This window comes from Brassica napus, chromosome A9 (assembly GCF_020379485.1).
Source record: "Brassica napus cultivar Da-Ae chromosome A9, Da-Ae, whole genome shotgun sequence".
Lineage (NCBI taxonomy): Eukaryota > Viridiplantae > Streptophyta > Magnoliopsida > Brassicales > Brassicaceae > Brassica > Brassica napus.
This window is the reverse complement of record NC_063442.1, coordinates 873,848-1,011,772: the sequence shown is the minus strand read 5'-3', so window position 1 is coordinate 1,011,772 and position 137,925 is coordinate 873,848. Positions and strand designations below refer to the sequence as shown.

The 137,925-nt window shown below is 33.0% G+C and overlaps 22 protein-coding genes and 1 long non-coding RNA gene across 36 annotated transcripts; 5 read left to right on the top strand and 18 right to left on the bottom strand.

Annotated features, from left to right (window-relative positions):
- Positions 1-20,642: 20,642 nt before the first annotated feature.
- On the bottom strand, positions 20,643-22,295 carry LOC106370094 (protein ARV 2-like). 2 transcript variants are annotated; one of them, XM_013810163.3, is made up of 9 exons: positions 22,129-22,285; positions 22,006-22,053; positions 21,832-21,921; positions 21,667-21,712; positions 21,521-21,594; positions 21,356-21,441; positions 21,198-21,264; positions 21,000-21,075; positions 20,643-20,916 (listed from the first exon to the last, which is right to left on the bottom strand). In XM_013810163.3, exons 1-9 carry the CDS (start codon positions 22,219-22,221, stop codon positions 20,768-20,770), a joined length of 729 nt encoding a protein of 242 aa, XP_013665617.1. In that variant the 5' UTR covers positions 22,222-22,285; the 3' UTR covers positions 20,643-20,767. The 2 variants fall into 2 exon arrangements, with proteins under 2 accessions (XP_013665617.1, XP_022543747.2); XM_022688026.2 differs by having other exon boundaries at positions 21,832-22,053; positions 22,129-22,295.
- A 3,622-nt stretch (positions 22,296-25,917) lies between these two features.
- On the bottom strand, positions 25,918-28,267 carry LOC106370093 (B3 domain-containing transcription factor NGA4). The gene is made up of 2 exons (XM_013810162.3): positions 27,370-28,267; positions 25,918-26,956 (listed from the first exon to the last, which is right to left on the bottom strand). Exon 2 carries the CDS (start codon positions 26,954-26,956, stop codon positions 26,024-26,026), a length of 933 nt encoding a protein of 310 aa, XP_013665616.1. The 5' UTR covers positions 27,370-28,267; the 3' UTR covers positions 25,918-26,023.
- Positions 28,268-30,883: 2,616 nt separating this feature from the next.
- Positions 30,884-33,336, bottom strand: LOC106370963 (soluble inorganic pyrophosphatase 1-like). Its single transcript, XM_013810968.3, has 9 exons — positions 33,204-33,336; positions 32,776-32,905; positions 32,612-32,640; positions 32,445-32,510; positions 31,808-31,915; positions 31,661-31,726; positions 31,463-31,583; positions 31,280-31,361; positions 30,884-31,192 (listed from the first exon to the last, which is right to left on the bottom strand). The coding sequence occupies exons 2-9, from the start codon at positions 32,903-32,905 to the stop codon at positions 31,150-31,152; spliced, it is 645 nt and encodes a 214-aa protein (XP_013666422.1). The 5' UTR covers positions 33,204-33,336; the 3' UTR covers positions 30,884-31,149.
- Positions 33,337-33,503: 167 nt separating this feature from the next.
- Positions 33,504-36,991, top strand: LOC106370962 (aquaporin TIP1-3). Its single transcript, XM_048739193.1, has one exon. The coding sequence runs from the start codon at positions 33,549-33,551 to the stop codon at positions 34,305-34,307; it is 759 nt and encodes a 252-aa protein (XP_048595150.1). The 5' UTR covers positions 33,504-33,548; the 3' UTR covers positions 34,308-36,991.
- Positions 36,751-39,092, bottom strand: LOC106426654 (transcription factor bHLH57-like). 2 transcript variants are annotated; one of them, XM_013867371.3, is made up of 4 exons: positions 38,837-39,092; positions 38,019-38,447; positions 37,460-37,861; positions 36,751-37,115 (listed from the first exon to the last, which is right to left on the bottom strand). In XM_013867371.3, the coding sequence occupies exons 2-4, from the start codon at positions 38,439-38,441 to the stop codon at positions 37,005-37,007; spliced, it is 936 nt and encodes a 311-aa protein (XP_013722825.1). In that variant the 5' UTR covers positions 38,442-38,447; positions 38,837-39,092; the 3' UTR covers positions 36,751-37,004. The 2 variants fall into 2 exon arrangements, with proteins under 2 accessions (XP_013722825.1, XP_048595149.1); XM_048739192.1 differs by having other exon boundaries at positions 38,019-38,416; positions 38,837-39,056.
- Positions 39,093-48,336: 9,244 nt separating this feature from the next.
- Positions 48,337-50,866, bottom strand: LOC106370960 (WAT1-related protein At4g01440). Of its 2 annotated transcripts, XM_013810963.3 has the most exons (6): positions 50,561-50,865; positions 50,418-50,480; positions 49,938-50,054; positions 49,442-49,841; positions 49,005-49,156; positions 48,337-48,915 (listed from the first exon to the last, which is right to left on the bottom strand). In XM_013810963.3, exons 1-6 carry the CDS (start codon positions 50,743-50,745, stop codon positions 48,741-48,743), a joined length of 1,092 nt encoding a protein of 363 aa, XP_013666417.1. In that variant the 5' UTR covers positions 50,746-50,865; the 3' UTR covers positions 48,337-48,740. The 2 variants fall into 2 exon arrangements, with proteins under 2 accessions (XP_013666417.1, XP_013666418.1); XM_013810964.3 differs by lacking the exon at positions 49,938-50,054 and having other exon boundaries at positions 50,561-50,866.
- A 5,570-nt stretch (positions 50,867-56,436) lies between these two features.
- On the bottom strand, positions 56,437-57,612 carry LOC106426582 (NDR1/HIN1-like protein 12). Its single transcript, XM_013867298.3, has one exon. It carries the CDS (start codon positions 57,210-57,212, stop codon positions 56,517-56,519), a length of 696 nt encoding a protein of 231 aa, XP_013722752.1. The 5' UTR covers positions 57,213-57,612; the 3' UTR covers positions 56,437-56,516.
- Positions 57,613-60,090: 2,478 nt separating this feature from the next.
- Positions 60,091-62,045, top strand: BNAA09G52000D. Its single transcript, XM_013867380.3, has 6 exons — positions 60,091-60,250; positions 60,458-60,587; positions 60,658-60,803; positions 60,890-61,172; positions 61,286-61,452; positions 61,548-62,045. The coding sequence occupies exons 1-6, from the start codon at positions 60,226-60,228 to the stop codon at positions 61,682-61,684; spliced, it is 888 nt and encodes a 295-aa protein (XP_013722834.1). The 5' UTR covers positions 60,091-60,225; the 3' UTR covers positions 61,685-62,045.
- A 2,237-nt stretch (positions 62,046-64,282) lies between these two features.
- Positions 64,283-72,782, bottom strand: LOC106436321 (vacuolar protein sorting-associated protein 8 homolog). The gene is made up of 19 exons (XM_048739188.1): positions 71,295-72,782; positions 70,909-71,217; positions 70,540-70,779; positions 70,360-70,459; positions 70,132-70,289; positions 69,423-70,056; positions 68,945-69,009; positions 68,762-68,863; positions 68,521-68,663; positions 68,255-68,310; positions 67,472-68,121; positions 67,205-67,395; positions 66,814-67,120; positions 66,069-66,362; positions 65,887-65,996; positions 65,401-65,737; positions 64,935-65,330; positions 64,620-64,839; positions 64,283-64,532 (listed from the first exon to the last, which is right to left on the bottom strand). The coding sequence occupies exons 1-19, from the start codon at positions 72,645-72,647 to the stop codon at positions 64,501-64,503; spliced, it is 5,697 nt and encodes a 1,898-aa protein (XP_048595145.1). The 5' UTR covers positions 72,648-72,782; the 3' UTR covers positions 64,283-64,500.
- An 819-nt stretch (positions 72,783-73,601) lies between these two features.
- LOC106436307 (60S acidic ribosomal protein P1-2-like) lies at positions 73,602-74,832 on the bottom strand. Of its 2 annotated transcripts, none has more exons than XM_013877259.3 (3): positions 74,654-74,832; positions 74,434-74,510; positions 73,602-74,093 (listed from the first exon to the last, which is right to left on the bottom strand). In XM_013877259.3, exons 2-3 carry the CDS (start codon positions 74,503-74,505, stop codon positions 73,824-73,826), a joined length of 342 nt encoding a protein of 113 aa, XP_013732713.1. In that variant the 5' UTR covers positions 74,506-74,510; positions 74,654-74,832; the 3' UTR covers positions 73,602-73,823. The 2 variants fall into 2 exon arrangements, with proteins under 2 accessions (XP_013732713.1, XP_048595146.1); XM_048739189.1 differs by having other exon boundaries at positions 74,434-74,544; positions 74,654-74,710.
- A 2,547-nt stretch (positions 74,833-77,379) lies between these two features.
- Positions 77,380-80,521, top strand: LOC106426664 (heterogeneous nuclear ribonucleoprotein Q-like). 4 transcript variants are annotated; one of them, XM_048739184.1, is made up of 9 exons: positions 77,380-77,596; positions 78,160-78,638; positions 78,716-78,832; positions 78,918-79,058; positions 79,136-79,315; positions 79,402-79,603; positions 79,686-79,867; positions 79,955-80,043; positions 80,135-80,521. In XM_048739184.1, the coding sequence occupies exons 2-9, from the start codon at positions 78,162-78,164 to the stop codon at positions 80,283-80,285; spliced, it is 1,539 nt and encodes a 512-aa protein (XP_048595141.1). In that variant the 5' UTR covers positions 77,380-77,596; positions 78,160-78,161; the 3' UTR covers positions 80,286-80,521. The 4 variants fall into 4 exon arrangements, with proteins under 4 accessions (XP_048595141.1, XP_013722837.2, XP_048595142.1 ...); XM_013867383.3 differs by having other exon boundaries at positions 77,381-77,596; positions 79,958-80,043; XM_048739185.1 differs by having other exon boundaries at positions 77,433-77,764.
- Positions 80,522-80,585: 64 nt separating this feature from the next.
- Positions 80,586-82,385, bottom strand: LOC106426624 (probable protein S-acyltransferase 12). The gene is made up of 7 exons (XM_048739186.1): positions 81,988-82,385; positions 81,732-81,924; positions 81,567-81,658; positions 81,349-81,475; positions 81,156-81,241; positions 81,013-81,078; positions 80,586-80,923 (listed from the first exon to the last, which is right to left on the bottom strand). The coding sequence occupies exons 1-7, from the start codon at positions 82,174-82,176 to the stop codon at positions 80,807-80,809; spliced, it is 870 nt and encodes a 289-aa protein (XP_048595143.1). The 5' UTR covers positions 82,177-82,385; the 3' UTR covers positions 80,586-80,806.
- Positions 82,386-83,000: 615 nt separating this feature from the next.
- On the bottom strand, positions 83,001-83,990 carry LOC106426622. Its single transcript, XM_048739187.1, has 3 exons — positions 83,835-83,990; positions 83,406-83,513; positions 83,001-83,316 (listed from the first exon to the last, which is right to left on the bottom strand). Exons 2-3 carry the CDS (start codon positions 83,500-83,502, stop codon positions 83,171-83,173), a joined length of 243 nt encoding a protein of 80 aa, XP_048595144.1. The 5' UTR covers positions 83,503-83,513; positions 83,835-83,990; the 3' UTR covers positions 83,001-83,170.
- Positions 83,991-87,858: 3,868 nt separating this feature from the next.
- Positions 87,859-88,670, bottom strand: LOC106436309 (auxin-responsive protein SAUR32-like). The gene has a single exon (XM_013877262.3). It carries the CDS (start codon positions 88,441-88,443, stop codon positions 88,042-88,044), a length of 402 nt encoding a protein of 133 aa, XP_013732716.2. The 5' UTR covers positions 88,444-88,670; the 3' UTR covers positions 87,859-88,041.
- Positions 88,671-92,579: 3,909 nt separating this feature from the next.
- On the bottom strand, positions 92,580-93,413 carry LOC125577962. The gene has a single exon (XM_048740180.1). It carries the CDS (start codon positions 93,411-93,413, stop codon positions 92,580-92,582), a length of 834 nt encoding a protein of 277 aa, XP_048596137.1.
- A 2,284-nt stretch (positions 93,414-95,697) lies between these two features.
- On the bottom strand, positions 95,698-101,332 carry LOC106426649 (calcium-transporting ATPase 2, endoplasmic reticulum-type). Of its 3 annotated transcripts, none has more exons than XM_048739179.1 (6): positions 101,159-101,332; positions 98,875-100,377; positions 98,673-98,794; positions 97,375-98,037; positions 96,748-96,857; positions 95,698-96,628 (listed from the first exon to the last, which is right to left on the bottom strand). In XM_048739179.1, exons 2-6 carry the CDS (start codon positions 100,334-100,336, stop codon positions 95,821-95,823), a joined length of 3,165 nt encoding a protein of 1,054 aa, XP_048595136.1. In that variant the 5' UTR covers positions 100,337-100,377; positions 101,159-101,332; the 3' UTR covers positions 95,698-95,820. The 3 variants fall into 3 exon arrangements, with proteins under 3 accessions (XP_048595136.1, XP_048595135.1, XP_048595137.1); XM_048739178.1 differs by having other exon boundaries at positions 100,959-101,217; XM_048739180.1 differs by lacking the exon at positions 101,159-101,332 and adding an exon at positions 100,734-100,951.
- Positions 101,333-102,087: 755 nt separating this feature from the next.
- On the bottom strand, positions 102,088-104,434 carry LOC111200461. Its single transcript, XR_007316052.1, has 4 exons — positions 104,241-104,434; positions 102,557-104,153; positions 102,242-102,401; positions 102,088-102,144 (listed from the first exon to the last, which is right to left on the bottom strand). It is a non-coding gene; the product is annotated as an uncharacterized LOC111200461 (long non-coding RNA).
- Positions 104,189-105,563, top strand: LOC106436312 (protein LEAD-SENSITIVE 1). Its single transcript, XM_013877265.3, has 2 exons — positions 104,189-104,440; positions 104,766-105,563. Exons 1-2 carry the CDS (start codon positions 104,347-104,349, stop codon positions 105,407-105,409), a joined length of 738 nt encoding a protein of 245 aa, XP_013732719.2. The 5' UTR covers positions 104,189-104,346; the 3' UTR covers positions 105,410-105,563.
- On the bottom strand, positions 105,547-108,855 carry LOC125577652 (aluminum-activated malate transporter 10-like). Its single transcript, XM_048739181.1, has 6 exons — positions 107,269-108,855; positions 107,000-107,137; positions 106,617-106,889; positions 106,405-106,526; positions 106,168-106,311; positions 105,547-106,094 (listed from the first exon to the last, which is right to left on the bottom strand). Exons 1-6 carry the CDS (start codon positions 107,570-107,572, stop codon positions 105,660-105,662), a joined length of 1,416 nt encoding a protein of 471 aa, XP_048595138.1. The 5' UTR covers positions 107,573-108,855; the 3' UTR covers positions 105,547-105,659.
- Positions 108,856-111,309: 2,454 nt separating this feature from the next.
- On the bottom strand, positions 111,310-113,390 carry LOC125577653 (dof zinc finger protein DOF4.1-like). Of its 2 annotated transcripts, none has more exons than XM_048739182.1 (2): positions 113,242-113,390; positions 111,310-112,519 (listed from the first exon to the last, which is right to left on the bottom strand). In XM_048739182.1, exon 2 carries the CDS (start codon positions 112,485-112,487, stop codon positions 111,591-111,593), a length of 897 nt encoding a protein of 298 aa, XP_048595139.1. In that variant the 5' UTR covers positions 112,488-112,519; positions 113,242-113,390; the 3' UTR covers positions 111,310-111,590. The 2 variants fall into 2 exon arrangements, with proteins under 2 accessions (XP_048595139.1, XP_048595140.1); XM_048739183.1 differs by having other exon boundaries at positions 111,310-112,577; positions 113,242-113,326.
- A 1,203-nt stretch (positions 113,391-114,593) lies between these two features.
- Positions 114,594-117,318, bottom strand: LOC125577649 (protein SET DOMAIN GROUP 41-like). The gene is made up of 4 exons (XM_048739175.1): positions 116,364-117,318; positions 115,742-115,867; positions 115,557-115,655; positions 114,594-115,482 (listed from the first exon to the last, which is right to left on the bottom strand). Exons 1-4 carry the CDS (start codon positions 117,012-117,014, stop codon positions 114,682-114,684), a joined length of 1,677 nt encoding a protein of 558 aa, XP_048595132.1. The 5' UTR covers positions 117,015-117,318; the 3' UTR covers positions 114,594-114,681.
- Positions 117,319-118,731: 1,413 nt separating this feature from the next.
- LOC111202846 (uncharacterized protein At4g00950) lies at positions 118,732-124,746 on the bottom strand. 4 transcript variants are annotated; one of them, XR_007316050.1, is made up of 7 exons: positions 123,775-124,746; positions 123,507-123,564; positions 121,639-121,717; positions 120,259-121,232; positions 119,614-119,636; positions 119,455-119,530; positions 118,732-118,963 (listed from the first exon to the last, which is right to left on the bottom strand). XR_007316050.1 is itself a non-coding variant. In XM_048739172.1 (7 exons), exons 1-6 carry the CDS (start codon positions 124,555-124,557, stop codon positions 119,463-119,465), a joined length of 2,517 nt encoding a protein of 838 aa, XP_048595129.1. In that variant the 5' UTR covers positions 124,558-124,746; the 3' UTR covers positions 118,732-118,963; positions 119,455-119,462. The 4 variants fall into 4 exon arrangements, 3 of the variants coding, with proteins under 3 accessions (XP_048595129.1, XP_048595131.1, XP_048595130.1); XM_048739172.1 differs by having other exon boundaries at positions 119,614-119,938; positions 120,029-121,232; XM_048739173.1 differs by lacking the exons at positions 118,732-118,963; positions 119,455-119,530; positions 119,614-119,636 and adding an exon at positions 119,747-119,961 and having other exon boundaries at positions 121,212-121,232.
- A 5,036-nt stretch (positions 124,747-129,782) lies between these two features.
- Positions 129,783-130,701, top strand: LOC106436316 (cysteine-rich receptor-like protein kinase 41). Its single transcript, XM_048740179.1, has 2 exons — positions 129,783-130,620; positions 130,679-130,701. The coding sequence occupies exons 1-2, from the start codon at positions 129,783-129,785 to the stop codon at positions 130,699-130,701; spliced, it is 861 nt and encodes a 286-aa protein (XP_048596136.1).
- The last annotated feature ends 7,224 nt before the right edge of the window (positions 130,702-137,925 follow it).

Genomic DNA, 137,925 nt, shown 5'->3' with positions numbered 1-137,925 from the left:
CATATTTTATTACATGATTCAAATATGTATTAAAACAGTATTCTCAATTTTTTGAATTTTTCTCAAAATCTATGTGTACCCCCCTACGAAAATAGTGAGTTTTCGGTAAATGCTCTATATATGAAGCCTATATCTTTTAATTCGTTTTAAAATTTATAACCACATTATACATTTGTATTAATTTATGATAAACTCCTTTTCATGGTACATGGACATCGTTCTAATTTTTTATCATTAATTTAGCAAAACTGCAAAATACCCTAAATCATTGGACTAACCACTATAAAATTGCTATTCCCTAGAGAAACGGAGACAACAAAGGTTCCAAACCTCTTTGAACTTCATCATATTTTATTAATGATTCAAATATGTATTAAAACAGTATTCTCAATTTTTGAATTTTTCTCAAAATCTATGTGTACCCCCTACGAAAATAGTGAGTTTTCGGTAAATGATCTATAATGAAGCTATAATCTTTTAATCGTTTAAAATTTATAAACCACATTATACATTTGTATTAATTTATTACATTCTAAATTTGTATAATTTATGATAAACCCCTACGAAAATAATGAGTTTTCGGTAAATGCTCTATATATGAAGCAATAATAATCTTTAAATTTGTTTTAAATTTAAAACAATTATACCATTGTATTAATGTATGATAAACTTCTTTTCATGGTACATGGACATCGTTCTAATTTTTATCCATTAATTTAGCAAAACTGCAAATACTCCCTAAATCATTGGACTAACCACTATAATAAAATTATATTCCCTAGAGAAAAAGAGAAACGGAGACAACAAAGGTTCCAAACTCTTTGAACTTCATCATATTTTATTACATGATTCAAATATGTATTAAAACAGTATTCTCAAATTTTTTGAATTTTTCTCAAAATCTATGTGTACCCCCTACGAAAATAGTGAGTTTTCGGTAAATGCTCTATATATGAAGCCAATAATATTTAAATTTGTTTTAAAATTTAAAACCACATTATACCATTGTATTAATGTATGATAAACTTCTTTTCATGGTACATGGACATCGTTCTAATTTTTTATCCATTAATTTAGCAAAACTGCAAATACTCCCTAAATCATTGGACTAACCACTATAAAATTGCTATTCCCTAGAGAAACGGAGACAACAAAGGTTCCAAACCTCTTTGAACTTCATCATATGTTATTACATGATTCAAATATGTATTAAAACAGTATTCTCAAATTTTTTGAATTTTTCTCAAAATCTATGTGTACCCCCTACGAAAATAGTGAGTTTTCGGTAAATGCTCTATATATGAAGCCTATAATCTTTAATTTGTTTTAAATTTAAAACCACATTATACCTTTGTATTAATGTATGATAAACTTCTTTTCATGGTACATGGACATCGTTCTAATTTTTTATCCATTAATTTAGCAAAACTGCAAATACTCCCTAAATCATTGGACTAACCACTATAAAATTGCTATTCCCTAGAGAAACGGAGACAACAAAGGTTCCAAACCTCTTTGAACTTCATCATATGTTATTACATGATTCAAATATGTATTAAAACAGTATTCTCAAATTTTTTGAATTTTTCTCAAAATCTATGTGTACCCCCTACGAAAATAGTGAGTTTTCGGTAAATGCTCTATATATGAAGCCTATAATCTTTAAATTTGTTTTAAAATTTATAACCACATTATACATTTGTATTAATGTATGATAAACTTCTTTTCATGGTACATGGACATCGTTCTAATTTTTATCCATTAATTTAGCAAAACTGCAAATACTCCCTAAATCATTGGACTAACCACTATAAAATTGCTATTCCCTAGAGAAACGGAGACAACAAAGGTTCCAAACCTCTTTGAACTTCATCATATTTTATTACATGATTCAAATATGTATTAAAACAGTATTCTCAAATTTTTTGAATTTTTCTCAAAATCTATGTGTACCCCCTACGAAAATAGTGAGTTTTCGGTAAATGCTCTATATATGAAGCCTATAATCTTTAAATTTGTTTTAAAATTTAAACCACATTATACATTTGTATTAATGTATGATAAACTTCTTTTCATGGTACATGGACATCGTTCTAATTTTTTATCCATTAATTTAGCAAAACTGCAAATACTCCCTAAATCATTGGACTAACCACTATAAAATTGCTATTCCCTAGAGAAACGGAGACAACAAAGGTTCCAAACCTCTTTGAACTTCATCATATTATTACATGTTATTATATGATTAAACATGTATTTCAAATTTTCTCAAATTTTTGAATTTTTTCAAAATCTATGTGTACCCCCCTACGAAAATAGTGAGTTTTCGGTAAATGCTCTATATATGAAGCCTATAATCTTTAAATTTGTTTTAAAATTTAAAACCACATTATACATTTGTATTAATGTATGATAAACTTCTTTTCATGGTACATGGACATCGTTCTAATTTTTATCCATTAATTTAGCAAAACTGCAAATACTCCCTAAATCATTGGACTAACCACTATAAAATTGCTATTCCCTAGAGAAACGGAGACAACAAAGGTTCCAAACCTCTTTGAACTTCATCATATGTTATTACATGATTCAAATATGTATTAAAACAGTATTGTCAAATTTTTTGAATTTTTCTCAAAATCTATGTGTACCCCCCTACGAAAATAGTGAGTTTTCGGTAAATGCTCTATATATGAAGCCTATAATCTTTTAATTTGTTTTAAAATTTATAACCACATTATACATTTGTATTAATTTATGATAAACTCCTTTTCATGGTACATGGACATCGTTCTAATTTTTTATCCATTAATTTAGCAAAACTGCAAATACTCCCTAAATCATTGGACTAACCACTATAAAATTGCTATTCCCTAGAGAAACGGAGACAACAAAGGTTCCAAACCTCTTTGAACTTCATCATATGTTATTACATGATTCAAATATGTATTAAAACAGTATTCTCAAATTTTTGAATTTTCTCAAAATCTATGTGTACCCCCCTACGAAAATAGTGAGTTTTCGGTAAATGCTCTATATATGAAGCCTATAATCTTTAAATTTGTTTTAAAATTTAAAACCACATTATACATTTGTATTAATGTATGATAAACTCTTTTCATGGTACATGGACATCGTTCTAATTTTTTATCCATTAATTTAGCAAAACTGCAAATACTCCCTAAATCATTGGACTAACCACTATAAAATTGCTATTCCCTAGAGAAACGGAGACAACAAAGGTTCCAAACCTCTTTGAACTTCATCATATTTATTACATGATTCAAATATGTATTAAAACAGTATTTCAAATTTTTTGAATTTTTCTCAAAATCTATGTGTACCCCCTACGAAAATAGTGAGTTTTCGGTAAATGCTCTATATATGAAGCCTATAATCTTTTAATTCGTTTTAAAATTTATAACCACATTATACTTTGTATTAATTTATGATAAACTTCTTTTCATGGTACATGGACATCGTTCTAATTTTTATCCATTAATTTAGCAAAACTGCAAATACTCCCTAAATCATTGGACTAACCACTATAAAATTGCTATTCCCTAGAGAAACGGAGACAACAAAGGTTCCAAACCTCTTTGAACTTCATCATATTTTATTACATGATTCAAATATGTATTAAAACAGTATTCTCAAATTTTTTGAATTTTTCTCAAAATCTATGTGTACCCCCTACGAAAATAGTGAGTTTTCGGTAAATGCTCTATATATGAAGCCTATAATCTTTAAATTTGTTTTAAAATTTAAAACCACATTATACATTTGTATTAATGTATGATAAACTTCTTTCATGGTACATGGACATCGTTCTAATTTTTTATCATTAATTTAGCAAAACTGCAAATACTCCCTAAATCATTGGACTAACCACTATAAAATTGCTATTCCCTAGAGAAACGGAGACAACAAAGGTTCCAAACCTCTTTGAACTTCATCATATTTTATTACATGATTCAATATGTATTAAAACAGTATTCAAATTTTTTGAATTTTTCTCAAAATTTTCTCAAAATCTATGTGTACCCCCCTACGAAAATAGTGAGTTTTCGGTAAATGCTCTATATATGAAGCCTATAATCTTTAAATTGTTTTAAAATTTAAAACCACATTATACCTTTGTATTAATGTATGATAAACTTCTTTTCATGGTACATGGACATCGTTCTAATTTTTTATCCATTAATTTAGCAAAACTGCAAATACTCCCTAAATCATTGGACTAACCACTATAAAATTGCTATTCCCTAGAGAAACGGAGACAACAAAGGTTCCAAACCTCTTTGAACTTCATCATATTTTATTACATGATTCAAATATGTATTAAAACAGTATTGTCAAATTTTTTGAATTTTTCTCAAAATCTATGTGTACCCCCCTACGAAAATAGTGAGTTTTCGGTAAATGCTCTATATATGAAGCCTATAATCTTTTAATTTGTTTTAAAATTTATAACCACATTATACATTGTATTAATTATGATAAACCCTTTTCATGGTACATGGACATCGTTCTAATTTTTTATCATTAATTTAGCAAAACTGCAAATACTCCCTAAATCATTGGACTAACCACTATAAAATTGCTATTCCTAGAGAAACGGAGACAACAAAGGTTCCAAACCTCTTTGAACTTCATCATATTTTATTACATGATTCAATATGTATTAAAACAGTATTCTCAAATTTTTTGAATTTTTCTCAAAATCTATGTGTACCCCCCTACGAAAATAGTGAGTTTTCGGTAAATGCTCTATATATGAAGCCTATAATCTTTAAATTTGTTTTAAAATTTAAAACCACATTATACATTTGTATTAATGTATGATAAACTTCTTTTCATGGTACATGGACATCGTTCTAATTTTTTATCCATTAATTTAGCAAAACTGCAAATACTCCCTAAATCATTGGACTAACCACTATAAAATTGCTATTCCCTAGAGAAACGGAGACAACAAAGGTTCCAAACCTCTTTGAACTTCATCATATGTTATTACATGATTCAATATGTATTAAAACAGTATTGTCAAATTTTTTGAATTTTTCTCAAAATCTATGTGTACCCCCTACGAAAATAGTGAGTTTTCGGTAAATGCTCTATATATGAAGCCTATAATCTTTAATTTGTTTTAAAATTTATAACCACATTATACTTTGTATTAATTTATGATAAACTCTTTTCATGGTACATGGACATCGTTCTAATTTTTTATCCATTAATTTAGCAAAACTGCAAATACTCCCTAAATCATTGGACTAACCACTATAAAATTGCTATTCCCTAGAGAAACGGAGACAACAAAGGTTCCAAACCTCTTTGAACTTCATCATATTTTATTACATGATTTAAATATGTATTAAAACAGTATTCTCAAATTTTTGAATTTTTCTCAAAATCTATGTGTACCCCCCTACGAAAATAGTGAGTTTTCGGTAAATGCTCTATATATGAAGCCTATAATCTTTTAATTTGTTTTAAAATTTAAAACCACATTATATTTGTATTAATGTATGATAAACTTCTTTTCATGGTACATGGACATCGTTCTAATTTTTTATCCATTAATTTAGCAAAACTGCAAATACTCCCTAAATCATTGGACTAACCACTATAAAATTGCTATTCCCTAGAGAAACGGAGACAACAAAGGTTCCAAACCTCTTTGAACTTCATCATATGTTATTACATGATTCAATATGTATTAAAACAGTATTCTCAAATTTTTTGAATTTTTCTCAAAATCTATGTGTACCCCCCTACGAAAATAGTGAGTTTTCGGTAAATGCTCTATATATGAAGCCTATAATCTTTTAATTGTTTTAAAATTTAAAACCACATTATACATTTGTATTAATGTATGATAAACTTCTTTTCATGGTACATGGACATCGTTCTAATTTTTTATCCATTAATTTAGCAAAACTGCAAATACTCCCTAAATCATTGGACTAACCACTATAAAATTGCTATTCCCTAGAGAAACGGAGACAACAAAGGTTCCAAACCTCTTTGAACTTCATCATATGTTATTACATGATTCAAATATGTATTAAAACAGTATTCTCAAATTTTTTGAATTTTTCTCAAAATCTATGTGTACCCCCCTACGAAAATAGTGAGTTTTCGGTAAATGCTCTATATATGAAGCCTATAATCTTTAAATTTGTTTTAAAATTTAAAACCACATTATACCTTTGTATTAATGTATGATAAACTTCTTTTCATGGTACATGGACATCGTTCTAATTTTTTATCCATTAATTTAGCAAAACTGCAAATACTCCCTAAATCATTGGACTAACCACTATAAAATTGCTATTCCCTAGAGAAACGGAGACAACAAAGGTTCCAAACCTCTTTGAACTTCATCATATGTTATTCCATGACTCATATATGTATTAAAACAGTATTGTCAAATTTTTTGAATTTTTCTCGAATTTTTTGAATTTTTCTCAAAATCTATGTGTACCCCCCTACGAAAATAGTGAGTTTTCGGTAAATGCTCTATATATGAAGCCTATAATCTTTAAATTTGTTTTAAAATTTAAAACCACATTATACCTTTGTATTAATGTATGATAAACTTCTTTTCATGGTACATGGACATCGTTCTAATTTTTTATCCATTAATTTAGCAAAACTGCAAATACTCCCTAAATCATTGGACTAACCACTATAAAATTGCTATTCCCTAGAGAAACGGAGACAACAAAGGTTCCAAACCTCTTTGAACTTCATCATATTTATTACATGATTCAAATATGTATTAAAACAGTATTGTCAAATTTTTTGAATTTTTCTCAAAATCTATGTGTACCCCCCTACGAAAATAGTGAGTTTTCGGTAAATGCTCTATATATGAAGCCTATAATCTTTTAATTCGTTTTAAAATTTATAACCACATTATACATTTGTATTAATTTATGATAAACTCCTTTTCATGGTACATGGACATCGTTCTAATTTTTATCCATTAATTTAGCAAAACTGCAAATACTCCCTAAATCATTGGACTAACCACTATAAAATTGCTATTCCCTAGAGAAACGGAGACAACAAAGGTTCCAAACCTCTTTGAACTTCATCATATTTTATTACATGATTTAATATGTGTTAAAACAGTATTCTCAATTTTTTTGAATTTTTCTCAAAATCTATGTGTACCCCCCTACGAAAATAGTGAGTTTTCGGTAAATGCTCTATATATGAAGCCTATAATCTTTTAATTCGTTTTAAAATTTATAACCACATTATACATTTGTATTAATTATGATAAACTCCTTTTCATGGTACATGGACATCGTTCTAATTTTTTATCAATTAATTTAGCAAAACTGCAAATACTCCCTAAATCATTGGACTAACCACTATAAAATTGCTATTCCCTAGAGAAACGGAGACAACAAAGGTTCCAAACCTCTTTGAACTTCATCATATTTTATTACATGATTCAAATATGTATTAAAACAGTATTCTCAAATTTTTTGAATTTTCTCAAAATCTATGTGTACCCCCTTATGAAAATAGTGAGTTTTCGGTAAATGATCTATATATGAAGCCTATAATCTTTTAATTCGTTTTAAAATTTATAACCATATTATACATTTGTATTAATTTATACATTATACATTTGTATTAATTTATGATAAACTCCCTACGAAAATAGTGAGTTTTCGGTAAATGCTCTATATATGAAGCCAATAATATTTAAATTTGTTTTAAAATTTAAAACCACATTATACCATTGTATTAATGTATGATAAACTTCTTTTCATGGTACATGGACATCGTTCTAATTTTTTATCCATTAATTTAGCAAAACTGCAAATACTCCCTAAATCATTGGACTAACCACTATAAAATTGCTATTCCCTAGAGAAACGGAGACAACAAAGGTTACAAACCTCTTTGAACTTCATCATATGCTATTCCATGATTCATATATGTATTAAAACAGTATTCTCAAATTTTTTGAATTTTTCTCAAAATCTATGTGTAACCCCCTACGAAAATAGTGAGTTTTCGGTAAATGCTCTATATATGAAGCCTATAATCTTTAAATTTGTTTTAAAATTTAAAACCACATTATACCTTTGTATTAATGTATGATAAACTTTTTCATGGTACATGGACATCGTTCTAATTTTTTATCCATTAATTTAGCAAAACTGCAAATATTCCCTAAATCATTGGACTAACCACTATAAAATTGCTATTCCCTAGAGAAACGGAGACAACAAAGGTTCCAAACCTCTTTGAACTTCATCATATTTTATTACATGATTCATATATGTATTAAAACAGTATTCTCAAATTTTTGAATTTTTCTCAAAATCTATGTGTACCCCTACGAAAATAGTGAGTTTTCGGTAAATGCTCTATATATGAAGCCTATAATATTTAAATTTTTTAAAATTTAAAACCACATTATACTTTGTATTAATGTATGATAAACTTCTTTTCATGGTACATGGACATCGTTCTAATTTTTTATCCATTAATTTAGCAAAACTGCAAATACTCCCTAAATCATTGGACTAACCACTATAAAATTGCTATTCCCTAGAGAAACGGAGACAACAAAGGTTCCAAACCTCTTTGAACTTCATCATATGTTATTACATGATTCAATATGTATTAAAACAGTATTCTCAAATTTTTGAATTTTTCTCAAAATCTATGTGTACCCCCCTACGAAAATAGTGAGTTTTCGGTAAATGCTCTATATATGAAGCCTATAATCTTTAAATTTGTTTTAAAATTTAAAACCACATTATACTTTGTATTAATGTATGATAAACTTTTTTCATGGTACATGGACATCGTTCTAATTTTTTATCCATTAATTTAGCAAAACTGCAAATACTCCCTAAATCATTGGACTAACCACTATAAAATTGCTATTCCCTAGAGAAACGGAGACAACAAAGGTTCCAAACCTCTTTGAACTTCATCATATGTTATTACATGATTCAATATGTATTAAAACAGTATTCTCAAATTTTTTGAATTTTTCTCAAAATCTATGTGTACCCCCCTACGAAAATAGTGAGTTTTCGGTAAATGCTCTATATATGAAGCCTATAAATTTTAATTTGTTTTAAAATTTAAAACCACATTATACCTTTGTATTAATGTATGATAAACTTCTTTTCATGGTACATGGACATCGTTCTAATTTTTTATCCATTAATTTAGCAAAACTGCAAATACTCCCTAAATCATTGGACTAACCACTATAAAATTGCTATTCCCTAGAGAAACGGAGACAACAAAGGTTCCAAACCTCTTTGAACTTCATCATATGTTATTCCATGATTCATATATGTATTAAAACAGTATTCTCAAATTTTTGAATTTTTCTCAAAATCTATGTGTACCCCCCTACGAAAATAGTGAGTTTTCGGTAAATGCTCTATATATGAAGCCTATAATCTTTAAATTTGTTTTAAAATTTAAACCACATTATACCTTTGTATTAATGTATGATAAACTTCTTTTCATGGTACATGGACATCGTTCTAATTTTTTATCCATTAATTTAGCAAAACTGCAAATACTCCCTAAATCATTGGACTAACCACTATAAAATTGCGATTCCCTAGAGAAACGGAGACAACAAAGGTTCCAAACCTCTTTGAACTTCATCATATGTTATTACATGACAAATATGTATTAAAACAGTATTCTCAAATTTTTTGAATTTTTCTCAAAATCTATGTGTACCCCCTACGAAAATAGTGAGTTTTCGGTAAATGCTCTATATATGAAGCCTATAATCTTTAAATTTGTTTTAAAATTTAAAACCACATTATACCTTTGTATTAATGTATGATAAACTTCTTTTCATGGTACATGGACATCGTTCTAATTTTTATCCATTAATTTAGCAAAACTGCAAATACTCCCTAAATCATTGGACTAACCACTATAAAATTGCTATTCCCTAGAGAAACGGAGACAACAAAGGTTCCAAACCTCTTTGAACTTCATCATATGTTATTCCATGATTCATATATGTATTAAAACAGTATTCTCAAATTTTTTGAATTTTTCTCAAATTTTTTGAATTTTTCTCAAAATCTATGTGTACCCCCCTACGAAAATAGTGAGTTTTCGGTAAATGCTCTATATATGAAGCCTATAATCTTTAAATTTGTTTTAAAATTTAAAACCACATTATACCTTTGTATTAATGTATGATAAACTTCTTTTCATGGTACATGGACATCGTTCTAATTTTTTATCCATTAATTTAGCAAAACTGCAAATACTCCCTAAATCATTGGACTAACCACTATAAAATTGCTATTCCCTAGAGAAACGGAGACAACAAAGGTTCCAAACCTCTTTGAACTTCATCATATGCTATTACATGATTCAACTATGCATTAAAACAGTATTGTCAAATTTTTTGAATTTTTCTCAAAATCTATGTGTACCCCCCTACGAAAATAGTGAGTTTTCGGTAAATGCTCTATATATGAAGCCTATAATCTTTTAATTCTTTTTAAAATTTATAACCACATTATACCTTTGTATTAATGTATGATAAACTTCTTTTCATGGTACATGGACATCGTTCTAATTTTTTATCCATTAATTTAGCAAAACTGCAAATACTCCCTAAATCATTGGACTAACCACTATAAAATTGCTATTCCCTAGAGAAACGGAGACAACAAAGGTTACAAACCTCTTTGAACTTCATCATATGTTATTCCATGACTCATAATGTATTAAAACAGTATTCTCAAATTTTTTGAATTTTTCTCAAAATCTATGTGTACCCCCCTACGAAAATAGTGAGTTTTCGGTAAATGCTCTATATATGAAGCCTATAATCTTTAAATTTGTTTTAAAATTTAAAACCACATTATACCTTTGTATTAATGTATGATAAACTTCTTTTCATGGTACATGGACATCGTTCTAATTTTTTATCCATTAATTTAGCAAAACTGCAAATACTCCCTAAATCATTGGACTAACCACTATAAAATTGCTATTCCTAGAGAAACGGAGACAACAAAGGTTCCAAACCTCTTTGAACTTCATCATATGTTATTCCATGACTCATATATGTATTAAAATAGTATTCTCCAATTTTTTGAATTTTTCTCAAAATCTATGTGTACCCCCTACGAAAATAGTGAGTTTTCGGTAAATGCTCTATATAAAGCCAATAACATTTAAATTTGTTTTAAAATTTTAAACCACATTATACCTTTGTATTAATGTATGATAAACTTCTTTTCATGGTACATGGACATCGTTCTAATTTTTTATCCATTAATTTAGCAAAACTGCAAATACTCCCTAAATCATTGGACTAACCACTATAAAATTGCTATTCCCTAGAGAAACGGAGACAACAAAGGTTCCAAACCTCTTTGAACTTCATCATATGTTATTACATGATTCAAATATGTATTAAAACAGTATTCTCAATTTTTTAAATTTTTCTCAAAATCTATGTGTACCCCCCTACGAAAATAGTGAGTTTTCGGTAAATGCTCTATATATGAAGCCTATAATCTTTTAATTCGTTTTAAAATTTATAACCACATTATACATTTGTATTAATTTATGATAAACTTCTTTTCATGGTACATGGACATCGTTCTAATTTTTTATCAATTAATTTAGCAAAACTGTAAATACTCCCTAAATCATTGGACTAACCACTATAAAATTGCTATTCCTTAGAGAAACGGAGACAACAAAGGTTCCAAACCTCTTTGAACTTCATCATATTTTATTACATGATTCAAATATGTATTAAAACAGTATTCTCAAATTTTTTGAATTTTTCTCAAAATCTATGTGTACCCCCTACGAAAATAGTGAGTTTTCGGTAAATGCTCTATATATGAAGCCAATAATATTTAAATTTGTTTTAAAATTTAAAACCACATTATACCTTTGTATTAATGTATGATAAACTTCTTTTCATGGTACATGGACATCGTTCTAATTTTTTATCCATTAATTTAGCAAAACTGCAAATACTTCCTAAATCATTGGACTAACCACTATAAAATTGCTATTCCTTAGAGAAACGGAGACAACAAAGGTTCCAAACCTCTTTGAACTTCATCATATTTTATTACATGATTCAAATATGTATTAAAATAGTATTCTCAAATTTTTTGAATTTTTCTCAAAATCTATGTGTACCCCCTACGAAAATAGTGAGTTTTCGGTAAATGCTCTATATATGAAGCCAATAATATTTAAATTTGTTTTAAAATATAAAACCACATTATACCATTGTATTAATGTATGATAAACTTCTTTTCATGGTACATGGACATCGTTCTAATTTTTTATCCATTAATTTAGCGAAACTGCAAATACTCCCTAAATCATTGGACTAACCACTATAAAATTGCTATTCCCTAGAGAAACAGAGACAACAAAGGTTACAAACCACTTTGAACTTCATCATATGTTATTCCATGACTCATGTATGTATTAAAACAGTATTCTCAAATTTTTTGAATTTTTCTCAAAATCTATGTGTACCCCCTACGAAAATAGTGAGTTTTCGGTAAATGCTCTATATATTAAGCCTATGATCTTTAAATTTGTTTTAAAATTAAAAACCACATTATACCTTTGTATTAATGTATGATAAACTTTTTTTCATGGTACATGGACATCGTTCTAATTTTTTATCCATTAATTTAGCAAAACTGCAAATACTCCCTAAATCATTGGACTAACCACTATAAAATTGCTATTCCCTAGAGAAATAGAGACAACAAAGGTTCCAAACCTCTTTAAAATTCATCATATGTTATTACATGATTCAACTATGCATTAAAACAGTATTGTCAAATTTTTTGAATTTTTCTGAAAATCTATGTAAATGAAATTTATTAAAAAATGATTTATTAGAAAATGTTATATACATCGATTTTTCTAATAAAAATGGATGATTTATTCCATCGATTTATTAAAACATCGATTTATATTACCCCTACGAAAATATTGAGTTTTTTGTAAATACTTTATATACTGAAGCCTATAATCTCTAGTGTTGTTTTAATATTTCTAACTATATTCTAAATTTGTACTAATGTATGTTAAACTCTCTTTCATGGTAAATGAGCATCGTTCAATTGTCTTTATAAATTAGTTTAGTAAAACTTTTTATACTTCATAAATTAGTGGACTAACCATTATAAAATCACTATTTTTTAGAAAAATGGAGACAAAAAAGGTTCCAAACCTTTTTGACCATCGTTATATATTAGTACATGAGGCAACTATGTATTAAAGCAACATTGTTATATTTTTTGAATTTTTCTCAAAATCTATGTGTTAACCCCTACAAAAATATTGAGTTTTTGGTAAATGTTTTTATATACTGAAGCATATAAACTTTAGTGTTGTTTTAAAATTCTAATCATATTCTACATTTGCATTAATATATTTTAAGCAATATTTCATGGTATATGAGATCGTTATAATTTTTTATATCAATTAATTTAGTAAAACTTTATAATACTCCCTAAATCGATGGAATAACTACTATAAAATCACTATTTTCTTGAAAAATGGAGACAAAAAATGTTCCAAACCTTTTTGAACCTCATTATATGTTAGTGCAGGATGCAACTATAGATTAAAACAATATTGTCATATTTTTTGAATTTTTTTCCAAAATCTATGTGTTAACCCATACGAAAATATTGAGTTTTTGGTAAATACTTTATATACTGAAGCCTATAATCTTTAGTGTTGTTTTAAAATTTCTAACCACATTGTACATTTGTATTAATGTATGATAAACTCTCTTTCATGGTAAATGAGCATCGTTCAATTGTCTTTATGAATTAATTTAATAACACTTCATATAATCCCTAAATTAGTGAATTAACCATTATAAAATAGCTATTCTCTAGAGAAATGTTGACAAAAAAGGTTCAAAACCTCTTTGACTATCGATATAAATTAGTACAGGAGGCAATTATGCGTTAAAGCAATATTGTTATTTTTTTTTATTTTTTCTCAAAATCTAAGTGTTACTGCTATGAAAATATTGAGTTTTCAGTAAATGTTTTATATACTGAAGCCTATAATCTTTAGTGTTGTTTTAAAATTGTTAATCATATTCTACATTTGTATTAATTTATTTTAAGCACTTATTCATGGTATATGAGAATCGTTATAATTTTTTTATCAATTAATTTAGTAAAACTTCATAATACTCCCTAAATCGATAGAATAACTACTATAAAATCACTATTTTTCTTGAAAAATGGAGACGACAAAGGCTCCAAACCTCTTTGAACATCATCATATGTTAATGCAGGATGCAACTATACATTAAAACAATATTGTCGTATTTATTGAATTTTTTTCAAAATATATGTGTTAACCCTACGAAAATATTGAGTTTTTGGTAAATACTTTATGTACTGAATCCTATAATATTTAGTGTTGTTTTAAAATTTCTAACCATATTCTACATTTGCATTCATATATATTAAACTCTATTTCAATGTATGTGAAATTTTTTACATTTTTTTATCAACTAATTTAGTAAAATTTCATAATACTTCATAAATCGGTGGAATAACCACTATTAAATCGTTATTCTCTTTAAAAAGAGAAAACATAAAGGCTCCAAACCTCTTTGAAAATCATCGTAGGTTAGTGCAGGATGCAACTATGCATTTAAACAATATTTTCATATTTTTTGAAATTTTCTCAAAATCCATGTGTTAACTAACCCCTATGAAAATATTGAGTTTTTGATAACTGTAATATATAAGGAAGCCTATAATCTTTAGTGTTGTTTTAAAATTTCTAAAAACATTCTACATTTGTATAAATGTATGATAAACTCTCTTTCATGGTAAATGTGCATCGTTCAATTGTTTTTAAAAATTAATTTAGTAAGACATCATATACTCCCTAAATTAGTGGACTAACCTTTATAAAATCGTAATTTTCTAGAGAAATGGAGATAAAAAAAGGTTTCAAACCTCTTTGACCATCGTTATATATTAGTACAGAAGGCAACTATACATTCAAACAATATTATCATATTTTTTGAAATTTGTATTAAATCAATATTATTATATATTCTTTGAATTTTTCTCAAAATCTATGTGTTAACCCCTACAAAAATATTGAGTTTTTGGTAAATGTTTTATATACTGAAGCTTATAGCTTTTAGTGTTGTTTTAAAATTTCTAACCATATTCTACATTTGTATTAATATATGTTAAACTTTCTTTCATGGTATATAGAAATTGTTATATTTTTATCAATTAATTTAGAAAACATTGATAATACTCCATAAATCGGTGGAATAACCATTATTAAATCATTATTCTCTTGAAAAATAGAGACAACAAAGGGTCCAATCCTCTTTGAATATCATCATATGTTAGTGCAAGATGCAATTATGCATTAAAACAATATTATCATATTTTTGAAATTTTCTCAAAATCCATGTGTTAACCCTACGAAAACATTGACTTTTTGGTAAATACTTTATATACTGAAGTCTATAATCTTTAGTGTTGTTTTAAAAATTTTAACCATATTCTACATTTGTATTATTGTATGATAAACTCTCTTTCATGGTAAATGAGCATCGTTCAATTGTTTTTATAAATTAATAAAGCTTCATATACTCCCTAAATTAGTGAAATAACATTATAAAACCGCTATTCTCTTGAGAAATGGAGACAAAAAAGGTTCCAAACCTCTCTGAACATCATCATATGTTAATGCAGGATGCAACTATAAATTAAAACAATATTATCGTATTTTTTGAAATTTTTTCAAAATCTATGTGTTAACCCCTACAAAAATATTAAGTTTTTGGTAAATACTTTATATACTGAAGCCTATAATCTTTAGTGTTGTTTTAAAATTTCTAACCATATTCGAAATTTGTATTAATGTATGTTAAACTCTCTTTCATGGTAAATGAGCATCGTTCAATCGTTTTTATAAATTAATTTAGTGAGACTTCATATAATTCCTAAATTAGTGGACTAACCATTATAAAATAGCTATTCTCTAGAGAAATGGAGACAAAAAAGATTCCAGACCTCTTTGGCCATTGTTATATATCAGTACAGGAGGCAACTATGTATTAGAACAATATTTTTAAATTTTTTGAATTTTTCTTAAAATCTATGTGTTAACCCCTAGGAAAATATTGAGTTTTGTTAAAAATGTTTTATATACTGAATCCTAAAATCTTTAGTGTTTTTTTAAAATTTCTATCCATATTCTACATTTGTATTTATATATTTTAAGCTCCTTTTTCATGGTATATGAGAATTGCGATTATTTTTTTATCAATTAATTTAATAAAAATTCATAATACTCCCTAAATCGATGGAATAACCACTATAAAATCACTATTTTCTTGAAAAACGGAGACAAAAAATGCTACAAACCTCTTTGAACCTCATCATATGTTAGTGGAGGATCTAACTATACATTAAAACAATATTGTCATATTTTTGAAATTTTCTAAAAATCTATGTGTTAACCCATACGAAAATATTGAGTTTTTGGTAAATACTTTATATACTGAAGCCTATAGTGTTGTTTTAAAATTTCTAACCATATTCTACATTTGTATTAATGTATGTTAAACTCTCTTTCATGGTAAATGAGCATCATTCAATTGTTTTTATAAATTAATTTAGTAAAACTTCATATAATCTCTAAATTAGTGGACTAACTATTATAAAATAGCTATTCTTCAGAGAAATGGAGACAAGAAAATGTTTCAAACCTATTTGACCATTGTTATATATTAGTACAGGAGGCAACTACGTATTAAAACAATATTGTTATATTTTTTGAATTTTTCTCAAAATCTATGTGTTAACCCCTACAAAAATATTGAGTTTTTGGTAAATGTTTTATTTACTAAAGTTTATAATCTTTAGTGTTGTTTTAAAATTTCTAACCATATTCTATATTTTTAATAATGTATTTTAAGCTATTTTTCACGGTATATGAGAATCGTTATAATTGTTTTATCAATTAATTTAGTAAAACTTCATAATACTCCCTAAATCGATGGAATAACCACTATAAAATCTCTATTTTCTTGAAAAACGGAGATAACAAACGCTCTAAACCTCTTTGAACATCATCATAAGTTAGTGCAGGATGCAACTATGCATTAAATTAATATTATCGTATTTTTTGAAATTTTCTCAAAATCTATGTGTTAACCCCTACGAAAATATTGAGTTTTTGGAAAATTCTTTATATATTGAAGCTTGTAATCTTTAGTGTTGTTTTAAAATTTCTAACTATATTCTACATTTGTATTAATGTATGTTAAACTCTCTTTCATGGTAAATGAGCATCGTTCAATTGTTTTTATAAATTAATTTCGTAAAACTTCGTATACTCCCTAAATTAGTGGACTACACATTATAAAATTCCTATTCTCAAGAGAAATGGAGACAACAAAGACTCCAAACCTTTTTGAACATCATCATATGTTAATGAAGGATGCAACTATACATTAAAAGTATATTGGCGTATTTTTTGAAATTTTCTCAAAATCTATGTGTTAACCCTTACAAAAATATTGAGTTTTTGGTAAATACTTTATATACTGAAGCCTATAATCTTTACTGTTGTTTTAAAATTTCTAATCATATTTTCAATTTCTATTGTTGTATGATAAACTCTCTTTCATGGTAAATGAACATTGTTCAATTGTTTTTATAAATTAATTTCGTAAAATTTCGTATAATCTCTAAATTAGTGAAATAACCCCCTTACAAAATAATGAGTTTTACATTAAAAGCTTCATATACTGAAGCTTATACTTTTTATTGTTGTTTTAAATTTTCTAACGACATTCTAAATTTGTATTAGTGGTATATAAGAATCATTCTAATTTTTTATCAATTAATTTAGTAAAACTTCATAATATTCTCTAAATTAGAGAAATAACCTTTATAAATTTGTTATTCTCTTGAGTAACATAGATAACAATGGTTCCGAACCTCTTTGAAGATCATCATATGTTAGTGCATGATGTAACTATCTATTAAAAAAATTATCATATTTTTTTAATTTTTCTCCAAATCTATGTATAAATCGCTACAAAGATATTGAGTTTTATGTTAAACGCACTATATATTGAAGCCTACACTTTTTAGTGTTGTTTTAAAATTTCTAACCACATTCTATATTTGTATTAATGTATGTTAAACTCTCTTTTATTGTGCATGGAAATCGTTTTAATTTTTTATCAATTAATTTAGTAAAACCTCATAATACTCCATAAATTGGTGCAATAGCTACTATAAAATATCACTATTTTCCTAGAGAAACGGATACAACAAAAGTTCCAAACCTCTTTGAAAGTCATCATATGTTAGTGCGGAATGCAATTACGCATAAAAAATAATATTGTCATATTTTGAATTTTCTCAAAATCTATATGTTATCCCCTACCAAAATATTAAGGTTATTTCAGTAAATGCTCTATATATTCAAGCTTATAATCTTTTGTGTTGTTTTAAAATTTCAAACTATATTTTATATTTTTATTAATGTATTTTAGACTCTCTTACATGGTACATGAGCATCACTCTATTTTTTATCAATTAATTTAATAAAGCTTCCTATAATCCCTAAATCAATAGACTAACCAATATAAAATTGATATTCCCTAGAGAAACATGGATAACAAAAGTTTTAAACCTCTTTGATCATTATTATATGTTAGTGCATGATGAAACTATGCATTAAGACAATATTATCATATTTTTTAGTTTTTTTTTTAAATCTGTGTGTTGACCCCTACATATTTTTTTTGATAAAAACTATCGTACCACAAAATAACATGCAAATTTTTTCAATTGTACTGAGCATTTCTCAGAAATTTATAAGTTTTGTTTTGCAAAATTTGTTAAATATTCTTCTCCACGGTGTTTTTGTATAGCATCTAATTAATGATCTTTCTCCGCAATGTTTTTTTTTATTTAGCTTATTCATCTTTTGCTTACATGTTTCAACTTAGTCATTCACAGAAGGAATTTTTTTGTACATTGTTGGCATTATATATTCTTTTACAAAGCTAGATTCCCATATAACAATATATGTTTTTTTAACGGCTATAACAATATATATTTTCCTTCCTCTATTTGACTATTTCTCCACCATACATAAGCTTATCATCACAAGTTAGTAAACTTAAGTTAGTCTGCAGTATAAATTAGGACAATTCTGTCAAATAATTTTTTTAAGTTTTTGTCACAAAAATAGCTTTCAAAAAATAAATTAAAAAAGCTATCTAAGAGAATTTCTCTATAAATTAAGCATTCTCATAAAAAAAGTATTAAACTTGATTAATTTAATTAACCACATGAATGACCTTTATAGCGGCTTCATGACCTTTGTAGCGGCTTCATGACCTTTGGTTATAGTAGGAAAAAAGTTTCTCAGCTACACCATGTTTAGTATAATATGGTGCAAACCATCCAGAGTTTAGAAATGTGTCGAAACCTACACGAAGTATATGATAATACATGTCACATATACGACGTTAATAAAAACATGGTGCCAACATTATAACGAGGTTTAATTGATTTTAGCTTAAATAATTGGGGTCAGAGCGTAATTTCTTAAAGTTAAACTCCAATTAACAAAATCCGACCCGACCCGTTCGATAAACCCGACCCACACTTAACCATTTCCCCCAAATCGATTTCATTAGGGTTCTAAACAAGAAAAAATTGGGAATTTCGAAAAGAGAGTGAGAGATTCGTCAGAGACAAAGAGAGATTGCAGAGACAAAGAGAGAGAGAAATTCAGTTTCCATGGGTCGTAAGACTTCTTCATTGTCCAGACTTGGTTTGATTTTGATGGTCTTGTATATACATCTCGGCTAAGGCAGCAAACACTGCAGATCCAATGGGAAGAACATTTTCATCAAGGAAGAAATAAGGTGAATGAACCGAATGCACAGAACCGACTTGTTCGTTTCTGATACCGATTCCTAGATAGTAACCAGGTATTTTCTGTTGATAGAAGGCAAAATCTTCGCCCGCCATTATCTTCTCACCCGGTGAGACCTTCAATTACCACATCCGGATTCGTCGCCGAAACTGAATCGATCTCTCTCTGTCTCTGCAATCTCTCTTTGTCTCTCACGAATCTCTCACTCTCTTTTCGAAATTCCCATTTTTTTCTTGTTTAGAACCCTAATGAAATCGATTTGGGGGGAATGGTTAAGTGTGGGTCGGGTTTATCGAACGGGTCGGGACGGGTTTTGTTAATTGGAGTTTAACTTTAAGAAATTACGCTCTGACCCCAATTATTTAAGCTAAAATCAATTAAACCTCGTTATGATGTTGGCACCATGTTTTTATTAACGTCGTATATGTGGCATGTATTATCATATACATCGTATAGGTTTCGACACATTTCTAAACTCTGGATGGTTTGCACCATATTATACTAAATATGGTGTAGCTGAGAAACTTTTTTCCTATATAGTACTGTGCTGTGTATGTATCTCTTCAAATTGGGAAAATGGCGTTACTTGTTCGTTAAGTTACAGTCTTTTAGAGTTTGTATCTTTAATTTCAGTGCAAGACAGCTGCTGAAGCATCCAAAAAAGAGTGGATTAAATAAAAGTGTGTCAGGATCCTAACATTTATCTTAATGAACAATATGATCAAAGATTAAACAAAAAATTGTCTCGAATCCCTTGGGACGATTTATAAGATCACAAGTTTCTGAAAAGAAAAGGCAGATACATCACAGATCCCAAGTGTTTCAAGGACCTTGACCCAGAGATTTGATCTGCCAAGAATTTAGTCGAGTGTGCAATGAAACACGCGGCTAAGCATCTGCTAGTTGTTGATTCAGTCATCACTGGCAACAACACGAGAAGATTCAGGGTCAGAAAGATAGACTTTAAGGGACAAAAAGCATTGAGACAGAACAGAAGATCTGACCTTTAAGAGCAACTGCGTTTGATGTTAAGACAAGCATATCTACAATGAAGATCACAGAAACCGGAAACTCCCAAACCTGTAACATACATCATCACATCATAGCATTAATAGACGTATATCTACTTTAGTACGAGTGCATAGAGAAGAAGCTATGTCGGTACAAAGCCAAGATTCTGAGCCATTGTACATGTAACATACCGGCATAGCAAATAGAAAGATCTTGATGTAACTGGAGATAAAGATCCCCAAAAGAATCTCTTTTCCTCTGCAAACCATAATACTAAGTTATCAAGGGCACAACATACAGATAGACTTTAGTGTAAATATCATCATAAATAAAACGTAGTAGTATATACCTGGAAGCACCGATTGATATAATCTTGGACGCAAGTGCAAATGATAAAACAAATGCAAAGTTTGCAGATAAGACATTAACCAGAACCTGTCAAATGCATTAAAATGACTTATTAACATCTTCATAGACCAAAATCTATACAATTTCAAGGAAAAAAAAAACAAACCTGTAGAGATGCAAGAACAAAGCTAATGGGCACGCTTGATTCATCACTGGTTCTTCGCAACAGCAAGCTTCTATCTTTTTCAATTCGTTAAAGGCTCTCCAAAACATGAGTACTATACTGCTATGTATACTATAAGGAAAGGATACAAGTATCTAGAAGAAGATAAGCCAAGACCAACTTCCACAACAGATGCTGCCAAATTGTGAAACCCTCTGAAGATCAGATAACTGTAGATTCGTTTAGAATCAATTTTTTTGAAACAGAGACCAAACACAAAGTGTGTTTCTAAAATAAAGTAGCTGGCTTTTTACCTGAACGTATACAGTTTCTTGAGTAAACACATTGTAGAGTAAGTGTCTATAAGCCTTTGTTTTGTGAAGTATCAAGTCGATGAAAATAATCTGAAAAATAAACAAAAGAAAAATCAAATTTTGATGGAAACCCACTAAGTATAAGATCGTCAATTGAATATTTGAAAGACATACCATTAGCTCACACTCGATGTATTCGTCTGCTACTTCATTGCAATTCTCCTACAAAAGATGTAAACTTTTTGAGAACATTCAGTTGAAATTAAGAACCCTAATTTAGTTTTCGCAAAAGCTTACGCATTTCATGAGGCGGAAGTTGCCAGGAGAGTATTGGATTAACAATGATTTAACCTTGTGGCCACACTCCACACACCTCTTCTCTTTCGCCATCTCTTCTCGCCTTCTTTCTCTCCCAGTTTCATTTCGAGATCCTTTTCTCAGAGTTCGATCTCTTCATCGCTACTGGGCCTTATATGGGCCGTGGGTTCAACTAAGTTATTTATTATCTTTATGAGTTTTTCTGTAATGGGTAAGGCCTTATAACTATAGCCTAGCATGCATTTGATATTCAGATATATTTAATATATGGAAATCCTTTGTATTCTTTTTTTTTTCCTCTGTATTATTAAATAACCAAAAGGCTGCACAATACAAAAGAACCCAAAAAGTCTAAACAAGAAAATTAAAGGCCTAAACGCATAACCCAGACAAAATAATAGCCCAAAGGGAGAACGGTGCCACAATCCAGCTCTTTCCACGCGTTGAACTGTTAACGAGGAAGGACACGTGCCTAGAAACTGAATCACCACCGCACAACTCCAGCCAAAGCGTGACCGACGGAACACTAATCGGCTGACCCACCGAAAACACACCGGAAACAGGATCCCGTTCAAAGTGAACCGTCGACTACGATATCGGAAGAGGAAGCACCACCATCCAAGCCGTCAAAGTCTTCAACCACGAGCAATTATCAGACGCCATGTATCTACAGCCAAAAGACCTCCCCTTCAATTGAAGTAGTTTCAATCCAAATCCACGAAGAACAACAAGCACCTCGTAGATCGATTGAAACAGAGAAGATCGCATAAGAGGAGATCAACTAAGACCGGAAAAACAGGGGTAAAGCCGCCTTTATCATCAGAAAGTGATGTAAAGCGGAGCCAAGAGCCAGCCGTCCTACGCCGGAGAAGAAGGCGCGGACGCCGGAGTCAAGAGCCGACCGTCTCACGCCGAAGAAAAAAGCGCGGACGCCGGAGTCAAAAGCCGGCCGACCACCGATAGGATAGGTGCGACGCCGGAAAGGAGGCCCAACAACGGGCTCAGTATCGCCGGAAAGCCACCGGCTTGCGGTTTCTCCTCACCATCTTTTCCCCTGTGAAAGATTCTAGAGAGATAACAGAGGAAAAGGAGAGAGCATAGTAGTAGGCTCTATAAGCCCACAAAACATAGAAATCCTTTGTATTCAGATTATTATTATTTTATCAAGTTAATAAAGTTCTAGTTTCGTCAGAAAAAATGGAAACCATTGTTAAAAAAAAATAGTTTCATTTGATATTGGTGGCTCATGAGTATTACATTGGGCTAGAATGGGTCATTGTTTATGGCCTAGGCCTACTTTTTAGTTTTGTATCATTAAACAAGTTTTTATTCGACAAAAACGCTACAGTACTGTCAACAGTAAAAATCGTTTTATAGAGTAAATCAATATTGAAAATCAGATTTTAAAATTTTAACAAAAAAAACATAACGATAATTTTTATTAATTTTCTTTAAAAAAAAGAAACAACTAGAAACTCTATAAACTAATACTCGATAAATTAATAAATACTATAAATTAATAAATTTGACACAAATAGATAAAACAATAAAATAATAATTTTTAGAAAGTGATATGAAAATATATGGTCTCATTAAAATTATAAATTAATAATCTATAGATATATGCAGTTTATATAAATAGTAATTAAGCATTATATTTTTTGTTTTATAGTCACAATAAAATTATCTCTATTTTTAAAAATTAATATATTTTGATAATATTTAGTAAATTTATATCTAAACCCCGTTTGAATTCTATGAAACATAAAATATACACCAAAAATATAATAAAACAATACGAAAGACTAATTCCTAAAATATAATTAATGTATATACGGTAAAATCAACTATTTTCTTATTTCATAAATAAAAATATTCAAAAATGGAAAAAAACTAAAAAAGATTTTTTCTATAAATTAATAGCTCCATAAATTAATAAAATATTATAATCCCAACATTATTAATTTATAAAAAAATTATTGTATTTGCGCCTTTGCGACCTAAGACCTATAAAATGTCTGAAAATTCTAGTATGCAGATAAGGATCTAGAATACAAATAACTTTTCGAAATGGTAATCATATATATAGGTGTAAAAATTCCTTTGATTGGCATATAGGTTTGGGTAAATCAGGTTTATTGGTTGAAATAGTTTGGTTAGTCGGATAATTTGGGTTTAGAAAATTTTAAAATAACCAACATATAATTTCAAATTAACTTATAATTTGGATATTAAATGTTTCAAATTTTAATTTTTAATGGAATTGAATCGAAAAAAATTATTGTAATTGATTACGTTCAGATAAATTTCGTTCCTTAAATTCGGATAAATTATTTTAAAATTTTAAATGTACTTTTACAAATTTTGATTTAAAAAATTTCATGAAAGATGCTTTCTTATAATTGGATGATGACTACATGCAAGGACCGGAGACGCAAGACTTCATCAATCAGATCGAGAATCTTCATGGCACATCTCTTGAGATACCCAATATCAATGTTTGTCCAACTGCTCAACATGCATTAAAGCTATCAACAACGAGGTACATGTGAAGGAAATGTTCGTCTTTATCATGTTTTCTCACATTTCTAGGCGGGAAGTTCTGGAAGCTTTTTAAATAGAATATCTTTTATCAAAAAAAAAAAAAAGTTTTGGAAGCTGATTGCTTGGCCAAATAAAAACACTAGGTTTGTCTACAACTGTAATGGGTCACATTTTGGGCTAAACTCTTGGATCTGATTTCAAGTAAGTATTGGGTTGCATAAAATGATATCAACTAGATCTCCAATTTAGTTCACAAATAATTTTTAATTTGTATATTCAAAGGATACATAAGGTTATACTGACTAAAGGTTACACACAAATAATTAAACAATATACTAACAAAGTAAGGCTGCAACTGAATTATCAATATTTAGAATGTAATGATGTGGAATGACTTATTCCATTCATTCCAAAAAAAAAAAATTATTTAACTTAAATGGAATGGAATTGTGGAATAGTCATATCATCAGTTTTACAAATAAATGGACAAAATGCAAAAAAAATAATTACATAACAAATTTGATGAACAATAAATGGAATGAATCTATTCCATTTTAATGTATTCCATATTTACGAGCTAGAGGCCAAATGTGAAGTAAAATCTTCTCTTTGGGGATAAAGTAAAAAAAAAAATTAAAGAAGATTTCATACGTTTTGTGATTCATATTCTAAAATATTACAAATTGAGATTGTCCTTCCATATCTTATCTTTTTTGTTCTCCATCCATAAGTTAACATAGTTAAATCAAGCGAAGACAATAGTAACCAAACAATCTTAGACTGGACCATATGTGTTAATTATAGAGAGATAGGTTAGATGGAGATGGGTTAGAGAGGCTTAAAGAGATTTTGAAACTTCCCATTAGCTTAGAATGTACCATGAAACTTTGTCAGCTTAGCTAGAGATAGGCACAGATAGTACCATTTTACTAAATAAAATAAATAAGATTTTTATCCTTCTCACTTATCCAGCTTATAACAGAAATTAAAGATGTAACACTACCTTTGATTCATGGATTGGTGTATATATCCGATCATTAAGAGTATATATGTATAGTTAATAACTCGAGATTATATAAGGATGTCAAATTTATTAATACATATAAGCTTCTTACAATATTGAAAGATGGGAGGTTTTCAACATATGGTATCTAGGGCTCAAGAACTCACATGTTGAAACCAGAACTCAAAACAAAACAAAAACAAGCTTAAAACCAATATATATAATCCCGGTGAAGTTCCTCACTACATTTTAAATTCCCCAATTGCCAAATAACATTATAATAATTTTAAAAGGATGAAACAAATGATGAATAGAAGACTCTTTGTTCTAAAAGTCTATGGACTTCCCTTTCCTCTTATATTCTTCATCCTCGCTTAACTGCATAGCTGAAGATGATTCTTCGTCTCTGATCACAACTGGAGAAGACGAAGAGTACCCAGCAACAGCCATTTCGCCACGTGCCTCTCCTGAAGAAGAAGACTCCTCCACATCGACCCCAAACAGCCTTAGCTTCTTCGCCGTCCCCTCCTGCGGCGGCTGATGAGGAGGAGGATAAGGAGGTAACCTGGCGGAAGACGAAGGTACCCCCGTGGTCGGGTAAACAGGATAAGAGTTATAAACCAATGGCTCAGATCTTCCATACTGATAATGATGATGATGATCCAACGGTGATCTCGCGTAGTAAGGCCCTCCATAACCATACCCTGAAAAATCCCTCTCTTGAAACTGGTTATGATAAAAAGGTGGAAGCCTTTGGTAATGCGGCATGGAATATCCAGACAAGGGATAGTAACCAGCAGTTGGATAAGTCGGAGGCATTAAAAGCGGGTAATGATGATGATGGTTTATGTTGTGTACGAGGTTCCTGTCGGCTCTATGCCTCCAGTCAACGTACAGTTTTTTTATTCGTTTCCCCGGTTCGGTATCGTCGGGGACGTAGCTACGGTGGAACGAGATGGTGTCTCCGCTTTCAAGGTTCTTATCTTTGACGAAACGGACCCATCCTTTGGTCATCACGTAGCTCTGGCTACTGCTCCAGTACAAGTAACGAAACTTCCACATCTTGCCGTTCCTGTCTTGGAATTCCAACATCGTGCCGTTTTCAATTTCTTCCAAGGGAAAGTAGTTTTCTGCATGTTGCTTTGGAATCACGAGGCGGTTTAGTTTCCCGACGTCGCTTGTTGTTAGCACTTTGTCGAACATGTGCTCTCCCATCGCCATGTTGAAGTCGTTGCTGTTGCTGCCGGAGCCACTAGCCATCTAATGTATATATCAAACTTTGTTATATGGGTTTTTGAGATGATGGTGACACAATTTAGATTTTGTAAAAGTTATCCAAATTTTAAATCTTAGTGGGTTATTGAAATCTAGATGACCCAATTCAAGATCTTCAAAAAGTGACCACAGAACATGTTAGACAAGAGGATGAACCAATTCAAGATCATTCAAATGGTATTCAACTTTTTTTCTTAAGGATTTGATGGGTGAATCCTAGCAAGATGATGACCCCATAGAAAATTGTTCAACTATGAGATAATATTTATCACAAACCAAATAAAACCCACAACCGCAATAGTAATAAAGAATAGGTAATAAATCTAATATAAAAATCAAGAATCGAAGATCAAATGAAGAGAAAAACCCTAGAATCCAGAAGAAGAAGACAGACGTACTCTTTGTGTTCGCTTCTTCTTCTGATATTTTCGTTGACTCCAAATATATATTAAAAAAATGGAAAATGAAATCAATGGTTTTTCAATTTTAAACTGGGTTCTCTCTCTAGATGACTTTAAAGGGTGAAGAAAATAGTGGGTTTAGAAATTTTCTCGATGATAGAGAAGAAGAACACATCTTATAAGAGAGAGTAAAAGGGACCCATGGATGGTGTGGTTCGGGTCATGTGAGAACTTCTTGTCCTTTTCAAGTTAGCTATAGACTTGGGGTAACTCTAGCTTCTTATATAGATATACAAATCTATACTTACATGTATTGAGTATATAAGGTGAGGTGAGTGTGTCAAAGTTTTAAGCTTTTGATATCTGTATTTTCCTCATTATTCATATCAGATCTTATGTATTTAATGTTTTTGTTGATTTCTTCTTAATAGTTATTTTCAGCCAATTAGATAAATTGCTCATATACTATTCCTAATTTGTGTGCATAAAAAGTAAAATGTACCTAATTTGTGTGCATAAAAAATAAAATATACCTAATTTGTGTGAATAAATAAAATTCACTATAAATAGTACATTTCTAAGATATATATACATACTAGATAAACCCCACATAAACGTACACGTGGAATAGTTGATTTTGATATGTACATATGTATATACAGAAATAAGAAAATGAAAATAACTAATTTACAAGATAAATATAAGACCAGATATATTTTTTTATCTGTATATGTATATCTAATGAACATAGTTAATAATATATTACAGATATAAATAATTAAGAAATTGTAAGATTATAAAATAAAACATCCTTAATATACTTATTGTTAACTCTAGTAAAACATTTTCTGGAAAGTGATTCTAGTATTTTAATGTGAAACATTTTATTTATTTTGTTTTTAGTTGTAAAAACACTGTTATATTAACTTTTCATGAATGTTTTTAAAACAATTGTAGTAAGGCTTGAAAATATATATCACAATGCTTTGTGAAAACAAATGTCGTAGTGTGCTTTGTGATTATTTATATCATAAACAGTAAATATGTTAAGGATTGTTTCAAGTTCAAGTTAGAGAATATTTTCTCATGTGGTAACCATTTTTTGCCTACAGGTGACAGTCTTCTAGATATTTTGAATAGTATATTTATCAGTAAATTATTTTGTTTCTGGTAAGTTGTAATTGGCTTGGTATCTCGCCTGTTAACACCTGTGATTTAATCTGATATCTCAATTAAAACAATGTGTGGTACTTGTCTAAATTTGTCAAAAAGTGAACACATGTACCTTTATTAAGATTTTCTGTTCACTTCCTAATTATATCAAATGGGTTATGAAAATAAATATTGTATTTTTGCTCACTTTTTCATATTTACTGAACAAGCTACATGGATTATCATTCATGCCTAATAACATATATACTGAGAAAACAAAAAACTAGATAAGAGAGATGAGGCTAATCTTTATGTATGAAACAAGCATAACTAATTCATCTGGTTTTTTTTTTTTTGATCAACCACTAATTCATCTGGTTATGGTTGTTAGTTGTTACAAAACTTAAGTAGAGAGTAGTCTGAGTTTGTATGTGTGTCCAAGATTTGTGGTCCAAAGTTTGATACATCAGGAAATATGTACAAGTCAATGCATGGATGACTTTATGTCTAAAGCTGTAAATAAATCCAGGAATATTTGGAATAAGTATTGGGCTCTTATAGTTACAGATTTGTTTTCAGTTTAGCTTTTGGTTATTAGTTTTTATTTACATGTTATAAAAGTATGTTTTCTATTTCTTTTGTTTGCATGCTTGACCAAACTACCACAACAATATGAGCTACTTGTACATAAACAAAAAAAAAATTATTTAAAACAAAAAAAGCTCAAAAGTGTTAGTATTGAGTTTAACTAACACCTAAAAAATAGTTCAAGAGTGGAAGCACAGAAGCTTAGTATAGGAGCATGGCTTTGACAACTTTTGAATTGCTTTACTTACAGCAGTTACTTATTGATCTTCATGTTGATGTTTATGCTCAAGCCAAGCTCTTATGTGACAATAAGTCTGCAATGCATGTTGCTACCAATCTAGTTTTCCATGAGAGGAAGAAACACATCAAGGTTGAATGTCATACACTTTGTGATCAGGTCAAGAAAGAAAGGGATCATCTCACTCCATCATGTTTCCAGAACGAAGCAGAATTATGATCATATATTAACCAAGGCATTGTATCCATGCCTTTTTCATTCTCTTTTGAATCGAATGTCTATTTCAAGCATTTTCACTCCAGTATCGGACTAGCTAGGATTCAAAATCTTAATTAATTAGGGGTGTATTAGGTGCAAATACACTTTGTATATAGTTTACTATACTTGTACAATTATTAACAATACTACTATATAAACTTTCCATGTATATTTATTTATTAATTAATCAAGAATACAGTTTAAGTTTGTTACACTAAAGAGCAGTAAAGCATTACACAGCTCGAAAAATATATTGCAGAGCAATACAAGAGTACTAACCCAAGACTATAATACCACCAATTTGGTTCACAACAAACATAACTTCACATACACTGATTCAAAGACAAATCTAGAAGAGAACAATATAACCTCTTGTTATGTGTATATTTTACTTGTAGTCTTATTAGTTAGGCGTTCGAATTGACGTTAGGAACTTGGGTGACCCAACAGCGATTCTACCACTAAACTATATATCTTGGTCCTTATGAATTCCTCTACTTATAACATCCTTTTATTTTTTCTTTTGTGATATCATTCTTAACAATAACCCCCTCTTCAACTATTCTCAAAAATATATGTCAAAAGCTTGTCTTACAATGTATTATCCTTTGTTAAATAAGTACCTAAAAGGTAGTTAAAAGTTAAAACCTATAACTAGCATTACTCCTGCTATTTTGTTAACCGAATTAATTATCCTTAAAACCAATCGTTCTTAACATCTCTATGTAGACATGTAGTGTAGCATAATTCCTTTTCGAATTGATACCATACTAAAATTTATCAATAAAAGTTTAGGGTGACGACAAGTGGACCACTGCGTCCTTTGTAGAGTTTGTCGCAAAGAGCCTCGTACAATTTTAAATTTTTCATCACGACGCTTTTCCTTCACTCATTTTCTTTATATATAATGTGATTTATTTACACTTTGCTCAAATTGGAGGTATATATTTTTGGTCCATGTGGGATTTTTTTCACTAATTATGCTTCAATCTAGTTTTATAGCCATCAAAAGATGTTAAAAGACAATTTGGTCCCCTTTAGGATGCAATTATGAAATTTCGTAGTACGTGTAGACAAATGCTATAATTAATTTATGTTGTGTATATACTAATATACATTTATAGACATTTTTGTCAACGTCTTTTGTGTCTGTAGTCATGATATATTAAGAACGTGACAATTTCTACTGATTCTACAAATCTAATTGGGATTTGGATTCAGTGTTAAAGTGACAGTGACACACTCATATTTTTACTATAAAGAAACGGTCTGGTCTCGTTGGAACTAACTCGAAACTTTAAATGGATAGAAGATTACAATACAAGTGAGAAAGCAAATCTTAATAGGGGTTATTGTTCAGACAACAGATCCCCAGAAGACAACAACAACAACAAGCTATGAAGGCAAGTATTAGAACAGTGTCAGGAACACGTGCTTATTCAAAATCCAAATATCAGACAAATTCTTGTTTTGTTTTCTTTTTCCTCTGCTACAAAATCTGAGATTTGCAGAGCAAAAAATTTGGCAGGAATGTTCTTGTTTTATCTCCTCAGGGTGTGAAGAATGTACTCAGCGTAAAGGTCCCTATAAATAATTTTAAAACCAAGATTATTTTTATGTCAACATATTTGTTAATAAAAATAATTGAAATTTCTAAATAAAAAACGTTACATTGAGTACTGAATGGCTTCAACGGCAGGACCATTCGGTAGAAAATCATTTACAGCGACTTCCTTGTTCTCATTCTTCTTGTCTGTTAATTTTTTTGTTAAAGGTAACCGCAAAATCAATGGTTTATTTATTTACTAATGAAGAAGAAAATTAAGATTTAAATATTGAAGAAATAAAGGATACAATCTTCAAAGAATCGCCGGATTTCTGAGAGACGATGAGGTGGAAGTTCTTTGATGTCAGTGTAATGCTTATACTCAGGATCATCAACACAAACCGCAATGATCTTGTCATCTTTTTCTCCCTTTATTACAAGACAATTACTCAGAATGCTTACACAACTTGTAACCAAAAGGATCAACCAGAGATTTGAAATGTTACCTGATCAATCATAGGCATTAATCCGATAGCTCGTGCGCGCAGGAAACAACCTGGAAGCACAGGCTCCTGAACAGAAAGAACTTTCTTTAATATATGGATTTGGTTTTGTTTTGTTAGTATGTTGAAGTTGAAGATAAGACTTAAAACCTGCATGATGACTAACACATCTAAAGGGTCATTGTCTTCACATAATGTGCGGGGGATAAAACCGTAGTTATGAGGATACACGACCGATGAATATAGGATCCGATCAACCTGAGAGACAAATCAAGTTTGTTAAGGAAAGCAGCCCAAGTCCATTATTAGCCCATGTGTTTAGGGTTTTGTGGTCTCATATATATACATGCTTGTAGCTTCCATATCTTGGAACTTTGGCTGTCATGGTTGCAGCCACATCAAAAACATCTTTTATGATATCAATCCATCTTCTTAGCTCTTGGTGACAATCTAAAGTTTTTCCCTTTCTTACTCTTTATATTTCAATAAAGCTCATTGAGCTATCTCTAGTTTATGTTTCAATAAAGTCCTTTGGACACAAATCTATCTTGTTCTACAAATGTTCTCAAAGTTGTTAGAGAGTTTTCATTTCCCTGAAATAATATTAGATCATTTTTTTCTCTAGTTTTTTTGTGAACATTTTTTTTTTAAACTCTTAAACCGTTTATATTAGGAAACAGAAAGAGTACTACTTGTTAACAGCAGATACTAGCGGAAATGGCTATTATGTGGATATAAAGTAACCGCTAGCCAGGCAAAATATTACAAATGACTAGGTTATTTTTACCTTGATGAGTCCTGTCTTTTTGTCAAGTTCATATTTGACCTTGCTACCTTTTGAGATCTCAATAACCTAAATTTAATTCAAATATCCAAATGATTCAATATCAGATTCTGTTTTGTGATCTTAACATCATTTCAGATTAATATCACATCATCAAGCATAAGACTTACCACATTGAAGATCGACGGAGCTCCAGGTCCTGCATACAAATTTCGTTTTTCTCAAGAATATTATAGTTAAAAAAGACTTCAAAATCATTACCTATAAGACTCAGAACAGAATATATATATATATATATGTAAGTTTTTATTAATCTAATGATAAGTGATTTTACCGATTTCAAGATCATGCCATGGATGAGCAGCAACCGATCTCCTTGATAAAGATGAGAGTATTCTCTCGTTCAAACGTGGAGCTGTTCTCTGAAGCTTGTCAAATTGATTCTCTTTCACTTCTTCACTCATCTAACAAACAGAGCAATTCAAGAAAACAAACCAAATGTTTAGATTCAATGACTTGTGACTTCTTGAATTCACGTCTAAATCAGGATATGTTGCTTAACTATTGATTTCATATTAAATAGGATCCATTACTCAAAAGATTGACCACTCAAAGTCATATTCTACTACAACTAATCAACAAAACCCTACAACATATCGTAATCCATCAATCATCTTCAACCTAAGATAATCTAGAGCGTCAAAACATCAAAAGATTGAGATCTAAGAAGCAAAAAAGAAGAACCAAAGAAAGTCTTCGTACCTTGGAACAACAGATGTTTCAAGAACAGAACAGTCTTGCGGAAAGTATGGAGAAAGCCAACTAACGAGGCAAAGAAAACAGTAAAGCGCGTGGTCTGCAATTGCGAGCTATAACCTTATTTATAGAAAGCGAGAAACACGGGTTTAGTTGTTTAACTGATTAATTAATCAAGACTAGTAATCACCGTTCGATCTCTCAAAACTAGGGGCCCACCGTGAAACACTAATCTTAGTCTCTTGAACGATTCTCCAACACACACGTCTCACTCCCTCTTTAACTATATAAACTCAAGTGACAAACCACAAAAGAAAAGCAAGAAAACAAAACGCTTTTTTTTGTAGCAAAATGGCTATCAATAGAATTGCGATTGGAACGCCAGGAGAAGCTAGCGGTCGAGATGCGATCAGAGCGGCTTTTGCTGAGTTTTTCTCCATGGTTATATTCGTTTTCGCCGGTCAAGGCTCCGGCATGGCTTACGGAAAGCTAACTGGAGACGGTCCAGCCACACCTTCTGGTCTAGTGGCCGCGTCTTTGTCTCATGCGTTTGCATTGTTCGTGGCGGTTTCCGTTGGAGCAAACGTTTCAGGCGGCCACGTGAATCCCGCGGTTACGTTTGGAGCTTTTATAGGTGGGAACATCACGTTGTTGAGAGCTATTCTTTATTGGATTGCTCAGTTACTTGGAGCAGTAGTAGCTTGCTTGTTGCTCAAGGTAAGTACTGGAGGGATGGAAACGGCAGCGTTTTCGCTCTCTCATGGAGTCACACCGTGGAACGCAGTCGTTTTCGAGATTGTGATGACGTTTGGGTTGGTTTACACTGTTTACGCTACTGCCGTGGATCCCAAGAAAGGTGATATTGGAATCATTGCTCCTTTAGCGATTGGGTTAATCGTTGGAGCTAATATTCTCGTTGGTGGTGCGTTTGATGGTGCGTCGATGAACCCGGCCGTTTCGTTCGGTCCTGCCGTGGTTAGCTGGACCTGGACGAACCATTGGGTCTATTGGGTCGGTCCATTTATTGGTGCAGCCATTGCAGCTATTGTTTATGACACTATCTTTATTGATAGTAATGGACATGAACCACTTCCTTCTAGTGATTTCTAAGTTAGGGTTTTTTCTGATTTCTTCAAAAACAAGAAAGCTGATGTTGTACTGATGAGAGAGGTGTATGTTTTTAACTCTGATGCGTGTTTTTTTATTATGTTTGTAGCATGTGGCTAAAGATGTTACTTTTTACTACTTTGTGTTTCTTTAAGTGATTAATAAATAAAATATTGGAATTCCCATATACTATTTAAATTGGATTGGATTAATGTGCGCGGGGTTTACGTAGTATCAGTTCACACGTAAGAAATCATGTGCAGCGAAATTGATTGGAGAGTATATTCTTGAGATAATGCTCCCATGGTGACAACAAATAAAATATAATAGGACCCGCCATTATAATACAATTGAGAATATATTATGGATAATGGATGGTTGGTTCGTCCATGCACGTTCTATGTGTGAATCTTAGCTAATGATGTTTTTAGTGGATATAGGAATTGTTTACACAAAAAAAAAATATTCAAACAAAAAAAAAAACTAAATGTGCACAAGAACAAGAAAAAAATATGATGTCTAAGAATTCTCAGTCAATTAGCTAGAGACTATCACAAGATTATTGCTTCAGCAGTAAATAATTTACGTTTAGTGAAAATGATAAGCCTTCAAAAACATTGTTTGAAAATAATAAATTGGAATATGAATATATGTGACTAATTGCATTCGTATGAACGTATATCGTCGGTGTCCCGGTTTTTCCTCTAAAACGCGTTTGGAGTTGCATGCACGTTCAACCAAAGTGCGATGACCTGATTTAGTTCTTAATCCGTCAATAATTATGAGTACTATTGTTTATTCATCGTGGATTTATAGAGAGATATATTAATGGTCGTACGTAGGATAGGATATAGTTTTCTACCATGATATCATATCATTATATCATACCCAATATTTTATATAAAAAATCAGAAGTCGGATCGATAACGAACTATAATATTGTTGTATATTACTCCTATTTGTTCATATCATTCGATCGATGAGCTAAAAGTCTACATAAGAAAGTTATCATTATAATACGAATTTTCATTTATTTAACTATTGTTCAATTAATTATACATACCGTCACAAGATATTTTAACTAAATTAAATCTCAACATACTGTGTAATCACGTGCGTTAATCAATAGATCATCGTATGTTGTATTGTATCATGGCTCTGTTAGCTATATTTTCTTGTCATGTACGAACTCTGTATTTCATATTAATAACATAATCAGATTGACGCCAAAACAAGTTCAATTTTCTGAAGAAGAATTTCCTAATATTCGTCAAAAATTCATTACAATAGTTTTATATGTCGAATTACTCTTCTTTTTGGTCGGTATCGAATCACAAACTCGTCTAAACCCTATATAGTATATTAAATGAATATAAACAAAGTTGATCAAAATCTCGAATCCATTAGTGGGCTGAAAAGGCTCTATAAGAAGCCTCTCGCATTCACAAATATGACCCTCGGGGCCTACTAAAAGTAAAGCACAGGAATCTTTACTAAGATAGAAAACACCACGCGTCGCTTAAAAATGAAACATACACTCGCTCGTTAATTTCACATGGGGGGCGTGCCATGCAGAACGTTCGGCTCATCTAAGCTGGGTTTAGGCCCTCTATCTGTAGCTTCACTGGGCTTTAACCTTCTTTAATATGACTTTCTATAGAGCCCAAAAAGAATAGTACACATCATTCAGTAATTATTTTCTTTTTATTTCGGAAAATTATCTGTACTTTACCAATGGTTTGACTTTGACTATAAAATTTGGAAGAGATCTAGGGTTGTTGCCAGTGGATGATGTCAGACGTCTGATCTTGTCTTGCACACAATATTTCAATAATGTGTAATTGCTGTCGGTATAATATGTTTTGGGTTGATATTATTATTCAAGTATTTTGTCATTTTATTAGTTTTCTGAATAGGTTTCCCGCTTCTGTAAATTTTATTTTCAAAATAGATGATTAAAATACTGAAAAAGTAATGTGCAGTAGTAGTAAGTAGGCTGAAGTTTACGTTTTAGATAGAAGTGAGACGGATGTGTCAATGAGACTTAGCTCTGACCATAGAGACGGATGTGCCAATGAGACTTCGCTCTAACCATAGACTCCACTTTATGATACTTTCGAAACATTGGAATAGTAAATTTTATCTGCCACCTTTCTCATCGTTTTTCTAAGTAAAGTTAAAAAGTGAAAACTAGTGTCATTTTAGTAAGTAGCTATATAAAATCTTGATTTATATATATCATAGGTGGTCCTTCTAATCGAGCGTAGTATTGTCAGACGCATGGATGATACAAGTACCATTACACTGAAATAAAATCTTAACAAGAAAATGCGAAGAAGACTGAATACGACTTTTTCTTACGTAATGATGATGTTCAGCTTTAATTGTATTTGTTTCCCTTTCCGTAACCATTTAATACGGAGTCAAATTCCGAACATTTACTACATGACAAGTAAAAAAATATCCATAGGTTTTTTTGAAAGTTACAGGCAATAATAATAACAAAAATGTCAGGCAAATAACAAATTTAAGGGGCCATAAATTCAATTGTACAACCTGAGATTGATTTTAAAAGGAATTTTAAAAAATTGGTTTAAACCCCTCAAAAAAATTCATTTGGGCTTTATTTATTTTTACGTTCCTTTTTGTAACCTAAAGCTACACACACTACAAGGAAGAAAAAGAGTCAGAAGTCAACAACTAAGCTCGACTGAGATTTGACCACATCATTACACCATTGATCTGCTCGAAGATCTGATGAACGGCTGTTGCTATCTCATCAGCTGATCGTACCTTACACCCTTCTTCTATCTGCATTCACAAAGGCAACAAAATAATTTTATCTCGCCAAATTTTACTCTTTTATCTCGCCAAAATTCAAAATAATTAGCTTTTTTTATTATGAACTCTACATTAAAAAAAATTCAAATCTTATTACTATTTTTTATAAAAATGTAAGATATTATGTCACGATGTTTATATCATACATATATTTCTAAATGCAGATTCCTTAATCTTTCTGTAATAATCAACTGAGCAAGTTCAATTGCCAATTAAACAAGAATAATCATAATAATATTAATGCGTAACTTGCAAATTTGATAAGGAAGATTGAACTACTATTTATTTAGGAGGATTAAAGATTGTTTAATTACCTTGAGATTGAAAGAGTAGAAGACAAAGTCAAAGGAAGTGGAGATAGTGAGATGTAGAATCGATAGCTTAAGGTTTTCAATGGAGATGATAGCTCTCAAGATCTGTCCTCTCCCTCTCTTACAACGAACCTTCAAGCTCACATGGTTATGTATCACCGTAGCTTCCACTTCCGCCGTCTCTCCGCCGCCAAATCTCGCCGTAAACCCATCTTCAGACGTCGGCGAGATGCTCGAGACAGAAGAGTTAGTGCATGCACGAGATGAAGAGGAAGAATAGGACGACGCCGTTTTAGGATTTTCACTAGCTCCTTCGCTCTGTTTCTCGGCCTCTAGTGATTGCAAAAGCTGCTCGAGCTCCTTTATGTAATCTATAGCTCCTCCAACGATAGAAGCTTGATCACCCTAACGTTGAACATCGAAAGATTCAAACGTTCAGATGGAAACTTTTCATGTTTTCATAAAAAAAAAAACTTATATAAATCTTCGAATCTTTAAATCTTTTTTTTATAAGTTTTAAATCTTTAATCTTTAATATCAAAATATTTAAATCTTTTGTTACCCGTTGAAGAAACGTTGGAGGCATGAGAGACCGAAGTGAGTTTAAGTGTTCGTTCATTTGTCGTCTCCGGTTACGTTCAACGGCAATGTGAGTCATCCTTTGGCTCTCAACTTCATCTTTGTTCTTTGGAGCTCTTGTCCGTTTCCGTTTTCGTTTTTCTTTGACTTTTGCCTCTGCTCCGTCTTCAATTTTCGGATCCTTTACCGGGTCTTCCTCTAGACCCGGATCTCTTTTGATGGTTTCAAGAGTGAGACAGCTCTCTGGTTCTAGGGTTTGGCTCTGGAGAAGTGACTGGAGTATCTGATTTGGTTCTGGTTCTATGCATTGTAGCATTTGCAGAAATGGGGTCTTCTCGTTAATTGCGTTTTCTGAAATGTGACTGAATTGTTCTTCTAATCCTCCAAATCTCATTAGTCCCTCCATATTTAGCTTCAAGAAAGACAAAAATATTAGTTTTGGGACTTTAACGTTACCCGTTTTAATAAACATGAAACTTTAATGTGATTCTTGAAGATATTAATGGTTTGGTTGGTGGCTTCTTTAAGACAGAACAAAGAGGAGGTACGAGGATATATAGAACAATAAATTGTAGTAAGAAATAAGAAATGTCACAGAGAGAGAGAAGAAATAAGAAAGTTGCATATTTAGATAAGTTTTGTTCCAATGAATTTAAAGCATTTTGCATTGAATGTGTTAAATCATCTGAGAAGGAAGAGGTAGAAGAAGAGTAAAGAGTCTCAAGAGTAAATGCATAAAACAGATTCTAGCTATGAGAATTCATTAGAAAAAAAGTCAAAATAATTACAAGAGAGTCTTACATGAGAATCAGTTGACGCTTTAAAGATTCTCTCTATAATGGATTTAGCAGCTTCAAATAGGTCTTTAAATTAACATTCTCTTCTTCTTCGTTTTCTCTCTTTCCTCTCGACCAAAAACATTCCTTTCGAGTGTTACACTTTCTATAGTGTTGTTAATAAATGCAGCTTTCACATATATAAAAGGAGAGAAGACAATGAGGGAGAAGAAGAAGAGGCTCGGTGCATGTATTAAAATACACATACATAACCATACAATTATGTATTGTCGTATTTTTAGAATTTTTTTTTTGCAAATCGTAATTATTTATTTATTTTTTTATAGAATATTTACGTGTATGTGTGATTTTTTTACTCGTATTAAGTAATCTATATACCATGGGGAAACATACGTGGATGTCTAGTCTTCATTGGATTTTTAGTTATTCTCTTTGAAATGGTAATAAGGATTTTTGCTTTTGTTACGCTGGTCAATGTGAAACGTAATTTCCGTCGCCCATCAATATATATCTCTCTTGATAAAAAAAGTTCATGTGTGAAAGAAAGCGTAAACATGGTTTTGACGACATTTTGAAGAAGGATTGATAACATAGTTTGGAGCAAGACCAAATAGGCTAATCTTTTATTAGTACGGGGTTTAATTTCATAGAGAAATAAAATTTTCACTTGATTTTTTTTTGAATAAAATTTTACATTCATTTTAAAAAAAGCTTAAACAAGCCAGAGGCAATAGATGCTCACATGCAAAACAAGGAGATTTAAGGGAATCATTTGATGGGAAGAAAAAATTAAAATCTTTGATAAATGGTTACCTTTATATATAAACATTAGCGATAAATATTAAATCTGAATTTGCCTTTTCTAACAAAATAGACGATCGTTAAGTTATTTGAAAAAAAAAATTATTAAAAGATTTGGAAAACTACTGAACAAGAGATTAAAATTGACAAAGAGACTTTGAAATCGTTAAAGAATCAGGTTAAAAATATATAATGGTAAAACCTTTTTTTTACTGTGAATAATCAACTTAGACGACTTTTCTCTTGTATTTTTATACGACAAAATCCGCTAAGTTATTTTTGTTGGTTCTTTTTCAAGGTAACTTGTTTTTTTTTGAACCATTAGCGTTTTAAGCTGCGTTGAATTTAATGGGCTTCAAGGAAAGATCAAATCTTATCTCCAACAATAAAGACAACGGTATATTATTAAAAATTGATTGATAATTCAAAATATTATCAAAAACAATTTTTTTTTGAATTATACAGAGTTATCTTGGTCTCATAGAAGTGATCTAGACTAGTTACGTGTTGTTACGTGTCGGTCCTTTGTCCCTGACGATACCGAAATATTAATTTTTCAGTGGCCGGGATTCGAACCCAGATAAGCTGTAAGTCTTTTATCACTAGAGGTAGAAGCCCCGGTTAAAAAAACAAATTCATCGTCAACCATTCTTCTTTTTTGGCTAAGAATCAACCACTCGATAAGTTGGTTTCACTCGTGTTACATATTAACCGTATTTATTTCGTTTTCTTATCATATGTCTACCTGTAAATGTTATTAGGAAGTGGCTGGATCCGCAAAGCTTATATACTATATCAATATGTATATACGCAATGAGGTGGTGCGTTGGGACTAGGACGAGAGGGAGAGGGGTCCCGTAAAGTATTATTGAAGATGGCAGTGAAGACAGTTTTGTTTTGGTAGGGACATACTTTCTATGAACAGTACTTCTCACTCTTATTAAGACAGTGTTTTTCAGAATCAGAAAAGAAGACCAAACCTCTCTTTCTTCTTCTTCTTTAAATAATTACTTCTCCAGAAAAAAGGATTTTCGTGTCTTTTACTTCAATTCTACATTTATTTTCTTTTAATCTCGCTGGAACAAGAACCTCATGGGATGATGATGATAATACTGACGACGTGAAACTGACGAATATAGCCTTGTAGAAGAGGACGAACCATGCACATGGGCGAGGCAATGGGTGCCAAACGTTAAGTGTGTCCTAATAAGACCAACTCGATTTCAGTGCCTTGGTCTCTAGGGCAAACAACAGTGCTCTCATCCAAAAAGAAAAATACCTTTTCTTTTCCTTTTTGTTTCCTTCTCCGAAACTGAATATTTTTTTATTCTCCTCTCTTCACTCCTTTTTATTTAAGCTTGGACTTAGTACTACTATAGGCGAGTCCAAAATTCACATGCAACCTAACCTAATGTTGTACATGTATCTATTAGATTATATATTACGTTAGACCAGAAGATGTATAAAGAAATTACAGACGTGCAATCTTTTTATATTACAACTGAGATATAATTGTCTAGTACAGTATCCAGCCAATAAAACTAAGTCACATACCAGTTGAAAAATTTGAGAAAAAAAATTAGAAATTTTTTGAGATATAAACTGAATATGCATGTCAAGATTATTTGTGAAAGTATTGCATAGTTACAAACAAAAATAATACCTGTATCAGGATAGAGATATATTTATATTTGGTCATAATAAACGTAGACTATAATAAAGGTTTTTGGTTATTTGGGTGATTAGTTGTTGTTGTTGTTGGCCGAGAAGTTATATTGTCTCTCATACTCTTTAGTCGAACTGAGTTAGGTTTCTAAATTTGGCTATACAATCTCACGTCTATAATGGTAACAAGCTCACGTCTATAATGCATGCAATTGGGCACAAGTAGAAATTAAACTCAGTATTTTGGTCATATATTGTAATAAATATATCATTCAATATTTTCAAGAGTATCAATTAGTTTTTGTTAACAAACTTATATAAAGCCCCTTTGCAAATAAAAAAAAAACTTAATACAGTATTAACAACAACAAATAACATAGTAATTCACGTTTATTTAACTATCTCCATAGCTCTGTGCCCTCGAATCAAAATCAACGTGTCTTTAGACTAATACATTTTTCATGGCTATTTTGTATATTTTACTACAATTCATGGTCAACTAATTAATTTAGATAGTAGTTTTCAGTGATCTTATTATTATTATTTTACTTTCGTGGAAGTGGTCGCTTGGGATTTAGATTATTTAGTTAGGTTTTCATTGTTTATAAATCTTAGACAGTAAACAAAAAAGTTATATGCTACTAAATTTCAGACGATTCATTCCACTACAATTAAACAGTAATATTCCCACACAGGGACAAACTGAAAAACTGACGTACGTATTTTTGAAATGACTACTAACTACTTCGTATAAATCGAAACATACATATTTATCTGCACACATATGAATCAATATCATCTAGACATCTACTAAATATACAACTAGCTATATACACACATACGTCCACAGAAACAGAGGGGGTCGTATAAAGACAAGAAACAGGATATGAAACTAGATTTCCATACGATAAATCTGATTATAGAAGAAGAAAGATCTTATCCACTCCAACACCAAAACCAATGGAAATCACGGTTCCGAAAATATTATTCTTAACAGATATGAAATTGACGAATCTTATCTCTTTCTTTATGATAGAACTTCGTAGCCTCATGAGTGTGTTAGTACAAGGGAATAGACTCATAGCCACAAAGCCACTATCCTTTTCTTCTCCTGTCTTGATTTCAAAGTTACAATACAATTATGACCACCGAATAGTTAGTGATAGAATTTTGAGTTCTTTTACAATTATAAACTTGTAAAAGAAAATCATCGTACAGTTAAAATTTCTACGATAATTCATTCAAAGTTTTGCAAATGTTATACAGATATTCTAACCAAATCACAAAACCATAATACTGTATACCTATTTATCTGGTCTAAAAGCTGCATATCTAGTAGTGAAATATATAGGTATACAGTATTATGGTTTTGTGATTTGGTTGGAATATCTGTATAACATTTGCAAAACTTAAGCCCTTTGTCAAAAAAAAAAAACATTTGCAAAACTTTAAATGAATTATCGTGGAATTTTTAACTGTACGATGATTTTCTTTTACGAGTTTTCTTCTTCTCGTTTTGTCCAAATACTTCGGTTCAGGCCCATATTTATATTACCAAGCGTCAATATGGCTCAATGTTTATAACTATTATAAGCTCATATAGTATAAATATGCACGGGCATTACAGCCCTGAAAGGCCTTTTCTTAGTTTGGAGAAATGCATTCACTATTTTAGATGGCAGCGAGCGAGCACCATACGTTTGCATTTTAAAAAGGAATTTTATTACTTTTATTGATTTTTTTACTCAGTTTTATTGATTTTGATAGTGCTTCATCTAATGCAATTGATGAGCTAACGAGTTAATTAATTAGTGGTATTTCTTAAATATTATTTTTCATTTTCATATTGGGTTATATGATAACTATATGTAAGATATAAACAAATACATGCAGTCAATTATAGCTATATATACATAAATATTCTCACCGTTTCAAATTAGATATTGTTTTATGTTTTTCATGCTAATTAAAAAATATATTAAGTGTTCAGTTTTGCCTTATTTAATTACTAGAATTCTCTTGGTTTTTTTTATGTAGGGTAAAAGAAATATAGTAATGACATAAATTGCGTAGAAATTTTAAAATAATATTTATTTTGTAACGAAAATTTTGCTACAACTATATTTAATATGAAACGAAAGGAGTAGTTAGTTGTGTTTAGATAAATTGCGTAAATAAATACTTGACTGACTGGAAAAAAATGGTGGTAATTGTAATAGTGTAATACAACAATTTCTTTTGTTGAAAATTCAGATTTATCGAAAAATAATTTAAAATAATACAGTATAATTAATATATATTTATCTAAAGTCGTTTCTTGTGAATGTGAAGATGTCTATCGACATTGTCCTGTGAAGATGCCTCTGTATAAGATAGAAAAGAGGCTAAAGATGAGAAAGAGATAATATTGAGATAAAAGTATACATATTTGTTTTGATGTTAAATGTCTCTTCGGCATGCTACGTCTCTATTGATAGTTGTGGGAAAAAAAGTTTAAAGAACTTTTTAGACCATTTCTAGAAGAACTATGTCATAAACTTAATAATTTTGATGTCATTGTTCACTCATCAGTCGCATATTTGAAAGTTGCTGGTCAATAAAGAGTGAAGTAGTATAATACTATAAGTTCAACTAATAGACTCTACTAGCCCTTTTTATTTATATATTGAAAGGAGTGTGCATAGTGCATTTGCCGACTTTAAATACTTTTTTTACTATGAAATCAATTAATTAGTCGGTCGAAATTATTGCAAGTGTTTCTGACACGTGTGTTATATATCTTTATGGCTTCACTGGTAAATGATAAGAAAATCTCGTATGGGTTGCCATGCAAAAAGCAAAAGCCATCAAATATTAAAAAGGTTTAGCAAACGCACCCACAAAGTATAACAACGAGGGGACATTAGACAAAATAAAAACGATACAAAAAGATTAGAATGATCTGTTTTTTTTCTATCTCGACAAAAGAAGGAACCACGAGGGGCTTTCAAAAACTTTTATTACACCATAAATAGTCTTTCTAAAACCGTTTATTTTCCCACCGATAAAACATTGACTGCAATATGAAGGTCAAAATGAACATAACAAATCACTCATTTAAACATTAAATCACCAGAAGCCCTTTTTCAACGAAAAAAAAACTTTAAATCACTAGCCCAGTTAATATCAAAATCTTGAGTCAAACATGAAGTATTCTCCATGATAGAAATCTATATTTACTAAACATGTTTTTGTCACGAACTATCTCACCGTAATATGGTGTAACGTATGCAGATTTTGAAGAATATAATTTCTCTTGGTATAATATATTTATTTATTAAAGTATATCTAAAATACAGATTTTTTCTTATAAATTAATAATATTGGGATTTTGGCTTTTTATTAATGTATAGAATTATTAATTTACAAAAAACTTTTAGATTTATAAATTTTAAAATATATTGTTGAAAATTGATTTCACAATTTATATGTTAAATAAATTTTATGAACCTGACATTCACATTCACATTGTCATTATTATACTATTTAGTGTATATGTGAAATGTATCATAAATTCTAAATATATTTTAGATATAATTTTATTAAACATTATCAAAATATTTTGAAATGTTAAGATAAGATAGAAATGATATTCTTTCGGAATAATAATAATAATATAATGATTTATTTATACTTACATAAATTATATATATATATATATATATTAGTGATTTGTATTGAATTTTGAACCGATTCAATTTGAAATGATGATATTTATTAATTTATCTTTGTTTTATAAATAAATTACTGTAGATCACATGTTCACAATAAAGATTAAAAGGAAGTATGAAAAGAAAATTGTCGATAACCTGTAATTTATTTTATATGAATGACTGACGTGGAAAGGATGCTATCATGATTACACATCCCAAAGTATCATGGTGTGTATTAATATGACTTGTAAAATCATTTGAGGCAAAAAATAATATTGCTACTTAGAGCATCTCCAACCCACCTCTATTTCTACCTCTATAATAGCATTTAGAGGTAAAACCACTCCAAATCATCTCTATTTTTGCTTCTAAAATAGAGATTGATATTTTTTCCTCTATTTATAGAGGAAGAAATAGCATTCCTCTATATTTTGCTTTATATGTAGAGATCTCTATTTTAGAGAAATACATTGGAGTAAAACCCACCTTTATTATAGAGTTCCTCTATTTTAGAGGTAAAAATAAAGAAATACATTGGAGATGGTCTTGGATCTTGTTCTGCAATACGTCCGTCAAGGGCATAATGATTCTTAAGGCGTAGTTTTTAGTATAATATAAAAATTATTTCTTAATTTTAACTGAAAAAAATTAAAAATCGTTTTTAAATATCTTATTTAAGAATCAATTTTTAAGTTTTTTTAGTTAAAATTAAAAAACGACTCTTAATATTTATATTAAAAAAAATTCATCCTAAAAACCCTCAATAGACATGGATATCTGGTACTATAAGAACAGGCCAAGCAACAACCTTCTTGTATACATTAAAAAAGTCTCGAACGGCATAAACTTTAATGCCTTGAAGCGAAGACCATGCTTTATAGAGAGCCTTTTGTCTCTTGGAATAGACCCCTTCTGTAGTTGCATTTCACATTTATAGATTATAAATTTTGTGTGTTTCTATATGGATATGCCTTGTAAGCTTTTGAAGATACGAATCAATAGCTCTGTGTGTTAAAAAAATTTCTAAATTATTATTTATATTTTAATCTAATTATACATTTTCATACTATTTGTTATTTTGCAGTAACTATGTTTGGATAGTCTAGTTTGTTAGATTTAGGGGTTTAAAAGGTTTAATGAATTGATAGTTAAGGATTTCGTAGATATATAATTATTGACTTACATCTAATTTGATCTTATTGTTTGGTCTTTATTGATCCTCTAATTCATGATCTTATGTTGTTTAATGCACCAATAATATACATAGTTGTAGGACTGAAAAAATTAAAAGAGCAAAAATTTAGTCATCGAAAAGTGAAATTAATGTATTTGTTAACTTTTAAATTCGGGAAGTTTTATTTTAATTGGAATTAATATACATAAATGTAAGAATATTTATGAGTTACAACTTTAGAATATAATAATTTATAAACGATTTTCTCTATCATTTGTATTGTTCGAGAATCACCTAATGTCTAACGTGTTTACTTGATATATTAAATCATATTTATTTTCTAATTTTTTCTTGTATGCATTAAAATATATTTTAGTTTAATTTTGTATTTGCATAATGGATGTGTGACACAATACATAATTTTTTTAAAAAATGTAGTTCGAATTCAGCATGTTAATTCTGTATTAATTTTCAAATTTCATACATTCATAAAATATCCTAACATTAGATTTTGATTTTGTGGATGTTTTAATCAGCTAAGATTATTTCAGTTTTAACAAATAACTTTCATATGCTTTACAAGGAATAATATATAGAAATCAATTAAATTTCAACACTTAAAAAGGGGTCATATTCTCGTATATCAACATATAGTTAAATAAAGTTCTAAGAGTATAAACATTGGCGAAAGAGCCATAAAGAGTCTGGTTGGTGTAAATACAGCGATTGCAGATACTGCTGCAGAAGTTTACGGATATAGATAATTATAATTTTAAACGTTATTAAGCAATTTTGTACGATTGATACAACAATTAAAAATTTGTTTCTTTGCGGTATGCTTATAACTGAATGACTATCAAATGCAACAACACTTTCATAAAAATTAACAATATTAGCACTTCATATAATTATAAATATTAAAAATTATATTATTATAGTATAACTAAAATAATATATATATATATATCTCTAATAATAATAAAAAAATTAAAATTATTTTATATTTATATATGGTTTTATATATATACTAGTGTCTAAAAAATACATTTATTTTTTATAATTCAAATAAAATATAAAATATAAATTAGTATATTATATCAATTTTTAAAATATTAAATATTTTTTATATTTATATTTATATATATTTAAAAAATATTATTTCCATTATTTCACAATCATCCGCAGCCGCAAATGATTCAAATCAATTTTTCATTTTAAGAGGTCTGGAGCAGTGTAAAACGATTTACAATGTAAACACCAAAAATTATTACTATCCACTATTTGCGGCTGCTGGTGGTAACAATAAAGCCAATATTTTTAAAAATGGACCGATCCAATGGTTGGACTGGGTTCGACTATGAACCAATTACACAACCAAGTTGGAGCTAATAATTGGTTCGACCATAAACTGGTTACGTAGCCGGATTGGATCTCAAAGTTATTAAACTGATGAAAATCACTATAATTATCAAAAATTTATAAACTATCGATATAAACATAAAACTAGTTTATAATGTTTTATGTTTTAAACTAATTTATATTTTAATTATGTATCATTTACTAGCATTAGTTTTAAATTTATACACTAAAAATATATTAAACTAGCTTATTGAATCAAGTTTGATCCGGTCGAACTATATTAAACTATGATCCAAATAATTATCCGGTTCATCCTCCAATCTGAGTTTTAAAAACATTGAATAAAACCAACCGTAAGTTTTTCACCAGTAAGTTTTAGTATTAAAAAATATTAACCATAGATAATAGAAAATAGAAAATGTGACACGTATGAAGAAAAATTCTCCAAAAATATCACGGTCTCTCATATAAATATTGTCACATATTTTCTTTTCATGTTCCATTTTTATTTATTTAATCAGTAAAAGGACGCTCTAAAATGCTTTTTAAAAGAAAATAATTAGAAAAATACAGAAAGAAAGAACTTACTTGAAATACCACAAATGAAAATCCAAAATTTAAAAGTTCATTTAATTAAAAATATATTGACATTTAGGTTTTGAGTATAATCATCATTTTAAGGTTTAATATTTTAGAGGGTGTGCTTAGATTTATAAACATACATAAATAATTCTTAAACATTTAGAAGTCGTTAAATTCTGAAGAATTTACCCAAAAAACAAATGGGATTAATTCATATATAATACAGTTAACTAATTAATAAAGTAAATTTAAAATACATAATAGCATAACAACTAGAATCATAATATCGTACATAGATGGGGTATGCAAATAATCTAAACCAACACACATCAATGTATAAATATTTTAAAATAAACTTAAACTTGTGGATACAATAAAAGATAGATACACAAGCAATAAAGAAGATGCAGCTTGTTGACCAGTTGGACTACTACGTCCATGTAGTTCACTTGTGGATGGGCTCACTATTTATGGATGCAGCAGGTATGCAGATTAAATAGAATTCAAAGAGGAAAGTTCTGTACCAAATTGATAATAGCCTTGGTTGGCTTTTATGCTTGAAATTATTACTTTCAACATATTGTATAGAGTGAAGAACAAAAGGAGAGGTCTGAGCATATATATATATATATATATCAAGGAGTCATTGGAACAACCATAAGATGACCCTTTTTGTAGTGTTCATCATCTTGGCTTTCTTCTTGACCAAAATGAGAAGGCAACTTCTTTGCACACTCTTCCTCCATTTGCCTTACCTTTCCCAACAAAAATATGTATAGTCCGAAGATTACAATCCCAGATCCGATAACACTACACATATCAAATTAAGTCCACGTTCAAATACATGCATACAAAATATTATATATATATATATGTGTGTGTGTGTAATTCGACCGTACCTTCCAATGCAAACTTGACGATGAAGGATCGAGAAATCAAATAGAGTTGCGAAGATAAGCCCCACCGGAGTGAAAACTGAAGTAAAGATAGGTCCTCTCTTTCTGATGCACCAAGATGTTCCCACTGTACATATTCCTTGTGCTACTGCTCCCTATAGTACAATGTGATTGTGATATATACGTTCATATATTGATTTGATTGGTAATATATATCTTACTGCATCCGTAAAGGTATATGCATGCACCGTTTAGTAGTTACCAATCGGCAATCACAAACAATTATATTTGTACCACTATCTTTGTTTACTATATTAACGACCATTTGTGTCACTATCCAAGTTCAACATATAATTTACTAAAACTTGACTTGCAATTAATCAGAACAAAGCTATACTGTCAAATATACAAAAAAACCATCGTTATATATAAAAACTTACTGCATAAACAATGGTCATGATATCCAGTTTATCTGTGAGGATCCAAGCCGTGATATCTCTAGATTTGATGAGGCTTAAAAGGGCGCATTGAATGGTGCCGAAGAAAGATAATACGACGGTACTTGAGTATTGACAAGGGTATTTGTCGTTCACTTTGGATTGTATTAGCATCCACGACCCGAAACAGCTACTACCCGCGAAGAGAAGCACGCATCCGACGATCCAGTTCTCGGGTTTCAATGCGGGGTTATGGTTCGTCAATAGATGGGATTCTAGTTTGTGAAATTTTGTCAAGGGAACACCTTTGTACATTGTTAGTAATAAGGCTCCTCCAATGCATATCAAAGTGCCCATCACCATCCCCATACCTGCTTTGCTTTTCATGTTTAGCTTCTCTACCCTACGCCCAAAACAAAAAGATAAGTGTTAAATTAAATTTGTTAGGTTATGAGGGAAACCATATTGCATTTAGTATTAATATAGAATTTTTTTTTACCTGAATACTAAAGATAAAACGAACGTAACCGCAGGTGACATACTAATAAAAGCACATGCTATCGTAGCCGATGTGTACGATAGCCCCAGTAGGAAGAAATACTGAGTCAAACTTGCCCTAAAATACAAAAAAACATTTAAATCGTAACTAGACTTAGGTTACGACGAAAAATTATGAAATAATCGAAAATTTGATTAAAAAAAATAGTTTTGTATTTTTTTTTTTTGGCATTCTTTCAAATCAGTAAAACCGTCTATTTTGGGGGTAACACAAAGAGAGTGAATTTTAAAATATAAATTTTGAAATATAAATCGTAAATCCCAATTCCTTAAACTTAAAAACTGTAACAAGAAATTCCAAAAGTACTCTATTTTTTTTAATTTTCAGTGTGTTAGCCTATTATATATATAATATTATTTTCTAATTATTCCTACAACTGTATATTAGGAGTTCTCGACTCAAATTAAAAGGAAAACGAACCCAACAAGAGCACTGAAGAAAAGCTGAACCAAGATGTTGAGCGTAAGTTTCGGTCTTGTTGTCCTAATAAACAAATAAACAATATTTTTAAAAGAATAATTAGAAAATATTAAGAACAAACTCAATGAGTTTCATATACTTACCGTTCCCAGAAAAATGCGATTGGTGCCAAAAATAAGGTAGAAATAGCGAGCCGGTATGTTGCTATAACCATATGATTAACACCACCATCGAGTACCTTTTTGACCAGAGCATTACCTAAGCCTAGCGCTGAGTTTATCGTAATCATAATAATTACCGGCGTCCACTTACCATCGCAATAACCCATAATTAACCAACTGCAAAATAATTACTTATAAAATATAATCAATAACTCTCTCTACTCTTTGTTTTCTTTTCTTACCTCGCTCTTCCTCTTTAAGTGGTTTTGAGTATGCATGATTGATTGAAGGAAGAAACCGGTATATATAGAAATTTTGTAACTGTTTTCGAATAATATAAGATTTTTTAAAATAATTATTATTATGTTTCATTATCCAAAGAAAAATATATTTAGTTCTCTTTAGCGCCCCCACTCATTTGCGTGAATGGATATTTGACATTGACGCAGGCGATGATGCCTGCGAATATTTGTCGCTTATTGTAAGTTTGTAACCATGCATGATCGTACTTTGCCTGAGGGTCTTGGTTACAATTTTTCTGCTAACACGTTCGAGCGGCGAGCGCACACTGACAATACTTTTTTCGTCTTCATTTAGAAAAGTCAGTTTGATCCAAAACAGTAACCATTTATACCTATTAATTTTATATTCATCGTAGAATCTCTTACCACGCAAAAATATACATTAACTGATTTACAGTAATTATCTTCAAACGACATTTCGAAACGTCATTACTGACCAAAAGAAGTTAAGCAAGGGACCAAAGAGACTCCAAACCGAGCTATGTTTTTTCCTGATTGTATTTTGTCTTAAACTCTTAAACGTCACCCTTCTCTTTTTTTTTCTTTACAGCGATACTATAACAATGGTTGAAACAGCTTCATTTAGTTACGTAATAGTGGATTGATAAAGCTTAAGTTCGCAATACTATTTGTTATTGTTATTGTTATTTTAGCCCATTAATTTGTCATAATAAGATCTATAATGTCTCTTCTTGCTTTTCATTTTTTCTTCTCTTTACGATTTCTTTGCTAAAGAAATATGTTGGCTTTTTCGTTCTTTTGGAAAAGCAATGGAAAAGATAAAGTTAGATAAAGCTTTTATTTCTTTCAGGTAAAAACTATATGACGAATTTCATTTCTTCGAAAATGATGGACTTCCTTTTTCTCAGAAGATAATGTAATGGCTTATGTATCCACTAAAGGAGAACGCAATTTGTATATAAATATAACATCACTATCGGAAAATCACATATTTTAAAGAAAATTACAAATCTTAAAACTTCTATTTGCTTGGAAATTGGAATATAAATACTGAAGCATGCTTGTAATAGACAGGTAGTTGACAAATCTAAGAGACAGGTGGTTACTTATTCTGAAGTCAAAACGAATTGAAAATAAAATGTAAACTAATAAATTATATGGTCTGATGAGGTATTAATTGTCTTCTTTTCAAATTAACTACTAATCCTTGGATACCAGAAAACCTGGTTATATAACTATATACAAACAATAGAAGATAAAATGAGCATTAAATAGTTGAAAATAAAATAAAATAATAAGCATTATATAAACACTTTTAATACATCTATTTAAAACATAAGGAAGAACATTTGCTCTCCTCAACCATGGATGTCTTCTTGTTGCGAAGTCTTTGCTATAGGCTCCTCACAGCAACAATATAATACCTTCTTTCCAACAATAACTTCTTTCCAGAGATGACCCGAGTTTAAAATAATTAGCGACCCAATAGAGAATTCAGTACATGTAAACAAAAGAAAACACACTCAAATAATTGTACTTTGGGCTTTCGTTAAATTTAGACCCAACTTCAGTGTAATAGCCCATGACCTCAGAGGTGCCCTTCTACTTTTGTTATGAAAAAACAGAGCAATGAGGATCAAAAAATATATGTGATGGCTTCTAAATATACAAAAGATTTAATTGAAGTATGGTATGGCCCAACATTTTCGGACCGGTCAAAGCCTAACTCTTAAAAAGGGAGCTATTAGGCGTTGCCCTTTAATGTGTCGGATGTCACTGATGATTTGCACTAATATACTGAATAATTTATATTCTTTTAAATGCCTATATAATTGAATTTATAATTTATTTTATATAAAATACAACTATCTAGTTATTAGAGTTAAAGGCTTAAAGCTGGATAATATCTTATCTATTAAAAGAGAAGTCACAACTTCTTTTCATGTGTGATTTTTTAAAAATTGGACTTATTGGACCTATTACTAGAATGTCATATAACATAACCACATACCCTTCCGATCTTTTAATGAAATTATTTTGACTCGCGTAATAATGGGGAGATCCACCTACCGTTCGTTTTATAGTAGATCTAAATATATAGAAGCAAAATATCTCAAAATTATCTTGACTCGCGTAATAATGGGGAGATCCACCTACCGTTCGTTTTATAGTAGATCCACCTGTAAATATATAGAAGCAAAATATCTCAATAGATACGGTTTTTCTAGATTTCTTGCTTGGATTCATCTTGGTTAGCTGGGCTTATCATTCCTCACGATCTTCCTCACAATATAATTCCTTGGCTTTCCTTGGAGCCTGTTTGTAATTTAAAACTGTTAAGAGAATAAATTTTGAAGTCAATCATTGAACTTTGTAACTAATTTATAGATGATACAGAACTTACCTATACTGTTTGAGACGCCTAACCCATGTACGAGCTCTGTTTCTTGATCTCAAGATCATTCAACAGCTCCTCTGCAGAGATCTTCCATATCAGTATCTTCCATATCAGTCATCTTCAAGCTGATTCTCTGCAGAAATTACAAAAACAGAGCTTAAGAAACCATAACACTCTCAATAAGTCAATTTTTATACTTTACCTGCACTTATAGTGAATGGAGTTAGGCGTCTTTTAATGATTTTTGGTTGTGGTAAGCTCCATTACCATTTCTTCAGGTATCCATCAGATTAAACTTTCCTGCGAGCAAATAAAAGAGCATTTAGTTGTCCATCAAACTATCAGTAACTGTCAAACGTCATGTTCTTTGGCACTAAATAACACAAAACTAAAAAGTGAACATAATATTGTCCTATGGTTAAGTTCCTTTGTCATTGAGTCTGGTTTCTTTGTCAGACGTTGATAAAAACACCTATGATTAAGTTCCTTTGTCATTGATATCAGTTTCCATGTAACCTGTGTATTAATAGTCAAGCTCAATCGAGAATTGTTCAAATTCTTTTGACCACAGTTTCAGCAAGTGTTCAATATATACGATTTGATTCTAAATTCATCAGATAACAGGAAAAAAAAAACGAATTGAAAGAGAATTCACAGGGGTAATATAAACTGATCTTATTTATTCATATTATAAAAGAATAGGAGTTTCAAAAAGAAAATAATTCACCTATGTTTTCAGGTACTGATCGGAATTGCATATTAAATTATATTAGGGTAGAGCTCCATATATTCTTCCGCTGAGGTTTTCATATCTCCTTCGAAACAGTACCGATCTCCGTCTACACATATTTGATAGATTAAATCAATTGAAAAAATAAACAGAGGTGAACTAAAATAACCGAAACTAAAACCGTTATAAATAGACATGCTTACTTGATCTTGGTCGGGAGTCAAGAGAGGATGGTGTCTGAGAGACGGATTTAGTCGATCAAATAGCTCGAGGATCGTAGTTAGGATCATGTCTAGGTTAAAGAGAAGACATAAACCAAAGAAAATGGTTAGGTAGAGAGACACGTTTTTTTCCCGGAGAAAAATCTGTTAACTGATCATTTTGGGCTTACAAAACATTAATCTCACTTTGGACTTTGAATAATTGAATTTAAAGAATACTTGACCCATTAGATTTATATTTTAAAGACTACTTGACCCATATGTATAATATTTAACTCTTTACAATCTTAACTTTTAAAATCAGATAATTCATTTAAAAATATAATTAAATGAATAATTATATTCTTTATAAAATCTATACATGAAGCTTTAAGTTTAATTTTTGATAAGTTTCTTATTTTGTGAAAAGTTTGATTATATTTGGAGATAATAATATTTTAATATTTTCCAAATTCTATTTCTATTTTTTATTCAATAATAAAATACTAATCCATCAAACAAAATATAATATATAAGAACAAACAAACACATGTGAATTTTGAAACAATCTATTTGATGGAGAACAAGTATACTCGATAATATATGAATGTAAAAATTAAATTATAAAATTTTTTAAATTTGTAAAATATTACAATATCTTTTGAGGTAACAATAAAACAATATTTACCAATCTTTATATAAAATTAAGAGTTCAATAATGAAATAACAATCCAAAAAACATAATAAAAAACTGACGTATGTGAAAGTTTAAAACAACCTATTCAATAAAAAAACATATATGGTTAAATTATTATGTTTTAAAAATTGATAGACACACATTGTATATATTATAATATATACCAATATAAAATTGTAAACAAAATATCTTATATAAATTAAAATGGAAATAAACATCCGCGCGGTTGCGCGGATCGAGATCTAGTGTTCATTTAATTCATAAGAAATTGCTAAAATAAAATTAGATATTAATTTTCAAAATATACTCAATCAAAATTACATAAAATTATATCTATAGTTTAATGATTATTGTTTATGGTTTAGTATTTAAAAGATGGTTGAATTATAAACTTCTATAAAAAAATTAAAATTATTATTATAACATTTATAAATAATCCAGAAAATTTAATTTGATGTTTTTTTGTTCAAAATTAATTTAATATGTTATCACAGATTTTAAAGTAATCATGAATATAGTTATTTTAAAGGTAAAATCTAAAAAAGTGGTATTAAACTTGTGATAAAATTAAAAATTTCTTGTACATTTATTTTGTACTGGTTCGTTTTATTATTTAATATTTAAATAACCTACCTTTTAATCATTTAATCAGCTATAATATTTTTTATGAAATAAATCATGCTCGTGCGAAATAACTCATATATAGAGTTTTGTCAAAAAAAAAAAAAAAGCGTCATACATAATCGCAAATGCATAGTCATAAACATCAATTTAAATATATCCATTATATAAGATAAATTATATAATATTAAATAGCTTCTATTTTAGATTTTAATTAAGTTCAAATATTTATCACAACAATATATCATACCACATAATTTAATATTCAAATGAGAACTTAATTATAATGATACAAACTTTCAAACTTGATAATTATAAACAGAAATATTAACAATTATTCACTATAGTATATTCAAGGTTCGAAATACTCTCTCCGTTCTTAAAAAATCCATGTTATAGTTTTTTCATACTTATTAAAAAATATTTAAAATTATATTTTTAATATATTGCTTTTCTTAATTAACTATTTCCGATAACTTTTAATCAATGAGATTTTATTAAATTTAATTGTATTTTTTGAAAAGTATAATTTTTTCATTAGTTAATGTCTTGAAAATGTAAAAAATGAATTTTTTTGAAACAAATATTTTTTTAAAAAAATGGATCTATAAGAAACAGAGGGAGTATATTATAAGTCAAACAAGAACAGAAAATATGGATCGTGTTGCGATGGATATTGCATGAAGAGGCCATATGTCATGACTCTTGAGACAACACAATGAGCTGTTATGTTGGGATCCCCTGTTATGTTATCAGTTTATGTCTACGCCACATGCCATGTAAGATACACTACTACCTACAATAATCTGTAACTTATTATATCCACAGATCTAGCGATAAATAAATAAATATCATAGATTAGAATGTATTCTATAATATCTGAATTTTTTTTTTGTCAAATAATATCTGAATTTATTCTCAACAGAAGATCAAAGCTTACAAAATTACATTTAACTTTTAAACTTATCTTTTCATTTTTTTTAACACAAAGGTTTACAAAAAAATATTACTACAAAATAAAATTAAAAACTAGACATCAACTTTACAAGTCGAAGGAGCTAGAAGAGGAACTTGACCATTAGAAGATCGATCAAATCTCATCCACACATCACACGTGGCATAAAATCCATACCGTCCGGTCTTAATCGCACCAGCTTTCCAACGTAGCCTCCCCAAAACCACCACTCTCATCATGACCGCACCGTTCGCTTCATCACTCTTCAGCCCGTTAGCCACTTCCGGCGAGACCGGTATCCCGTCGCCGCCCAACACCGGAGCTATCACCACCGTAGACTTATGTCCCATACGAAGCGGCGGAAGAGGAAGCGGCGGCGTTATGATCTGATCCCTGTACGTGACGTACATGGAGAGCTTGTCGTAGCGGATGGAGACTCTCCGGTTCGGGTTACGGGCCATGACTGAGAACTGAACGGAGGTTGAGATCAACGGCGGCGTCGTGAAGTTGAGGTCGTAGATGGCGGCTCCGACGACGGTGAGGCGTGGCTTGTGTGGACGGTAGACGAGCCAGAGGATCAAAGCGATGATTCCTAGTAGGACGAGGATGGTGAAGACGGCGCCGCAGATTGCGCGGAGAGCATCTCCTCCACCTCCGCCGCCTCCTCCTTCGCTGTCTTTGGAGTAAGATTCAGGCGTGGAAGAAGCGGAGGGAGCATTCTTGTGGTCTGCTTTGGCTGCTTGCTCAGCTTTTGCTTCTCCTTCTCCCATATCTATGTGTGTATTATGTGTAGGTATGGTTATATACGACTACGAGAACCAGAGTGTTTAGTGTTTGGTAGTGAAGAGTGAAGATAAGAAGCAAGAGAAGAAGTTTAAGTAGCTGCAGGCTTTTGTCTTTTTTGTTTTGTTTGTTGTTTAACTAACACTAATCACACTTATTATAGAGTACATTTTATTAATTGTTTATTAACTTAGAAAGTTTGGCGTTGTAATTATGTGTTCCTATTGCTTTTTAGAGGCTATTTTTTTCGTAAATCAGCAGTAAATTTTGATCTGGTTAGTATATACTCATTCCGCTCCTGAAAATCTATATTATAGAGAAAAATTTTGTTTTAAAAATAATATATATTTTATATTTTTAATGTAATTTTGTCAAATAATAATAAAAGATGTGCAGTTTAAAAATATTAATTATATTTTTTAAAATTTTATTAATTTAAAAATATAAAAATATAAAATTACAAAAAAATTATATATTTATAGATAAATTTTAATATGTTTTATTAAAAAATGTAAAAATTTTAAAACATAAATTTTAAAGGAAAAGATGGAGTATATATATTATGATTATTTTGATAAATATAATAATGATAGAGCTGTACTTTTGAAAGAGTCCAAAATCTCGGCGCAAATGTTCACGTGATGGATCTGATGGTTGTAAATGAATAATTATTTTAATGTTTGAAAATAATAATGTACTTGTACTAAGAGATTTTCGTGTAATATTATTACTTGTATTAATGTTAATTTGTATAGTTTTCTTATGTATTAGTAAGGTTCCAAGAGTAATTAATAACCTCGTCGAAGAATCTGCTATGTGAACACAACAACCGAGATACCGCACCGACACTGAGTCACCGACAATGACAAGTCATAGAGTGGATGGGACCTTCTGTTTCCTTACTGGGCTTAAATATATAGTCCACTGAGCCTACATAATCTCTACATAGTGGATGGGAACCTTCCGTTTCCTTACTGGGTTTTGCAGGAAAGGACAACATAATGGTTATATGTTGAATAAAGGTTTCCTGCCCAATAGGTTGAGTTTACACACGTTGTTACGTAGGAAGACACAGCTTAAAGAGACTTATAAGCTTCTATGCAGGATGAAGTTAAAAGGTTGTAACCCTGATGTTATGTGGATGAGCATGTACAAGACACTCTTAACGATGGACGATCTGCTCTAGGTGTTCTAGAGATGTCTGAGGAGAGCCATTTCAACTTCAAACATACAGTTCTGTGAGCAATGCCGGTAGCCTGTTGGGAAATGATTACCATGAAGATTTTCCACAGAAGATTAGAGAGCTAAACCTTGGTGCTAGGTTGTTCTTGGGTGGTATTTGTGAGTAACTGCTTTGAAAAATATGGATGTGAGTACATTCTTAAACTTCTCTGATACTTGGTGATTTAATTAACTATGAAACTCAAGGAACAACAAATTTTGGTTTGGTTATTTCGCTTTGGGTTGTATTTTTTACACAGGAAAATAATTGGCTATTTTACAAAATTCCATAAGATGAAGATTTCTAGACCTGGCCTTATGTAATTAGATGTCTAAGAAAATAATTTTGTTCATAAATCCTTATACTACATGTTAGTAATTTTTTTTGTGTGATCCAAGGTATTAATTATGAACTCAAATATAAAATTTAGTGTATAAATTGATGTTTCAAGAACTGAAACGAGATTTTAGTTCATGGCCAGTTTTGAGAACATGCATGATCTCAATAGTTTTTTTTTTTTTTTACTATTCTCTTTTCTATAAGATTTAAGCACACGTATAAATGTGGAATCTTTTATCGCATGGTTTCAGGATAAGGCCGGTTGTCGAAATTCTTGATATGTTCTCTAAAGTAGCGATTTATAATTCACGATACAGAGATGCGAATAACATTCACTTGGCTCTGGTCCCGTAATGTCTACATATATAGCTATTTACTTAATTACAATATATATATACAAATATATTTTACTAATTGTGGTGCATTATGTTTAAAGGTAACAAAAGTTTATAAGTTTATATATTGATTGTTTTTCTACATATATTTAAATTGAATGAAAACATAACTAAATCCAAAGCGAAACAAATTTAGTGAAAATGAACTGAAAAATTCTAATTTGATCTATATGATTTTACCCTGTTGAAATTTGATATAACTTCCTTAGTGATGCTTCATTGTAAATTTAAAACTGATTTTCTAGAGATGACATAGGAAGAGAAAAAAAAGACTATAAGATAAAGACTCCATCGTTACCTCCTTCTAATAGAGTATTTATTAACCCCAAAATTCTATCGGTAAAAATAAATTGACCGAACGTATACACTCTACTATAGTCTATAAGAGAGATCACGCTTATATCGAACCGACATAAGAAAAAATGGAAGAAGAGATACTTCCACGTGAATAGATAATTCCAATGAAAGTCTTTGATCAGAAAGAAAACAAAGATACTTCCACGTGAATATATCATAAGACACCATAAGATTCTTATCAACTAGCCCATCTGTTGAATAATTCAAAGCAGTAAAAACAGTAAAACGCGCCAACAAACGAATAAAATAAACAAAACCTTGAGAAAAATGAATAGATAATTCAACGTGAATATATATTAACGAAGGTTTTTAAGGTTGAAATTATCAGCGGAATATAAAAAACCATCTCTTAACTTTTAAGTAAAAAAATTAAGAACCGGTTATTAAATAAGAATCAACTCTAAAAATTTCATTAATCATGCTCTTATATATGCCCAAAAGATGTATGAACATGCATGGTTCTTATAGTATCGAATCTCACTGTAGCGTGTTATCCACGATACTGTTTTAGTTAATTAGATTCGATATAATTGTTGGGAGTGGGACTACAATGGTAACATAAGAAAATATGATATGGCATCTTGTAATGCCTATAAATATAGCTAATAGTAATAGACTTGCATCCTCAGATATAATTATAAGGCTTCACTGAAGAATCAGTTCCATATCATTTGCAGCTGCGCTACAATGTCGCGACCAATACCCATTGAAGGTAAATAAATATTTTTTTCTCTTGTAAGAAAAAATACGAAATTTTTTGTTGTCATGTGTCACTTTAATAATGGTTCATTATTTTCTGAAATTAAAACTTAATCATATTATCAAATAGTATTAATAAAAAATGTGAAATACTTTTTGGGTATATGCCCATTGTGCATGCTCTTTAGTTCCAAGTTTTAATCTAATCTTTTCTTCACAGAAATGGTGAGAGTGTTCAAATCACGTCACAGAACAAGTCATTTGTTCAAGATAGACAACTTCTCGTTGTTCAAAAAGTACCAACTCGAAAAGGTCAATTCATCTGTTTTCGATCTCGGTGGTCACAAATGGTGAGCTTTCTTTCTCATTTTTTTTTAAAAAGAAGACATTTTAACCTTTCTTGAGTTGATATGAAACCAGGACACTTCGTGTGTTTCCAAATGGGCGTAAGAATGCAAGTGGTCATTATGTCTCTATCTTCTTAATGAGCCAAGCTTCGGTAAATGTAAAGATCGAATATGAACTCTTTGTCGTCAGTCAACTAGAGCAAAAATGGGAATCTTCTGGTCTCTCTTTCTCTATAGTACCTATACATATATTTTGTGTATATTTTATCTAGGGTCGATATATATGTTGATGTGTTGTGTTGCAGGCCACAGAGAATTCGGTATCCATCCAAAACCGACTGGCAAGGGGAATCCAAAACTAATATCTCTTGTTGATCTTGAGAGGAACGGGTACCTTATTGGAGACAGTTGTATGTGTGGTGTCAAGCTTCATGGGATTGAACCTGCCGAATCCGGAACTGCTGAATGTTTTAGCTTAATTGAGAAGCCTCTCAACAACAAAGTCACTTGGATGATGACCAGGTTCTCATCTTTCGACCCTGAGAAGGCTCATCATTCTCATGAATTTGTCGTTGGAAACAGGAAATGGTGATCAGTTCTTATCTTCTTTTTTTATTTCACTTTCTTTACACAAATTATAAATATAAAAAAATGTATATCGTACTGAAGATGTTGCATGTTGTGTGTGAGTTCTTGATCAGGAGAATTCAAGTTCATCCAAGAGGGTTTGAGGAGGAAAAAGACGAATCATTTTCTGTATATCTGTTAGGTGAAGGGTTCATAAACAATGCGTCGAAGACAGAGACTTACGCAAAATTTAAGCTGAGGGTATTGGATCAAGTTAACCGCAACCATGTTGAGAAAACATGTATGGATGTTTCTTGATTTTTTTTTTCAATTTTAAATACTATTTTATATAATTCTTGAAAAAAGATTATTATGTATAATGCTCTTTGTTTTTAGGTTCGGGTTGGTTGGAGACATCTAAGGGCTTTGCAGACTTCATGTGTCTGACGAAACTTGTTGAACCTTATCTGGTGAATGATAAGCTGTACGTGGGAGTTGATTTTGAAGTCGTTTCTGTGGCTACATATTGCTAACTCGGCAGCGTCTTGTCTTTTATAAGTCATGTTGTGAACTACTATACCAATAAGTGATATAATGTAATGAATAAGATCCGGAGAATATACTTTTGGAGAACTTCCAGCTATCAAAGATACGAAGAGCTATATATATGGTGTGTAACGTTCCCAGAGCTAAATGTTCACGCCGATGTCCTAGCAAAGGAAACTAGAACCAGAAACGTTTTATTTTTTCATGTAAACTATATACGGTCAGTTATTCTTCGGGATAAATTTATTGTTAGTCCAAACTTAGTTTAAGAATATGGATAATTGATAAAACATGTATATATAGTGTGTAAAAGACACTAATATATATGGTGTGTATCAGTTTCTTCTATTTCTTCATTTTATAATCAAAGTTCTCCTGGTGGTTTTCTTAAAAAAGACTTCAGATATTTCCTGGCATCAACTTGAATCCTTCAACTCTAAACAATGATATCTGATTCAAGGAAAAGACATATTTATTAACTGGGAACTAATTGATGTATTTTATGCTAAGCTTTATAATGGTGAATACGTTCATTATTTTACCCAGTGTTTCAAAAAAAAAAGTTCATTATTTTACCCATTTATCCAAACGTGGATAAAACCAAAACAAACAGAGAAATTAACAATGTCAATTAAATACAAAAATATGGATAATATGAATATTATAAAATTACAATATTATTAATTATTTTTCTTTATTATAATTCTTTTGTTATTATAATTCGTGATATGTCAATTCTCATATAATACAATACCATTTTCTCTACCTGTTATTCATTTCATAACATCTTTTATGAAAAAAAAATATTATGTATATATAAATTCAGTTAAAGAGTATTAAATATATTCCTCTATCAAAAAACCCTAAAATTACAAAAATATAAGAACCTAAATCAATCGATCGTTTGCTAAAAGGATCGTCTATCTCTGGTCTTGTTACAAAGCTCATGAAACTGTTGACAAGTCTTCTCCAAAACCAATTGACAAAGTTTGATTCTTACCCTTTATATATTAAATCACTATCTAACTGCATGATGCCAAATCTTCCTATGAGGATCTGCATGATCAATAATATATCTTTCTCTTTTTTTACATTCCATATTTTCTATATATTAAGCACACGTATAAAAAAATGTGGAATTTATTTTATGCATATGGTTTCAGGATAGGGTCGGCTGTCGAAACTAGATATATTCCCTAAACATGCGATGTATAAGGCTTATCAATCTTGAATCTCTCAGTAGCGTTTAATTCACGATACATAGACATGAGAATAGCATTCACTTGGCTCATGTCATGTCTTGTAATGACTATTTATTGTTTTACTCGTGGTGTCACGCTTTCATAGGATTGAATTTGCTGACTCTGGAACAGCTGAATGGTTTAGCTTAATTGAGATAACAAAATCACTTGGAGGATGACCAAGTTCTCGTCATTTGAACCTGAAATGATTCATCTCACTTAAGAATCCTTAGTTGAAACCGAAAATGGTGATCAAATTCTTGAACTTAGTTTCCCGATTTAAAGATACTTATATAATACACACCCTATATAAGAAGGCAGCACACTGAAAAACACTGCATATTGTGTGACCAGGATGAATAAAATTTCATCAAAAATGCGTCAAACACAAATAAAAATTCACAATGGTTAGGGTTGCTTAGAATATATATATATATATATATATATATATATGTATATTTTAACTTTATAGTATTCCGTGTCTATGAAAAAGTCCTGAATAATCTCCAAAAAAGTGGTGCAGCGTAATGATAGATTCTCACTCCGGGTATTCAAATGTACCCTAAAATAAGCTCATATTCGCGTGGTCACGGGGTGAAGTGTAGTGTGGTATTTTTGAATCCAGATTGCTTAGTAATTCCAAAGTCCGTCTACCACTAAACCACCAGACACCGCATTGTAGTTTGCTTAGAATATTTTAGTTAATGAGTTTTTATGTTTTAGTTTATGAATTATGTTTTAGTATTTTCATTTCTATATTTTTTTTGTATTATGGTTATGATTAACTTGTATTAAAACATATAAATGTCATTATTGATTAATAAGAAAATTAACTTCTAAAAGTAACTTTATTTTCCAAAAAAGCTAAAGGTAAAGCGAAAGATTAGCCTAAATAATCTATCAGCTACTTCTTTCTTACGTCAAAATCAATTTATGTGGTTAAAAAAATCAATTTATGTTACGAGAAAGCAAGGTTCTATCATTGAGAAAATATTTAGAATTAGCATAACTTTTTATTCGAAGTGTTGCGATGGTAAACTAAAACACTAGTTTTTTGTTTTGTATATTCGGATTGGCTTGGCTCGGGATCTCATGACTTCCACGGTTTTGTATATTACGAGGAAGCAAGGTTCTATCATTGATGTTTCTTGAGCGTCGGCTTCAAAACCATTTTTATATCTAATTATTGTTCTTGCCATAAAGATCTCAAGTAACAAGAAACTATGCATATCATGTAATGATGAGCTCACATAACGTGCAAGAAGACCCAACGGCTTACTGTAATTCATTGGTTCACCAAGATCGCACTACTTTTGCTGAACAACTGGTCCAACAACTAGTTACAAACATCAGTATCTTGTAAATTTTATTACTCTTTTGGTAACTACTATACAATACATCAAGAAGTCAAATAAAGTTACCTTCCACTAAATGTTTTCTTCTAATTACACAACAGAACAAAAAAGTCTCACCACATAACAACTCTCGTGTCCTTCATGCCAATCAAGTTTGCTGTGACTAGGCCGCACCGGTTTCAGATATCAAATTGGTCAAAAACTTCCTTATCTTCTGCTCGTCTTCTCCTTTCCAAAAGCTTAACACAGTCGTAAAACATAACATCAATGTCAATCATAGTCCCATTTACCATACTCTTACTGGTCTACAAAAGCAAAAGACTTACCAAGTCTTGGCCGAAAGATAGATCCTTTTGCTTTCGTTTTCTTACTCATCAGTCCACTTTGGGATGGTTTCGAGTCTTTACCGCTGCTCTCTCCCGGTGTAAAACCCGAGACTCTGCTCACTTTCTCGTGGTACACAGCAGGAGGTGACAGCTTTAATCGAGGCAAGCTTTCTATCTGTACCAGTCTCTGATCTTTCTGTAGCTTGGTTAGCATTTCAAACTGCAGCGTTAAACGATAACAATAAGGTCTACTGTTATGCATTATTATTATTTTTGAGTTATAACAAAACATCTATTTATGGAGAGGTTGCTTACTCGTGATATTTGCTGGCTATGAGAATGATCGATCATTTCATTCTCATAAGAGTAAGGCGAAGCGCGTTGTGAAGTGCCGGTGTTTGAAGAAACTGTGCTTATCAGTCCATAGTCTAAGTAGAATGATTTACCTTTTGATGAACTCTGTGTGGTCTTCTTGGTCATACAAACAGGACAACCTGATGAAGATGTTTCACTCTCCGACACTTCACATTGCAGATGCGTTGCGTGGCCACAGTTGAAAACACGTACACGAAGAGTAGAGAACGTCTTGGTGAGAGGACAATTGCATATACAGCAAAGCAAACTTCTGGGTGCGTAACCTTGAGAAGCACCTTTCTTGAGTAAACTCATGGTGTAGAATGTATCCTCTTCGATTAAAGACTTTGCAGTATCCTGTCCAAAAAATAGTTTTAATAAAACATCTGAAGAGAGATCAACCAACTAAGAGATTGTACACACATACCAGTATTCTCCGCTCGAAGCCATATGTTCCAAGCATTCCCAGTATTGTAAGCTTGAAATCACCAAACTCTTGAGTACCGTTGTCAGAAAGAAGTTTTGACATGATTGTTGGAAGACGAACGTATCCTATCATTCCTTCAACAATCTCTTTGATAAACTGAGACATGAGCTTCCTCAGGATATGTGTACCGGCGACATTAGATCGCGGAATCCTCCACTTGATTGTGTCAACTGCTTCATCTACACACAGTTCCAATGATTTAACGCTGGAAGTGCCTTTGTTTATTTCATCGACAGTCCTTGGTTCCCGATATGAATCCATCAAAGGCTCTGAGAAACTGCGTGGAGCATGAAGGGGGCGAAACTACGATCATCATATGCCTCAATAAATAGCTAGTAGTGCTCGCTACAGGCTAGTTAACTCCAACATGATTTTAAATGCATATATGAAGAGAGTGAGTATTATCAGATGTATGATCAGGCTTACGTGTCAAGAAAGCGAAACCAAAGAATCTCTGACTCTTCAGGATTAAGGCGAGGAGTGTTGCGTTGGCACAATCCTATACAGGCTTGCAGAACACCTTGTATGTCATTTACCTGAAGGATTAGAAACAGCATCAGACAGCGAAACAGAGAGCGAATTTTATTACTGTTAATAAATGTACGGACCTCCTTCAACTCTAGAGCGCTGTTGGATTGTTCCAAGGTGGCTACTTCGCTAGCACCCAACTTTAGTTCTGATATTAGGCAAGCCACTGCGTTTTCAAGCGCGACAAAATTTTCACTGAGTCCAGAGAGTGTAAGTGACAAAGCACTTGCTGCATCACCGACCCTCTCCAAGAGAAATGCTGCTGCATCTGCAATTCCATATTTCTGGCAGAGGCGTAGACAGTGTTCCACCCTGTAGTTGTCAAACGTTTCGAGGAATCTCAAGACTGACTTCGGTTCATACTTGCATAATAGCTGTAAGAATTAAACAAAGAATCATAAGCACTGAAACAGTGGGATGATTCCAAATAATCCCAAGGACACATATAAAAAAGAGCAATCAAGAACAAGCTGTGAGCTCGCAAGCATATCACTTTGCCAGGAAAGGTAATATAAACCAAACAAATATACGTTGAAATATTAGCAAAGAAATTACAATCATGCAAATTCTGCAGAATATTTGAAAACATTTTCAAAATCACAATTAAAGAGGTAAAGGATACTTTGGCAGACCTAACAAGTGCTCACTGGCTTCTGTAGTTAGTCACAAAGCAAAAAAGAAAAAAAAAGTTTCCACAAGGCAGACTTCCAAGAGAACTTATATCTATTAGATAGTTACCATTAAGATTTAAGTAATGCATTTGATAAGGTAAAATCGAGACAGCAGAGAGAGATTCAATTGAAATGGTTTTCATAAGTGCTATACCTCCAAGTAAAGCTCAATCATGTCATCAGTCACATTGACTGGATTATCTTGAATGAATTTGGGAAAGCCATTAAGTCCTTCCAAATAAAGCTCAGCCTCTTTGGGTATATTCCTTCTAGTGTTTTCACCCAAACTGTCCACCGCTTCATGTTTTCTTAGACGAGAAAAATCAAGACTCCCAGACAAGTAAACCTCGATGACAGTCTTGAGATAAAGGAACATGCTTCTTGGATGAGAATGGAGCTGCTCTTGAATGCGTGTGATGTTGTCTTTCAGATTATCAATGATCAGGAAGAATGTTCCCTCTCTGCAAAAAAGCCAGACATTCAAATATTATCCGAGTCCACTATACCTAATCAATAGAAGAATAAATCCACCTATAGTTAGTTACCTGCTCAATTCAAGGAGCTCAGGAATCCTATCAATTACTGCAGATTGAAAAGCTGTGAATTCATTCCCATTCAACTGCGAAAGCATCTTGTTCACATAGCAAAACGAATGTATGGGTTCCTCTTCCTCTTTCATGTAGCTTTCTAAAGCAGCAACGTACCGTCGACCAATAGTATGAATATAGCCACAGACCTGAAAATTAAAGACCATAAACAGAGATTAAGGAGAATATTGCAGAGTGAGCATCGTAAGTCTACCAAAAGGATACCTGATAAAAATGTGCCTTCTCACAAAGCTGAGATACATAAGCTACATCCCAATCAGTCACCGGTACGGCTTGCAGAAGGTTTAGAAATTGGTTCTCTCTCATTTTAGGAGACATGTTATAAGTCGGAAGAATGTGATCTGATGTTAAGTAGTCTAAAATCTGTGCCAATACGCTCTTGGGAATACTAGCTCTTCCACGTGCTGCATAATATGCAACAAACTCAAATAGATGACTCGTATCTTCCTTAGAGGGCCACTTTTTATCTGATTTTGAATCATCTGGATCCCCAGATTCATCAAGTTGACTAAAGCCCCCATCAATAATATGAACTAGGGCCTCTATCACATTCTGGATCAACATATCGTTACATCTATCTTCCGGGATACTGCCATCGGTCTTGGACTCGAAACTTACTTCACCAGACTCCAGCAAAAGGGTCTCATGATCTACCATTTCACTTTCTGCAAATGCATATCTTAGGACATCTAAAGTGGCTTCAGTATCCAACTCTAGCAGATGGTAGAGGTTCAAGTAAATCCGTGGAGATGATACACATCTACTAGATTCGTGGGAGTTTGATTTCTCCAGTAGAAACTGAATCAACTCAGTCCTAAGGGATGGTAAGCGCGTAGGAACCAGGGTTCCATGCCCTGCAGATAAAACCCAAAATAAGATCATGTTTGTGAGAGGAAAATGACTATATAATTTAATAGGTTATCACCGGATAATATACTAAGTCAATTGCAGATCAAAACATTCAGTGAAACCATAGTAGAATCCTACCTGGTGGAAAAGCCAAACCAAGAAAGCAGTACTTTAGATAAACAAGCATTCGGTACCTGAATAAGAAACAGATGGAAAAAAAGACTCGTCAGTAATAATGCTGCACACTATACCTTCGTTTATGTAACCAATTATGTTGCGTTATACAGAAAATATTGCAATTAGATATATGCATATATGCAATGGCTGTAGACCTTATGCTCAAGTTCAGTTTGCACATAAGTTTTATCAGCCGGAACAAAGTGCAACGAATTCACATAACATACCCAATGGCTGTAGACCTTTGTCTCTCACTGTTCCGGAAGACAATCAAAAGCTCCTCCAGAGGTGACCTGAAATCATCCAACCCTTTGTTGAAAAGATAGAGTAAGGCCCCATAAAGCCCATGCTCACGGCAAATTCTGACAACCTAAGTACCAATGAGGAAAATATCAATATTCAACCATAATACTACATCAACTTATTGAAGAAAAGACCAAACGGACACGTGGAATTGTCTGCAAAGACCTGATTGAAATCTAAGGAAGAAATATCCATGTGAAGAACACACTGCTCAATTCTTTGTAGCCATCCTTTCCTACTATAATGTTCTACCAGAGCTTGCATAGTCTGAGATGAAACAAAGAAAAATTACAAAACAAATACCACGAAACTCTTGAGGAAATAACTTATAACTGCACAAAAAGATACCTCTGGAGGAAGCGATCCAAGCATATCCTTTAGAATATAAGGCTCCAAAAGCTCCAAAAATGTATCTAGACACAAGGAAGTTAATAGTCAACAACCAGTTAAACCAAGATCACACTTGTGCGCAAAAAGAACAGCAGGTTCCAAAGCACGTGTATGCTGCACTACTGTAAGAATTTAAAAAAAAAGTAACGGAAAAGATACATGTTACGCAGCAAAACATATGTGTGTATGTGTATGCATTATGCATTATTAAAATGGCACTAAACAAAGGGGATACCAACATAAGCTATTCCAAGATCGGTAGACTAAAGCTCTTTAAGGATTTAAGAGAAGAAAGAAACCGAACAAGATAACCTATACGTAACTAGTCTCAGTCATATTTGAAACATTTAAATAGTTGGAATGGTATTAAATCCCTTCCTTGATAAAACGTAGCACCAAATAAGGGAGTTGATGGATATATATCTGAAATATATACCTCTTTGTTGTACAGCCACAAATCTGGAAAATATCTCATCGAAGAGCAAATCCATCCTGTTAATATGAACACAGAATTCAACGGCAACACCACCAACACGATTGTATTGTTCTTCTATCTCTAAATTGACATTATTGGTTCCACTGCTTGGCTCATTAGTTACTCCATTCTTTTCAATCTGACTGGAAAATGCTATTGTGATATAAGAAAATACTTCATCTACATAGGAACGTAGCAACTCTGCTAAACTGGGTGCTATTGCTTCCCTTATGGCGTCCACAGTTTTGGGGAGGTCAACAACTCCATGAGCTTGCCCATTAAAAAGTGACATTGCCATGTTAAAAGCACCCATCCAGTCACCTCCTCTCCTTAAAACATCAACCCGCTCCTTCCATGGCAAAAGTCTGGAGATAACAAGACGTGCAGTCCCGAGAATGTATACTGAAGCCCCTCTGACACCCACAGAGTTGTGATAAGCTTTCTCAGGATTTCCAAAGACGTTTGTAAAGTACGTATGATAAGAAATCAGGTCATTCCCTGAAGAACCATCCACAGAAAAGCTTGTCTGGTGAATTACCACACCATCTCTTGTGAACAGATATAAATGGCCCGTCACAGTTGGGATCACCAGCAACTGAGTATGCAGAGAAAAACAGAGAACTCATGAATATGCATTTGCTTAGATACTTATCTATATTCGTATACAAACCTGATCGTCCAGCCAAACCACACCAATAGCAGCACTGTCAAGCGACCATTTGGCACATTCCTTTAATTTTGATTTTACCAACTTGGCAACCTGAACTCTACGATCCCAGGCAATGGCAAGAAACGAAACCCTATCTTTAGCCTCCTTAGAAGAGTTTTCTGCAAAAAATTTAAACAAGGTCAGTATAAGCAACGTACACAGTTTTAATGGGAGAAGAATCATGATTACCCATTGAACATTTCCAGGCCGTGTATGGCATGGAACCCTCCCGAACCCCTTCAGGCCTAGGAAGTTGTGCATACACCTCCAGATCTGGAATGAGCTTTACCTGTACAAAACAGAAGAGGCTCATTTTTAGAAGCGTAATCGGTACATTGAATATGAAAAATATATATATGGAATCCTTACCACCAGTACAGTTTGATAGGTTACAAATACGACAACCCCTTCTTCCACCGCTGACGAATCCTCATTAAAGAGCTTCCAACTTGAATCAACCCCAACAACACCCCCCACCATGCTGCTTATACTGCTGGATGGAGTTGCAGTGTTACCCGCCTTAGAAGAGGCCAAGGAGCTTCCAAAATATTCATCAGGAAGAGGTGATGCCGATAGGACCATTCCATTTTTTTGTCCATCGAGAAGACACTGATGCAACCAAAACAAGGCGTACAAACCCATTCATCAAAGTCAGTAAGGCTGAACAAGACACCCGTTTATAACAGACACAAAATCATAAGCAAACATGAGTTTACAAAAAAAAATAACTAAATTTACCTGCGTTTTTACTGTATACATATTCAACAGCAGAGTCCAGGAGAAAGTATGTTTGAAAACAACACCCTTATTGTCACTTGTAATTACTTTGAATATGCGAGAGCCTTGAGAATCCCGGCCTAGAAAAAACGCATATACTACTGGTGCAGTGTGTTCGGTGATCACTTTTGCTGCCGACGCTCTCTGCACGTCCCAAACTGTAACATGTCCATCACCATACCCAGCTAGCAGGAGTCCCCCTTGCTGATTGAAGCAAACTGAGGTAACCGGAGAATGCGATCTTTCTCCTTGTAAACCAAGCCAAATCATCTACAATTTTGTAAACAAAAATGTAAATAATTTGAGCACATAACCTATAAATAGACATAAGTAACATTGTAGACAACCTTTGATTCCATCTGATCTGCAGTATCAGAAGAATATTTACTAGGTACAACGACGATGACCCCCTTGGACGTACCCACCGCAATAAAATTCAAATGAACAGCCAAAACCTGAGGAGAACCATGGTCTCGCTTAAATGCCTGCGATGAAATCGTTCGGCTGATGATATTGCTAGTATCAACATCAAAGTAACCTAGATTCGTCGAACCAATCTTAACACCCTCAAGTCTCATTGGCTGAGCAGCAGCTCCTTCCTCCCAATGCAAACCAGTATATGCTTGTTTCTTCTCAAACTCTTCAGCCAAGACAAGCTGCTTCCTAAAAGATCGTGACTTTAGCTTCTCCCTTTTACTCATCCTCTCTTTTTCCATCTCCTCAATCCTCTCTTCTACAAGCTCCGAAATGCCGGACACTGAGCTTCCATCATCAGGAATAAAAGCATCATCACCTCCCTCCTCTTCTTTAGCATCATTCTTATTAACATCGCCATCACTTGACTCCTCATCATTACTTACCTTAACATCATCAGAATTTTCATTCAAATTTTGAGACTCTAAAGACTCCGCAGAAGGAGCTACAAGCATTGCGTCAGCATCTCCTGCTTCCGTTGCGGCCATCCCCTCTTGTTCTGTAGAGACTTCTTCTTCAACATCAACACCAGAGGAGGAAGTTACTAAGTCAGGCTTTGAGTTTTTCTCATAATCATCAATATCACTAGCTTGAACTTCCATTACTTTAGCTTCGTTATCTTGACTTGCAACTACAACTCCATCATCCTCATCCTCTAAGCGAGATTCTCTATCAAAAGAAGGATTCTCAATTCCAGCAGAATCACCATTTGATGATAAAACTTCGTGATCATCTTCATCTTGATTCGAACTAGATTCTCCAGCGCCGCTCAAAAGCAACTCGCTACTGGCACTACTAGCTCTCCTCGACTTGATGATAGCGGCGTGCGGCGTAGGCACCAATCTGGAAGCAGCCACAGCCGCCGCAAGCGCCGCGCCGGGCTTCACATTGGACCTCACTCCCGCGAACAGCGACGGCAACGGCAACTGCCTCAATGAAGTAGACGGCGCCGGATTCCGCCGCGCCGGATCGGTTACGCTGGGGAATCCGCGAAGTAATTCAGATTGAGGGCGGCGACTCGGATCGTTTTGATTCCGGCGGTTAAGCTGCTCTCTGAGTAACGGCGGAGATGGTGGTGGAGAAGAAGAGGGAGATGAAGAGCTGGAGGCGTTGAGGATTTCGTCGATTGTACGGTGGGGAACGGAGGAAGGATCCGAATCGGGTTCGGAGTCGGAGTCGGATACTAGAAACGAGTCGAGATCGAGTTCCACGTGGGAGTTCTTCATATTGATGAACTTTCTCTTAGTCTCTGTTGAGTCAAGTACCCGATTGGTTCTCTCCGACGGACTCGTCACCGCCGATGATCTGAGAAAAAAAAACGAGCTAATAAGAAGAAAAAAAAAACAAAAATAAGTTAAGAAATGAAAACTTCTGGGTGAGGGAGAGGGTTTCTAATTATTTATATTAGAGCATAATTATCTCTAGGTCTGGGCATTTTACCCAGACCGAAGACCCGATCTGAAACCGACCCGAAAAAACCTGGTTCGGATAGGAACCGACCCGATCAAATTACTCTATCGGGTCTTGTTGCAGAGGACCCGCGGATCTTGGACCCGACCTGACCCAAACCCGAAATTCGATAGATACCCGAATTAATAATGTAAATTAAATAAAATGTATCAAGTGGGAATCAAAGACGGGTTATTTGTCTAGAGAACATGGAGGTCAACCATTAGGAGACAATGAATTATTGTTGTATCTCGCATAGTTTAGTATATATACACATTTTAATATAATAAAAACACAAATTTTGAATAAAATTTTGAATATTTTCGGATATATAAATATTTTTAGATATTTTTTTTTGTATTTTTAGGTCTTTTTTAGATCGAATCCGAACCGAATCCGACTCGAAACAGAACCGAATTAATAAATTCTAACTACCCGAATGAGTTTAACTATCTAAGACCCGACCCGGATACGTCACGATCCGAACCGTTCCGGAACCGAAAATTTGAAATTATCCTATCGGATCCTAAAGATCCGAAAGATCCAAACCCGAAAGGATCTAATCCGAAGCCGAAACGAATGCCCAGGCCTAATTATCACATATATTCTGTTTTTTTTTAATTATTAGTCAGGCCACTTCTATAAGTTACTATGGTTTTAGAACATCATGATTAATTATTTAACTCCTACGGATTTGCACTGTTAAAATAAAATTTCTAGTTACAAGCACTGTTAAAACAACATTATTAATTATATATAACTCTCAGAGCATCAACTGGTATTTTTTATAATCTTAATTTAAAGATCAAATTGAGACTGCAAATTCGAAGTCGAGTACATAAATAGAGCAAATAGACCAAAGTGTAGTAGCAATTTCGAAAATGCCAAAACTGAAAATCTCAGATCAACTAAAGCGACAGAACACATAGCAAGGAGTAAAACAAAGGAGAAATCTAATCGAACAAGCCGAATCCAAGATCTCCATCGCTCTCTTCTGCTGGCTCGTCCTTCTTCTCCTCCTTGGCAGGGGCAGCAGCTGCGGCTCCTCCACCAGCAGCGGGGGCGGCAGCAGCAACAGGTGCACCACCTCCACCTCCACCAGCACCGACATTCATGATGAGGTCGGTAACGTTACGCTTCTCGGCCATCTTGGCGAATAGCATTGGCCAGTATGACTCAATCTCGACACCAGCGGCTTTGACCAAAGTCGCAATCTTGTCAGACTGTAGACAATAGGGTCAACAAAATAAACATAAGCAAAACATACTTACTTAACAAATAACAAAGACACTCTACTAACACAGAATGTTCACAAATAAGAACTATTAGTATAGTACTATTAACATAACATTCAAGAAGTAATACAGAACTAACAATGCTAAGTTATATTCAGGGTAATCGCTAGATAATAAAACACAACACCATAAGCCTAATCAGACAACCTAAAGAAAGCTTTTATGATAATAAGCTGAAAATGAGTATTTATTTCGACACATGATCAAGAGAATTAATTGAAAACAAATAGCTAACAGAAGAGAAGAGATCTAAAAGAAGAAAGATTACAGTGATGGAAATGCCCTCGTCCTCAAGGATCATAACAGCGTAGCTGCAAGCAAGTTCTCCGACCGTCGACATTGTCTCTGCAGCAACATAAAACAACAGACGGTTTCAAATCTAAAAAACAGCAAAATAAAAACATATATATTATAACAAAAGATTTACAAATCAATCTAACCAGAGGACTAGTGAGTAAACAGTAACGTAGAAGAAGAAGAACAAGTACCTAAGATTGCGATTGGAACCCTCGGCAAATTTCTTAGATGGCGCCGCTTAAAAGACAAGACTAGGGTTTGCAGTGTTTCAATCGAGATTTATAAATAAAGCACCTCCAGAAATGTTAGGCTTAGGGTTTCTCAGAAAGCCCATTTAAAACTTTTGAACCAATTGGGCCTTCTTTCAGCTTTTCTATTAACCGAGTCAGCTAAGCTTGCCCATTTTAAGTCGATCCGAATTCGGAACCGATCCGAAAATACAGGTTTAGGTCTGAGTTCATACTAAAATACTTATTGGGTCTCTTATTTTTAGATCCGCGGATCACGGTCCAGGTCTTACCCGAGATCCAATGGGATATCCAAAGAACTCGAAACTTATTGTATATCTATCTTATTGAAACTGAAGTACAAAATGAGATTGTTTGGAAACATGTATATGAGTTTAAAAAATAAGAGTGTTTGGTAATATGGATTGTAGTCTTTTAAAAAAATATTACTTTTGTTTGGAAATAAAGATAGTAGTATTTAGCAAAAAAGTAATGGGCTTATGTTATTAAGAAAAATTGAAAGTCCATCATATTATAAGAAATTATCTATTTGGGTCAGTTTTAAAATGAGTCAAATCATTTAAACTTTTTTTCAAAACTAACCATAAAACAAAATTTAAACTTTATATACATATTTCAAATCAAAATAATAATTCAAAATTGATTTACATCATAAATTAATTGAAAAATATACATATATTCAAAAATGAATTTTTACTAAACTCTTTTTCAATGACCATTACTTTTGTTTGAAAACAAGGATAGTATTATTAAGCAAAAAAGTAATGGGCTTATGTTATTAAGAAAAATTGAAAGTCCATCATATTATAAGAAACTATCTATTTGAGCCAGTTTTAAAATGAGTCAATCTAATTGCCTAAAACTTTTTTTTCTAAACTAACCATAAAACAAAATTTAAACTTTATATACATATTTCAAATCAAAATAATAATTCAAAATTGATTTATATCATAAATTGATTGAAAAATATACATATATTCAAAAATGAATTTTTACTAAACTATTTTTCAATAACCATTATAAAAAATGTTGTCAACATATATATAAGAAAAATACAATACGAAGCCCAATTTGAAATACCAACTCAAATTATGGTTTTTATATTTCATATTAAGTTTTAAAAATATAATATATATAATTATTTATATGATGGTACATATAAAATACGATTAATTATATGATGACAATATACGATACATAATAATGACTAGGGATGGACTTTCGGTTACCTATACGAGTTTGGTTCTGATCGATTTGCATTTCAGATTTCCGGGGTTAAAGATTTCAGCCCTATTAGGATGTTTCTAAATTTTGGTTTGAGTGTGATTCAGACCTTTGCGGGTTTGGTTCGAGTTAAAATCCATTTAAATTATTTTTAAAATTTTAAATCATTATATATTTTAAATTTCTCAAAATCTATAAATAAAATAATATATTTCCTATAAATTTAAATAACATATGTCAGAATACCTAAGCTTAACATATCAATTGGCATTTAAAATTTTTGGATACAAAATCAATAAATATTTTAAGTATTTTTGGTGATTTGAGTATACCTTAACTATTTTAGATATTTACTTTTGACTATCTATATATATTTTCAAGTATTTAAACCAATTTAAAAGTATAATTCTTGATGTTTTATATACGTTAAATCTAAATATAATTAAATATATAAGTATCCGAATACTTCGGTTCGGATCAGATTTGGATCTCTAAATAACAAAACTTTGAATAATTTGAATATTTAATCAATTTATGTTCGGGTTTGGTACTATATTTTCGGATCGGTATCGAGTCTGTTCCTCGGATTCATTTTGCCAAACCCTAATAATTACATGAAAAACAAATATCAACATATTTTCAAAATATACATCCGCGCAGGCGCGCAGATTAAATATTAACATATTTTTTAAAATATTTTGCTATCAATTTTGGTTCGGGTTTGGTATTACACTTTCAGATCAAGATCGGTTTCGTTCTTCAGATTTTGATTTTTTTCAAGCACTAATATTAACATAAAAAATAAGTAGCAAAATATTTTTGAAAAATACACCCGCGCGGGTGCGCGGGTTAAAATCTAGTATTAGTTATATTTGGGTAACTCGGTATATTTATGATATTTCAGATATTTTTTTAAACATTTTGTGTCCGGTTTTGCGGTTATAATTTTAAATTTTGGATAAAATTTTAGATTTTCAAAAAGTATAATTCGGGTATACAGGTAAAATTTCGGATATCCTTTAGGTTTTTGGATTTGATTTTGGGTAAATATTTGAATATTTTCGGTTATTCGAGTATTTTTTGGATATTTTTTGAGTTTTGGTATCCAGTTTGAGTATTTCGAATATTTTTCCGGTCCTAAATATCTGAACCGACTCGAACCCGAAATAACTTTAAAATTAGTAGTAGGGTATTGAAATTATAGACCCGTAACCAATAACATCCGACCCGGAACCGATCCGGAAAATTATAGGTACTTATTTGGATCTAAATTTTCAGGATCCAAAAGACCTAGATCCGATAAGATCCGATCAAAATCCGACCCAAAGATCCGGATGTCTAGGCATAAGCTAAGCTAAGAGACGCGAAACAGCACGCAGTTTTCATCTACCTGATAAAAAAACCGCAGGCCTGATGAATTAGAAAGCCATGGGCCCAATATAAATTAAACGGGCCTTAAAAGCGTTTTAATTAGGGTTGTGGAAAGTGTGCGTTACAGGTGATTACAGCCCATGTGAGTGGTAAAGGCTCTCTGTTCCACCACCGGAGATGAAGAAGAAGATATAAGCCGAGACGAGCTTGTTGAGTAAAAAAACAGTTTTTATCGTCGGATATCTCTCTCTCTCTCAACCAAATTCGAAAACAAAAACACACACGAGTCTGGTATGCCGACAAAATTCTCCATTTCTTCTTTTCTTATACATAATATATGTTTTGGTTGTGTCGTAGATCTCTTTTTGTTCCCTCCCTAAATAAAAAAATAAAAAATGAAACAAACCCTAGTTACAAAAATAAAAGTTCAGATTTTTCCCTTGTTTCTGAGCTGATCTGGTGAGTAATTTGCTTCTGGGTCCCGATTATATCTCGTTTCCGTTAATGGGTTTTGCTCGAATTTTGAGATGTGTGAGTCACGATCTCGAATTTGATTGGATGAGCCTCTGGGTACTGTTATAAATTTGACTGCTTTATAATTTTTGGGGGCTTCTAAGGAAAACAAGATCTGGAATCAAACAAAAAAAGCTTTTCTTTTTACAAAGTTTTGATCTTTGTTGCATTTACTATCGTTACCGTTATACATTTGTAACCATCTTTTCATCCTCACTAAACATCAAACTAAAGAAAGAGCATTTCTCATTTCACCCAATTCTGTTTCTCTCTTTCTTTGTGTTATGTGGTTCACCTGAGCTTCCTAAGTTAACAGTAAAGCATGGTTATTGGATGACCAGATATGTCTGACGCGCGAGATGTTGACGACCGTGTGGATTTCGAGGAAGGTAGCTACAGTGATATGGAGGATGAAGTGGAGGAGGAGCAAGTAGAGGAGTTTGTGGAAGAAGAGGAAGAAGAAGATGAAGACGATGATGATGATGAAGAAGAAGGTGGTGGCAATCAAGAACGTGAAGTGGAGGATTATGGTGGTGAGAGAAAAGGAGGGGATAGGGAGGAGTTAGCTGAAGATGATGATGATAACCATATTGATATTGAGACGGCTGAAGATGATGATGATAACCATATCGATATCGAGACAGCTGAAGATGAGGAGAAATCATCAGCCTCTCCTATTGATGAAGAAGAAAGGGAGAAGTACTCTCATCTTCTCTCGCTTCCTCCTCATGGCTCTGAAGTGTTCATTGGCGGCTTACCAAGAGATGTTGGAGAAGAGGACTTGAGGGATCTGTGTGAAGCAATAGGAGAGATCTTTGAGGTTGGAACAATGATAATCTTTGTGTACTATCTTTGTGTATTTACTGCTGACTTTTTACTCTTTTTTTCTTTTATTAGGTGAGAGTGATGAAAGATAGGGACTCTGGTGAGAGCAAAGGCTATGCTTTTGTAGGTTTCAGAACCAAAGACGTTGCACAAAAGGCCATTGAGGAGTTGCACAGTAAAGAGTTTAAGGCAAATCTCAACTCTTAACTGTACCTTTACTTATCTATCATTGCTGGTTTACGTTATACTTATCTTCTTCTTTTTTTTTGTGCAGGGGAAAACTATAAGGTGCTCCCTTTCTGAAACTAAGAACAGATTGTTTATTGGTAACATCCCAAAGAACTGGACTGAGGATGAGTTTAGGAAAGTCATAGAGGAGGTTGGTCCTGGGGTGGAGAACATCGAGCTCATAAAAGTAAGAAGTTTTGATCAAATCTTGGAGAATGATCTTTGCTTGATTCATTTACTAATTTATCTTTTTGGTGCTTGTAGGACCCAGCAAACTCCACTCGTAACCGTGGTTTTGCGTTTGTGTTATACTATAACAATGCATGTGCTGACTATTCAAGGCAGAAGATGATTGATTCTAACTTTAAGCTTGAGGGTAACGCTCCAACTGTGACTTGGGCTGACCCCAAAAGCTCTCCTGAGAATTCAGCTGCTGCTGCTCAGGTACTCTTGAGGGTTTACTCTATCTGCACAAAGTCTTCTCTCTAGCACTTCTTTTGACGAATCACTTTTTTGCGCTATGTACTCAGGTGAAAGCTCTTTATGTGAAGAACATTCCAGAGAACACCTCAACGGAGCAACTGAAAGAACTCTTTCAGAGGCATGGTGAAGTGACTAAAATCGTCACACCTCCTGGGAAGGGTGGAAAGCGTGACTTTGGGTTCGTCCACTATGCTGAAAGGTCTAGTGCATTGAAGGCTGTCAAAGACTCAGAGAGATATGAAATCAACGGTAAATTGTTATAACATGTCTTTTAAAAGTGTTTGGTTTATTTTGGTCCCAAGAGATGTCATTTGAGTATTGCAAACTACAGGTCAACCGCTAGAAGTTGTGCTTGCTAAACCCCAAGCTGAGAGGAAACATGACTCTTCTTATACTTATGGTGCTGCTGCACCTGCACCTGCTCCCTTTGCGCTTCCTACGTTTGGTGGTTTTGCTGCGCCTGCTTATGGTGCTATGGGTTCTGGTTTGGGCATTGCCGGTAGCTTTAGTCAGGTATAAAGAAAATACCAGTTTGTCATTTTATAAGAAACCATTATCATCAATTTGTGTGTAAACTTTAGTTTAAAATTTGCATTGAAGCAGCCAATGATCTATGGGAGAGGATCAATGCCAACAGGGATGCAAATGGTTCCAATGCTCCTTCCTGATGGCCGTGTTGGCTATGTTCTGTAAGTCAAATTGTTGTTCGTTTAACTAAAACTCTGGTTCATTCTTTTCTTTTGGATTAAAAACCAATATGGGGTTGTATGGTATGTGTAGGCAGCAGCCTGGTATGCAGATGGCACCACCACCACCACAACGACCCAGAAGAGGTGACCGGAATAATGGCTCAAACAGAGGGTCAGGGCGAGAGAGCAGTGATGATCATGATGGTAGCCGAGGAGGAGGCCGAAGGTACAGGCCCTACTAGCAGCAGCCCAGCTAATTGACAAAAGAAGCAAGTAGAAAAAAAAAAGAGAACGCTGTATTGGATGTGTCTGTTTGTAGTTTGTTTCTTTGTGTTATAAAAATGTGAAATCGAAAACTTACGGTTTCTAGTTTGATAAGGAGACTTGGTGAGTGGGTTAGGGTTGAGTGGTATGATCTTATTTCTCTTAAATTATGAGACTAATAATATCAGTTAACTTCAATAGCTTTTAATTTTTAGTGTGCTGATCAGTTTATATTTCGTTTATAAAGTTTTTATGTTCATTTTCATATCACATTTATATGAAATGAATCAAATCTATTTCACTTGTGATTATTAACTTGTACAAGAAGTAACAACTGGTTCTCATATCAGACAAGCTGAAGAGCATAAATTAACAAATGAATCAAATCAATTTCGCTATTACAACAATGTAGTGTGGTTTCAGATACAACTTGAGAAGAGAGTTATCTCCACTGTAGAGAGCTTTCCAACGATGTTTGGTTGAATGATTGTTGTTTGAATCAAGGGTCGATGTCAGAACGAGTAGGAAACTCAAGGCCTTGAAGTGAAGTTATGTTATGGAGATCATCTTTAGAATACAACGGGAGGAGCCAAAACGCCTTCTTCTTCCCAAAAACCTTCACCACAAGGCAGCCAAATCGTAATGAGTTTGATCAAGTTATCCATGGAGTGATGAAGACAAAAGGAGGATCACAAGAAGACTCACCTGCTCGAAGTTTTTCCTCTTTCCCAAGTCATATTTCCATCTGACATCTCCACTCTTCTCATGAACCTGAAAAAAACAATAATTTAGCGAAGAGAATCGTATGCTCAAAGCTTTAGATTTTGTTTATAGAAAGCCCAACACACCTCGACTGAAGTAGTGTTGGTTGAGACAAGAGAGAGATGCATGACTATGAAACAGAGAAGGCTGAGAACGAACGCTAAGTTAAGAACTGCATCAATGGGATACAGAATCTGTAAGAACATAAAGAATGAAAATGAGATAAAGATTAAAAAAAAGCTCAGCACTTTCCAGGTTAAACAACCTTACTACACTCACCAAAAGCCAGAACGAGAGAAGCAAGTTGACTCGGAGAAGAGGACCGCTTTATAGCTTGGCTGAAGAACTCAATGAAACTAGGAAGCAAGACTACAACGTCCAACAATGTCTCGAGAAAAGTATACAACTACAAATCAAGAAACCAGTACTAATACACTCAACACAAACCAAACAAAGCTTCAGAACCACAAGATAACAAAATGAAAGGAGTTTATTACCAGAAAGAGAAGGAAGAACTTGTAGTTACGTGCCCCAACACAGTTAACAATCCAAACACAGTGATGATCCATCTTGAGAACACATCTTTGACCTGCATAACATAAGTTGGTCACTTGCAACACTAAGCAGAACAGAGCATAAGCTAAAATCAGGTTATGCCTTACAGACAGAACAGTGATGGCAACGAGGCGGCTTAACATTCCTACATTTCGGACAGTAACCTAAAGCTCCTTGTTCTGTCGAAGTACCAGCCTCCAAACTATCACCCACAACCACAAGCTCTCTTCTGAAATGCTCAGGAACAGAACCTGGGTCCGTAAACACAGCAGTGAAGTAGCTCCACAACAGCATTATCAACTGCAAAGGATGAGACTTTAAGCATCAAAACCCTAATTTTAAAGGATGAGACTTTGAGATTACCAAGAAGTGGAAGACGAATATGATTAAGCATGCGAGAGCTGAGAGAGCTTTATGGTTGTTTTCGATTAAGATCGGCCACCATGTGTTGACGACGACGGCGTAGTAAGACACGGCGACGAAGGTGATGACGAGAAGGATCACGAAGTAGCCGAGGACTTTCAGACCGGAGCAGAACCGGAAGAGGTTCATTTCAAGCCGGGTCAAAGGGATGATCGGGGCGGGTCTTCGGGTCCGAGCTGGGAATAGCCGTCGTAAGATATCCGGAGCCACGGTGGCTGAGAGGGGATATATCAGGGATCGGAGTTTGCTTGGTTCGGTGGAAGACGGTTGATTGATTCTATTCGTCGTCGTGTTGGTTAGTCCTACCGATTTGGTGTAACCTTCTTGTTCGGTCAGAAGTTTCCGCTGTTTTTCGTAATTTGTTTAATGGGCTCATTTATTGCCATATTTTTAATGGGCCTGGAGATAATAACAACCCAAATTGTTTCCTTCTTTTTTCACTAAAATTAAGTTTATAGTGGTTTTGTTGTTTATTGAACTCAACTATAGTTTATTTATTTTTTCTAGTTTTTAAAGTAGTTAGTGATTTTTTTTTTAATGATTATGAGATTAAATGCTTGTTGGGGTCTTGGGAGCTTATAGATGAAGTATTTGCCAATGAACATCACAAAAAGCATACCTCAATCAAGTTTGATCGAGTTCTTAGATGGATGTGTGTGGAATGGGAACCTTGTTGTATAGTATTAGTTGAACTGGTTTCGGTATGGTGTAAGAACCGGTCAGCCACGCTCAATCATTTGTTACATACCAATTTGCATTTTAGAACGAGATGAAGTAGTGTATCCAGATCTCTTCTCTGATTAAACAGGAGTGGAAGCAAAATACTCTAAACTAACTTATCTGACTAAACCAGGTGCAACTCCTTGAACTAGATGAAACTAAAATGCAAAAGAAATTGCTCTCAAGTCTTGTTGGCTCACTTTCATATTATCGTCAAAATCAACAAACACTACTTAAAAAAAGCAATGCATCTATAAAAGATTGGACTGTATAATGTGTATCCATCCATACACCCCCACAAATTATTACTGAGAAAATACCCGATCCTCAAAATCAAAAGAAAATGGCCAACACAGAGAGCAAATGAATCAATCCGTATCAAATGTGAGAGAAAGAATCCCACTTATTCAGGGCGAGACTTGACGATGAAGTTCTGGCGACTGATAGGGTTCATCACAACGGGAGGACCAGCGGTTCTAGGCCATGCTTGGAGCCTCTCTTCAGTCGCAGCCCCCCATGCCTTGTTAGTTATAGTTCCAGGTGTAGAACCTACGTTTATAAAAAAACATTTAGCTTCTTATCTACACATATCATTAGCAGCCAAGCTTAACAACTTTTGTTTTTGTTTTGTAACTTGCCTCCGAAAATCTTATCATCAGAGATGACTTTGTCACAGACATAGGCAACAACAGCAGATCCCACAAGGGCACCAACAATGTATTTTCCTCTTGACATTACTTCTTAACCTGAGAGTTAATCATGTATAGTAAATAAAGATTAAACAACCATAATCAAAAGCCACGTAAGCAAGGAAATGACACAAAACAAATTGTAAAAGCTGAGTCTAATATGTAATAATCCATACAAGCCGATCAATGACTAATCGTTCGTTCTTGAGATCTATTGTTTGATATCGAAGAGACAAGTTATAGATCTCGTGCGAAAATCGAATTAGAAGAGAAATTAATCATCCCCGACGACTAACAACAACAAAATCATTAGATAGAAGAGAGGAGATCGGTTAAAAGCACACAGCAGAAAGATCGATTCGAGAAAGAGTGATTAACCTCGATCTAAATCACCAGACGACGGCGAGGCGCAGGAGAATCGTTCGCAATGTGTGTTAGGCGACGGAAACAAAAAAAAAGTGATTTGCGTTTACCCGAAATGACCCAAAATCAGGTTTTTTTCGAAGTCGTGTGCATCAGTCGGGCCTTAATGGGCCCATTTGTACATATTCCCATTGGACCTTTTATGACTACTAAGCCCAGATAAAACTTTCTAAAACCAAAAAAACATGGGATTTGTCTCTTTAATAATGGTAACTAGATTTTGACCCGCACGCCCGTGCGGGTGTATTTTTCTAAAAAAATATGATGCTATTTGATTTTTATGTTACTATTTAGGGTTGCGCAAAAAACTCGAATTCGAAAAATTGAACCGATCCCAATCCGAATAAGTAGTACTAAATCCGAACTGAAATTGATTAAATATCTGAATTATTCAAAATTTTGGTATTTGAAGAATTGAAATCTAATCCGAACCGAAGTATTTTGGGTATCCAAAATAGATTTATATACTTATATATATTAATTATTTTTAGATTTAATATATATAAAAACACCCAGAATATATATGCTACTTTTAAGTTTGCTTAAATGCTTGAAAATATATACAAATAATCAAACGTAAATATCTTAAATAGTTAAAATATACTCAAAACTCCAAAAATACTTAAATAATTATTTATCCTCTATCCAAATATTAAACCAAACCTACTTAAATTGATTATCCAAATCCGAACCAAATCCTCAAAGATCTAAACTGAACACGAAATCTCAAAAAGACCCGAAAACGAACCCGAATGCCCACCTTTAATCACTATTATATATATATATATCCTATATGTGTCATCATAGGTTACAAAATATGTGTTATCATATAACTAATCATATTTTATGCGTACCATCAAATAAGTTTTCTTATAATTAATAATATTTTATACGTACAATCATATAAATAATCACATATATTATATTTTAAAATTTAATATGAAATATAAAAACCATAATTTAAGTTGGTGTTTGAAATTGGGTTTTGTATTGTATTTTGTTTATATATATATTAAAAATATTTTTATAATAGTTATTGGAAAATATGTTAGTAAAATCAAATTTTGAATATATGTATATTTTTGAATGAATTTTTGATATAAATCAATTTTAAATTATTATTTTGATTTGAATATATATATCAAGTAACATAGACCCATTACTTTTTAATATAATGTAATAGACTTACAATTTTTTAAGTAGCATAAGCCCATTATCTTTTTTCTTAATTTATTGATATCCATGTTTCCAAACAATACTATTTTTTTAACTACTATCCATATTGCCAAACAATCTCAATGTGTACTTCAACTTTTTTTTTTTTTACTTCAACTTTAATAATATAGATAATATATAGATAGCCTTGATGTTATAGCCTTATATGACAGAGGAAATTTCAATTTTTTGGTGGTGGACATCACATCGAGAGGCTAACGGTGGCTTTTGGGTTTATTGTCACAATACGATCAAATTTATGTATGCAGTTACGGGTAGAGAGATCAGAGAAAGGAATAACCTTAGGTTCCATTGATTTAAAGATGGCGTGTTCATGGCCTCATGGGGGTAATTACTGGTGATGCTAATGATTTAAATTCAATATGAAAAATGGTGTTCATAGATACAAAGGACAAAGACTTTGTTGCAAAATACAAAGGAGAATAACAATTATCTATTTAATTCCTTACGTGTGAATATGCTTTAGTTTGGATTAGTGGTGGCTGACTAATGCAATGGCTTGCTTGAGGTGAAAGACTTGGCAGGCTTGTTCAAACTTCTTGCTTGGTGTGTCTTCCTTCTAAGCTTGTCTGGTTATAGAATCGGTACCACCATGATGTGCTACACATTTTAGCCTGCAGTAAGAAAAAGTAATAACTGTCCTTTTAATCATGTGTTCAATACAAACGGCTAGCTACATAAACTACTAAGTCTACTATGCTAATGCCACTTATAAATTAATCGAGAACATGGTGTAGTAAACTTACTGGACGCCCGAATTTAGAAAATTCAGCAACTTTACTCTTTTGCTTGACCAGGAGACCTAGAAACAGTCCAAGCTCAAAAGTTACAAATCAAAAACTTGAATGAATTTTTTTATTACTCTCAAAATTTTAAAATAGATACCTGCAAAAAGAACTACACCATCTGAAGCAACTCTAGCAAATTCAGGCATGGTCTTGTTTAGGTTGTGTGGGAGATAATCCAGAGCATATGAGAGAAAGATTTTGGCATGTACGGCAGAGGGAACTTGATATCAGCCACACATACAAGGCCTTTGCTGATAGGACTCTTGCAGTGAGAATCAACATCCTTGATCGATGTCATAGGGTTTGTCTTCCCAAGCCAATGAATTATTCAGTGAAAATATCCTCTGCCTTCAATTTTAAACTAAATCGAATATTTGAAAATATATGATAATCAATATATTAGGTATTGTTGAAATATGTGGCGCAGAATATGGAAACAAATTACTAAATGCATAATTAATTGATTGGCGAATTTTAAGGAATATCTTATGAAGTTTATTTTAAAGTTATTTTCAATGGCATAGGATGGTAATTCTTTAAGAAAAGTCAGGACTATTACTAATTTGTACTCCTGTTTTAATAGTTTAGATGTAAAACTCTACTTTGCAAGTGTTTATCCTCCTCAACATTTGTTTTCATTTTTTTCAAATCGTCATAGATTTCTACATTTGCATCTATCTATAAATGTAAGTAAGTATAGTTTGTTGTTTTACTTGGGACCAAGCCAAGGAAGCAAGCAGTGGCTTCCCACCGCGTTATTTTAAATTTAATTTCGGCCACAAAATTTCAAAAAGTTCTTTTGGTCTAGTTGCAACATGTGAAGGCTAGTAGGCTACATACTTTCTTTGCCTAACCTGGGCTCAAATTTTTAACTTGCTTATACTCTTCAATTATCTAGGACCAGCACTGTTTCCACAGTTTACTTGAAACTTGCAACATAAACAGATAGCTCAAATATTTGACGAGTTTTTCTTTATAGTTGTGAATAAACTTTGGTGAATAATAAGGCTGGTTGTATCAACTGGATTCGTGAGGTATGGAGATGGAGAGAATATTTTGAAGCGCTCAATTCCAATGGGTAAATCGAAATGGTAATTGTTAAAGTAAAATAAACAGGTTCTTCGTAATTCTATGGAAACAATAAGTAATCCAATATATAGGAGGATGATAGTGACCGGGTTATTGCTATTCTGGCCATGTAAGTGGTCAAGGCCTCTCGTCCATTTCTTTCCACTTTCATAATTCTTCAATCCATCACTATTTGATTTTTTTATGTACGTTCAAAAAATCATGAAAATAAAATATGTAAAATAAATAAATTCTCGAATCTGTGTACCTGTATTAACATCAAGAAGAGAAGATTAACGTATTAGATATTATTAAGTTTATATATACTTTAACCAAAAGTGTGTGATTAAAGTTTTATTTTATGTATAACCGTTGTTGTTTCTTAGATGACCGTCAAAATTGAATAAAGACAACAAGAGCTAAAGAAAATTCTGATCAGATAAAAATAAAGTTAAAAGGATTTTTTTAAATAAAATTTAAAGAAACTTGTTTTCACATATCTTTATCAATGTATGAGCAAAGTAGAAGTTGTGTTTTAGGGTATATATATGAAATGACAATTGAATCACGTCTTCATCCAAATGATTAATATATTGTAGTAGTTGGAAAAGCTACAATCTGAGTATTCTAGCTAAACCTCCTCAGACACATTTCAATTATTCAATTGCTATGTAAGAGTCAAGTTTGACAAGTTAATTAGAAGAAAGTGTGTCTGCCTATATGGGCATGGTTGGATGGTACGGCGAGTCTGAAAAAGTACTAAGTATCCCGGGTTCGAAATCTATTAGTCGGGGTTTCGGGTCCGGACGACGACCCATGTTACCCAAAAAGAAATGTGTGTTGAGTAAACATATAGCCCCATGACAATAACCTACGTACTTAGACTATTATCATCACAAAATGTTTATTTTCAATATTATCATGCCAAGCTTACAGTTAATCATCGTAAAACACACATTTGAACAGCAACAAGAATCCACACAACATATGCGATAAGATGTGGAGACCGATAATTATTTATAATCAACAATAACATGAGACAATTATGTAGTATATATATAAGAATACCATTAAACCTTAAAACACCGGATGAGATGGTTATGAGGATGAGGATGGTGATGGTGATGATGGCCAAGAGTATTATAAGCACCGAGAAATTTGGAGTTTTCCCGATCGATCATTCCTCGAACATACCTAAACTCTTCAACGTGACAAGGGATCGTGATTGTCCCTTTTTGAGCAAATCCAAACTCTTCTTCAGCTTCTTTCAAGAGTTGTCCAAACAGAGGATGATTAAAATACCAAACGGGAATCACAAATCTCTCTTGCTCTTCTCCTTGTCCTACCTTCACTGCCAAACACCCTTTTGGTACCTTTTCATGATCATGCTCATGATGATTATGATTATGATGATAATGGAGGCGTGGAATATGGAAGCTCCAGTGACTGATGAGTTTGTCTCCGTTGCCCATTGGATGAATATTAGTATATAGATAATATATATGTATTAAGGTTTAGTTTGTCTTCATGGTTTCTGTCTCTCCCATATTGATTGGTTTTCCCCCGGAAAATAGCTTTTGATTTCTCTAGAAAGTGAATGAAAATTGTTCTTGGAAGGTTGTAGGACTTGGAGGGTGGTGAAGAAAATGTTGTATGTTTGTCATTTGTTCTCTTTAATTGTTTTATAAGGGAAGACGTTTCTTGTATATATAGGAAAGTTGGTGCGCATAATTTGCTTTATATGTGCCGAATTTTAGTTCCATAATGAATAATGATATAATTAAGAAAATATAGAATCTATTTTACTTCAAATTTAAGCACTCAGGAAAACTTCAATCTTATCCTGTATGTATTATTAGGTGCTTTATTTAGTTCTTTTCTCTATGTGTCATCATCAAAACTTAAAAGACAATCCAGCTAAACCCTGGATTAACGGAGATAATGACACCCATAATCGGATATATTTGTAAGTAAGTAATGTATGCGAATGTATACGAACAATGTTTTACTAGGTTAAATATAAATCATATTTTCACATTCTTTGTGAGTTTTTAATTATTCTACTAGACATAAATATAGATAATATTATTTGGGGATAATTTTTCTTTTTGCTAGGCTGTCGCTTAAAATGTGGTTTTGCTAGTCGTAACATTCGTAAGTAGATTTCTCTTCATGTAATGAAAAAAAAATGTTTTATTTATTCCAAAGATATTTTTTTTAACGCTGATTTATTATGATCTTACAATTATGATATATGAAATATTAAATAGACGATTCGACAACCGATAATACTACCTGCCTTATGAAGACCTACGCCTAACTGCATCACCAGAGCCGTCCTATAAAGATCCACGCCTGGTCAGATTTACTTGCACCATATTGAAGATCCCTTGCAAGCATTTCCTTTATAGTCTGCATAATTGTTTAATAAACCGCTCTCTCCGAGACTTGAAACCTGGATTTCCTGTAATCTGCCATAAATTGCATAGTCTGGGATTTGAACCTCAGATCTGGGTGTAGAAGCCTTTAAACCTTAACCAATAGGCTACGGTGCTTCCACATATTCCAAAGATATATCAACAGAAATACAGAATCATTAAGACAAAGAACCAAAAAAAGTAAAGTGGTGGTGTAGTGGTAGGAAAATTAGATTCTTGCAAACAGGCGTATATTTACCTTTTTCCAAATTAAATTATATAAATTATATTTGTTTTTGAAACGTATCGTATTAATAAACAAAAGTCAAAAGCTAGCGTTTGATTTACATATTTGGAATCTTATCGATGAACTTTTTACCACAAAGTATTAATTATTATATAATTATACACAAATTCCCTAGTCTTTAACACAGTATTTTCCACACAACTATCTTTTTATTGTGTGTATATCAATTTCTGCTAAAGAAACTTAAATGGACCCAGTAATATGACAACACACAAAAAAAAAGCCAAAGTTCGACAAAATTGGTGGTGTCAATATAACGCAGTTTTGATATATATTTTCCAATTAAAACTTTTTAATAGACATTTTATTATTGTTACATGGAAGTACGAATCATTGTACAGAGAAGCCACAACCTCATAGATTGTTGGAATATGAATATCTAGCGAATAATAATATTAAACATTAAATAATAAAGGTGAATTCCCACTTGAAATTAAATACATTAATTTACACCAAAAAAAATACATTCATCTCCAAAGGCACTCTATTTTTTCCTCTATAATTTACACTAAAATAGAGTAACTCTATTATAGAGTTAAATTTGCTCCAATGGTTCACTCTATAATAGAGTTACTCTATAATAGAGTGAAATATAGAGTAATCCTATTTTTTTACTCCAAATATAGAGTAAAAAAACAAAAATACTCTATATTTCACTCTATTATAGAGTAACTCTATTATAGAGTGAACCATTGGAGCAAATTCAACTCTATAATAGAGTTACTCTATTTTAGAGTGAAATATAGAGGAAATTATAGAGTGTGATTGGAGATGGTCTTAATATGTCAAAAAGTAATCTTCGTTTATGTAACTTCAGATATTTTGTTAACCTGTCCAACAAAAAGTAAAATGGGCCGGAAAGTAGGCCTTATTCTTTTAGGAAGCTATTTGTGGGCTGTACTATATTGAATTGTTTGGGAAATTAGTCGTTTTTCTTTTTGAAATAGAATCCGTTTTTTAAAGACAAAACTTAAAAAACGAATATGAATTCCTAGTGTTGCACCCCTAAAAAAAATTGATCAGAAAAAAGAAGAAGACAAACTTAAGTTACTTAACAATCACATTTCTTTCAACCAAAAAAATAAATAATAAACGCAAAAGCAGTTACTTTTATCAAAACAAGGATGGCATCTCTTTTGTGTACCTCAGTCATAACTTGTAAGTTTTAATTAAAGCAAAACGATCGTACCCAAATAAATCTAGAGTGTATAACTGAATCAGATCTTATCCTTTCTCTTTTTTTGTTCGAAACCTAAAAACTTGATATTTACATTACCCGATGAGCAACACAAATTTTTGGTTCAGACCAACATCCAGTATTAGCACATGTGCATTTATGTCTATGCAGAAAGTCGCGATTAAATTATCGCGAGAAGATGTCACATCTCAATAAATACTTGGAAAAGTTGTGACATAAAGATTAAGCAATTTTGGCAAAGCAAAAACAAAAGACTCTTCTAATCTCTTCTAACTATTTTTCCTCATAGTCAAAAGCTTCAGTAAGTTAAGAACTTATCTATACAATTCACTTCACATAATAGCCACATTACATTAGCTAGTTGTAGCCCGTTAGATGAAAACTTTAAGTAACTAAGCAAAGCGACACAATTGCAACTGAAAGTTATTTAGTTTTAGGAATATCTATCAAAATACTCCTTACTCTTGGCAAAATCTTGCGATATTTGTTATTTCGACATAAAATGTGTTATTGTATTAATTTATAATTAGGAAATCGACTAGAGATGTAGCATGACTTTTGTATTAAATAACGCAACAAAAGATAAATAAATTTTTGGCTACCATGTGATTTTCTCTAAACCCACATAAACTCTTCGGTGAAACCTACAGTCTTTTCACCTAATCCACTATCCATGCATTATATGAGTTGCTCAACAAATTTTGCTCACTTAACAAAAGCTGTCATTCACGTGTTGAACTCTGATAAATGCACATTGCCAATGTATATGTCTAATGAGATTATCACGTGAAAGAAACAATTACAGTTTGTAACTGGACATCTTTGGTGATTTATATAAACATATTTATTATAAAAATCAATAGAAACACAGTGTAAGACATTAAACAAGTAACCATAGAAAGGATGAAAGAATGAAAATATAGAGACCCAAAAGAAAAAATATTGTTAAGAGATGATTGTCTTACACACATATACGAAAAGGGAATAATTAGGTTTTGTGGTTTCTGGTGATTGAAGGCAATAACGTGTTGAGGGGGATGAAGCCTGGTCCGAGAATTACATATATGCACACTTGCTAGCATCGTATCATAATCTATATATGATATTATATGTATGCATTATGCATATGATGATATCCTCGATCCAAACAACATTCCCCTCAACGGAAATAGCCTTTTCAATCTTCATACTCACAATAACAATTAAATCGTAGAGACCTGTGTATATTTATTGGGAGAGAAAGTGATAAAGTAGAGATAGAAATAGATAGTTTAGGGAGAGAAAGTGATGGTAGAGATAGAAATAGATGGTGCTGAAAGATGGTGTATTCCTCATGATGAGAGAATGATGAGGAGGAGCTGTGCTTTAAGAAGATCTGAACCACCGTATCATTCTAAAACCCTAGCTTGTCTTTTGTAATATTGTATTTATTTATTGTTGAATGTCGGTGTAATTAAGTGTAGAATGTAGGTTTTAATTGGAAGTTTTGGATATTCAATTGAGAGATCATTAAGAAGGCAAGAGAAAGTCGTCAGAAATAGTTAGTTATATAGATTGAGAATAGTTGTTTTTTTTTTTTTTGAATGAATGTAAAATTTATTCAAACAAAACAGTATTACATCAAGTGCTTCTTAGTTGTTATGAGACATGTAATCTTTCCTACTACAAAGGATTAATACTCTGATTTCACGAGCTTGGTCTAGTCCCAAACCAAGTAACCAACCCTTCTTCAAAATGTCTACCCTTCCCTCTTACTGCAAGCAGCTTCAGCCTAACATTTTTATCTATAAGCTGTATCAGATTAGCCATGCCTCTTGGCTCTTCCCCGTGCCTTCGCGCATTCCTCTCCCACCAAATTGTGTGCATAGTAGCTTGTAAAGTGTATCGGAGAATGAATGTCTTTATGGGGGTTAGCCATGGCTTCGAGACAATCCTTACCAAATTACTCCAATCAGTGGTGAATGTATCTTGCATAAGGCCTTCTACCAAATTCCTCCAAACATTTTCTGAGTAGCTACATCCGAAAAAGAGATGTGCACATGATTCAGGACCATCATTGCACAACACACAATCTGTGTTTATAGAATTATTCCATCTCTGCATTCTATATGTTGTCTGCAACCTCCCCTTCAGTACAATCCACATCATGAAAGAATATTTTGGAGTGGATTGAGAGAACCAGACTCCCTTGCTCCAAGCACAGCCCGGTTGAACATTCCTAATCTGATCCCATGTTCTGCTCGTTGAGAATTTATTTAAATGTTTTCCTTCAGCATGTTTCCAGAGAGTAACGTCTTCCTCTTGTTGATTCCCAAGTTTACTGATCTCTTCTTCAACTTGGTTAAGGATATCCACTCTGTGATTTCTTCTTTTCCTCATTTTCATAACCTCCGCAACAGAGTAACTAGTGGGAATCCCCAAGTCCAGTGGCCCTCTTTCTCCAAGCATCTCTATTAATGTACCAAACCGAGACCATCTATCATACCAGAAAGATGTACCATTACCATTTCTGACCTCCATTCTGATAAACTGCTTAGCAAGCCCCTTTAGTTTAAGTAGTTTCCTCCATACCCAAGAGCCAGAACTCGTGTTTTCTTTTATCGACCAGAAAGAGTTTTTTCCGAATCAGATAGCACTGAATCCATCTAACCCACAATGATGTTTCTGCCATCAATCTCTAAATAAGCTTCAAGCTATACACTTTATTTATTTCTTTCAAAGGTCTCAGTCCCAGCCCCCCTTCATTCTTTGGAAAACAGATATCTCTCCAGCTGACTTTCGCTTTAGTTGTTTTAAGCTCGGGACCTGACCAAAGAAACGCAGAACATAACCTTTCTATCTCTTTCAAACAACTCCCAGGTAGTCTAAATGCAGCCATCTAGAAGTTAGCCAAGCTTGTGATGACTAAATTGAGAATAGTTGTTTAGGTACCTTGGCAAGTTTCCACTTCCTCAATTATGAACGTTTCAATTAATTAATTTGCAGCTTTCAATTTTTTTTTAATTAATTCATTTGCATAATAGAAATACACACCAGTCTTAAACAGTGATATACATCTGAGAAGCATCTACAGTATATTTTTTTTAGTTTCCTCAAAAATGTTTAATCAAAATTAAATACCCTTCAGTGTAAGGTGTATATAGTTCGTAATTATTCACAATAATTATATGCGCACAGATATATTATGATATGTAAAACCAGGTCTTAGCTAATTGGAAGTATTAGTGGAAAAGGTCAATGCTAAGACATTGCTCTTGTTTCTTTATGGCATGGGGTATTTTTTCACTTGGAACATCACGCCACTGTCTATGACCATAGATGTTCCCAATAATTTTAGTTTAGATTTTCAATATTCCTTCTGTTTTTCAAGTGTCGTTTTAACTTTTCTTTTGTTACAGTATCACTTTAAAATTTTAATGCGAATTATACTTATTAATTGCAAATTGTATAGATTTTATAAGTATTTTTAGTTATCTCAAATATTATTGGTCAAATAGATATAATTAATAAAAAACTTAAATATTCAATCATTTTTAACATGCATGAAAAACGTCAAATTGACATTTTTTTTAAACGTAGAGAGTACAATTTATCCTATCATTCAGTTTGATATTAAATGCAAATTGTATTGACCTTATAAATAATTTTAATTATCTGAAAATATTAGTGGTTAAATAATTATAATTAATAATAACATAAATGCATTTTGATCATTTTTTGATAAGTGTGAAAAATGTCAAAGTAACGCTCTTTGTGAAATGAAATAAGTATTATATATGTCAAAAACCATTTCTAGTCCATTGTTATTTTTAATTTTTGTAATAGTATTTACGGTTAAATCTACTCTAATTCATCTATATTCTTTTTGTAAAATAAAAATTACTATTTTCCTTCTATATTTAGAGAAAAAAAATAATTTTATTTTTTTACTTTAAATTTGAAGAACTTTATTTTAAAGAAATATATTGAATAAGTTTCATCTATATAATAGAATTCCCTAATTTTAAGAGAAAAATAACAAAATATATTAGAAATGGTTAAGTATGATCTACTACATTGAGCTACACAATATGAGTTATAAATGCGCTCTTTATGTCTCATGCAAAATAAGGACAAGGCAATAGCACCTTCATAAATCCACACCTACAATTATACGGATGGTCCCAAACAAAAATTGTAACAACTTTACATACTCCTCTATTTAATAATATAAGTAGTTTTAAAGATGTTTTTTGTTTCAAAATATAAATTATTTTTAGATTTCTATATAAATTTTTGTATTTCTTGACAATTATTGATTCAATAATATCTAATATATGTGTTAAATAAAAATATACATACTTATTTATAACTGATTAATAATATCTGATATATATATATATTAAATGATACCTTTTTAAAAAATTGTATTTTTAGCGAAAACTAGTTATATTACGAAACAGAAAGAGAATACCATGAAAAAAAATTGTTGTTATGATTTGAGACGTAAAAACATTCGCCGACAAGAAAAATTACTCTAAAGCATTCATTTCTTCTTTACCGCTCTAGTTAGACCAAATAAAAGTATTAACTATTAACATTCACCAACCCTTTTGTTTTTAAAAGCCTTTCCACGAATCAGGTGTGTGTGCTGATAGTTACCTTTTATTTCGAAAATCCAACACCAGCCCATTTGTGATAAATTTAGGCCCATTAAATTTTTTGGGTAAGTTTGGTAAACACTTGACGCGACGGTCTTGGTCAAGCAAGATGTTGGTTACAAGAGAATCTGTAATTAACTAGTTTGTTGTCGGTACGACAAAACTTGTCAGAAATTACTTGTTAAATCAACTAAAGATTGTAATAGAGATTACATCAAAATACAAAGTCTTCAGAAAAGAATAATAAATATAAACGTTACTACTGTCTTGTGTGTTTAATCAGACTTTTACATCGTCTTCTTGATCTTGTTCTTGATTCTTTGTCTTCTCCATCTTCCAATGAACTTAAGACCTTCATCGATTAGTATCACAGGGAAAGAAACAAGAATAACCACAAACCATTCCCTGAAACTCAAAGGCACAATCCCAAACACATTAGCTAAGAAAGGAACATAGAGGATAACACAATGAAGGCCAAAGGAGACGGTCATAGCCACAAGAAGCCAAGGGTTTCTCCACGGTGGCATCTTCAAGAGACTGTTGTCTTCAGACAAAGCGTTCAACGAATTAAACATCTCAATTGCCACAAGAACAGAGAGAGACAGAGTCATTGGTTTCACTTTTCCTAGAGTGAAGTAATCACAAGGGTTGTTCTCAAACGCCACTGTCCTAAGCCCACCAGCGATTGTGTAAGGAGACGCCGTGAAGTTGGTTCCCCACGAAGAACATTCAGACCAATTCTGTAACTGAGTGAAGCTAACCAATGTATGTCCATCTGTGATTAGGCTAACCCCGAGGAAAGAAGCTTGCGTGTACCACAAGACAAAGATGCCAACGGTTGCAACTCCAACGTAAGAACCAATCACGAGATACCGAATAAGAACCCATGAATCAATGAGACAATCATCACTTTTGCGCGGCGGCTTCTTCATGATGTCAATATCAGCTGGGTTGAAGCCTAAGGCAGTAGCTGGAGGACCATCGGTTACAAGGTTAACCCAAAGAAGTTGAACCGGTATCATACATTCAGGTATCCCCAATGCAGCGGTTAAGAAGATGGAGATGACTTCTCCAACGTTTGATGATATCATATACCTTGAAATGAAAATCATTTATTACCACAAGATCAGTTACTTGCATAGATCAGTTACTTGCATAGGAAGAAAGGTATTACCACAAGATCAGTTACTTGCATATAAGACTCTTTTGTTTACCTGATAAAAGCTTTCATGTTGTTGTAAATGGACCGACCCTCGGCTACAGCTGAGACAATAGTACTGAAGTTATCATCTGCAAGAACCATATCCGAAGCTTCTTTGGCAACCTGAAATTGTTCAACATTATACAGTAAATACTAGGCTTCAGAGTTTTGTCTGAACCAGCAACCGAACCGATTATTTTTGCTATTTTGGAGTTTGGTTTGATTCGGTAGGTTTAAAAAAAATTATTTTCTGTTCTGCGTTATTCCGTTAACATATTATAACCAAACTATACCAAAAACCCAAACTACACTAGCCAAATTTCGAATCGCACTAACCGAATTTAACCACATAACCAAATTTATCCGAAATTTTAACAAAATGAAACTAAAATCTAACCGAAATCAAAAAACTTAAGTAGAATTTTCATAAACCGCATTAACCAAACACTGAACCAAACTTTATTTTGGGTTAATTCAATAAGATTTACGTCGAACCAAACTAACTACCCAAACCGAATAATCCACACTAACCGAACCCGCATGCCTAGTAAATACCATAATATGCACCCTCAGAATGAATAAGAATGGTAAGTTTGAACTCTCAATTTTGTATTACAGTTAAGTTAGTTAGTTTCTTTACCTCGGTTCCAGTGATTCCCATGGCGATACCAATGTCAGCTAGTTTCAAAGCAGGAGCATCATTCACACCATCACCAGTCATGGCAACGATCTCTCCCATATCCTTAAGCATCCTAACGATCTCTTGCTTATGCCTTGGCTCAGCTCTTGAAAACACTTTCCCTCCAGGTTTGGAAAGTATCTCAGACCGCCGTGAAGCAGGAAGAGACATGAACTCTTTGCCAGTGAAGCTACTCTGAGAAAGATCTTCATTGTCTGAGAACAATCTAATCTCACAGCAAATAGCTTCAGCCGTTGATTTGTTATCTCCAGTGATCACCATCACTCTGATTCCAGCTTCTCTGCAGTCTTCAATAGCTCTTCCAACTTCTTCACGTGGAGGATCTCTGAGACCAACAACTCCAACAAAGATTAAGTTTGTCTCGATGCTTGAATAGGAAGAAGGGTCTAAGAGCTTCTTGTGTGAAGGATGTGATTCAGAAGTGTAATCTGAAAACTCTCCTAGCTCGTCTTTGTAAGCTAACCCTAAACATCTTAACCCTTTTGAAGTCATTTCTGAATGTTTCGTGAGGATCACGTCTCTGCTAGATTCATCTAAAGCGACAAGGGATCCATCAGCCAGCTGTGTGTATGAACTTCTCTCAAGTATGCTCTCAGCTGCACCCTGCAAAAAAAAAAAAAGAGAACGCTCACAGAAATTTTCAACTTAACACACTAATGTGGGGTATTGAATTTAGAAATTGGACTGAATTTAAAGGAATTTAGGTTTCCATTAAATTCTACTATAATTCAATTATCTAATTCATCAGTTTTAAAAGTTATTATGTTATTGGATTAAATATTTATAATTATTCTCTTAAACTCCTTCAAATTTATAATCATTCGGTTTAGCAATTCTCTAATTCTATTAAATTTTTGTGTGATTCATTTTTTGTGGATTTTGTAGTAATTGTATTAAAATGAAATTTAATGGAAAGTTCACTATAAAAATATTTATTTGATTTTTTCTTACGTAAAACTTTCTATTTATATAATAATATATTGGTTTTGTTTTTATTATGTTCATTAATCAAGTTTTTATTCGATTTTAATGTATTTTTTTCGATTTTAATGTATAAATTCAAAAGTTCATAGAATTTAAAAGAATTAGTTTCTAGCAAATTTATTTAAACATAAAAATTAGACAAATATATTAAAATCTCCAACAAATCCTTTAAAATACTTAAAGAACGACATAAATTTTTAAAAAATCAATTAAACTCTCTTAGCTTTGAACGGACAAGAAGTGATTGTGTTTACCTTAACGAGAAGCCGGTTTTGTCCATTCGGTTCACGCACGATAACACTCATTGACTTACGGACACGATCAAACTCCAATGTCGCAAGCCTTTTCGATCTTTTGTTCCACCAATCACAGCAAGCTAGTGCACCAAGAACGGTAAAAAAAAAAGATCAATAAACAAATCAAGACAACGTTTACCAATCAGACAATGAGACATACCTAGTTTCACTGAGCTACCATTGTCTGAATCATTTGTAGCTTCCTGGATACTCTCACCGTTCTTCTCCTCTGGAACACCCATCTTCTCAACAAGAACCTTCAAAGCTGCTTCTGTAGGCAAACCTGTTGCTCTAAACAACTTCCCTTCATAGAACACTCCAGCATCATTACAAACCGAACATATCTCAGCAACAGCTTGCAAGTTAGCATCCATCTCGTAACCTCCCCAATCAACAATCCCACCATCTTTAGGATCATAAGTAGTACCATCAACCGAAAAGACTCGAGTGACCGCTGTTTTACCGCCCAAAGTGAAGAACTCGGTTGCAGACATCTGGTTCGTAGTCAAAGTCCCTGTCTTGTCCGAACAGATCACAGTCGTGCAGCCGAGCGTCTCCACGCTCGGCAGCTTCCTAACAATCGCGTTCTTCTGCGCCATTTTCCTCGTCCCCAGGGCTAAACACGTCGTGATCACGGCGGGTAAGCCCTCGGGGATCGCTGCCACGGCGAGAGCCACCGCGATTTTGAAGTAGTAAGTGCATTTCTCGAAAGAAAACTTGAACGAACCGTCCGTGGCGTCCCACGAGACAAAGTTCTTGTAGTTGATGATCCAGACGAGGACGCAGACGACGCAGATGGAAGTAGTCAATCTGCTCCCGAACTCGTCTAGCTTCTTCTTCAGAGGAGTGTCGCTCTCTTCGAGCGACGCCTCGTGGATCTGCTTCTGGATCTTGCCTATCTCCGTATCCATACCGATGCTGGTGACGATGCTAACGCAGCTTCCATTGACAACGGTCGTTCCCGCGAACACCATGTTCTCTTTTGCTTGGAGCTCGCAATCATTAACGACTACAAGGTTAGCTCCTTTTAAAACCGGCATCGCCTCTCCGGTTAAGGAGCTTTGCTCGACTCTCAGCGTCGATGTTTTCAAACCGGAGACTCGCATATCAGCAGGGACTTTATCTCCTACTTGTAACTCGACTACGTCTCCAGGAACGAGTTCTCTAGCTGGGATGTTCGGCAACACAACTCCGTCTCTGATAACCTTTGCGGATTCGCATTGCATCTCTTTAAGAGCCTCGAGCGCTTTCTCTGCATTGCTCTCTTGCCAGACACCAACCACAGCGTTTAAGATCAGAATCAAAACGATCACAAAGGGCTCAACAAAGGCCTCGAACCCTGCACCTGAGCCTGAGCCGTGTTCTTCTCCTAGAAAGGCTAAAACGAAAGAGATGAACGCTGCGCCGAGGAGAATCTTGACGAGGGTGTCGTCGAACTGTTCTAATACGAGATGCCATAAGGGCTTGCCTTTCTCCTTGGCTAGCTCGTTGTAACCGTGTTTCTCACGGCGGGTTTGGACATCTTCGGTGGTTAAGCCCTTGTCTAGTGTTGTGTTGTACTCTTTCAGACATTGGTCAACGGACCACGACCACGGCGATAACGACTTCTTCTCCTCCTCCATTGTTCAAAAGCTTGGGAACGAAGCTACAGTTATCAAAAACCCTGCAGAACATTACAAACCAAGAAACAACCTTTTAGTCAGACAACAGTTAAAGTTGCGGTTTTGAGAGATTGTAATGACGGTTAGAGGGAAGATCTGTAGAAGAATACAAACCCATAAACCAAAAACAGAGAGTGAAAATGAGAGAGAGAGAGAGACAGAGCATGTAAAATCAGAGCAATCTTACCTAAACCCTGAGGAAAATTACAAAGCAAGCAATAAAATTTAAGTCTAATAACAGTTAAAAATTGGTTTAATGTCTATTCTATAAAACAGAAGAAGAGATCAATGGAGATCTGTAAAGAACAAATAAGTGAGAGAGAGAGAGACAGGGCATGTAAAAACAGAGTTCTCTTACCTAAACCATGGAGAAAATTACAAACCAAGCAACAAAATTTTAGTCAGACAACAGGTAAAGTCAGCGTCTTTAGAGATTGTAGTGACGGTTTAATGTCCATTTTATAAAACAGAAGAAGATATCAATGGAAGATCTGTACAGAATCGAGAATAATACAAAACCAGAAACAAAAAAAAAACAGAGTAAGAGAGAGACAGAGAGCATGTAAAAACAGAGTACTCTTACCTAAACACCAGTAACACCTAAGTGAAAGCTTTGGTCATTGAAAATTGAAGAACAAGAGAAACTCTAATTCAAATATAAAAATATGATCTTGACCGAAAGTGAAAAACTCTATTCAAATATAGAATATGGTTTTGACCGAAAGTTTGCTTGGAGACAAAGCACAAGTTTTTATTCTCAAAGTTTTGGATTCGTGCAAGTACCAGTAACAAGGAAACAAGACAGGAGAGTGGTGTGGACAAGTCTTTGGTTTCTTTCTCTGACTTTATTTCTTGGTTTGATATATATATTTGAATTGAATATATTACTTTCTTTCTTCTTGTGGTTTTGTTTGCTTTCCAGAAAGAAAAGAGAAGGTTTGGTATCCGTATTAGTGGGTGATGGTGGTCCCTTTGGATTCGCTGTTCAAAAAGAAAACGGAACGTTAACCATTCCTTCTTTTACAATTACCACAATACCCTTTCTTTTAAACCGTTATTACGTCTTTGACTTTGCCTTTCCCGTACGGCTGGCTCAGTCGTGTGTTCCATTTTGCTTTCACATTACTATATTAAATTAACGTTGGTTTCTTTAAATTAATTAGAGAAGCAAAGTCAAATGATTTAAGGTTTTAATAAGACAGATAAACCAATGAGAAAACACACAAAAGTTCTTTACTGTTTTAAAGAGTCTTTAATTTTCTCTGCGAACATCTGTCAGTCGGAGTGCTGTCTGAGAGCATCATTAACCCTATAACCCCATTTGGGTTTCTTAATGATTTATTTAATAATAAAAGTTAGTTAAGAAATTTAGTTAAGAAATCTTTAATTTTTGTGGTACATTGGGAGTTTCTTAATTTAGGTTTCTTAAAACACATTACACAATCAACAAAGTACACAATCACAATCAACAAAACATAATCCAAGATGATAAAATAGTTTAATAGTGTTGAAAACAGTAGATAAGTTTTAGATGAACCAAGATGTAGCAATGTCGTCATGGCTACCAAGTTTATCAAAAGTTCCAGCTTTTAAATCGAGCCTGGCAAAACAAACTTCAATCATTGAAACCTCCATCGAATTATTTAACTGAACACACATGAGATATGAATAAACCAAAACATAAAGAGGTTCAAGGGTTTCAGATTATGATACCACGAATCCTAACACCTCGTTTCTTGCTTGGTAGAATGCTCTATCAAGAACAAGCACTGATATGTTGAAAGCAAAGTCAAAATTATTAGCTCAAAAGAAATGCCAAACTGAGAAAAAAGAGTTTTTGTCATTATGTAAAGGTTAAGTATATACCTCATTCTCACGATCCTCAAACGTATTCTGTAGTTAATCTGCAACAAAATAAAGTGTCAGATGCTTTTAGCCGATTACAGAGACACAACGAACTTCAAAAACAGGTCTAGTAGCAGGATCTTCAGCCAGTTTGAGCAATCTCAGATGAGTGAGTGCATACCTTCAGACAAAAACAAAGTAAAACATTGAGACATGACAAGCATCATACACCTTCGGACAATAAGACTACAATCATAGTGATTTAAACAAGAACCAAGCATAGTTGATGGTGTCTGATTTAGACAAGAACAAAAGAGAGACAAAATCAGAACTTACAACTCTACGGAGAATAGGTTCCACAGAGGAGCATAGCCTGTGCAAGCTGTCAACTTTCATAGCCTCAACAATCACATTAGCAAGAGCAACAGAAAAAGTTTATAAAGTTGCAAAAAAAACACAATTGGGTGAAACAGAGAAGATGAAGAGAGAACATAACAACATTTCCGACGGTGGAGAAGATAAGATCCCCGGGGAAGAGGAGAAGGACTCGAAGAAGATCGAAAATCCAAGGAACCTTGACATAACTCCAGCGCCACCTCGAGCCCTTCACGCCTCCTCTCTCCGATGCCGTTTCTGAGACTGTACTTCCTTAGCCATCAAGACAGGAACATACAAGTTCTTAAAAAACTAAACAACAACAATAATCAATCAAAGTCAAGCCACTTTAAATATACAGACTCTTCATCAATAAAGGGCCAATCTTTGAACTAGGGCCTTGATATTGAGACTCTTAACCATCTGGTAGAAGGTGAAAACTCAATAAAGGACCAATCTTTGAACTTAGGGTTTGTATCTAAGACAATAATGCTCTAGAGATAAACCTTTCAAGGAGAAGAAGAAAGCTTACGGTTTACAACGAAAGGTGAAAGACTCGGCGGCCGGAGAGAAACAGAATGCCGGCGATCAAGCGGGCGTCTCTGTGTTTTTCTTCTTCGAATCCAAACACGAGAGAAGAGGAAAGAAAGAAAAGAAAAAAAAATAAAAATCCTAAATCACAGTTCGCTGACACGTGTATTAAGAAACTTCATTATGATCGATTACCAAAACTATGTATTAAGGATCGGTTACATTGATTTTCTTTTATTTTGATTTAATTAAATCATTGCTTTTCTTAAAAACTCCACTTAAGGACCTGGGATAATGGTGGTCTGAGGATCTGCGGCCTGGTTTCAGCATATTAATTGTTAGCATATTCGATTTTAAATAAATATAATCATTGGTTATAACAAAAAGTGAGGTTCCTCGAAGTTTCTTTCATTATTGAATTTGGTTCTCCTCTAGCTCCACTACGCTTTTAGTTCTTTTTTTTTTGTTTATCTCAAATCATACATAGCTTAAATAACTTTTAGAGTGTGCAATTATTTATTGATTATACTATAAAACTCGATCGGTTATATTCCTATGAGACAAGTAAAAACCTGATTAATGATATGCATATTCCATCAATTAAAAATGTTAATGACTGTTGGTTAATTAATCAAATGAGATTGACTCAAGCCTTATTCGATTATTGGGCCGTAAAACGTACTCTTTAAGCCCATTCAGAGTCCAATGTTAAGAGATCTTTCATATGGGACGTGTAACCATACCTTTCTTACAAACTTCTTTTAAAAGTTGTTAGGAAAAATATTATTTCATTTTCATGTATCATTATTTCACTAGAATCATAAAAACTAATAAAACAGACATATTCATTAATCAGTTTGTTGTTTAACCAGCACGATCATTCGCCATATTATCTGTATGTTTTTTTGTCACCATCATTATTAACAAAATTAATTTAATTAGAATCCTAGATGAACACCTACGTCGTCGTATCGCAAAAGCCTCGCTAGGGCGATTAAACACGCATGCTACATTTACCATATTACCCCTGCAAGCAAGCAGTCATCATCAGTTCGTCAGTCACTAAAAGTTAACGCCGTCAAAAATATTCCGTAACGGAGGTTGTTCAACTAACCTCCTGCTTCGTTTGATCGCCCAAAATCACAATCTCCGCCGCTGACGTCAGAATCTCCTCATCATCCTCCTCTACTCCAAAGCAAAGCAAAGGGAGCAAGAAAGCAATGAATCTGATTACGAATAAGGTTGACAGAGACGAGCTTAAACCTGGTGATCACATCTACACTTACCGAGCCGTCTTCGCCTACTCTCACCACGGTAATGAATCATCATCATCAAGAGTCATCCTCGATTTGGGTTCTTCTTAATTGGTGAAATTGACATCTCAATTGCGGTTATTAGCGTTACCTCTAGCCAAAGTTGTTGACTTTATGATCTTTTGTCTGCTAATTAGTGAAATTGACTCGATGTTGTGGTTATTAGGGTTTCCTCTTGCCAAAGTTATTGACTTTATGATAGCAAATTGCTTTTGTTGACATTTCAAACTTGTTTGCTTGTGAATTTTCCACATAGCCACCAAAGTTATTGACTTTAATGGTTGTGAATGAGACTGATCTTCAATCTTAGTGACTTTTGTCAACAGGTGTGTTTGTTGGTGGTTGTAAGGTGGTTCATTTCAAACCTGAACAAAGCTTGAAAGCTTCTTCTTCTTCTTCTTCTACAGCTTCTTCAGAGGTTAATGATTCTTCTTGCCCAACATACCCTGACTGTGGATTCAAACAACCAAACAGCGGAGTACTCCTCTCTTGCCTCGACTGTTTCCTCAAGAACGGCACTCTCTACCGTTTTACTTACGGTGTCAGCTCATCCATGTTCCTGACTAGACTCCGCGGCGGCACCTGCACTACAGCTCCATCTGACCCTTTTCAAACAGTCGTCCACAGAGCAATGCACCTTCTCCAGAACGGGTTCGGCAACTACGACGTCTTCCAAAACAACTGCGAAGACTTTGCTCTCTACTGCAAGACGGGACTGCTCATTCTTGATAAGAACGGTGTGGGAAGAAGCGGTCAGGCCAGCTCCGTTCTCGGCGCTCCTTTGGCTGCGCTCCTCTCTTCGCCTCTCACGTTGTTGATTCCTAATCCTGTTGGTGTGGCTACAGTCACTGCTGGGATGTATTGTATGAGCAGGTATGCTACTGATATTGGTGTTAGAACCGATGTGATCAAGGTTCCTGTTGAGGATTTGGCTCTCAACCTCGGTATTAAAACCCTCAAGAAACGGTGAAGGCTTTTGAGTCTTGCGTTTCCAAGTGAACATAGATTCTATCATGTACATAAGAAGACTATGGTGACAATGTTTTTAGCTATGATCTTTTTTTTTTTCTATGGTGACAATGTAAGGATTCTCTAGATTTCATTATCAAGATTTAGTTCTATAACTTGCTTTTTGGCCTTAAACAACCATATCCTAAAAGGCTTGTATACATACATGAAAACTTGGTTTAAGATCTTCATGTAGTGTAATCGAAAGTGATTTAAGAACTTAGTGGTGGTTGGTTAGTGTTGTTGTCTCCAGTTTTCTTTTTTGAGTCTTGTTTGAAATCTGCAAGATTTGCGAGTACATCCACTGCTTCCACAGTTGTTTGAATCCTAGCTGCGTTTTCGATTAACAAGGAAACCAAAGTGGCAACTGGAAGTACTTCATGTAGGCTCATCGGTATGGTTCTGTCTTCACCTTCATCAGATGGGACTTCTTCTTCTTCTTCAGGTTTGTTGGTTTGGATTGGGATAGTTTTTAAGGTCTCTTGAAGCTCTTGTACTGCTGAGTTCATATCAAACACTAGAAAATCCATCTTTGAAGATCTTCTAGTGTTCTTCAAGATATCCGCTAATTCTCTCAAGATTTTTGAAGAAGCTGCGGTGAGTTTCATACAAGTTTCTCTGAAATGCTTCTTGACTTGGTCTGGTACCTGATGAAAAGCAGAAGACACTAGTTTTAGTTTCACAGCGTCTGAACTATGATAACACATGTGAAAGGGTTACCTCCGTTTCATAGTTCATGCAGATACTAAGATTCTCCAGGCAATAAGCACATCTGCGCATAGCAGCCCCTATCTTTACATATTGTTGCCATGGATGCCTGAAGTTAAAGCTTCCATGTGCAGGTTCCCATCTGGCCAGATTCGCCTTAAGAGATTAACCAAAAAAAAATAGCCATAAGTAACTGCAAATCAGTAAGGTAAAAACTTTACATTATCACCCAAAATAATGTGAAGTTACCATTGCTTCCTCTGTTCCCTTAGAGTTTAGTACACATTTGAATCCTTGAACCTTCATGTTAGTTTCATCTTCATTCTCATTCGTCGAGACGTCTCTCTTCTTGAAGTACTCTGCCACACAGCCTGCAGTTTTAATGATAATAATCAGCGCGGATATATAGCTAATATGAGAGAACCTTGCGTGACAAGTTTTCTAACTTTTTATACCCTTACCATCTAATGAATCGGCAAGTTTGACAAAATTACATTGAACAAGACGGTGCAGCTGAGTTCCTGACCATATGGGACATATGAAGATAGTAATGATAATGCATATAGTTGTTCCAACTGCAATGGTTGACACTCTTTGCTGAGCCATATCAACCAGCTTATCTACTCGGTAACCCCCTACTGAGACAAGGCTGAATGTGAGGATAAAGATCATTGCTCCATAGTCGAATCTGGATTTGAATGACGGCACAAACCGCGAGTAAGTAGCTGTGAAAGCTGCAAGAATCAAACCCCACAAAAGAAAATTTAATAAAGATTGTTTCTTTTTTTGGTTACTTGCAAGTGAAGAAAGATAAATCCTTAATTTTTAGGGTTTTGACCATTACCAAAGAGAAAAACAGAGGATCCAATCACAAAAATCTCAGCTTCTCCTGATTTAGTTGCAACCCAATGAACAGCAATGCCTAGTGATCCAGCTAATATAGTTGCCACCACTCTGTTCACACATTTGGAGAATGTTGCTCCTGTTGTACATGGAGGAGATACATATACATATAGGTCAACATAGTTTCATATAGAAGAAAGTTGAAAACCATAAAGTTTTTGACCAAAAAAAAAAAAAGAAAACCATTGAGTTAAGGTTTGGTTTACTTACCAACATTGGACTCAAAGACGACAACAACGGTCATGATAGCCCACATAGCATTTCCTCCAACTCCATCATACAAAGGTCTCATGTAATAGAAGATACAGACTAATGAAAGTGCAAGTCCTACTTTGAGACAGTGAACCACTTTGGCCGGATCATCTGCCCCAATCCTCCAAGTCTTCATTATCAACCCTTTTAGCCAAAGAAAGATCCTTTCACTAGGTCCTGACTTAGGAACTAGTCTGTTTGTTGTCTCATTGTCAACACTTATCCTCCACTCTAGCTTCCCTGGTTCTACTTTTGATGCCATGTAACTATACCTGAGAACCCGAATTTTAAACTTTAAACTAAATAGGGTGGAATGAATATGTTTCGTTTGCTGAGCAATGCAATTTGGGGCGTTACATATATATAAATTATAAGGGTGGCAGATAGTTAACGTTCAATGTTCTTGAAATCATTTTTAGTAGTGAAATAATAATATTCGTTATCTATTTATTTATGTCATTAATCACTCTCTCCACTTGGATATGGAGTGGCCTAATTATAAAGTTGCAGAGTCGTCATCGCACTTGTACGTAACTACGTACTGACGTTGACACCTTCGTACATAATAGTACATTTAAATGTCACAAGCTATAAGAAGTTTCAATTCATAAAATTTGCACATATAAAAGATAGTCGAAGAGTTTATGTATCAAAACCCTGACTACCTCACTTGTACTCAGTGTTATCATAGTCACATACACGCATATATTAAATAAATTAGTGGAATGAAATTAAATTACTATAACATGCATGCACTAGCCACTAATAAAGTGATATCAAAGATACGTGTGCGTGTTTGTGTTTATTGCATGCGTACTACATACACGATTTCGCATCAAGTAAACACATGAAAAGTGGATGGGATGGTCCTACGCAAATAAAGCTTTTCGCATTTGGTTAATTCACCGTGTATCACGAAACTAATTTAATAATTTGTCTTATTTTTGTTTCTTCTTTCATGCAATGAAGCTCGACTTGAATTTACTATTACATGCACTATAACTGATGTCAAAGATACTATATGCAAGTGGTACGTTTTGACTTACAGCAGTACCTTTAATTTAATAATATTGTATATAACAAGTTACAATCCTTGGGTGTGGTACATATATATCAAACCAAATAGAGGGAAAAGATGACATAACCTAACTTTATTTTAGGTCAAATTAAATAGACCCAATTCAATTGTTTGGTTCCTTATCAAAATATTATCTTGCCCTAAGTGGACGTACTTAAAATATATTATCACTTATCAAGATTTTTATTTAATTTTTATATAGTTATTATTTGTATTGTCTAAACTTAACCGAAGAATACAAAGAAGAAAATATCGGCTACTTCGGGTTGCTCTATTGGGTCTTGTGAAACTATTTGTGAAGTGCTCTTCAGTTTATTACCTTTTGTTGGCGATGCGACAAGAAGACTAAAGGAGCGGTTAATTAACTCCTTTTCTTTTGTTGACAAAAAAAAACTCCTTTCTTTTGTCTTATCGAATTTGCTTATACATATATCGATCGTGTTGGGATTAGGTCATGAATGAAATATTTCTTTTAAAAGATCTAATTGGTATATCCGCCAAAAATAATCTAAATCATTGCCATGCAAATCTTACTTGATTTAAGACTCTGCAGGATTTATTTTGAGTATCCAAAACTAGCACCGAGTAATATAGTTTGTTTGTTTGTTAAAATGTAAGTGAATGAACGTTGAAGTTTTATAGAGTGTGATTAACAAAAAGTAAAACATCTAGATTTGATTTCATAATAAAAATTTAAAAACATAGAAGCAAAAATAATCAAAACGCCATTGATGCATATCTCTTCAGGTGGTGAATAATCATAATGCCGTACGCAACGCTCGAGCATTTTCCATGACGGGTTTTGAGTTCCTAATGTCAGAACTTTATGCTCTCTTGAAAATCTCTTCCATTCCTTAACCGTGTCATGCACAATACTTTGAACTGTTTATCAATCGGATCATAATCAAACATACTCCACACATCAAGTCTCCTCGTCTTCACTTTGGGAAAATGCAAGACTTGTCTGGTGGTAGGGTTACATATCACCAGAAATGTTTTATGTCCATGCATAGTTTGGTATGTATTAGTACGTGTCGCTATTGACTTCAACGGCAGCCTCAAGAAGATATCGATTATGAGATATATTGTGATAGGCAATGGATTGAGAGTTGCGTATTCGGGTAATGGATTGACAAATCGTTGTTCTTCTGCTGCGTTTTCATGGTGGAGAGCTTAAAACTCTAGAGAGACGACGCGACGAACCAGCCAGTGCCACTTCCCTTTCAAAGGTAATTGTGAAGTAATGGTTTGAGAGGAAGGCCATAAAGCCCAAACCTGAGGCCCGTAATGAGCAGATTCGTGACATCCCATCCATCCCATGATCAACAGAATCAAATGCCCACTTATTTTCGAAAATCCCATTTGAGCCAAGTCAGGGGGAAAGGACCTTTGGCTACTCTTACTACCATCGTGACAAAAAAAAAAGCTACGCTTACTACCTTAGTAGCACCATTACTAATATTTATGCATGATTTTGTGTTATTAGTTAAGTAACTTAGGTCCATGCATCTTTTAACACCATCCTTTTCGTGGAGATATATATGAATCCTACTGTTGGTGGCAGATCAGTATACTTTGACATTATTCATGTAAATGGTACAACTTACAATCACTAAATAAGTACGAAGGTGGTTGTAGGTTTCGTATTATGCATTTTAATTAGTTATATTCAGTGTAAAAAAGATGTTAGGCATTAAGTGGATAGTAATCTTATACTCTCTCCGTTTTTTTTATATATGACGTTTTAGAAGAATTTTTTTGTTTCAAATTATTTGACGTTTTCAATTTTCTATGTAAAATGTATTACTAATTAATGTTAGATAACTAATGATATTATAGTTTATATTTTATTATTGGTTAAATTATGGTTAGGTAAACAATTAATAATGTTTTTGTTTAGAAATTAAATGTTTCTTAATCTATGTACACAATCCTAAAACGTCATATATAAAAAAAACGGAGGGAGTAACAGTTAGCGTCTAAAATGCTTAATTTGAGGTATAGACTATTATTTAGACATATAGATTATTGATAAAGACATAGACTATTATAAGACAATTTAAGCATTTTCAAGATTTGAACAAAAAAAAAAGCATTTTCAAGATGAACTTATATATTAATATATATATATCATAATTTTCAACTTCAAATTCAGAATGATACCACTTAAACTAACAAAATGATCAATATTTCCACTTTCCAGGATTTTTTTGACTAATATTTCCAGGATTTTATCTATTAGTGTTTCTATTTGGTAAAAAAAAGCAAAGACAAAAAAAAAATGCAAAGACAGAAGTCATCGTCGGTCTTCTCATGAGAATAAAAACAAATAAAAATAGAATCTCAGTGGGTATTTGAGAAAACGATTTGTGATTGGAATAGTCTTTAGTTGGAGCAGGTATATTGTCGTGTATGTGTTTTCATTACAAAAATAATAATATAATAAGAATACTATGTTATATTTGTGAATAGAATAGTGTTATAAACTTATAATAAGCATACTATGTCACATCTGTGAATGGAATAGTGTTATGTTAATTTGTTGTCACAGTGTGTTGTATTCAATACGCAATTCCCTTCATGGACAATTTGGGTCTCCTTAGTTTCCAAATTAGACTTTGCTTTCGAGATTAGGTCTCACATAAGTCCCTAAACACATAATCATAGGATCTGAAAACTAAATAGTATAGAAATAAACATTTCACAATATATATCTAAATATATCCAAATCTGTTCACGTTCTTAAAATTACTATTGTAAAGAAAGTTTACCACCATAAAAACTACAAAACCCAAGTTTTGAGTAAGTAGTATTGATGATTATTATGAAATTCACATGCAAATAAAAATGAAACCTAACTGATATAGACTAATCAATTCATCTTTAATTCGTTTTAAATTAAAAAGAACATAGAATTAACATTGGTCATATAAAGTTTGGATTTGATAGAAGAGACCATATTTATAAAATTATGGATTAGACATATATATGTTTTTCAAGGTTCAAGAGAAGCAAACTAAAACCCAATAAGACAAAGAAAATGAACAGAAGAATTTTTAAAAAGCAGAAAGAAGAATCATCATGCTCCTCCCAAGGCGACTCTTCCGGGTCTGAAAACTCCAAAATCTAATCACATATTTTTGCTCGAAACTATTTGTTTTTGTCTTTATTGTCTTTTTCCTTTTGACAATATTCTTCAATATCACCATGTTGGTCCACCACTATCACCACCTAGGATGATTCCACTCCATAGCTCATTGCTTGAACCACTTTCTCTCTTCTTATTACCATCATCGTGTCTCTCATGGTCATGATGATGTTCATCACGATCTCCATATGGAAACATCAACTTACTTCCTCCTCCATTAACAAGGAAGTTATTCTGATTATTGGAGTCGACCTTGTTACTATCTAATGAAAACCCAATATCGGTCTTGTTGTGGTCATGACCATAATCTTGACGAAATTGAATCATTCCCATGGGAGCTGAGAAAAGACAGTTTTGCCCTCCTGACATAGCTTGATCCATGAAGTGACCATAGTGCCCTTGAGCTCTTTCTTGCATAGTAGGATAGGAGAAGGAGAGGCTGAGGTCATTATTATTTTGATGGGTACTCTTGCTAGGGTTTGATGATGTTGATGTTGATGATGATGATGTGAAGGCAAAAGGAGGGTTGAGATCCGGGAGATTCTTGGCCGGAGAAGAAGAGGAGGAATTAGGTTGTAGTAATGGAAGCTTCTTGTTCTTTCTAGAACCACCGCCTACGGGGACGTTACGGAGAGAGCCACCTTCAGTCCAGTATCTCCGACAAGACTTACATAAGTACCTAGGCTGTGCTAAGCTGTAGTTGTTGTAGTAACAGAACTTGGTGTTGCTTGAGTTGCATCTTGGACAATTTCTTGGTTCTTGTGGCCTACTGGTCATCGTCGTCATCATCTTCTTTTCAGCATCCATTATCATTGTTGTTGAATCCACTGTTGTTGTTGTTCTTGGTGGTGGTGTGGTGATGATGGTGTTGTAGGAATTATTGTTAGTAATAGTCATTTGATGATGTTGGTATTGATCATGATCATGATGAGTATAGTGATGATGGTCCATGTTGTGTGCTTCACTTATAATTTATACAATCCCTGTTAGACATATGATCAATCCATGTGATAACATAAAAGCATGATCATAAAGTGGAACCTATCACAAGTAGCACACATAATTTTTTAACTTATCAAAAAAACATGTATAGTAACAAAAATATGAACCAAATATACATATATATATATATATATTATATATATATAAACGATGTAGATTAAATCAATAGAGGATCTCAGAGAGTGGGAACAAACGATCGCAAAAGTGGAATCTATCACAAGCACATACAATAAATATATATTTTTTAAACTTATTGAAATAACATAGTAACAAGTATATGAACCAAAAAAACTATATAGAGAGAAATATTCATGTAACTATGTAATATATATAAAACGATGTAGGTTAAATCAATAGAGGATCTGAGAGTGGTAACAAACGATCACTTTCTAAACGTATGATCGAGCAAGAAAAGTGCTACAAGACCAATAGAAGGAACCATATACTTTTTCAATATATAGTCTCCAGATCAACTAATTAAAAGGTATTAGGGAGCTGATCTCTAAAAAGCCAGACATCCTTTTTAAAAAGGAACAAAAATTCAAAGAAATTAGAAGGTGGAATATAAACCTTTGAAAAGTCGAAAAAGAAAACCCTAATAAACACATCAACTAAAAAGCAAAAAAAAAAGTTAAAAAGAAAAGAGAAAGTAATTGCAGAAGATACAAGGAGATGGAGAAAAAGGGGAAGAAGATGAACTGACCTGATAAGTTCAAAGAGATGATGACTTAGAGAGAGAATGTTTTTGAGGCTAAAGTTTACAAGTTTTGGGTTTCACTTTTATGGCCATCTTAGTGGTGTGTTTGTTTTGACTGGTCTTTTTCTTCTCCTTTTTTTAAAGTAGTTGATTAACTAGCATCATACATTGGTTTTCATTTGCAGCAAAAAAAAAAAATAATAATAATAGAGGGAATACATCTAACTAGTAATTCACTATATAAATTATGTGACATAACAATCAAAAATGACCTTCAACTAATTATTAATAAAATATTAATTATACAAATACGTAAAACCTATCATAAATTCTGCAAAGTTCTGTGGGATAAAATACGTAAAACCTAACATAAATTTTGCAAAGTTTTGTGGCATGATAGGCAGTCGCTGATCTGGAAAAATTTATAGCCGGGGGACACTACCATAGAAATTGAATTAGCTGGGGGCACTATCATAGAATTTGAGTTAGTTAAAAAACATTATCATAAAATTGGTTAAAGAAAACAAAAAATGAATCTGGGGCACATGACCCAATGGCCGTTGCTACAAACGTATGTCCGCCACTGTCCACATATGTATATATGTCTTTGCACATTCTTAATGCATCATGGTCGATATTTCTATGAGTTTTGTGCTGAAATTTACCCAAAATCAACCACAAGGATTCTAATTTTATAGTTGTTGATAGGGTTCTTAAGATGACTCATTTCATACCATGTGACAAAATTAATGATGTCACACAAACAGCTAATCTATTCTTTAGAGAGGTAGTTCGCCTACATAGAATATCCAAAACCATTGTTTCTAACTGACTGTGACACCAAAGTTTGTAAGTCACTTTTGGAAAATATTGTGGAAAAATTTGGAACCAAACTACTCTTTCCACCACTTGCCATCTTCAGATTGATTACCAAAACAAGGTAGAGAACTTATATCACTCCCACAGTGTACACTAGCATAAAAAAGTTCCCTGAAGGTAGACTTCGTTACGAAGTTTTCACCAAACATAAGGACCTTTTTCTCCAATTTACCATTTCAGATAACAAAACGTCGTTAACTCCAGTGGCAATTTTATCTATTCTGTAACCGGAAGAAGAGTAGAAAGTGAAGCCAAAGACTTTCCTTTTTCATGGAAGAACTCATATTCCTGGATATAAATTAGATTCTTTTTTTTTTACATTTACAAGCAAGGAAGAAGAGTAGCAACGGTAAGAAATTATAGATAAGAGCTCTTTTGTCTTTTCACCGCCCAAAATATCATAGTAGTCAAAAATGACTTTTCTTGATATATAACTTGACATAAGTGTAAATTTCCCTAGTCTTTTAACAGTTTTCCTGTGAGTAAACATTTCCTTGAATCAAATTAATTAACAAATGACATGAAACAATACAAAAAATACATAATCCTCAATATCAAAGCTATAGATTAAGACACCGAATGTGACTTCCGACCGTAACATAAATCAGTCAGAAGGTCTGCATAAAGTAAGCAATGAAAAGAGAGTAGGAGAATGCTTACCCTTTGGTCTACACTCTTCGATTCTTCTCTCTTGCAATGGTTCCCCGTAAAGCTGAAATCAACTGAACTCTTAAACTTTTGCAGGTAAGGGCAACCGCGAGTGAGGAAACTCCATGCGACTTGTGAGCTGTCACTGTCAGTGACTGCACACTTGAGAATCTGGTTAAAATTTTCTTTGATTTCTCCATGGTTTTCAACAAGCATAAGACATTTGCTGCATTTGACATCATCATCATCATATTCTCCAGAAGACTCCATCAGAAACTTGGAGGCAAGCTCCAACAAGGACTCTCCAGCTCTTGTCCAGAAATTTGCAGCAGAAATAGCAAAAGAAAGTTCTGCCGAGACGAGATGGTGAGAGACACCTGCAAGGAAGAGAGAGTAGGCTGCACCTATCCTGCTCATCTCAAAAGCCCTCCCAAAGTCATCAGTTTCAGAATCAATCGAACGGATTCTGTAAGCAGAAGCCAGAGTAATGTAGGCATGCAGAGCGGCATGGTGACTTGGATGTAACCGCAGTGAAGAAGAATCCAGAATGCCGTGATGGAGAACACCCTCAATCTTCTCACAACATGTCGCAGGATCAATGTCGTCTGATAGAAAATCATCTATGGCTTTATTGATGTGACTGGTCATCTTTCCCACCGTGGCGGCTCCATCATGATGACCAACGGTTGTTAGTTCATCATGATCCAAGGCAACAACTCCCTGGAATGGATAGCATGAGAGTATGGCAACTACACCAAATAACAAATGATATAAGAGTAATTTTTTCTACATACCTCTAGAATAGAGTCCACATAAGCGGGAGGTGATGCTGCACATCTTCCACAGTTACAAATAAATCGATATTTGGACCACAAATCTGACTGTCTCAATCCCTAATTATAAGAAGGGAACCAACTTTTTTTTAGATACAAGGGATTCCTCCAAAAGAAGATGAGGAATTCAACTCGGGAAAACAAACCGTTGGTTGCAGTAAGTCGATGTATGATACAGTAATCTCTTCACCACTCTTGATCCCCTTGATGCTTCTAACAATTACCTTTGGTCCATATCTCACTGCACCTTCGTAATTGCTGCTAAAATGTTCCTGGAACAATTTGGATGATTTAAGAAAAAATGAGAAATGTAATCAGAAGTCATTAGCTCAATGAAAGAGATCCCAGTTCGAAATGACCTCTGGGATGAAACAAATATTACAGGTTAGAGATATTAAGGACTTCTTCGATCCCGAACATTCTGATTAGGTATGCTATTATTACCCGAACCGAACCTGCCGAACCGAACTAACCGAGTACCGAACCGATAACCAAATTTTTTTTAGTTGAACCGAATCTTCAAACAGAACTAACCAAAAATCATACCGAAATTAACTGAAAAATAATTTTATTCAATTCAAACCGGAAATTTATTGAACTAACCGCAAAACCAAAAACTTCCGTAAATTATTTTGAAACCAAACTAACGGAACCGAGTTTTTTTTGGTTATCCCGAACTAACCGACGGAACTAACCGAACTAACAGGAAGAAACCGAACCCGCTGGTATTAAAAAAAAAAAAGAGAAATGTATGCATGTTAAGAGAACCTTGTCTGTGTTGGTGATGCGAGGAAGAGTTTCCTGAAACGACGACGTTGTGGTGCTGTGAGGAGGAGGAGAGATCACGAAACGGTAACAAGCGTTTGGAGAGCAGCTGTGGTTGATCCACGAGAATCGCGAGCCATAAACTGCGATCCCTATAGCAACTCCGGCTCTATCTTGCACCTCCACGGCGTTCGTTAGCACGGCGCATATAGCCGCTTCCTCCAACACGGTGTTTCCCCGGTCGGACCTCAGAACGGCGGAGATGAAACTGGCGGCGCGTCGGATGGCGACGGAGAAGGAAGAGTCAGCCATGAGGCGGCGGTGGTTGGTGAGAAGGCCGCCGAACCGGTGCGGCAAAGAGGCGGCGGCGGAGGAGGAGGAGATGGAGTTGAGGAGACGGAGAGCTGCTCGAATGTCGGAGGTTGAGAGAATCGGGGATAGGTCCGGAGGAGAGACGGTGGGGGAATCGTCGACGAGGGAGCAAGCGGCGGAGCAGTAGAGAGGGTGCGGCGGAGTAGGGGGGAGGAGGGAGAAGCAGGATGAGCAGTGAGAGGAGAGGAAGGAGTCGTAGAGAGAGAAGGTGAGAGGAGAGAGCGGCGGAGATAGATCAACGCCGATGCCAACGTCTTCCGCCGATATTGTCTTTGTCTCCATCTCCGGTGATGCCACTCTGTTCGGAATTTTATTTTATTTATTTTTTTTCCGGGAAAACGACTTGTTTCACCACCAAACGGGCCCTAAATGGGCCGCTTGCTTAGGGCCTTCCCAATTTTAATGGGATACCCGATAACGAGAACTCATAGCTCACTTTGATGAAAACACACACTGTTAACATGCCAAGTTGCCAACTAGTCGCCAACTTGTATTTTTATCCTTAAACCGGAATTGATTCTTACTGATTTTCGGTTTACTTATTTTTTTTCTTTACCGGCCACAATACAATAATTTAATTTAATTACAAGAACATTTTACATCGAAACATCATTTACACTATAAGACACTTTTCTATTCAAAGTTCTTTATTTACTCTAAAGCCAACTTCAATATTCTATCTTTTTTTTTTTTTTTTGATCAAATAACATGCATTACTTTAGAAGAGTTTACACCCCAATTAGGGGAATAGTTACAACCAAAGAAAAAGCTGATTTTGTCACTGGATCAGCCTCTCCATTAAAGTTTTGAGAAATGAAAGTACAAGATATAACATCAAAGTAAGACAAGTAGTGATAGATATCAAACATGATACCGAAAAGTTCTGGCTGAGATCCACCATTCTTCAATACCTTGATGAATGATAGAGAATCAGAGAAAACTGCCAGGGATCAGATGTTTGAGTAGACGGCAGTAGCTACCGCAAGACAGACAACAATGGCTTCAGCCATGAATGCTGATGATACATGATTGCGAGACTCGCAGAGGTTTGGTAGGGTGATGGTATTCTCCCCCGAGAGGATGACTCCAATGTCACAGTTCCTAGCCTTGGCATCCCAAGCTGCATCCACATTGCAGAGACGTCCTCGTATCTCGACAACACTAGGAATAGCAGAGGCGATGTGACACCAAGATGTTGAACCTTTGAACAGTACAGAGAGTGAACCATCTGTTGAGGAATCTTCCAGTCTAGCTGAAGATCTGCAAATTAACATTAAGTATTCCTCTCTGGAAGAAGTTAGATCTGAAACCAAAAAGCAATAAGCAGCGAACCCTCTATAGCAGAGTAGAAACAGCCAAGAGACACAAAGTCTATCAGTACAATACCAACTAAAGCTCGAATCACCCACACATCTAGCATTGCATCCCATTCAAAAGAATAGGGATAACCAGAGAGTAAGGAACTAAGGTGAACCTGGACGTCTATTAGCGAATGCATAAACATAAAGCTTGAACAAGAGCTGTTAGAAGACCCATTCCCGAGCTGACAAAGATACGACCTGTATACCACAGGAAAAGAACACTGACAAAGAGACAACCTGTATAACACAGAAAAAGAACGCCAGTAGACAAGGATAGTGTCACCAGTGACCACAAGAGCAGCATCACCATCACTGAGGATACTTGACACCCTTGAAAGATTAAACATCATGTCTAGGATTTGAGTAGCTTGTGGAGAAATTCTGGAGGAAGTAACGAAGATTCGGAGAGGAACGACGCTGACGGAGGCGTCTGGTGGGTAGAGCTGTCAGATGGGCGAGCCCATGTCCATTAGCCCATATCCGTTTACCAATTTATAGTTTGTGGACAGAAAGTGACCATGTCCATTAAGGACCATGTCCATTAAGGACCAGACCCACAAAAACCCATATTTACATGGGCTGCCATGAGTCCAATAAGGACCATTTAAGAAAATTTTGAATTTCAATCTATAAACCTATAATACAAGTACAACTTTATAAGATTGAAATAGTCTACTCCATAAGTTCATAAGTGCATACAAACCATAACTCCATAAGTTCATACATAGCATAACTCCATAAGTGCAATTATACAAACCATAAGTTCATACATAGCATTAACTCCATACGTGCATACAAATTAAAAACTATAACTCCATAAGTTCATAACTCTAAGCTCCATAAGTTCATCTTCCTCCAAGTCCATAACCCCTACAAAGGTCCATCAGTTAACATCAAAATGCAAAAGCAAATATGAACCAAAAACAAACACATTCAAGAAAACAGAAGTGTATTTTTAAGAACATGTCTATGTCAAAAATCAATTTAAGCATGGACTGAATATAGTTCATAAACGGAAGTTAATTAACAGCTTCACGTCAAACTGCATTTTATATACTTATGTTCTACAAGTCACAGATTCAGTAACAATCTTTTTCGATTTGAACAAACTAATTATATTTTAGTAAACTCAAGATGATCACTGAAATGATCCATCAGCTATCCATCACATTCACATGATACAATACATCTTACAAGCTCAATTCCAGAATCAAGAATCTCTACAACAACAAGAATAATGCAAGCTATAATTGATTATAAAAATCAGGAAACTCAAGATGCATACTAGTCAAAGATAATCTCCACAACTGCCTAACTGGAAATCAAATATGCACAAAGCAAGTAGATCAATGAGAACTTACACATAAACTCAGACTTGACCTGTTTCATTAATTGCTTCTCCAACTTCCTCCAAGGGTTTAAAATCCACTTCATCACCTAAGCAAATTCGATTATCAGTATCTAACATTTTATATTGCTATCGAACACATTATGAACATTCTAATGATCAAGGAACTTACTGTCTAAAGACTCAAATCCTCTTAGCCAGTTCCTTGCACAAATCAGTGCTCTAACGTTGGAAGGGAGAAGAGAGCTTCTATACTTGTTCAGAACTCGACTTCCAATGCTGAATGAAGATTCTGAAGCCACTGTGGTTATAGGAATGCTCAGAACATCACACGCCATTGCTGAGAGCTCCTTAAACCTGTTGGCATTCTCTTTCCAATAGGAGAGAACATCCATCTTCTCGAAGGAAGCCATGTCGAGAATCGGTTCCTCTAGATACTTATCCAAAGCTGATTTTCCACTGCTACCAACATTCTGCGAAATGAAAGCATAAAACCCCTGCAACATTCAGACTTTAACGATCAGACCTTAATGAATACAACAACTTTCAGACCTTAATGAAACAAGCAAAGTTAATAAAGAGCTTACATCATATCCAGGTAAAGTGGTCTGTGCAGCGTTTGATCTAGAAGCTCCAGCCACGTTTTTCCTTGTGTTCTTCTTGTAGACATCAAACAACTTCTTCAACTTCTTCCTAATATGATCCACTTTCGTCTTGCTTGTCGATGCATCTAAAGTTGTGAAGCAATACTCCAGACATGCAAACTTCAGTCTTGGATCAAGCACAGCAGCAATGGCTAAGATGTCAGAATACTCTTCCCAATACTTATCAAATTTGGGCTTCATTGAAGCCACCATCTCACAAATTACTTCATCCCCACTGAACTCATTTCCTCTCAGCCAGTTCTCGATCATCCACACTTGCATAAAATAGAGGTTAGCTGTCGGATAAGAAGATCCAGAAATCAGATTGGTCATCTCAGCGAAAGGAGCCAAGAAATCGCGAATCAACTCTGCCCTCTCCCACTCCAATTCATTTGGACAGAACTGATAACATGCCTCAACTTCAGCAAGTTGGCGGAAGGCTTCTCTATAGATGATGGCTCTGTCTAGCATAAGATGGGTAGAATTCCATCTTGTTGCAACATCCATGACCAACCCTGGCAACACACCACCATTTCTAGGTTTAATAGCCACTGCTTCCACACAACTCTGAAACAGCCTCTCTCTAGATTCAGTCACATTGACAAACTTGACACTCTCCCTTATTTTCTCCAAAGCACCACTAATGACACTCAATCCATCCTGTACTATCAAGTTCAGAATGTGAGCGACACACCTAATGTGGAAGAACTCTCCATTGCACACCAAATCTTTTCGAAGCTGCCTCCTAAGAATGGACTGCATGTTATCATTTGATGAAGCATTGTCCACGGTGACACTGAAGACTCTCTTCTCTAGCCCCCAGTCTTTCAACAACTCCACTATCTTCATGGCTATGGCACCACCAGTATGAGGAGGAGGAAACGCACAGAAGTCGATGATCCTTGACTTCAGATCCCAATTTCCATCTATGTAGTGAGCTGTGAGACACATGTAGTGAGCAAAGTGCTTCCAGCATCTGGAGTGTCTGCGTTTGCCTCCTCTTTTTCTGCGGGTTTCAGCTGTGCTCATGAGAGTATCCTCCACTGCTACTGCTTCATCATCATCTCCATTTTCATCCATTAGCTCATCCCCACTCATGTAGTCTGCATCTTCATTTAAGTTCAGAACATCCTCTTCATTTTCCATCCTGAAACAAGTAAAGAACAGCAAATTAAACAAGTAAAATGAATCAAGAGACTAACAGTACACACAAAATTAATTATGGTAAAATGAATCAAGAGACTAACAGTACACACAAAATTATTGATTCACATATTAATATTTTACAAACTCAGACAGTAGTCACAGAGACACATATTAATATTTTTACAAACTTAGACAGTAGTCACAGAGATTCACATATTAATATTTTTACAAATTCAGACAGTAGTCACAGAGATTCACATATTAATATTCTTACAAATTCAGACAGTAGTCACAGAGACACATTAATATTTCTACAAACTCATACAGTAATCACAGCAGACCATCAAGAGAATCAAAGGGTAACAAAGTTTAATGTCAAATGGGAATCTAAAGTTTTAGGAAGATACCTGAGGTCAATGAGGCAGTCGAAGAAGATGGAATGTTTATCAAAAAAACTGTGTCTGTCTTGGGTTTTAGGTGGAGTCTCTGTGTAACAAAACCACAAAATTCGTATGAATATCAAGTAAAATGGTCTCATTACCAACAAAACAACAGTCACAAAGACAATTTGAAACTAACGATTACGAGATGATGGTAAATGGTCTCATTACCAAACTGACGAAAAAGAAGTATGGTCTTATTATAAAAGCTACTAGCCTACGAAACCATACAAGTTGTGAATCATAATATTAAACATTAAACATTGTCCAGCCAGCCATTACCCAACTTCAGCAAACCTTTTAAACATTAAACCATACGTTTTATCCTAAACCCACAACATAAATCACACTAAACTATTCAACCCTAAACGATTCAACCACTTCTCTTCTCAACTCTCATAAAACCCATCTCGGATTTTAAACAAAATTAACAGCAACTCTCATAAAACCCATCTCGGATTCAACCCTATCAGATCGCGAATAAGTAAATTTGAAAAGGAGAAACAAAGAGAAATAGAGACAAACGGAGAGAGACGGACGGAGAGAGACAGACGGAGAGAGACGGACGGAGAGAGACGAACGGAGAGAGACAGACGGAGACGAGACGGACGGAGACGAGACGGAGACGGACGGAGAGAAAACCCACGTGGACTCGAGTCGCCGAAGGAGAGAGCTCGAGAGCCAAAAGAGAGAGATCGGGGAAATGAATTTTTTTTTCCCCAAATTGAAACCCTAGCAATTCTAAAATATTGGACGGCCCACGACCAAAATGACCAAACCCATAATTACCCACTAAACAAGTGGTTTTCCATTTCTGTCCATTTAAAACCCACACGGAAAACGGGCTTTACCAATTAGAGCCCATATAAATATGGACGTGGGTAACCAACGGAAAGCCCACCCATTTGACAGCTATACTGGTGGGTCTGGAGGTTCTGCTTGCTTGACGGGAGAAAGAGTTTCAGCTGGAGAGTGCTTGTTCGGCGGCGGATCTGGAGGAGACATGGGCTGTGACGGAGGAGGAAGAGCTGTCACCATTATCTTCAAGGAGGAGGAGCAGTGCTGCATCAAGCCAAGGAACGGCAACGGCGGCGGATCTGGAGGGGGCCGGAGACACCACGGAGGAGTAGTCACCATCATGGCCATGGAAAACAACAGAGCAGAATCAAGGAGAGGAGGGAAGAGCGGCGTGGTTAGATCTGGGGAAATCCATCGGAACGGCTTCTTGGGTAACCAGAGAGAAAAGGTCTCTAGGGCGAACTGTTCCCAAGTTCCGATATTCTATCTTCTAAGTTAACTATCTCTCTACTAACATGCTGAAATGAGTATGAACACCTATTTGACCGATGCTATCTTCACAATATCACAGAGTGCCAATATTCTATACCAAAACATCATCTATGTCATCTTAGCCCATACTAAGATCATCTACGCTATCCAGTGCCGGTTTATAAAAACTTTACTTTAAGCAAATATGATAATCACTTGGGTTACATATAAAAGAAAATGTTCTTGTTTTTTTGGTCCAAATAAGCACAAACATGATGTGAATATATATCCCTTGGACTGTTGGACCCATCATCATCATACATATCGTAAGACTTCTCTGTTTCTCTTTACAAAAATTCCAAAAACATTTAAACCATCACAAACACAACAACAACAACGACAAGCGTGAAAAAGCTGGGCTTCACACTTGTTTCATGGTAATGTCATTTTCTTGAAATTTTTGAAAAAAAAAACTAAATCTTAAACCAAAAGGTTGGAGGAAACTTGTGGAATTCAGAAGGTTGGGTGTTTGATATTTCAAATCTTTGATAGAGCAAAATCTTAACCTGTAGTCTTCTTGTTCTTCCATGGAACCACTTGCTTTAGTCCTGCATACACATTGGTCTGATCCAAACACAAACAACGTTAGTTACTAACGTATTCTACATTTTATGATATAATGTATATACATAGTACACATAGCTCTCATCCATGATATTTCAAGATTCTATAGTACTGAAAATCTACTAACACTAATTTTATAAATATTTTTTTTTGATAAACATATGGTTTTTAATAGTCTAATTGAAGCATAACATAAAACAGTGGACTTACCCAGAAGTGAGACTTTGAAGAAGAAGATGGTGTAGGCAGAGTAGATAAGCTCCCTGTTCTGCTAATGTTTGCAATATTCACTTCACAAAACCTGCTGCTTTGGCTGCAAGTAATACCATCACCATCACCATAGCCAAACCTTTTGTCTTCTCCTTCCTCCTCTTCTTTTTTTCCGGATTCACTCTCTCTTTCCACTGAAGATGGAAACACATAACTACCTCTACCAAACTCGGTTTTTCTTTTCAAAGCCCTTCTCCTACTAAACCCAAAAAACCCTAGTCCCCTTCTCTTCTTCACAAGAGCCAAAGAGCCACCACTACTCATGCTCTCCTGCTTGGTCTCCTCGTCAACATCATCTAAATCACCATACATGTCACTCCTGAAAGACCCATAACAGTCACCACTACCTTTAACCATCATCCTAAAGGAAGGTGAATCCAACCTTCTTGATCTCGTCATGCTGTAAGGTCCATCAAAGACAGTGATGGGCGAGTTCAGTTTGCCTCCATCCTTTTCAAGGGAGTGTAGCCTTGGTGGTAGCTCCAAGGACTTGTGGGTTTGAGGAGAAGAAGTTAATGGTGAGGAAGAGGATGATGAAGATGAAGAAGAGTGTTGCTTGGGCTTGCCAGGCTCTTCTTCCCAGCTAAAGGGGACAGAAGCTGCTATGGAACTGTGAATGGGTGATGACATAGAGTGGCTGTGACTGTTTGGTTTAATTGGTAACACCGGTAGTTTCATTGCTGCCAAGTTCTCTTGTTGCTCTGATTCTTTTTCAGCTGCCATGGTTCTATGTGGAAGTTGAATCTCTCTCTCTCTCTCTCTTTGTTCTCGTCTCTTCTCTTCTCAGAGGTGTGTGTGTGTCTTTTATATCTACAAGTGTTTTATGCTGTGTCTTCATTTGAGGGGTTTTCTCCCTATTTCTAGTGTTTCGTGTAGATTTGGGAGTCAGTGATCTGTACAGTAAAAGGACAAGAAAAAGGGAATATTTAATTCAAAACCAACTTTGGTATTTTCAAATTTAAAGACTAAAGATTAGGACAATATGTCTTTTTATCACAAAGATGCAAGGTGAAAGCCAAAAAAAAAAAAACAAAAAAAAACATGATAAACAACAAATGTCTACAATATTTCAACTTCTACACGTCTCATCTTATCTTATTACACTACTGGTTTTACATGTCTAGTATGTAGTTTACTTATGTGGTATTTTAACTGATTGAAAAGTATTCAAATTTAAATCAATTTACATACAAAAGAGAAAGTTATCTATAAAACTGTCTTCGTTCAACAGAAGGAAAATAAGAAGAAAGAAAAGTCTCCGGAAAGTGATAGATATAGTTAAGCTTTAGCAAAAGTCTCTGGGTATGGATGTTTTGCTCAGCCTTTAATTCAAAATCAGGCGTGGCAAAGAAACAACATAACATGTTATACCGATAAAGAAAAGAAAAGGGAACCAACACAAAGACCTAACAAAAGAGACTGAACAAACAGGAGCCACTTGGACCTTGCTATAGAGCTCGATCACCTTTCATTAATCGAATATTCAATTCAATGTTCGTTCGCCCCCAAGTTTTTAAAAACTAATATAGATGCCCCAAATTCTATTTAAAAATATTTATTAGTAGTATTTATCTCGAAATGTTTATAATCTCATAAATTTTTTGAGCCGGCCCTACATATATATTTTTATCAAAACTTTAACATAGAAAATTCTCGGTATAATAATTTATAGCCAACATTCAACAAAAAATGTTTGAGATTTTAACTTACTAATAAACAAAGGATATGTATTTTGGAATTAGTTAAATGTCAATGTAGTTGACTTATCTCTGAAGCAAGTGAATGATGAAGGCCTTGGGAAACATTTAGGACAATCCAGATGAAAAGTATTTTTGAAAATTACTTATCAATATCAAAATGAGTAAACCGTTTTGACCTTTTCAAGCAAAACAAGCGAAAAATAAAGTAGGCAAGCCCTTTATCAAAAAAAAAATAAAAATAAAAAAAATAAAGTAGACTACTGACAAGTGACGATAAGGGTAGGTGTCAAGAGCTCCATCGTCATAATGAAATGATTTGATATCACATAAGCAAGTAGTTATGAAGTGGGGTAATTTTCGGAGTCAATTTGCAATCTCCAAGCTGGCTATAAATAATTTAGACATTATTGCTGTATTGCACACATCCAGGACTGCACACATCAAAGAGGACACCGAACGTAGCAAAAGTAACGGGTGACAAATAAACTATGCTACTTTTAATTAGCATGAGAATATCCACAGAAAAAAAAAAATAGATAATGATGCATATTACATTGTGACAAATTGATGAAAGTAAAAAACACAAAAGTGTTTATGAAAAAAATATATTAGATTCTCATGAAAATAATTGTTATAAGTTGCATAGTTTATATTAAGAATAAATCAAACTAATTTCCTAAACTAATATGGAATAGTATATAATAGATAATGATAAACTTCCTATTCTAATATATTGATGTATATCTTAATATTAACTATTGGATTGGATCGATCTTCTAGATCTCCCAATACCCTCCCTCAAGCTCATACGTTATAACACGTATGAGATTGAACAATCTTCAAATTAGGTGGTAGAAGTAGCTCATGCACTAATCATTGCAGAAGCTTGATGAATGTCCCATAGCTTACGATTTTGCAAGCAGAGATAGATGATCTGAGTTTTGGTTTGAATGTTTGTTTTATCCATCCTACAATGAGATGATTGTTTGCTTTGCAATCTTCACGGTAGGATGAATCAGCTGCCGGTAGACTGTCGTCAAGAAATCTGAATCTTCGTGAGCTAATAGCCATACGAAAGTTGATGAATGAATTTGAATTGTTGAATGAATTTTCCTTGTTTCAAATCGAGAAACAAAGGAATAGAGAATAAGTTTGATGATTTGCAATTTTGCAAAGACACCAAGACTATGATTGAATAAAAATCTTCTTCTTCAAGTCGTGAATAAAGAAGTTTTTGAATGAGAAGTGATTGTTCTGTGATTTTGCAAGACAACACGAGAATAAGGATGTTTTTGATGTTTTTAGTTTTGTTCTTGCTCTGATACCATGACAAATTGATGAGAGTAAAGAACACAAAAGTGTTTATGGAAGAATTATATTAGACTCTCATGAAAATAATGTTACAAGTTGCATAGTTTATATAGAGAATAAATCAAACTAATTTTCTAAATTAATATGGAATAATATATACTCCCTCTGTTTCATAATACTTGATGTTTTGTAGTAGTGCACAAAGATTAAGAAAATTACATTTCTCTAAAAAGGTATTTTAAAAATATAATTATAAAATCAGTCAACCAATTATAAAAGAGACAGTAAAATCTAATTGGTTGAACAATTTCCAATAAAGTTAAAAGCAACCTTAAAATCTCAAAACTTCATGTAAATTGAAACAAATTAGTCTTTCTAAAACATTATCTATATTGAAACGGAGGGAGTAATAGATAATGATAAACTTCATATTCTAATATATTGATGTATATCTTAATATTGACTATTAGATTGGATCGATCTTCTAGATCTCCCAATACATTGCATGCATGCATTTTCATCTTGATTGTATACCAGCAACTGCATGTACTTTAAAAGTAAGGTAAAAACGAGGCAAAGACGTGTAGTTTTTTTATTTTGGGTCAAAGCAAAGACGTGTAGTTTTTTTGTTCATTTTCAAAAGAAAAGAAACGTTGATTCAATCAAGACAACATATCTCTCTAGAGTCTAGACACATAAAATAGTGAAACTACGAGCTACTTTAGAATTGGTGAACAATAGTAACAAAAAGAAAGAAGGCAGCACAAAGTCCCAAAAGACAGTTTTGTAATGTTATACTCGATTTTAACGAGCACAGACAATAAACAGAGTAATAAAGAAATGAAAACGAAGATTCCAAAGAACATTTAAATGTTTTATCCTCAGACTATGAGCCACTTTATTTTTGGAACTTTCTTCCATGTTCAGTCTCGTTATAATATTCGTCCCTCTGTTTATAATTTCAAAAAACAGACCTGGAGGGAATAAGACATATAAAAAGAGGAAAATCATTTGAACTATGTAGAAGAAGAAAAAGAGTAACGGAAAAAGAACTTGATGAATCAAGAAAATACCTTAAAGTGTATATTAACACGGATAGTTTCAAATTAAAGGTCAAATCAACCGTTTGGAGCCGTTTTAGAATAAATTCTGGAAAGTTCAATGCATAACTTCTAGATGACTGAACATTTTTACGCAGAAAGATTGCGGAATGCGGAGAACAAGCAACTCACTAATCAATAGAACAAAAAAGATTCATTCAGTTAAAATCGATAAAACAACCTTATCTTATTTTGTTGTTGACCGTCCCAAACAGCTAATATTGAACAGTGTTTCTACTTCCTAAATACCAAAAAGAACAGTTGACATTGGCAAGTCAAACACTAATGACATTGAATTCTAGGTTTTCTATTAGAGTTAGTTAACATACCAATGAATCGTGTTCTAAGACAAAACTGCCGAGAATGAATTGATCTCAAATGGGTTGATTCCTCTGGAGTTGTAAACTATATCGAGTATCAACATTCTAGCCCTATATTGGAGCCCAACACGGCTTAATATTGAAGCACAGTTATTGGGTTTTAAAACTTCATCCATATTTTATTTTATTTTGGGGCAAAATCCATATTTTTTCTTTCTAAAAAAACATTTGCTTACTATTTTATTATCTGAATCAGATTCAAAGAAGCTTAAAGCGAATAAAAAATGTTTATATTTCACTAAAATTGTTAATAATAATAACAATATAATTTCACAAAACATAAAATAACTAAACAAAAAGTTGTAAAATCTAAAACATCATTTTTTGTATTTTTCAGTTAAATTTATTCACCAAATATCATAATCGATATTTTTAACATTAATCAAAATTAAACAACTATTAACTACACGAAGGTTTGAACCCATTATATAATTGGTTATGGTGACATATATGATGAAGAAAATTTGATGAAACTATGGTTTGGACTTATATTTTTTCAAAACTACTATTTCTATAAGTTGATTTATAAAAATTATAAGCTGTTGATAAGTCCCCATCGATAACCGCATCGGCCGTGGCACATCAAAAAATTCTTAAGTTTATACAATTTCGAATTAACTTATAATTTTATGAATTATATGTTTTAATACATTTTGAATTATATAAGTTCATAACTTATGAACGGAATTTTGAAATTTATGTTTTTTTATATCAGTCAAGAAATTTATTAACCTTATAAAATGATACTTAAAATATCAGAAAATAACATTTCTGAAAATCTCCTTAGAGATTTCATTGACCACTTAACTACGGTCTTTCAGCTATGGAGAATAGACATATCACATATATACAAGTACGTGACGCCAGTGCACCGTTTTTTATGGTTCAATTTTGTACTCATTGCCGTTTCTGATGGTTCACTTTTTCTAATATTTTATTATTAGTTCCAAAATAATAAGAACGTTCAGTATTTAATTCTAAAATTAGTTTCATATATTACAATATACATATTGAATACAAAAAAATATTCTCTTGTACTACTTTTATACCACCGCACTCTTGGTAGTTTAGTCTAGTCAGTGAACGAATGGTTTATAAGCTTAACGATTTTTTTTTGTAAATCAACATCTTCTTCCTTGAGGTTTCAAGTTCTACCACCATCCTAGATTACAACCGCAATTCAGCTATCTAATGACATTGTTATAGCGATGTAGCAGGGACCCTCTACGTTGACGCAAGTCACAGGATCAACAACAACGTGCGTTTGATTTTTAAAGTAATAATTAAATTGTCATTTTTTCATTCAAAAAAAAAACAAGGTTTTAAAGATTTTTTTTTCTATAGACTTTTCATTGTTTTCGGTCTATGGACTTAACGTTTTATTTGGTTCGGTTTCGAATATATAAACTAAGAAGACCACTGAAGAAACTAAAACATTCAAAATCTGATCATTCACTATGGTTATGACATGTTCTTCTTCTCGACCACAACACTTGTTGTTCTTCTCGTTCTTGTTCTTTTTCATCCCTTTTCTCAGCTTAGCACAACCAATCACCGTCAACATAGACAGTTCTATATGGAACTTCCCTTCAAACACAACATGTTTATGCCCCCAACAAAGCAACTTCTCCCGATCATTATTCTCCAACAACCTTAACCGTCTTGTCTCTTTAATCCCTTCTCGCCATTCCAACACCTACAACTTCTACAACTTTTTGGTCGGTGATCAAGAACGAGTAGAAGCCATTGGACTCTGCAACAGAGTACTCACACGAGTAGATTGTCTCAATTGTATCTCCCAAGCTGCAGTAAACCTAACCACAACTTACTGTCCAGCTCATAGAGAAGCTTACGTGCGAGCCACGAAATGTATGTTTCGTTACTCAGACAAACCCATTCTAGGGAAACTCGAAACGAGTCCAGTCTTGGAGGCAGCAAAGCCTAATGATGCAGCGGGAGATAAAGACGAGTTTATTCGTTTGCAAAGCGAGTTACTTAACCGACTCAGACAAGAAGCTGCAGCAGGTGGAGTTAAGAGGAAGTATGCTCAAGGAAGCGGTACTGGTCCGAAACCTAACACGACATTCTTTGCTGCCGTCCAATGCACGCCAGATTTGTCTGAGAAAGATTGCAACAACTGTCTCAACTATGGTTTTGGAAACGCGACCAAAGGGAGATTAGGGCTCAGATGGTTTTGTCCTAGCTGTAGCTTTCAGATAGAGACTAACTTGAGATTCTTCCTTATCGAGAGCGAGTATGAGTCTGATCTACCAAGAAATCCAAGACCAGAACAGAGTAAAAGAAGAAGAATACTTGCATTAGCTACTTTTGTGTTTATCAAACTTTGTTATAGAAAACAAAGTACTCTATATATAATGAGCTTATCAACCTTTGTATTGAAAAAACACTTTTGTAACCTTAAAAATAAAATCTGAACGCAAGTTTTAATTTATCTAAACGATTGCAACTCTGTGTTACAAAAAAAAAAATGACGCTTTTAGGTTCTGCTTGGATGAGCAAGAACAAGAGACGACTACTTATCCAAGAACAATGTTATGTTTTTGGTAGTGATTTGAATGATATTATAGAGTATATAATCACTAATATATATACATAGAGAGACCAAGGTCAGAGTTATACAGAAAGAAATCTTATTATTTACATATATTAAGTGATATACTAATTTTTTTGTTCACACGATTAAATGAGAATAAGCAATCTACTCTATTAAAATAGATTATTTTAAAAAATCTATTTTACTAATTAATAAATTTTTATCAATTGTTTCGTCTAACCACATTCTACATTTATATTAATATATGTTAAGCTCCTTACCATGGCATATGAAAATCGCTATAATTTTTTTTTATCAATTAATTTAGTAAAAATTCATAATACTCCTTAAATCGATGGAATAACCACTATAAAATCACTATTTTCTTGAAAAACAAAGACAACAAAGGCTCCAAACCTCTTTGAACATCACATATGTTAGTACATGATGCAACTATGCATTAAAACAATATTGTCGTATTTTTTGAAATTTTCTCAAAGTCTATGTGTTAACACTCCTACGAAAATATTGAGTTTTTGGTAAATATTTTATATACTGAAGCCTATAATATTTAGTGTTGTTTTAAAATTTCTAACCATATTCTACATTTGTATTAATTTATGCTAAACTCTATTTCATGGTAAATGAACATCGTTCAATTGTTTTTATAAATTAATTTAATAAACTTCATATACTGCCTAAATTAGTGGATTAACCATTATAAAATCGCTATTCTCTAGAGAAATGGAGACAAAAAGGTTCCAAACCTCTTTGACCATCATCATATATCAGTACAAGAGGCAACTATGTATTAAAGCAATATTGTTATATTTTTTTCTCAAAATCTATGTGTTAAGCCCTCCTACGAAAATATTGAGTTTTTGGTAAATGTTTTATATACTGAAGTTTATAATCTTTAGTGTTGTCTTAAAATTTCTAACCACATTATACATTTGTATTAATGTATGCTAAACTCTATTTCATGGTAAATGAGTATCGTTCAGTTGGTTTTTATAAATTAATTTATTAAAATTTCATATGCTCCTTAAATGTATAATGTGGTTAGAAATTTTAAAACAACACTAAAGATTATAGGCTTAAGTATATAAAATATATACCAAAAACTCAATATTTTCGTAGGAGTTAACACATAGATTTTGAAAAAATTTCAAAAATACGACAATATTGTTTTAATGCATTGTTGCATCCTGCACTAACATATGACAATGTTCAAAGAGGTTTGGAGCCTTTTTGGTCTTCGTTTTTAAAGAAAATAGTGATTTTATAGTGGTTATTCCATTGATTTAGGATGTATTATGAAGTTTTACTAAATTAATTGATAAAAAAATTATAAGGGTTCCCGTATACCATGAAAAAAGCTTAAAATATTTTAATACAAATGTAGAATGTGTTTAGAAATTTTAAAACAACACTAAAGATTATAGGCTTCAGAATATAAAACATTTACCAAAAACTCAATATTTTCGTAGGGGTGCACATAGATTTTGAGAAAATTTCAAAAAATATGACAATATTGTTTTAATGCATAGTTGCATCCTGCACTAACATATGATGATGTTCAAAAATATTTGGAGCCTTTGTTGTCTCTGTTTCTCAAGAAAATAGTTATTTTATAACGGTTATTCCATCGATTTAGAGTATATTATGAAATTTTACTAAATTAATTGATAAAAAATTATAACGATTCCCATATACCATGAAAAAGAGTTTAAAATACATTAATACAAATGTAGAATGTGTTTAGAAATTTTAAAACAACACTAAAGATTATAGGCTTTAGTATATGAAGTATTTACCAAAAACTCAATATCTTCGTAAGGTTAACACACAGATTTTGAGAATTGTTTTTAAAAATATGACTATATTGTTTTAATGCATAGTAGCATCCTACACTAACATATGATCATGTTCAAAAAGGTTTGGAGCCTTTTATGTCTCTGTTTTTCAAGAAAATTATGATTTTATAGTGGTTATTCCATTGATTGAGGGTGTATTATGAAGTTTTACTAAATTAATTGATAAAAAAATTATAACGGTACTCATATACCATGAAAAAAGCTTAAAATATATTAAATACAAATGTAGAATGTGTTTATAAGTTTTAAAACAACACTAAAGATTATAGGCTTCAGTATATAAAACATTTACAAAAAACTCAATATTTTCGAAGGGGTTCACATAGATTTTGAGAAAATTTAAAAAAATATGACAATATTGTTTTAATGCATAGTTGCATCGTGCATTAACATAAGATGATGCTCAAAGAGGTTTGGAGCCTTTGTTATCTCCGTTTGTTTAAGAAAATAGTGATTTATAGTGGTTATTCCATCGATTTAGTGTGTATTATGAAGTTTTACTAAATAAATTGATAATAAAATTATAACGATTTCCATATACCATGAAAAAAGCTTAAAATACATTAATACAAATGTAGAATGTGATTACAAATTTTAAAACAACACTAAAGATTATAGGCTTCAGTATATAAAACATTTACAAAAAACTCAATATTTTCGAAGGGTTAGCACATAGATTTTGAGAAAATTTCAAAAAATATGAAAATATTGTTTTAATGCATAGTTGCATCCTACACTACCGTATGATGATGTTCAAAGAGGTTTGGAGCCTTTGTTTTCTCCGTTTTTCGAGAAAATAGTGATTTTATAGTGGTTATTCCATCGATTTAGGGTGTATTTTGAAGTTTTACTAAATTAATTGATAATAAAATTATAACGATTTCCATATACCATGAAAAAAGCTTAAAATATATTAATACAAATTTGGAATGTGTTTAGAAATTTAAAAACAATACTAAAGATTATAGGCTCAGTATATAAAACATTTACCAAAAACTCAATATTTTCGTAGGGGTTTTAGCACATAGATTTTGAGAAAATTTAAAAAAATATGACAATATTGTTTTAATGCATAGTTGCATCGTGCACTAACATAAGATGATGCTCAAAGAGGTTTGGAGCCTTTGTTGTCTTCGTTTGTTTAAGAAAATAGTGATTTTATAGTGGTTATTCCATCGATTTAGTGTGTATTATGAAGTTTTACTAAATAAATTGATAATAAAATTATAACGATTTCCATATACCATGAAAAAAGCTTAAAATACATTAATACAAATATAGAATGTGATTACAAATTTTAAAACAACACTAAAGATTATAGGCTTCAGTATATAAAACATTTACAAAAAACTCAATATTTTCGAAGGGTTAGCACATAGATTTTGAGAAAATTTCAAAAAATATGAAAATATTGTTTTAATGCATAGTTGCATCCTACACTACCGTATGATGATGTTCAAAGAGGTTTGGAGCCTTTGTTGTCTCCGTTTCTCGAGAAAATAGTGATTTTATAGTGGTTATTACATCGATTTAGGGTGTATTTTGAAGTTTTACTAAATTAATTGATAATAAAATTATAACGATTTCCATATACCATGAAAAAAGCTTAAAATACATTGATACAAATGTAGAATGTGTTTAGAAATTTTAAAACAACACTAAAGATTATAGGCTTCAGTATATAAAACATTTACCAAAAACTCAATATTTTCGAAGGGGTTAGCACATAGATTTTGAGAAAATTTCAAAAAATATGACAATATTGTTTTAATGCATAGTTGCATCCTACACTAACGTATGATGATGTTCAAAGAGTTTTGGAGCCTTTGTTATCTCCGTTTTTTAATATGTATTAAAACAGTATTCTCAAATTTTTTTGAATTTTTCTCAAAATCTATGTGTACCCCCCTACGAAAATAGTGAGTTTTCGGTAAATGCTCTATATATTAAGCCTATAATCTTTAAATTTGTTTTAAAATTTAAAACCACATTATACCTTTGTATTATTGTATGATAAACTTCTTTTCATGGTACATGGACATCGTTCTAATTTTTTATCCATTAAATTAGCAAAACTGCAAATACTCCCTAAATCATTGGACTAACCACTATAAAAATGCTATTCGCTAGAGAAACGGAGACAACAAAGGTTCCAAACCTCTTTGAAATTCATCATATGTTATTACATGATTCAACTATGCATTAAAACAGTATTGTCATATTTTTTGAACTTTTCTCAAAATCTATGTGTACCCCCCTACGAAAATAGTGAATTTTCGGTAAATGATCTATATATGAAGCCTATAATCTTTTAATTCGTTTTAAAATTTATAACCACATTATACATTTGTATTAATTTATGATAAAATTCTTTTCATGGTACATGGACATCGTTCTAATTTTTTATCAATTAATTTAGCTAAACTGCAAATACTCCCTAAATCATTGGACTAACCACTATAAAATTGCTATTCCCTAGAGAAACGGAGACCACAAAGGTTACAAACCTCTATGAACTTCATCACATTTTATTACATGATTCAAATATGTATTAAAACAATATTCTCCAATTTTTTGAATTTTTCTCAAATCTATGTGTACCCTCCTACGAAAATAGTGAGTTTTTGGTAAATGCTCTATATATGAAGCCTATATTATTTTAATTCGTTTTAAAATTTATAACCACATTATACATTTGTATTAATTTATGATAAACTCCTTTTCATGGTACATGGACATCGTTCTAATTTTTTATCCATTAATTTAGCAAAACTGTAAATACTCTCTAAATCATTGGACTAACAACTATAAAATTGCTATTCCTTAGAGAAACAGAGACAAAAAAGGTTACAAACCTCTTTGAACTTCATCATATGCTATTCCATGATTCATTTATGTATTAAAACAGTATTCTCAAATTTTTTGAATTTTTTTCAAAATCTATGTGTACCCCCCTACGAAAATAGTGAGTTTTCGGTAAATGCTCTATATATGAAGCCTATAATCTTTTAATTCGTTTTAAAATTTATAACCACATTATACATTTGTATTAATTTATGATAAACTCCTTTTAATGGGACATGGACATCGTTCTAATTTTTTATCAATTAATTTAGCAAAACTGCAAATACTCCCTAAATCATTGGACTAACCACTATAAAATTGTTATTCCCTAGAGAAACGGAGACAACAAAGGTTCCAAACCTCTTTAAAATTCATCATATGTTATTACATGATTCAACTATGCATTAAAACAATATTGTCAAATTTTTTGAATTTTCTCAAAATCTATGTGTACCCGCTTACGAAAATAGTGAGTTTTCGGTAAATGATCTATATATGAAGCATATAATCTTTTGATTCGTTTTAAAATTTATAACCACATTATACATTTGTATTAATTTATGATAAACTCATTTTCATGGTACATGGACATCGTTCTAGATTTTATCCATTAATTTAGCAAAACTGCAAATACTCCCTAAATCATTAGACTAACCACTATAAAATTGCTATTCCCTAGAGAAACGGAGACAACAAAGGTTCCAAACCTCTTTGATATTCATCATATGTTATTACATGATTCAACTATGCATTAAAACAGTATTGTCATATTTTTTGAATTTTTCTCAAAATCTATGTGTACCCCCCTACGAAAATAGTGAATTTTCGGTAAATGGTCTATATATGAAGCCTATAATCTTTTAATTCGTTTTAAAATTTATAACCACATTATACATTTGTATTAATTTATGATAAACTTTTTTTCATGGTACATGGACATCGTTCTAATTTTTATCAATTAATTTAGCAAAACTGCAAATACTCCCTAAATCATTAGACTAACCACTATAAAATTGCTATTCCCTAGAGAAACGGAGACAAGAAAGGTTCCAAACCTCTTTGAACTTCATCATATTTTATTAAATGATTCAAATATGTATTAGAACAGTATTCTCAAATTTTTTGAATTTTTCTCAAATCTATTGTACCCCCCTACGAAAATAGTGAGTTTTCGGTAAATGCTCTATATATGAAGCCTATAATCTTTTAATTCGTTTTAAAATTTATAACCACATTATACATTTGCATTAATTTATGATAAATTACTTTTCATGGTACATGGACATCGTTCTAATTTTTTATCAATTAATTTAGCAAAACTGTAAATACTCCCTAAATCATTGGACTAACCACTATAAAATTGCTATTCCTTAGAGAAACGGAGACAACAAAGGTTCCAAACCACTTTGAACTTCATCGTATTTTATTACATGATTCAAATATGTATTAAAACAGTATTCTCAAATTTTTTGAATTTTTCTCAAAATCTATGTGTATCCCCCTACGAAAATAGTGAGCCCATAATATTTAAATTTGTTTTAAAATTTAAACCACATTATACCTTTGTATTAATTTATGATTAACTTCTTTTCATGGTACATGGACATCGTTCTAAATTTTTATCCATTAATTTAGCAAAACTGCAAATACTCTCTAAATCATTAGACTAACCACTATAAAATTGCTATTCCCTAGAGAAACAGAGACAAGAAAGGTTCCAAACCTCTTTGAACTTCATTATATATTATTCCATGACTCATATATGTATTAAAACAGTATTCTCAAATTTTTTGAATTTTTCTCAAAATCTATGTGTACCCCCCTACGAAAATAGTGAGTTTTCGGTAAATGCTCTATATATGAAGCCTATAATCTTTTAATTCGTTTTAAAATTTATAACCACATTATACATTTGTATTAATTTATGATAAACTCCTTTTCATGGTACATGAATATCGTTCTAATTTTTTATCAATTAATTTAGCAAAACTGCAAATACTCTCTAAATCATTAGACAAACCACTATAAAATTGTTATTCCCTAGAGAAACGGAGACAACAAAGGTTCCAAACCTCTTTGAACTTCATCATATTTTATTACATGATTCAAATATGTATTAAAATAGTATTCTCAAATTTTTTGAATTTTTCTCAAAATCTATGTGTACCCCTCCCCCTACGAAAATAGTGTGTTTTCGATAAATGCTCTATATATGAAGCATATAATCTTTTAATTCGTTTTAAAATTTATAACCACATTATACATTTGTATTAATTTATGATAAACTCATTTTCATGGTACATGGACATCGTTCTAGATTTTATC

What these genes read in the sequence shown, in the direction of transcription:
- LOC125577653 (XM_048739182.1), bottom strand. Translation starts at nt 112,487, where the DNA reads ATGGACCATCATCACTATACTCATCATGATCATGATCAATACCAACAT.
- LOC106436316 (XM_048740179.1), top strand. Translation starts at nt 129,783, where the DNA reads ATGGTTATGACATGTTCTTCTTCTCGACCACAACACTTGTTGTTCTTC. An exon ending in AAATCCAAGACCAGAACAGA is followed by an intron (nt 130,621 to 130,678) that starts GTAAAAGAAGAA and finishes ACTTTGTTATAG; the next exon opens with AAAACAAAGTACTCTATATA.
- BNAA09G52000D (XM_013867380.3), top strand. Translation starts at nt 60,226, where the DNA reads ATGTCGCGACCAATACCCATTGAAG. An exon ending in GCGACCAATACCCATTGAAG is followed by an intron (nt 60,251 to 60,457) that starts GTAAATAAATAT and finishes TTTTCTTCACAG; the next exon opens with AAATGGTGAGAGTGTTCAAA. An exon ending in GATCTCGGTGGTCACAAATG is followed by an intron (nt 60,588 to 60,657) that starts GTGAGCTTTCTT and finishes ATATGAAACCAG; the next exon opens with GACACTTCGTGTGTTTCCAA.
- LOC106436307 (XM_013877259.3), bottom strand. Translation starts at nt 74,505, where the DNA reads ATGTCGACGGTCGGAGAACTTGCTTGCAGCTACGCTGTTATGATCCTT. An exon ending in ACGAGGGCATTTCCATCACT is followed by an intron (nt 74,094 to 74,433) that starts GTAATCTTTCTT and finishes TATTGTCTACAG; the next exon opens with TCTGACAAGATTGCGACTTT.
- LOC106370963 (XM_013810968.3), bottom strand. Translation starts at nt 32,905, where the DNA reads ATGAGTGAAGAAGTGAAAGAGAATCAATTTGACAAGCTTCAGAGAACA. An exon ending in ATGGCATGATCTTGAAATCG is followed by an intron (nt 32,641 to 32,775) that starts GTAAAATCACTT and finishes ATTTGTATGCAG; the next exon opens with GACCTGGAGCTCCGTCGATC. An exon ending in CCGGCGATTCTTTGAAGATT is followed by an intron (nt 31,362 to 31,462) that starts GTATCCTTTATT and finishes AAAAATTAACAG; the next exon opens with ACAAGAAGAATGAGAACAAG.
- LOC106426582 (XM_013867298.3), bottom strand. Translation starts at nt 57,212, where the DNA reads ATGGGAGAAGGAGAAGCAAAAGCTGAGCAAGCAGCCAAAGCAGACCAC.
- LOC106436309 (XM_013877262.3), bottom strand. Translation starts at nt 88,443, where the DNA reads ATGGGCAACGGAGACAAACTCATCAGTCACTGGAGCTTCCATATTCCA.
- LOC125577962 (XM_048740180.1), bottom strand. Translation starts at nt 93,413, where the DNA reads ATGGAGGTCAGAAATGGTAATGGTACATCTTTCTGGTATGATAGATGG.
- LOC106436312 (XM_013877265.3), top strand. Translation starts at nt 104,347, where the DNA reads ATGAATCTGATTACGAATAAGGTTGACAGAGACGAGCTTAAACCTGGT. An exon ending in CTTCGCCTACTCTCACCACG is followed by an intron (nt 104,441 to 104,765) that starts GTAATGAATCAT and finishes TTTTGTCAACAG; the next exon opens with GTGTGTTTGTTGGTGGTTGT.
- LOC106426654 (XM_013867371.3), bottom strand. Translation starts at nt 38,441, where the DNA reads ATGGAGGGACTAATGAGATTTGGAGGATTAGAAGAACAATTCAGTCAC. An exon ending in CTCCAACGTTTCTTCAACGG is followed by an intron (nt 37,862 to 38,018) that starts GTAACAAAAGAT and finishes GTTCAACGTTAG; the next exon opens with GGTGATCAAGCTTCTATCGT. An exon ending in TCTACTCTTTCAATCTCAAG is followed by an intron (nt 37,116 to 37,459) that starts GTAATTAAACAA and finishes TTGTGAATGCAG; the next exon opens with ATAGAAGAAGGGTGTAAGGT.
- LOC106436321 (XM_048739188.1), bottom strand. Translation starts at nt 72,647, where the DNA reads ATGAAGAACTCCCACGTGGAACTCGATCTCGACTCGTTTCTAGTATCC. An exon ending in GAGCTCCTTGAATTGAGCAG is followed by an intron (nt 67,121 to 67,204) that starts GTAACTAACTAT and finishes GCTTTTTTGCAG; the next exon opens with AGAGGGAACATTCTTCCTGA. An exon ending in TGATTGAGCTTTACTTGGAG is followed by an intron (nt 66,363 to 66,813) that starts GTATAGCACTTA and finishes TAATTCTTACAG; the next exon opens with CTATTATGCAAGTATGAACC.
- LOC106426664 (XM_048739184.1), top strand. Translation starts at nt 78,162, where the DNA reads ATGTCTGACGCGCGAGATGTTGACGACCGTGTGGATTTCGAGGAAGGT. An exon ending in CAATAGGAGAGATCTTTGAG is followed by an intron (nt 78,639 to 78,715) that starts GTTGGAACAATG and finishes TTCTTTTATTAG; the next exon opens with GTGAGAGTGATGAAAGATAG. An exon ending in AGAGAGATATGAAATCAACG is followed by an intron (nt 79,604 to 79,685) that starts GTAAATTGTTAT and finishes TGCAAACTACAG; the next exon opens with GTCAACCGCTAGAAGTTGTG.
- LOC106426649 (XM_048739179.1), bottom strand. Translation starts at nt 100,336, where the DNA reads ATGGAGGAGGAGAAGAAGTCGTTATCGCCGTGGTCGTGGTCCGTTGAC. An exon ending in TGGTAGCTCAGTGAAACTAG is followed by an intron (nt 98,795 to 98,874) that starts GTATGTCTCATT and finishes TTGGTGCACTAG; the next exon opens with CTTGCTGTGATTGGTGGAAC. An exon ending in AAAACCGGCTTCTCGTTAAG is followed by an intron (nt 98,038 to 98,672) that starts GTAAACACAATC and finishes TTTTTTTTGCAG; the next exon opens with GGTGCAGCTGAGAGCATACT.
- LOC106370962 (XM_048739193.1), top strand. Translation starts at nt 33,549, where the DNA reads ATGGCTATCAATAGAATTGCGATTGGAACGCCAGGAGAAGCTAGCGGT.
- LOC106426624 (XM_048739186.1), bottom strand. Translation starts at nt 82,176, where the DNA reads ATGAACCTCTTCCGGTTCTGCTCCGGTCTGAAAGTCCTCGGCTACTTC. An exon ending in TTGCCATCACTGTTCTGTCT is followed by an intron (nt 81,659 to 81,731) that starts GTAAGGCATAAC and finishes TATGTTATGCAG; the next exon opens with GTCAAAGATGTGTTCTCAAG. An exon ending in AGAGGAAAAACTTCGAGCAG is followed by an intron (nt 80,924 to 81,012) that starts GTGAGTCTTCTT and finishes CTTGTGGTGAAG; the next exon opens with GTTTTTGGGAAGAAGAAGGC.
- LOC125577652 (XM_048739181.1), bottom strand. Translation starts at nt 107,572, where the DNA reads ATGGCATCAAAAGTAGAACCAGGGAAGCTAGAGTGGAGGATAAGTGTT. An exon ending in CGTCTTTGAGTCCAATGTTG is followed by an intron (nt 107,138 to 107,268) that starts GTAAGTAAACCA and finishes CATGTACAACAG; the next exon opens with GAGCAACATTCTCCAAATGT. An exon ending in GCATGAACTATGAAACGGAG is followed by an intron (nt 106,095 to 106,167) that starts GTAACCCTTTCA and finishes GCTTTTCATCAG; the next exon opens with GTACCAGACCAAGTCAAGAA.
- LOC106370960 (XM_013810963.3), bottom strand. Translation starts at nt 50,745, where the DNA reads ATGGGTTATTGCGATGGTAAGTGGACGCCGGTAATTATTATGATTACG. An exon ending in ATCGCATTTTTCTGGGAACG is followed by an intron (nt 50,481 to 50,560) that starts GTAAGTATATGA and finishes TTTGTTTATTAG; the next exon opens with GACAACAAGACCGAAACTTA. An exon ending in GTTTTATCTTTAGTATTCAG is followed by an intron (nt 49,842 to 49,937) that starts GTAAAAAAAAAT and finishes TTTTGGGCGTAG; the next exon opens with GGTAGAGAAGCTAAACATGA.
- LOC106370094 (XM_022688026.2), bottom strand. Translation starts at nt 22,221, where the DNA reads ATGGCGAAAGAGAAGAGGTGTGTGGAGTGTGGCCACAAGGTTAAATCA. An exon ending in ACTTCCGCCTCATGAAATGC is followed by an intron (nt 22,054 to 22,128) that starts GTAAGCTTTTGC and finishes CATCTTTTGTAG; the next exon opens with GAGAATTGCAATGAAGTAGC. An exon ending in TTGTTCTTGCATCTCTACAG is followed by an intron (nt 21,442 to 21,520) that starts GTTTGTTTTTTT and finishes TGCATTTGACAG; the next exon opens with GTTCTGGTTAATGTCTTATC.
- LOC111202846 (XM_048739172.1), bottom strand. Translation starts at nt 124,557, where the DNA reads ATGGCAGCTGAAAAAGAATCAGAGCAACAAGAGAACTTGGCAGCAATG. An exon ending in GAAGAACAAGAAGACTACAG is followed by an intron (nt 121,718 to 123,506) that starts GTTAAGATTTTG and finishes TTTGTTACACAG; the next exon opens with AGACTCCACCTAAAACCCAA. An exon ending in GACTGCCTCATTGACCTCAG is followed by an intron (nt 121,233 to 121,638) that starts GTATCTTCCTAA and finishes TACTTGTTTCAG; the next exon opens with GATGGAAAATGAAGAGGATG.
- LOC106370093 (XM_013810162.3), bottom strand. Translation starts at nt 26,956, where the DNA reads ATGGCTAGTGGCTCCGGCAGCAACAGCAACGACTTCAACATGGCGATG.
- LOC125577649 (XM_048739175.1), bottom strand. Translation starts at nt 117,014, where the DNA reads ATGGAGACAAAGACAATATCGGCGGAAGACGTTGGCATCGGCGTTGAT. An exon ending in GCATCACCAACACAGACAAG is followed by an intron (nt 115,868 to 116,363) that starts GTTCTCTTAACA and finishes AAATTGTTCCAG; the next exon opens with GAACATTTTAGCAGCAATTA. An exon ending in ATGTGGACTCTATTCTAGAG is followed by an intron (nt 115,483 to 115,556) that starts GTATGTAGAAAA and finishes TATCCATTCCAG; the next exon opens with GGAGTTGTTGCCTTGGATCA.
- LOC106426622 (XM_048739187.1), bottom strand. Translation starts at nt 83,502, where the DNA reads ATGTCAAGAGGAAAATACATTGTTGGTGCCCTTGTGGGATCTGCTGTT. An exon ending in TGATGATAAGATTTTCGGAG is followed by an intron (nt 83,317 to 83,405) that starts GCAAGTTACAAA and finishes TTATAAACGTAG; the next exon opens with GTTCTACACCTGGAACTATA.